Source organism: Ambystoma mexicanum, chromosome 13, assembly GCF_040938575.1.
Source record: "Ambystoma mexicanum isolate Mex_15411 chromosome 13, UKY_AmexF1_1, whole genome shotgun sequence".
In the NCBI taxonomy this organism is placed as follows: Eukaryota; Metazoa; Chordata; class Amphibia; order Caudata; family Ambystomatidae; genus Ambystoma; species Ambystoma mexicanum.
In genome coordinates, this window is record NC_090938.1 from 778,327,787 (window position 1) to 778,471,965 (window position 144,179).

At 48.1% G+C, this 144,179-nt stretch overlaps 1 long non-coding RNA gene across 1 annotated transcript; it reads left to right on the forward strand.

The window, feature by feature from the left end:
- The first annotated feature begins 32,642 nt into the window (after nucleotides 1–32,642).
- Nucleotides 32,643–98,299, forward strand: LOC138521941 (uncharacterized). The gene is made up of 2 exons (XR_011283183.1): nucleotides 32,643–33,194; nucleotides 97,864–98,299. It is a non-coding gene; the product is annotated as an uncharacterized lncRNA (long non-coding RNA).
- Nucleotides 98,300–144,179: the final 45,880 nt, after the last annotated feature.

The window sequence follows — 144,179 nt, forward strand, 5'->3', positions numbered from 1 at the left end:
TGTACTTAAGAACCAGCCTGCATCACCTCCTGAGAAGCTAGGCCTTGATTGCTCGACCACGTACCAATAATAGAGAATCTTGGCTGGTGTGGTGTTTGCAGGGTAGTGCCAGGGGCCCCAGCCGTCATTCACACGTGCGCTCACACACTCGCACAATGAGCCCTGCCGGAGACGTGTGACTTGCTCGGGTCCCCGGCGGCAACTGCCAGCGGACCGTCTTTATTATCAACTGCGCATGCGCGAGCCTCTATCCCGCCCGCGCATGCGTACATTGGCGTATTCACTACGCAACATCCCTCCCTTTTCCCTTGAACAACACACATTATCAAACCTTAGAATTAACAGTGTTCTATTTATCTACAACTGACAGTGTCTCACTGGTTATGAGGCAGGGTCCATGATAAAGTCTTGAAACCTCTGCGGCGGCTTGCGCCCCGCCCAGCTCGGGTACCTGCGTGCCTCAACATTGGGCGTCTCTGGTGCCCCAGGAGTCTCTGGCGGTCCATCGTTTCCTTGTGGCACTTCTGCATCCGGATCTGGGCCTTGCGTGACGATTTCTTCCGTGTTCGCCGACCCTATTCGCTTGAAGAATGATACGTTCCGGGTGAGTGTCCCTCGTGTATTGGCGGCCGTGATCATAGACCCCTTGACGTGCGTCACTCCCAGAGGTTGTGTTTCGTAGGGCAGTGACAGCTTTCCTTCAGGTCTCCGATTCCGCACCAGCACGATGTCTCCCACCGCAATCTCTTTCTCTGGTAATCCTCGCCGTATTGTCTCTCTCTCGTTCTGAGCGGCCCTCTCCGTTCGCACGTGGTTGTTGTCGATCTCCCCCGGACGTCGCCCTTCCACTTCAGGTAACAGTCCTCTTGGTACCCGGCTGAAGAGGGCCTCTGCAGGAGCGACTCCCGCGGACTGGTGCGGTGTCGTGCGGTATTCTCGGAGAAAGTCAAATAGGTTGGGTCGGAGCTCTTCCCCCCATGTCATCGATATGCGGAACACTTTGTTGAGCGGTCGCATGAAGCGTTCGACTTCTCCGTTCGCTCTTGGCCAAAGCGGGGTGACTTTGCGATGTTTTATCCCCCTTTCCTTCACAGTAACGAGCGAATTGCTGTCCTTTGAACGGTGCTCCGTTGTCCGAGCATATCTCCAGGGTAAAACCATGGGTGGCGAACATCTTCTCCATGGCTAAGATGGTGTGGTCACTGGCCGTGGATTCAACCAGCTCCACCTCTGGATATCGCGACCACTGGTCTGTCACCACCAGGAAGTGTGTTCCTCTGCCCGTGGATCCGAAATCGGCCTGCACCGTCCCCCATGGGTGGTCACGCCGTTCCATTGCCTGAATGGGTGGCCCCCTCTCCACGGGACTTGCTGCCTGGCAGGGAATGCAGGCCCTCACAAATTCTTCAACCCTTCTTTCCAGATCAGGAAACCAGACCTTCAACCTGAGCCGTGCTTTCGTTTTAGCCATCCCCTGGTGGCCTTTGTGGGCGAGCTGCAGGACTTTGTTCACCAGTGTTCTGGGTATCACGATCTGGTGGCCTCTCAGCAGGAGACCGTGATCTGCAACCGACAGCTCATGGCACGCCTTCCAGAGCGCTTGTAGGTCCTTCTGCGCTCCTACATTCCTCCGGGAGTTGTTCTGGAGGACTTCCCGCCACTCCCCACTGGCAACGGCTTCTTTTATTACGATGAATGCCTTGTCAGTGTTGGATTCGTCTGCAATCTCGTGGCCGACTCTACCACCAGGTGTATAGCCTCTATGCAGTCAGCCACTTCCTGCGAGTCTCTGGGTCTTCCGGTACCCGGATGGTGGGACAGATAGTCAGCCGGGTTGTGTGTCCCTGGGCGGTAGAGTAGCTTGACCCCATATTCCATGAGCGAGAGCATCCATCTTTCTATGCGAGGTGGAGGTTTGGACGATGTACCCGACAGAATCGGGATGAGAGGTTTGTGATCTGTCACCACGAAAACTGGCTTCCCTAGGATGTAGATCCGGAAGTGTTTGCACCCCCACAATATGGCCAAGGCCTCACGTTCATTCTGAGAATATCTCCTCTCTGTCTCTGTGAGCGCCTTGCTCGCGTAGACGATCGGTCGCATGGTCCCCTGATGGTCTGCCTGCATGAGGACTGCGCCCAGCCCCACCTGGCTGGCGTTGACCACGATCTCCGACTCGCGGTCCGGGTTGAAATAGGCCATGGTCTCTTGTCCGGACAGGGCATTCTTGATGGCTGTGAATGCCCTCTGTTCATTTCCGGTCCAGGTCCACGCAACGTTGTTTCTGGTCAGAGCCCTCAGGGGTTCCGACAAAGAGGCTAGGTCGTGAATGAATCATCCGCAATAGTTGACCATCCCCAGGAAGCTTTTGATTTCAGCTGGGGACGTTGGCGGAGCTGCCTCTCGAATGTCTTTCACCTTTCGGGATCTGGGGAGATGCCCCCAGCGTGGAATATGAGTCCAAAAAATTCCAGCCTGTCCTTCAGGAATTCACACTTTTCTTTATGCAGAGTCAGACCGAGGCTGCAAAGTCTCTCGAGGGCGTTTTCCAGGCGCTTTAAATGTTCTGCCTCCGAGCGTGCGAAGACCAGAATGTCGTCCGACATGTTTATGACTCCCTTGAGTCCTGACAGGGCCCCCCTGATGGCATTTTGGAAGACCTCTGCTGCGGACGAGACCCGGAAACTGAGCCTTTTGTACTGGTATAGCCCCTCGTGAGTTGTAAAAGTGGTAATGTACCTCGACTCGGGGTGGAGCTCTAGCTGGTGATAACCAGATCTCAAGTCCAGTTTCGAGAAGATCTTCGCTCCCTGAAGTTCGCCAACAATGTCGTCCAGGGTGGGCGTAAGGTGGCGTTCTCTCTTGATGGCTACATTGGGTAACCTCATATCCACACATATGCGTACAGCGCCCGGCTCTTTGGGTTTTGGGGCCACCACAATTGGGGAGACCCACAGGGTAGATGCTTCCACTCTTTCGATAATATCTAAGTCAACCAGTGACTGTAGCTCTTTTTCTACCTGAGCCCGCAGATGGAACGGGATGCGGCGGTGCTTGAGCGCTGTTGGTCTCACTGATCCATCGATGTGCAAACGTATGGGGTCGGCCTTTAGTTTCCCTATGTCGTCGAAGATCATCTCAAAGCGCTGCAGCAGGCATTCCAGATCGGCATGATATACCGCTAACGTGAAATGCACAATGTTCAGCACTTCTGACGCGGCACAACTTAAAAGGGAATGTGGGCTTACGCTGATGATGAAGAACCATGCTTTAATTCAGTTCTGTCCATGAGATACTGGAGCCACGAACACTCCATGGATGGGAAGGGGTGCATCTCCTTCAAATGCGTATATCCTTGCTGTGGACTCAGTCAAACTTGGCGGGCCTGGGAGTGCTTTGTAGTGTTCGGTAGCTAACACACATACAGATGCCCCGGTGACTATGAGGACCGGAGTAGGGACTTCTCCAATGAGTACTGTATATTTTGGTTGTCGACTTTCGCCAGGGCCCTTGGCAATGCTGGAGATGAAGAAAATTTCCTCTTCTTCCTCTTCTGCGAGGTTGAGGTCTTGCATACCCTGTTCGACAGCTGATACACCCCTCACTCTCCGAGCGTTGCTCCTGCCAGCTCTCTCTGGCCCCCTCGAGGCCGCTACTGGTGTCGCTGCCCTGCACACCCTAGCGTAGTGTCCTGGTGTGCCACACCGGCCACAGACCCTTGATTTAGCTGGGCACTCACCCACGTGCGGCAGGTCATACCTGCAGTAGGAGCACGACGGAGCAGTGCTTGGAATCATGGTGCCTTCCCCACTCCTCTGTGTCCATCTCGCTCTCCCTGGACCAGAACGTCCGATTGCAAATGCCTCTTCCTCCTTTCTCGAGTGCGTGGCTGCATCCATCTTTGCCCCCCTGGGCTCAGCAAGTTCGTAGGCTCTCCCCGTGTCCAAACTCTGCTGCAGCGTCAGCCCAGGTTCTCTCAGGACTTGTCTCCTCAGCTTCCCGGAACTGCACCCTTGCAGCAGCTGGTTACGAAACATTTCTGGATGTAATACACTATGATGGTCTGAGGATGTTGTCTATAAATGTAACCAATATCTTTCAGAAATAACTGAGCAAAACTCTAGTATTATGAACAACCCGTGTATTCAATATAGTAATACTATGCAGTTCTTTCATGATACAAGAACTAAGGTCAGATCAAAAACTATACATCCGCATATATTTGACCAAGTTATGAGGACAAAGAAAACCGAAAAACGTGCCCAGTTGAGATTGGCTATGAAGTATCCTCCGGCTGTCAGAGTTCTATTGATTGCGAAAATAAAGTCAAAATATACTAACTGGGTAAAAAGTCGTCGCGCAATTCTGTTCCAACAAGATGGTGCAGGAATGCTGTCCATATTAGCAACTAAAACACTGCTAAAATGTGGGCTTTCATTAATTGTGCTGCAGGGTCTTCACAACTTGCAGCACAATCAAATGCTGTGTCAGAACAAGCTTGGACACAGCATTTTCTTGACTTATATTCAGTTCCAGAAGGTGCCGCCCCTTTTCAACCCAGTGTCTTGAATGGTCAATTTAAACTTGATTTTGATTATGAGGATATTTGTACTCTCATTAAAACTTCATCTAACTCTAAAGCAGCAGGGCCTGATGGTTTATCGAATTATACTTTAAAGCTGCACCCGGAATTATGGGCATCAATATTGTATAACATCTTTACTGCAGTCATTGTAGCCCAGGCTATCCCTGAAACTTGGACGCACTCCATCACTGTCCCGATATTCAAGAAGGGGGATCGGCAGGCACCTAGTAGCTATCGGCCAATCTCCCTTCTTGATGTACCAGGTAAAATCTTTGGTAAACTGCTATTGAAAAGATTCAATGCGTGGACCATGTCGGCACAAGTAAGAGACAGCTTCCAATCTGGCTTTGTCTCAGGTTTGGGTACTATCCCAAATATAATGTGCCTAAATTTAATCAAAATGCATTATGCTTTCAGAGGCCAGTCAGTGTACTTAGCGTTCATAGATTTTCGGGCGGCGTTTGACTCTATTGACCGGGCATTGCTCTACAATAAAATTAAATAGATATAACTGCCCTAACTCCTTAATGAATATGTTGATGCTATTGCATTCTACTACCACAATGCAGGTATGCCTAACGCTTGAAGGCTTACTATCTGCCTCTATTGATACCTTGAGAGGACTAAAGCAAGGGTGCCCATTGGCTGCAAGCTTATTCAATTTTTTCATCTATGACATGGGCGCAATTTTCAGCTCCATCTGTTGTGACCCTCCGAAAGTGGGTACCAGTAAAGTCAGCTATTTATTATATGCTGATGATCTGGTACTATTGTCATTAACACCATATGGCCTCCAGCTTATGATAAATAGATTAAATCAGTACACGATCTCTAACCATCTGGAAATAAATGCATCAAAATCTCAAGTATTAGTTTGCCATAATACAGGTAAACGAAAGACTAAGAAATATGCTTGGACAATACAGGGAAAGGAACTTTTGGTTGTTGATCATTATAAATATCTGGGTGTTATTATTTCCAATTCTGTTACACCGAAAATTGAAAATTGGGAAATAAATAACAAACTACAGACTCTGATCTCCCAGACAAGAATTCTTGTTGCAAAATATGGTAAATTTAGCTTCAAACATGCATTGTCTTTTTACCAAATGAAGGCTGTACCAATATTGTTGTATGGTGCTGAGTCAGGAAGCCCGCAAAATCAGCTGCACTGGGACAAATTAGAGGGTAAATACTGGAGGAAGGTACTGCAATTGCCTAACTGTACTCCTCTACCTATGATACGCATTGAGTTGGGGGTATTATCACTCTATTCCCGAATACTTTGGAAAATGTCAGCTTTCCTGAGGAAATGTTTGCTAAATCTTAATGTGTCAAATGTATTGGGCATAGTAGCACAGTACCTACTTGTCAACAGCTCGGGATTTCCTCTTAAGTGGCGCACGCTTTTGTTTACCGAAATGGCCCTGGCTGCTGTAACTATTGAAATCCTACTCACTAATCCAGATTTAGCAAAGAAAAAGATCTTTGAATATGACTGGATTAAAAACTGTGCAGCTTGTAAGACCTACAAGTACTTTGATAGCGCAGTCTTTGGTTTGAAAAAATACAAGGTCCTGGCGGAATACTTCAATAAATGTCCATCTCCGCATATACGACGACAATATATGAGAGTCAGATTTAATTTGTGGCACACCCGTGATGTTTTACAGAGGCGAAAACAAATTGCCCCGCGTGAGAATTTTTGTCGTTATTGCCTAAATGTACAACAGAATGAAACTCTTCAACACTTAGTTGTGGCGTGCCCTGGCCTGTATTCTCTGCGCATGAAACTGTTTCAAAATGTACTTGTCTTCTTTTCTGAGCCGGATGAGGGAACACTTTGGAAATCTCTCTTTACAAGTCCTAGATTGGCTGTGAAGGTAGCTATTGTACATTTTTTAGAGACAACCGTCCCAGATGTTTCTTCTGTATAAATGTATAAAACATCTAAGAAAAGCTGAGAAGTGAGATGCATTTTAGAAAAATAATTGTGTGTAAATGTATTATTTTATTGATTCTGAAACAATTGTTCAATATTTGAAAAGTTGTTTGTAACAGCTAAACAAATAAAAAAATTAAAAAAAAGAAACATTTCTTCTTCATTTGCCCACTGGCAGGAGCTCGCTAGGTGCCGCAGCCTCGCACAAAACTGGTCTAACGACTCTTCTTCCAGTTGTTTTTCGGCGCTCATGACAAACCTGTCAAAGTCTACGTTTGCCATGGGAAGGAAATGGTCTCTGAGTGCTTGTTTTACTGCGTCATATGTGACTACTGGGATAGTGAGCGAGTCATATATCCTGTGGACCTCCATCCCTGCTGAGTATACCATGATGGCTCTCTTCGCCTCATCCTCTGTTTCCCCCGAGGCCCTGAAGAACATTTCTAATTATTTGACCCACAGGAGCCATTTCGGTCCTAATTTGGATGGAGGGCCTGTGGTGTCGAATTCGGACATGGGAGCCAAAGTACTGTGCATCCTGCGTGGGACCGGGGCCATGGCTCCCTCTTGTTCCCCCTCCTCACCCATTGTGATGAGTGGTACTCACAGGGGAAACGTAGTCCTTCGTGGGTGTCGAGGTGGTCTGACCAGGCGGGCCTATTTGCGACACAATATCCTTCTCCGACACGCCTCCTCGACTGGTTCACTTTACTTCAATGCCACAGTCCTGTGGGCGCACAGGCTGTGTAAGTTCCACAACTTGGTCACCAAACGATAGATGAAATGCAGCTGGCGCACGAGCACCCTCGCGGGCCGCAACCACTGTGATCTGCGTGTGGAACCAAATGACGGCCGGCCGTGCGCATGGATCCGTGCCGACACGGAGCGACGATTTTCCCTCCAACGCCGTCGGAGTGGAGAAATGCTCCGGAGTCGTCCTCGTCGCCAATGTTGTGTTTGCAGGGTAGTGCCAGGGGCCCCAGCCGTCATTCACACGTGCGCTCACACACTCGCACAATGAGCCACGCCAGAGACGTGTGACTTGCTCGGGTCCCCGGCGGCAACTGCCAGCGGACCGTCTTTATTATTAATTGCGCATGCGCGAGCCTCGATCCCGCCCGCGCATGCGTACATTGGCGTATTCACTATGCAACAGCTGGGGTCCTCTGTGCCTCTCCTCTACCATATAGAGAGCAGAAGTACAGACCACCCCCTACCAGTCTTTACATTGGTGGCAGCGGTGGGATGCTTATGGTTTTAAGAATCAGTGTATAACCGTACCAATTACAAAATATCTACACTTTATTAAATTAAGGTTTAGTTGTGTACCAAATAACTGCATTACAAGCAATGGAGTCCATTGCAAATGGTAAATTGACTAGGATGAGCTTAGAGGCTCTCCAGAGTGCTTGTGAAGCCAGGGAGTTAGACTTTGTGGATAAGTCTAGGGCTGAGCTGATAGCTGCCCTGGTGGACTACCAGACTGATGGTGAAACTCTTGATGAAGGGGGGAATGCAACCAATGAGGATTCTGCCTCTGGGGTTTCTGCTGAATCTGTTTCTGGGAATGCCACCATTCCTGATGCCTCTGTTCCAAACCCCAGCACTGCCTCCAGGGGGAAGCCCTGAAGATTGAACTTCTAAGATTGGAGCAACAACAGGAACAGTTAGCCTTTCAATACAAAAAGTTGGCAACAGAAGCTGAGTTGAAGAAAGAGGAGTTGGCACAGCAAGTAATACTCAAAGATAGGGACCAGGAGCACCGAAGAATCCAGCTAGAGAAAGCTAGAGTGGAGACTTCAGCTAAACCAGTTGAGAGTGGCAGGTCCCCAGCCACCAGGTTTATGAAAGATTTGGTTGGTGCGTTTATGGAGGGTTCTGATATCCTCCAATGGATTGAAGCGTTTGAAATGGCTTGTGCAATTCATGATTTTGATAAAAGAGATTGGGCTAAGTGTTTGTTAAGCAGAGTGCCTCAAACTGGATATGACTGTATTCTGAAGCTGAGTGTGAAGGGGTCGGTATGAGTGTATGAAGTCTGCTTTGATTGCCAAGTTTGGCAAGACACCTACCCAATACCTTAAAAGGTTCAGGGATTTTAAGAAAAGAGAGAATGTGTCTTGGGTTGACTGGGTGAGTGCTGCGCACATGAACATGATGGGGTGGATTGATGGTTACAAGGTGAAAACCTTTGATGAATTGTCCCACCTATTGTTTTTTGAGCATTTTTCTGAATCCTGTTCACCAGAGCTGCGTCAGTATGTTGCTGACCAGAACATTTTGGATCCCTTTAAGCTAGCTAGGTTGGCTGACAAGTGGGTCTCCCACCGGGTGTCCCCTAAGGACTCCAGTGGGAAGGACAAGGACAAAGAAAAGGGGGCCTCTCAGAAAGGTGAGGAGTCCCAAAAGCAGTCACAGTCGAGTAAACCTAAAACGTCCTCTCCTAAGACCCAAAGATCTAGTGGGGATAAGTCATCTGTGGGTGGGAATAAGAGAAGTGGTCCGCCTGCTGCAAAGCAGGGTCCTCGTGGTTCCAGTACCGTACCTCGCACGCCCGGCACATGTTGGAATTGTGAGGCTCTGGATCACAGGAGGGGTGACCCCAAGTGTAAAGGTAAGGCACTTGGAGTCCAGGCTGCCAGCCTGACTTACCCCTACTCCGTACCCAAGGTGGAGGCCACTGTCTTCCCCTCCTCTACTGGAATCACATTTGGTGCTCCTGTAGAGATTTCCTTAGTGTCCCTTGGGGCCTGGGACCAGTACGCAGAAGTACTGGTGACTATTCCACAGAACACCCGTAGGTTTTTGAGAAGTGTCCTCTTGAATGGCCAGCCTTCTACTGGTTTGAGATATACTGGGGCAAGCATGAAAGTGGTGGACAGGACCCTGCTCAAGCCAGAGGACTATGTAGGTGCTCCTTTGAGAACCACCAGGTTAGCTGGTGGGCCCCCCAAATTATTGCCTGTAGCCTTAGTCACACTCATAATTGGAGACAAGACAGCAAAGCTTCCTGTCCTGGTTCAGGACAATGTCCCTGCTAACATTCTGTTAGGTAATGATCTAGTAGAGTTGGGGTTGATCTCGGATGGTCTTCCCATGACTGCTGTTGCAGTCACTAGGTCACAGGTGACACAGGGTCTGGGTGTGAGTCAGGTACCCAAGCCAAAGGCGAGACCTAAGGCAAGAAGAAGGAAGACCAAGAAGGCCACCTCTGTGGAGGGAGCTCCTTCTCTTCCTGCTGTTCCTACAGCACCCTTTGGGATCCATGCTCCGGACGGGCTGGGTCCAGTGGCAAACCCAAACTCAACTCCTGTGAGAGAAGAGCCAGAAGACTCTCCTGTGGGAGATGTTCTCACCCGGAGGATCATCCCGACCTTCAATGCTTGTTAGCTGAAGGGGGACCCTCCCGGGCAGACTTCTGTAAAGGACAGAGAGAGTGCCACTCTCTCGAGGGTCTGAGGAAACAGGCCCTGTCCCAGGCACAAGGAGAGGTGTCTAGGACATTCAAGATTTATTTGGAGGATGAGCTCCTTGTTAGTGAGCCCACTAGGCCTGAACCTGGTGCCCTTAAGAGGTTGGTGGTATTCCAGGTTTACAGGCCCTTCCTACTGCAGTTGGCGCATGAGCTGCCCTTAGCTGGTCATCTTGGTACCAAGAAGACTAAGCAGAGGCTCTCTGCCCATTTCTACTGGCCTCGGATGGGAGTAGAAGTGGAGTCCCACTGCAGGACCTGCCCAACTTGTCAGTTGTCTGGCAAGACTGGAGGCAGTGTCATTGCCCCACTGCAGCCATTACCAGTGGTTGGCACACCATTTGAGAGGGTGGGCATCGACATTGTCGGTCCCCTTGACCCTCCCACTTCAGGTGGACATCGGTTCATCCTGGTCTTGGTAGATCATGCCACCAGGTACCCTGAGGCTATACCCCTTTGGACTGTAACTGCCAAGGTGGTTGCCAGGGCTCTCCTGGGCATTTTCACCCGTGTTGGATTCCCTAAGGAGGTTGTCTCTGACAGAGGATCCAACTTCATGTCTAGTTACATGAAAACCATGTGGAAAGAGTGCGGAGTAACCTACAAGTTCTCCACCTCTTACCACCCCCAGACCAATGGTCTGGTTGAGAGATTTAATAAAACTCTCAAGGGCATGCTAGGTGCTTTGGAAGAGCCCCTAAGGAGGAAATGGGATCTCCTCCTGCCATGCCTGCTGCTCGTTTACAGAGAGGTACCTCAAGAGGGTGTTGGTTTCAGCCCCTTTGAGTTACTCTTTGGACATCCCGTGAGGGGGCCCCTTGCCTTGATCAGAGAAGGTTTGGAAACCACCCCTCCAGGTCCCGCCAAGCAAGTGGGGGACTATGTGTTAGGCCTCAGACGGAGGATGACACAGATGATGGGTCAGGCAACAGCGAATCTCAAGGCCAGCCAGGAATTGAATAAGTACTGGCATGACCTTAAAGCCTTGCAAGTGGATTGGACTCCGGGACAGGAAATCCTTGTGATGGAGCCTACCAAGCCTAGAGCTTTGGCAGACAAGTGGACTGGACCCTTCAGGATAATCTCCAAGATGGGCGAAGTCAATTATCTGGTTGACCTGGGAACCCCTGGGGTAGCCCCTCAGGTATTCCATGTCAACAGACTCAAGCCTTTCCACAAGCGAGCAGAAGTCTCATGTCTCTTGCTAGCTTCAGAGCAAGAAGAGGATGAGAGTGAGCCCCTTCCTGATTTGCTGCATAGCAACCCTCAGGATGGCTCAGTGGAGGGAGTGCATCTCTCTCCAGATTTGACGACAGAGCAGCAGAGGGCCTGCAGGGCTTTGCTCCAACAGTATGCCTCTCTGTTTTCACCGACGCCAGGCCTTACACCGTGGTGTAGGCACGAGATTGACACTGGTGACAGTGTACCTGTCAAAAGCAGGTGCTACCATATGTCAGATACTGTTAAGAACCACATCCAAGCTGAGGTTGCCAAGATGTTGGATCTGGGTGTTATTGAACCATCAACCACTCCCTGGTCCAGTCCTGTGGTCCTTGTCCCCAAGGCAAGTTCCCAAGCCGGTACCAAGGATTGGAGGTTCTGTGTGGACTACAGAGGAGTCAATGCCATCACCAAAACTGACGCGCACCCTTTGCTCTGGGCTGATGAGCTTGTGGACACCATAGGTGCTGCCAAATTTGTGAGCACCTTTGACCTTACCTCAGGCTATTGGCAAATAGCTCTGATGGACCAGGCCAAGGAAAAGACGGCATTCTCAACACCAGAGGGACTCTACTGGTTTAGGGTCATGCCTTTTGGGTTGAAGAATGCCCCTGCCACCTTCCAGAGGTTGATCAATCATGCGCTCAGTGGGCTGGAAGCCTTCTGCGTGGCCTACCTAGACATTGCCGTCTACAGTTCCACCTGGGAAGAGCATTTGACACACCTGGATAAGGCGTTGCAGGCGTTGAAAAGGGCCAACCTCACTATCAAGGCCACCAAGTGCCAGATAGCTCAGGGGAAAGTTACCTATCTTGGTCATGGGGTAGGAGGGGGTCAAATCCAACCTCTCCCCAGTAAGGTACAGGATGTACAGGATTGGGAGACTCCCACTACTCAAACCCAGCTGAGAGCCTTTTTGGGTCTCAGGGTATTATCGCAATTTCATGGCGGACTATGGAACCATAGCTCCACCACTGACAGCTCTGACTTCGCCCAAACAACCGAGGAAGGTTAATTGGACCGAGGACTGTCAGAGGGCCTTTGATGGCTTGAAAGAAAGTCTGTGTAGGGCACCTGTGTTGTGTGCGCCTGACTACAGCCGACCCTTTATCGACCAGACGGATGCCTGCGACACCGGAATTGGAGCTGTCTTGTCCCAGTTAGATGACAAAGGGAGAGAACATCCTATCATATTCATCAGTAGACAACTCAAGGGTAGAGAGCTTAGGTGGGCTACTGTTGAAAAGGAATGTTTTAGTATAGTTTGGACCCTTAGGCGTTTTAGGCCCTACCTTACGGGGTCTACCTTCAAGGTCCAAACAGATCATAAGCCCCTGAAGTGGCTTATGCAGATGAAGGGTGAGAACCCGAAACTGCTCAGATGGTCCATTAGCTTGCAAGGGCTAGACTTCACCTTAGAGCACAGACCAGGGAAGAGTCACGATAATGCAGATGGCCTTTCCAGAAGGTATGTTGACCGTCTGGATGAGGGTGTCTATCCCGTGGGAGATTAGGCACCCTCCACCTCAGTCTGGGGGGGGGCGACTGTGATGCTGGAAATGCATCAGAGGGACAGGGCCTCTGAATCCTTGTCCTTTTATCGTGTGTTCTGTGTGTGTTTTCCGCGCAGGAGTCCATGTGGGACACCTGGCGGTGCAGCTCTCTTTTGGTTTGGTGTATAGACCCATGGGATACCCTTATGGCACCCATGGGTGGGGGTACAACCCTGTGCCCCTAATGTATGTTTTTGGGCACCTGTGGGTGGCCCACAGAGCAGGGTATGGGCTGGTGGCAGCTCCATGCTGAATTTGACAGGTGCTCTGGGTGTCCTCCATTTTGGGACACCCAAGCCCTGCCATTGGAATCAGTTGATTCCTGATAGGAAACAAGATGGCCCCTGTGGCCTCTTGCTTTCTATTGCCTGTTACCTTGTTTTCCCAAAGTCCTGGGAAGTCCTGACTCTGTCCCTTCCCCCTTACTGGCTGTGGGGTGGAAGTTCCATATATGGTGTTGTTGTGAAGGCCCGGCCAGACTAGCGGGAGCCTTCCCAGTGACTGTATGTTGTGGGTACCCCCTGTGGGTGGGACCTGGGTGAATGGAGTGTGTGACCAATATGCACTTCTTGTTGTGGTTGTCTGGTTTCTGGCATGAGAGACAAAGACTGAGACAGCCCTGCCCGAAACTGGCCTGAATGCAGTGTGTAGTGTTGAATGGCTGGGTACTTGTCCCAATCCACATTCCTTGTTGTGAGTGTCTGAGAGGGAGGAGGATGGCCTGAATGCACTGTATGCCTGATTGGCTGACTGCCTGCATGAATGCCCTTCTGTATGATTGGCTGCTGAGTGTGACCCAGCAGTGTGGATGAGAGACAGAATAGTATATCTGGGGACCTCTCACCACTGGAAATTGTTCAGAAGCTGAGTCTCCACTTGAAGAGTAACTGGAACTGCTGACCCTGACGTCCAGCTGGAAGAAGAAGACTTGCTGTTGCATTTGCTTCTACCCGATCCAAAGGCTGCCGTGTTCGACGAGGACTGACCCAAGAGAGGACCTGGTAAGGCGCCCTCTTCCCGTGCTCCGAAGGATCATCGAGCATCGCTACACTATCGCCGAAGCTCCCTGGACGCCAGACCCTCGAAAGGCTGCCGACCGGAGAAGGGGACCGCCGAGGAGATCGAAGTGAAGCACCCGGACATCGCCGCTGTCGAAGTCCATTGCCGTCGACCAGGGTTCGCAGGTTTGTGTAACCGCTGGAGGTCCGTCGAAGCCGTGCCGTCCAAGAAGAGGGAACCGCTTGACGCCGTGCCGCCGACGACTGGAGCTGCCCGCTCCTTTGCCTAAGAACATTTGAATCGAAGGACTCCCTCGTCCACACCGTCGACCGCTTTGTCCTACCGGAGAAAGTCGAGGACGACCAACGCGCCGAGGAGAATCCACCGGTGGGTTATGCCGCAACCCAAAGACCACAAAGACTCGAACGAATCAACGCCCTTGCCGGGCCACAGTTCTTCTAACTCTTTGCGGTCCAGAACTAGTGTCACCGAGGTGCCCCGCACGCCTCTTCCTTGCAGAACGGCAACGCTCCGTCGTCGACGAGCACCGCTCGGATCGAAGCTGCCGCCTCATCGACGCCGTTCTACCCTGTTCACTGTCGGACGTTCGACGACCCATGACTCCTGCTTTTAAGGGAGGGTACTCAAGAAGGATCTGTCGACGCCTCTTCGACGAACTCGACTCCACCAGGTACATTTGGGGTAAAAACATTATAGGAGAGAATAAGACTATTGAACAATACATGGACTGGGCTTGTGTTATATATCTTTATTTTGCAGGTTGCCCAGGTAGGGGGATCTCCACACAGAACTGTGCCTAGTGGTAGGGGCCAGTTCCAACCATCTGCTTTCCCTCCTCTCTCTATTGCTGGTTTCCTTCTTATTCATCTGTGTGACATGTCTACCTTATAGTTAATGCACTTTAATGAGATCTAATATTAGTAGCACCACTTTAGAATTGTAGATATTTACCATTGTTGATTTTCCTGAGCACAAAGTGCGTTATTGTGATAAGTGTACATAACTTTGAATATTAATTATATAAAGACTGTGTTTTCAGTAATACAGTGTGTGGACATTTCTTTGTGGGGGATTGCGGACTACACTGTACGTAAGAACCAGCCTGCATCACCTCCTGAGAAGCTAGGCCTTGATTGCTCGGCCACCTATCAGTAATAGAGAATCTTGGCTGGGGTCCTCTGTGCCTCTCCTCTACCATATAGAGGTCAGAAGTACAGACCACCCCCTACCAGTCTTTACAGATAGCTGACTTCGTATTTTTGTTTTCTTTGTCAACAGTTGATGGCATCTTTTGAACTTCAACTTTTCTGTTTCCATTATTTGTTTTCCGCTGATCACCAGCGCCTTCGTTGTTTGTGTCAACCATCGATTCTCTGTTTGTAGACAGACTGAGATTATTTTCCGGCCTCTCCTTCTGATTTGATGTATTGATGTTATCGGGCCTTACATTTTATTTCTGTTAAAAGATACCATATCTTTGGCTTGAATTATCTTTATGTTAACTTGGCCTGCCTTAGCTGGAACATGATCGTTTGATGTCATTTTTAGCAACTTTTGATTTTTTTCTTTCATAATGCATCCGTTTGTCTTTCTAACTCGCAGTGTTTCCGTATCCTCCAAAGTTATTTTCTTTTGTTGACCCAAAAGTGGGTCCCCTTGTTTTGCGTGACTCAAAGCTGATGTCGTCCGCTCACTTGGCTCTAATTTATCTGGTTGATTCGAAAGGTTATTCTTAGGTCACTCTTTTGAGTGTCTTTCACAATTTTTGGAGGTTCTGTTTGTGTTTTTTCTACTTCCGTTGTTTGAGTGGCGTTTGTATTTGTGTTTATCTTTGTCAGGTCTGCCTCATGATTGTTTTCTTTTCGTGTTGATGTATTTTGACCTTGATCTCTAGAAGTGGGCTTTTTTGCTTCCATCACCTTTATGTACCCTTCCAGAGAGGTTAGTTTGGTATTCATCAGGGCCGTAATTGTAGTGTGGTCTTTTAAAGTGCCACTAAGTGCTTCATACAGCTTGCTGAATGGGGCCAATGCTATTGTTACTATTCACATGATTGAAAACAGATCTATTTTCTTATTTGGGGTTTCTTTCCCAACGTATCAGGGAATTTCACTCAAACGTCTATTTCGGGGTGGGGTTGTAATCTCATTATTTGATGTTTGTGTTGAAGCTGAATTGGACTTGTTCGTTGAAGGCCGCACATTGTCACCTGTTTTGTCTTTATTCTGGATTTGTGGGTGATTTACGATCTCTTGTCCTATTTTTTCAAGGGGCTGTGATTTTTCAATCGTTCGTTGCGCGTCAAGTTCCTTTGTTTCTTCATGTTCAGCTCTTGGCATTGGGAGTTCTACTATTAACATGTTCAGCTCCTTATTATTTGTCTTAGTTTGTGACGTTGGTTTTGTCACTTTCCTCTCTTTTTCTTGTGCTTTTCTTGTCATTGAAGTGCATTGTTGTGACTCCTTTATAGCGGTAAAGACCATTGGTAGCGAATCCGGAGTCCTCATCGGGTGCTTTCCAAAGTGCCAACGTATTGGCGTTGATGTTTTTTCCCTAACCCCTGTGAGGTCGCAATTCTGCTTCAGTTCTATTTTCTCTTCCACGCTTTCTGAAATCTCTGCATCCGAAAGTTCATTTAGGGAGATTTGTTCTCTTGTCCCTTGTTTGCTAAAGTAATTCACCAACGAGTTGATTGAGGGGAGTCTTAGAGAGTTTATTTTCCTGTATGTGCGAGGTGGATTCAAAGGTTTTTGCACTTTTTTGTTTTGTTTATGTTGCCTTTTTTTCTCCTGCGAGAAGGTCTTCACAGCTTGTCTCGACCCTTTTTTCCCAGACTTCTCGGTTTTCTGTCGGGTGGCAGAGAGGATGTGACCCTGTTTTGTGAAGTTCTCATTCTTTAGAGTATACCTTGTTTTTTTGGTGTTCTTTACGGAGTCTGCCTCGCACTGGTTTCCTTCGAGGGGTACTTCGGCAGTCTCGTTCAGACTGTCATTTGTTGAAGCAGATAAGTTAGCCTCTTTATCTGCCACTAGCGAGGTGTCCGTTTCAGTCGCTATCGGCAGGATATCGGGTTGGATATTGTTAGGAGTTATCAGGTCTCCGCCATCCTGCGTTATGTGTATATCTGCTTGAGTTGTAAATGTTGTTTTTCTCACTTGTATAATTTGGTTCCCACTTAACTGCACCTTGTTACCGAGTGCGCCTACAGATATCTCCTGACAATTTTGGTTTTGTTTAGAGTCATAGGCCTTTAGGCTTAAACTAGAGCTTCCCTCTTTGTCCATCTCCCCACCGTCTTCGGCATCTGATATTCCGCGCTCGTCAGGTAGATCTAGGTGAGGGGGCGTGGCCTTGTACGTTCTGGGTGATTGCGCCTGAGGACTGTTTGTGTTACCATTTGGCCCCTCTGTTATAAATTCCTCTGGGGGGGCTGTGTTGTCAGTAGCTGTCGTCCCCTCCCAATTCAAATCTCCTGCTAAGCCCCCGGGCCCTAAGGTCCTGTGTGTCGAGCGCGTTTTAGCGCAGCTCTTGACTTTAAGGGTGTGGGGCAGGTTGGGAGCTCCTGTGCATGATGTATACTGTAACGCTCACCTGACTCCCACGGAGGCGCTGGCCTGGTTCGCGCTGCTGTGACCTCTTCTAAGGTGATGCACAGGGTTCGGAAGACGGACTGGACCGGGCCCCCCAAATCTGGCTTGTCTGGCTTGCAGAAGTATCCTTCTGTAGGCGAAAATAGGGGATTAACTGTCTGCGGGGTAATGCAATCGGCCTCCCACTTTCCCCTCTCACCCTCCTCGAAACCCTTCTGTGATTCCTCGTAGCGTCTCACCTTAGGGTCTGGAAGGACGAGCTCTCCATCCTGCTTCTGATGCAGGGGTGCGTTGGTATCCAGTTACTTCACTGGATTTTCGGATTGGTGAGAACCAAACTTGCTTGGCTTCCAGGTAAGTTTTTTTTTTGATAAGAGGTTCCCCTTGTGTCCATGCATTAATGTACTAATGCTAGTGTCTTTTTCCCCATAGGGGCCGGGGTACGGAATGCCGGGGAACAGGCACCGACCCGAGATGAGAGGTGAAATCCTTGTAGAAATCAGGTAAGTCTTTAATGAGCGTTTTTTGGTAATGTCTTTTCATTCGCTCATTAACGCTGATGTCTCTTTTTCCCCTTAGGGGCCGGGGTCCGGAAATGCCAGGATGCGGCGCGGACCCGAAATGAAGAGGGAATGAATCAACAGGTAAGTCTTAACATGGAGATTTAGCTTTCCTTATTCCCTTCTCTCTCTCACCTTTTGTTCTGGTCTTTTTCTCCCTAGGCACTGGGGCGTGACTGCAAATCCGGATGATCGCTGCTGAACATGGAGGCGCCCTGTAAAGGTGAGTGGAATGCGGCGCTGCAGCGATCGACGCGATGAGCTTTTAAATAAAAGTCTTCCTTTTCAGGATTGTCGGTGAGATGTCTCCGGGATGCGGATTTAGCAGGTAAGGACTTTTCCTTCTTCTGTTCTCTTCTTCTCTTCCTTTGCAGGTGATCCAGGATGCTGGCAGGCATGGCAGAAGTCAGGATGCAGGAGCAGACACGGTGAGCGTCCAGCTGCTAGATGCAGAACAACGCGAAGCACGTGTGGCTGTTCGGGTGGGGTTTAAATAGCCTTTGAAGAAGTTCCAGGTATGTATCCTTCCTCCAATCAGGTATGTATCCTTCCCCGACCACGCCCGGATGGTAAATTAGTCCCACAGGTAAAGTAGTTCCTTTCAGGCCTCAAGGAGGCCGGGATCCTGCAGCATGGTCTGCATCAGGTAAGTGCACCCAAGCACTCCCATAATGAGCCTGGTGCCTATGGCGCCAGGACTGATGTCTTTTATGAGCCTGGCGCCATAGACACTGTCCGAAGGGCCCCTATATGGGGTTGCTGGGTCCTTCCTTGGGGACTGGATGTCCGCTTTCGGGGACGCAGGGCTTGAACCTGCTCCCCGGGAGCGGGCATCATGACATATACTTTGCAGGCAAGTCCTACCTGTCACGTCCTGGTCTCCCTCTGGCGGTCTCGAGTGCGGGGACAGGATAGAGTGATGGTGCATCGCAGGCACAGGTATTTCGAGAAATGTATTATTTTTTTTAAAAAGATTTATTTATTTGTTTTGGTTTATTATAAACCTTTACAAAATACATTCAATGTCAATACATCAAATGATTTCAGAGCATCAAAGAAACAATAACTCAACAATTTTTTTCACTTAAAAATCACAAACAGCTAAAATAAATTATCCATTCTATACTGCACATGGCGCTAAATACTTTAAGAACAAGGTTTTAGTAAGAACCTCCCATTCAATCTTACACTTAAATCTCAATATGTCATCCAAAATAAATTTATATTTAGCACAAATCACAAACATTTCTCAGAAAAGACATTACACGTATAATTAGAATAATTGAGTTCTCGTGCAGCATTCTATGCCAAATAAATTCCCTTTTAACTGATTCAGTTGATCTTACAAATTGTGCAAAATAAGCAATCCTTTGACTCAGGAGGGCTGGACAAATAAGTAGAATGTGTTGAAGTGTTTCCACCACCCCCTCAACTTTACAATATCTACACATTGCCAGCCTTCGAAACATTTACTTCTAATACTCTTCAGGTATCCTTCCATTGCTGGTGCCAGTTTCCATATCGAACAAGCCTGATTATACAATTTCGTCTATGAAATTCTATTCACAGTATTCTGCCAATCAAAACGCATAAGGCTTACTTTTATATGAACTGGTTTGTTAAGCATTGTTGCGACAGACATTCCCAGATTTCTCGGGCATTTAATCGTCTCGTTATACAAGATGTTTATGAAATGGATAGCAGTTTCATTTGCCGCACACACATATAGATCCCCCTCTCTTGATATTTTACATTTTCTCCACAGATGCATTATTTTCCAAATTACCAAGGTTTTAAGAGATTGCAAACCAAATTCGTACCGTATGAGTTCAATCGGTATGCATTTTGGTAAAATAAAAACACATTCCTCCAGATTTTCCCCTCCAGAAACTTCAAATAATCCATGAACCCAAATGCAAACAATCCTAAACCATAAACGAGCCTCGGCACAACCTTCATGATGTAAAATTTCCTCAAGGGTGCCATGGAAAATCTACTAAATTTAATTTCTATGAAACGCATTTGTCTTATCACGACTTCCGCTTTTAACTTTAATTGGTTTTTAATTAAAGTAGTTGAACCAACCCCCGAGAAGCAATAGCCCAAATATTTGAAAGCAGGTTGAGATTTGATCGATTTGCCTTCACAAAACCAGGTAAAAGCACTTTGCCGCTTATTGGGTTTACCAAAACGAACAATAATTGTCTTTGCCGGGTTAATTTTTAGTGATAGATTAGATATAAACATTTCAAACTCCTTAATTAAACATTGGAGACCCACCTTTGTGTTATCCATCAATAAAAAAATCGCCTGCGTCGGCCATCCATGAGAAGCTAGTATTGCTATGTTTGGGAGAGACTAGACCTTTGTTAGCCATGCACCACTAACGTACAAATTAAATATCATTGGGGCTAACATGCACCCTTGGCGTAGAACGTTGGTAATTATAAATTCGTGTGAAAGTCGCCCTTCAGAGTTTAATCGAACATTTAACCTTGTATCAGAATAGAGGGCAATCACAATGTCAAGTAGGTGCCTTGGCATATCAAGATCTCACAGCCGTTGCCATAAAGTATGTCTATCAACAAGATCAAAGGCCATACTTCGGTCCATGCTCCCATTTTCATTGAATTGTCTGATAGACATCTTAAAATTAATCCCCAGAAATCCGTACCAATGTTCTTCCTAAAACCAATTTGTTTTGGATCCAAAATTTGGTTGGTCAGAGTCCATTTCTGAATGTCTAACAACACCAAAGAAGCAAACAGTTTAGACTCAGGGTCAGCTATTGCAATTGGCCTATAACTCGAGGAACACAGATGAGACCCATTTTTAAAAACGGTGAAGACAATGGAAACCCTCCAAGATTGGGGAATATGTTTGGTACAAAAGATGTTATCAAAAAGAAAGTACAGTATTCTGCCCCATAACAACGGATTTAGCTTTAGCATTTTATTAGATAAGTTGTTAGGATCTGGTGCTCCCGGGTTTTTAGATCTTTTAATTAGACCCACAATACCAGAGTGTTCCAAAGACCACTTTATTCTATCATCTACCCCAATCCCCTCCTTCTGTTCCCCGTTTTTGTAGAGACTAGAGAAGTGGCAGAACCAAACATCTTCAGTAATAGGATTGAGACTTATATCTTTCTGTGGCCGTTCTAAACCATTGATCAAATTCCAAAAATTAGAGGAGTTGACCCCCTTCAGAGATTGCAACATAGCTTCACCATCCAGTTGAGCTCTACGCTCTCTGTGGTTGATCATCCAGTTTGTATAGCTTTGCTTGATTCTTTTTTTTTCATAATCAGCATATTGGTTTCAGATAGCCCTGATTTGTGTAAGTGTCGTAATTCTTTCCTTAGATGGATTTTACGGTCATGTACCTCAGTATCTGTGTAGTGGTTTTGGACTCTATTACCCCTTGGCCTTTTGAATGAATTAGCCTCCAGCTTCTGTATATTTGATGTTATATATTGTGTAAAATGTATCGCTGAATAGCTGCCAGCACGCTGATATAGGGATAGCAAATCGTAATCTCTAACCATGGTCGAGGAGAATTTTACAGTCTTTTTATAGGTCCATTTAATTCTGTTACCCTTGGTATTTGACATCGCCCCTTCATTGTAAACATTGGCCACCGTGTGCTGAAAATTCACTGCTATTTCAAGAGTAAGCATGCAGTGATCGCTACAAACGGACTCCGTAACTTCACATTTCACCAGACGTATACCCAACTCTCCAGTGAGAAAGATATAATCTATTATCGATTCACATCCCCTCGCTTTCCAAGTGAAGTGGTCATTGTGCAATAAATTGAGCCCCCATAACTCTCCAAAGTGGATCTATAACTTCCCTCTCAGATTGGCGTTCCCACCCACTCTGATCTGGGTACCCGTATTGGAATATATCGCATCACCTATTACACGCTCAACCGAGCAGTCGGCATTCATATCACCTGCAATAACAAGTTGCCCCCCTGGATTCTCGTGAATCCATGCTTCGATTGTAACCCCTAAGTTAATTAACTCATTCTCCAGTTGTTGATCCATCTGTTCACTAGGGTTCCAGTACACATTCACTATTAGTAGAGGCAGGCCCCCCACCTGGAAAGACACAGCCAAAAAGAAATGTGATAAACCCCATTCCCCCGTTTTAACCACCAGGCTAGAGTGTTTGGACGCTATAATGAGCCCACCCTTCCCAACACAGTTTCGCTCAGGCCCAAGATTCTTGAATTAGAACAAGGTCAAACAGAGCCATTTCCATCATCAGCTTCCCATTGTTCAGTAAATTGTAGCACCCATGCGAGTTCCAGCTTAACAACTTCAAACAATTCAGTGAGCTGAAGAGGTTTGCCCAACTGTTTCAGCGTGTCAATAGATTCACGCAGAGACAGAGCTAACCACCTCCAATCTTGTTTTTCGGAGTTGGGTTCCTGGTTGGGGTTCAACCTCTCATTGTTCGCTTCATAGCTACCCCATTCACCATTCCTTGCCCTTGTTTATTTAATTGACCAGAAGGAATCTTAGGGTTATGTACAAGGATATCAAAGCCTCTGCATTGTAGCACTTCTGCTTCTTTCAAAAGTAGTGCCCTCACTAATAGGGAGGGTATAACCAAACGTACATAATCATATCTGAATTTGTGGATAAAATCTACCAGGTATATATCCGCTGAGGTGATTTGGCTCAGTTCAGGGATTGAAGCAACTAAAGACAATATGTACGGTCGGTTCAAAGAAATATTGCCACCGTCATTGAATAAAGATCTGAGAATGAGACCAGGTAAATCCGGGTTTATGGGCTTTCTCAGATGTAACTCGTAATTCGTTGAAGTCTTCTGCACACGGCCCCCACCAACTACAATCACAAACTCATGTAAACCAGTAAGCTTGTGCCGAATGTCCTCTTGGCCTTAATTTTTGCTTTCGTTGCTGTCTATAGGTAGGTTTGCCGGGCCCTTAGCCACAGAGTCAGACATCTCCTCTGATGGATTAAGACTTTCTGCAAGCACCTTGAGAACCATACGCCGCAGAGCATCTTCCTTAATCTGTGACCCAGCCTTATCGTGACCTTTGAGCACTTGCATTACTTCAGTTGGAGTCAATATAGCTCCACTTGGTTCTTGACTGGTTACTTGATCAGACCCCGAGGTAAAATTAATATAGGCCTTGGTCTTCGAGTCTTTCCACTCCTTGTGACCAAGACCTGTATTAACTGTAATTCTCTCTTCACTCTTATGTGGGCCATATGGGTCGCACGTATTAGGAATAGATTGTATCACCATGACCTTCGAGTCTGAGGCCATCAGGGGAACTTTGCCACCTGTTGGCCCCCAATCGTTGGTGGGGTCGGTTATCTCGGGACCATTGGAGGTTAAGGTCGAATTTTTGAAAATCTCGAAGACGTCGCCTCTTTTCTTTTTCATTACGTCGAAGAGCGCATAATCCCCCTCCGAGTATACGCTCTGCGAGGCTTGATCCGTGGTTTTCTTGTTAGGAGGAGGTAGACCAGGGGCAGTCTTAGCCTTGGGTGACCTTTCACATGGTCTTTCCAGCGCCACCTCCCCATTGGCAGCTTCTTGTATAATGTGTTTGAAATCTGAGTCCGTCAAAAATTTCCTTGACGATTTTTTATTTAGCTCAGTTTTTCTTTTCTATTTAGCTAATTTTTCCCCTGTTTTTTTGATATTTTTATTTGATAGTTATCATCCACATCAACCTGCTTCTGGTTTCCTTCCTCCCCCATCTTCTGGTTTCTTTCCTCCCCCATCTTCTGGTTTCCTTCCTCCCCCATCTTCTGGTTTCCTTCCTCCCCCATCTTCTGGTTTCCTTCCTCCCCCATCTTCTGGGTTCCTTCCTCCCCCATCTTCTGGTTTCCTTCCTCCCCCATCTTCTGGTTTCCTTCCTCCCCCATCTTCTGGTTTCCTTCCTCCCCATCTCCTTGTTCACTACCCCTGAGCTCCGTCCAATCGGTGGAGCAGTTGGGACCCCTTCCCCTCCCTGTGTTTCGGGAATTATAATAAATTCCCCGGTTTCCGCTGTCCCCACCTGCCCATTAGGCGTCTTTGCATTCGTCCCATCCCCCTTCTTTACGGGGATCTTTACTGGTTCAATCGTTTTTGCCAAAATCTGCAGTGCTTCTCCCATTCTAGATGGCAGCGTCACCACATCACTTGTTACTTTAGTTAGTAATGCCGCCTGCTTGCGTAGTTCAAGCAGTATCAATCTATTAAAGATTCCCAACATAGTTCAAATGTCCGACCCTCCTGCTAGGTGGTTTAACTCTGCTGATGGTACATTGGTATTAAATTCAGTGGGGTACTCCTCCGACAAGAAGATACTGGGAGTGTCGAAGAGGTAATCATAATTAGTAGTGTTCATAGGTTTACATGAGTCTTCCAATGTTGGCCCCCTGTCAAATGTATCTTTAGTATGCCCTGTTGACACCTCCTCCACAAACAGTGATTGGGGGGGGATCAACCGTATCCCCCATCATTGTTTCTGCAAGTGAGCAACCCTGCGCACATTGCAGCGCTGCACCCTCCTCTTCATTCGACTCCGGCAAGGGCAGAGCCGCTGCCCTAGCAAGACTCGCCCGCCTCGTGCCGCTGCCCTAGCAAGACTCGCCCGCCTCGTGCCGCTGCCCTAGCAAGACTCGCCCACCTCGTGCCGCTGCCCTAGCAAGACTCGCCCGCCTCGTGCCGCTGCCCTAGAAAGACTCGCCCCCCTCGTGCAGCTGCCCTAGCAAGACTCGCCCACCTCGTGCCGCTGCCCTAGCAAGACTCGCCCGCCTCGTGCCGCTGCCCTAGCAAGACTCGCCCGCCTCGTGCCGCTGCCCTAGCAAGACTCGCCCGCCTCGTGCCGCTGCCCTAGCAAGACTCGCCCGCCTTGTGCCGCTGCCCTAGCAAGACTCGCCCGCCTCGTGCTTACCGCAGCAAGAAAGTCCGCTCCCGGTTCTTTCCTGAGCGGAGGGATTTGGTTCTTCCTGATGATGAACTAGGCTCGAGTCAAGCCGCACAAGTAACCTCGTTCCACTACTACCACGCCGAGTGTAGCTAGCACGAGAACCTCAGGGTTTTGTATTCAAAAGGTGGACTACTCACATCAACAATAGTTCTTAACAAGTAGGGCCCGCCCGACACCACCAGCCGAACAGCCCAACAGCCCAACAGCCGACACACTTGCGATGCACACTTAATTTCTCTTTGCTGGTCTTGCAGTCCAGTTTCTTCTCTCCGCATACGCGAGCTACGCAGGCAATGGCCCTCCTCTTCAATATACCACTTGCTCGCCTCCGCAGCCATAGACTGCCAAAGACTGCACCAACTCTGCAGCCGCTCTGCGGCCAAAGGCAGTATTAAGGTCCTCCCACCTAGCGATAAACACTGCAGACAGACTGTCAAGGATCTGGAAACCAACATAGTAGATTTGACAAAGACTGCACCAACTCTGCAGCAACTCTGCGGCTGCTCTGCGGCCAAAGGCAGTATTAAGTTCCTCTCCTCCCACCTAGCGATAAACACTGCAGACAGACTGTCAAGGATCTGGAAACCAACATAGTAGAGTTGCCAAAGACTGCACAAACTCTGCAGCAACTCTGCGGCTGAAGGCAGTATTTAGGTCCTCCCACGTAGCGATAAACACTGCAGACAGACTGTCAAGGATATCCCTGTCTCTCATTTCTGTTTGTTTCTCCCAGTCTATCTAGTCTGTCATCTCTGCTTGTTGCTCCTGTTCTCTCTGTCTCTCATCTCTACTTGTTTCTCCCTGTCTCATCTCTGCTTGTTTCTCCCGGTCTCACTGTCTTTCTTCTCCGATTGTTTCTCCCGGACTCTCTGTCTCGGATCTCTACTTGTTTCTCCCTGTCTCTCATCTCTGCCTGTTTCTCCCGGTCTCTGTCTCCCATCTTGGCTTGTTTCTCCCTGTCTCTCATCTCTGCTTGTTTCTCCCAGTCTCTCTGTCGCTCATCTCTACTTGTTTCTCCCCTGTCTCTCATCTCTGCTTGTTTCTCATCTCTGCTTGTTTCTCCCGGTCTCTTTTGCCAAAGACTGCACAAACTCTGCAGCAACTCTGCGGCTGCTCTGCGGCTGAAGGCAGTATTTAGGTCCTCCCACGTAACGATAAACACTGCAGACAGACTGTCAAGGATCTCCCTGTCTCTCATTTCTGTTTGTTTCTCCCAGTCTCTCTAGTCTGTCATCTCTGCTTGTTGCTCCCTGTCTCTTTGTATCTCATCTCTGCTTGTTTCTCCCGGTCTCACTGTCTTTCTTCTCCGATTGTTTCTCCCGGACTCTCTGTCTCGGATTTCTACTTGTTTCTCCCTGTCTCTCATCTCTGCCTGTTTCTCCCAGTCTCTGTCTCCCATCTTGGCTTGTTTCTCCCTGTCTCTCATCTCTGCTTGTTTCTCCGGGTCTCTCTGTCGCTCATCTCTACTTGTTTCTTCCCTGTCTCTCATCTCTGCTTGTTTCTCCGGGTCTCTCTGTCGCTCATCTCTGCTTGTTTCTCCCTGTCACTCTGTTGCTCATCGCTGCTTGATGCTCCCGGTCCCACTTGTTCCTCTTCCTCTTGTTCCTCCTATTACTTTGTTTATCCTACCCGCCTCTATTTCCATTCTGTCTGCTTCTTTCTCCCTGTGTCTCTGTCTCTCCTCTGCCTCTCCCCTGTCTCTCTGCTCTGTCTCCCCAGCTCTGCTCTCTGCATTTTGCTTTTGGTCACCCTGTTACTACCTCTCTCATAGCTGCCTCTCTCTCCACTCTGCCTCTGTGTCTCCTCTCTGCCTCTTGCTCATGCTGCCCCATCTCTCTCTCTCTTTCCTATCTTCCTCTCTCGACACTCTGCCTGCTTCTTCCTCTCTGTCCTCGTTGCCTGCTGCTTTCTCTCTTCCACTCACTCGTTCTCTTCACTTCTCCCTCTCACTCTCCCCACTCATCTGTTTCTTTGTACTGTCTCCTGCTGTTTCTCTCGTTCCCACCTGTGTATTGTGCTCCGTTTCTTCCTCTCCTCGCTCTGCTTGTCTTTCTCTCTGTCTAGTTTTCTCTCCCTCTCTTTGTCTCTTCTTTTCTTTCTTGCTATGTTTTCTTTCTATCCCTTTCCTCCTGTCTCAACCCTTTCCATCTCGATCTGCCTGTCTCTTTCTCTCACCCTTCTTGTCTCCATAGCTCCTCCTTGCCGGTTGCTCTCTTTATTCCTGCCTACCTTTCCTTTTGCTGTTTTTCTGTTCCTACCTGTGTTTCTTTCTTGCTGTGTTTCTCACTGTCTTTCTTTCTTGCTGGGTTTCTGCCTCTTTCATTATCGCTGTTTTTCTCTCTGCCTGCCTTTATTAATTATTGCCGATTCTCTCTGCCTGTCTCTCTTTCGTGTTGTGCTTCTCTCTGCCGGTCTTTCTTTCTTGCTGTGTTTCTCTCTGCCTGTCTTTCATTATCACAGTGTTTCTCTCTGCCTGCCTTTACTTGATTATTGCTGTTTCAATCTGCCTGTCTCTCTTGCTTGCTGTGTTTCTCTCTGGCTGTCTTTCTCTCTTGCTGTGTTTCTCTGCCTGCTGATAGTTCTTTCTTGCCCGTGTTTCTCTCTGCCTGTCTTTCTTTCTTGCTGTGTTTCTCTCTTCTCTCTGCCAGTCTCTTTCTTGCTGTGTTTTTCTGTCCGTCTTTCATTATCGCTGTGTTTCTCTATGCCCTTCTTTCCCTTATTATTGCCGATTCTCTCTGTCTGTCTCTCTTTCGTGTTGTGCTTCTCTCTGCCTGTCTTTCTTTCTTGCTGTGTTTCTCTCTGCCCACCTTGCCTTCATTATTTCTGTTTCTCTCTGCTTGTCTTTCTTTCTTGCTATGTTTCTCTCTGCCCGTCTTTCTTTCTTGCTGTGTATCTCTGCCTGCTAATAGTTATTTGTTTCTGTGTTTCCCTCTTTGCATCGCTCTCCCTTTCTTTCTTGCTGAGTTTCCCTCTTTGCATCTCTCCCTGTCTTTCTTGCTGTGTTTCTCTCTGTCTGACTTCCTCTCTTGCTGTGTTTCTCTGCCTGCTAATCTTTCTTTCTTGCTGTGTTTCTCTCTGCCCATCTGGGTTTATTTCATATTTTCATCCAATCCCTCACATTTGGAATCTCAAGCAATATCCAGCATTTGCATAAAAAACTCGAGAGAAGCGCCTGTGTGTGGGGATGGGAGGGTGGGGTGCAAGGCGCGGGGCCCATTCATGGACACCCCTGCCTTTAGTTCTTTATTTCTCTCCCTCGAAGGTTTTCTATCTCCTTCCCTCTCTCCTCCCTGCCTCTCCCCCTCTGCTGGTATTTCTATCTCCCTTGCTGTCTGCCTATTGATCACCAGCTCCTCTATTTCCTCTCTGTGTGTCTTTTTTGCTGCCTTTCCTATTATCCCTCTCTATCTCCATTTGATACTCCCCACTCTCTGCCCCTCTATCTTCCTCTCCCACACACCTTCTCTCCATCTCTTCTGTCTCTGCTTCTCTTGTGTCCATGTTCTCTTTTCTTCCTCTGTCTTTTCCTAGCATCTCTCCTCTTTGCAGGCCTGTATTTTCTCCTCTGTCTCAGTTTCTCTCTCTCTCTCTCTCCTGCATGCCTGTCTCTGTCTTTCCATTTGTGTCTTCCTGTTTAAGTTTCTATCCATGCTCCTCTGTCACTCACCCGGTCTCCCTCTGTCGCTCTCTTCTTGTCGCCTCTTTCTCTTTGCCTGTATTTCTCTGGCTTCCTCTGTTAGTTTCTCGCCCTACTTCTCTCTAGTTTTCACGTCAATACATGTCTTTCTTTCTCCCTTTTCTCCTCTGCGTGTTATTTTGTCTGTCTGTCTTGCGTGTCTCCGCTTCTTTCTATGTCCCTTTTCACCTCGCTCTACTGTGCCTCGTCTTCCCCTCCCAGTCTCGGGAGGATAGCTCAGCGGTAACGTGCTCGCCTTGGAAGCAAGACGACACGGAGCAACACAGCTTCGATCCCCGCGCTTAGAAACCTCTGGGTATTAGGCGTGTTATAAATAACCTATCATATCTCATATCCACTCTGCTTATCGCCCTCACTCTCTCTCCTCTAGTCTATATCTTTCCTGTTTGTCTGTGTTAGTCTGTCTTTCTCTTGCCTGCTTCTCTGTGTTAGTCGGTCCTTTCCTGTTTCTCTGTGTTAGTCTGTCTCTCTGTCCTGTTGTTTCCCTGTTAGTCTGTCTCTCTTTCCTGTTGTTTCCCTGTTAGTCTTTCTCTCTTTCCTGTTGTTTCCCGCTGTCAGTCTGTCTCTCCTGTTGTTTCTCTGTTAGTCTGTTTCTCATTCATGTTGTTTCTCTGTGTTAGTCTGTCTCTCTCTCCTTCCTATTGCTTCTCTCTCTCGCGCATCTCTGCTTGGTCTCTCCCCTCCCTTCTGATCTCTCTTTCATCTCTCTCTGTCCCACTCTCTGTCTTTTTCTCCCAGTCTCTACCTCACGCTGTCTCTGATCTCCCGTCACTACATGTCTCTTTCTTCGCTGTCCCTGTGCTGTCTCTTCACCCCTTCACTTCCTTTGCTCGGCAGAGCCGCAGGGCACTCTCTGGCCGGGAGTGAGGCGTGTAAAGATGTCGGAAGAGAAGGGGGTTGGGGGATGGGGGATTTCCCAGGAGTTCACTCTGTTGTATCACGAGGCTGCCTGGAGGGTGTGGGGAGGGGGGGTGGGGTCTGAATAATATGAGAGGGATTGTAAGTGTCTCTCTCTATTCCACCACCTCTGTCTCCCGTTCACTGTCTCTCCTCTCTTCCTCTCTCTGCTTCTCATCACGTCCATGTTGCTCTCTCCCTCTTCACGTGTCTCTCTCCCACTCATCCTTTCCTCCATGTTCCGCTCTCTCTGCATCTTCGGCGGTTCCCTCTCGTGTCTCTCACTCTGTCGTTATTGCTCTCTCTTTTCTGTCTTTAATCTGCAATATTTCTTTATTTCTATCCGACATTCACATTCGATCTCCTCTCTGCATGTTGTTCAGTCTACCTTTCTGAGTCTCTCTCTACTGTTTGTCTCTCCGTTCGGTCAGTGTCTCCTCTCTGCTTCTCTTCTCTGCTGTCTCGTCTCTCCCTCTCTTCTCTGCAAATCTCTTGTACCCGCCTCTCTCTCCTCTCTGCCTGCCTCTCTTCTGGCCTCTCTTCTGTGTCCCTCTCCCTCCCACCCTCCTCTCAGCTTCTCTTCTCTGCTGTCTCGTCTCTCCCGCTCTTCTCTGCAGCTCTCTTGTACCCGCCTCTCTCTCCTCTCTGCCTGCCTCTCTTCTGTGTCCCTCTCCCTCCCACTCTCCTCTCAGCTTCTCTTCTCTGCTGTCTCGTCTCCCCCTCTCTTCTCACTGTCTCTTCTCTGCTTACCTCTCTTCTGTGTCCCTCTCCCTCCCACTCTCCTCTCAGCTTCTCTTCTCTGCTGTCTCATCTCTCCCTCTCTTCTCACTCTCTCCTCTCTGCCTGCCTCTCTTCTGTGTCCCTCCCCCCCCCACTCTCCTCTCTTGCTTCTCTTCTCTGCTGTCTCATCTCTCCCTCTCTTCTCACTCTCTCCTCTCTGCCTGCCTCTATTCTTCTTCTGTGTCCCTCTCCCTCCCACTCTCCTCTCTTGCTTCTCTTCTCTGCTGTCTCATCTCCCCCTCTCTGCCTGCCTCTCTTCTGTGTCCCTCTCCCTCCCACTCTCCTCTCAGCTTCTCTTCTCTGTCTCGTCTCCCCCTCTCTTCTCACTGTCTCCTCTCTGCCTGTCTCTCTTCTGTGTCCCTCTCCCTCCAACTATCCTCTCAGCTTCTCTTCTCTGCTGTCTCGTCTCCCCCGCTCTTCTCACTCTCTCCTCTCTGCCTGCCTCTCTTCTGTGTCCCTCTCCCCCCTCTTGGGCGTTGTCTGTCTCCTCTCTGCCTGCCTCTCTTCTGTGCCCCTCTCCCTCCCACTCTCTTCTCAGCTTCTCTTCTCTGCTGTCTCATCTCTCCCTCTCTTCTCACTCTCTCCTCTCTGCCTGTCTCTCTTCTGTGTCCCTCTCCCTCCCACTCTCATCTCTGCTTCTCTTCTCTGCTGTCTCGTCTCCCCCTCTCTTCTCACTGTCTCCTCCCTGCCTGCCTCTCTTCTGTGCCCCTCTCCCTCCCACTCTCTTCTCAGCTTCTCTTCTCTGCTGTCTCGTCTCTCCCTCTCTTCTCTGCAGATCTCTTGTACCCGCCTCTCTCTCCTCTCTGCCTGCCTCTCTTCTGTGTCCCTCTCCCTCCCACTATCCTCTCAGCTTCTCTTCTCTGCTGTCTCGCCCCCCCCTCTCTTCTCACTGTCTCCTCTCTGCCTGCCTCTCTTCTGTGCCCCTCTCCCTCCCACTCTCCTCTCAGCTTCTCTTCTCTGCTGTCTCGTCTCCCCCTCTCTTCTCACTGTCTCCTCTCTGCCTGCCTCTCTTCTGTGTCCCTCTCCCTCCCACTGTCCTCTCAGCTTCGCTTCTCTGCTGTCTCATCTCTCCCTCTCTTCTCACTGTCTCCTCTCTGCCTGCCTCTCTTCTGTGTCCCTCTCCCTCCCACTCTCCTCTCAGCTTCTCTTCTCTGCTGTCTCGTCTCCCCCTCTCTTCTCACTCTCTCCTCTCTGCCTGTCTCTCTTCTGTGTCCCTCTCCCTCCCACTCTCCTCTCAGCTTCTCTTCTCTGCTGTCTCGTTTCTCCCTCTCTTCTCACTGTCTCCTCTCTGCCTGCCTCTCTTTTGTGTCCCTGTCCATCCCACTCTCCTCTCAGCTTCTCTTCTCTGCTGTCTCGTCTCCCCCTCTCTTCTCACTGTCTCCTCTCTGCCTGCCTCTCTTCTGTGTCCTTCTCCCTCCCACCCTCTTCTCAGCTTCTCTTCTCTGCTGTCTCGTCTCCCTCTCTCTTCTCACTGTCTCCTCTCTTCTGTGTCCCTCTCCCTCCCACTCTCCTCTCAGCTTCTCTTCTCTGCTGTCTCGTCTCTCCCTCTCTTCTCACTCTCTCCTCTCTGCCTGCCTCTCTTCTGTGTCCCTCTCCCTCCCACTCTCCTCTCAGCTTCTCTTCTCTGCTGTCTCATCTCTCCCTCTCTTCTCACTCTCTCCTCTCTGCCTGCCTCTCTTCTGTGTCCCTCTCCCTCCCACTCTCCTCAGCTTCTCTTCTCTGCTGTCTCGTCTCTCCCTCTCTTCCCACTCTCTCCTCTCTGCCTGTCAATCTTCTGTGTCCCTCTCCCTCCCACTCTCCTCTCTTGCTTCTCTTCTCTGCTGTCTCCTCTCTCCCTCTCTTCTCACTCTCTCCTCTCTGTCTGCCTCTCTTCTGTGTCCCTCTCCCTCCCACTCTCCTCTCAGCTTCTCTTCTCTGCTGTCTCATCTCTCCCTCTCTTCTCACTCTCTCCTCTCTGCCTGCCTCTCTTCTGTGTCCCTCTCCCTCCTCTTGGGTGTTGTCTGTCTCTCTCTTTGCCTTTCTCGCTCTTTTCTCCCTTCTTGCGTTCTTCTCGTCTCTTCGTTTTTCATCGCCCCCCCTTGCAGACCCGAAGACCCCCCTGGGACCTGAGATGGAGGTGGAGAATGGGGAATTGTGGGGGGGGGGGGTTGCTCTCCGTTATCTCTTGAATTTGGGGGTCACTTGGGGTTTCATTAAAGAATGGAGGAACAGCCGCATTCCCCTGGGCTGTGGGCGGGGCCTGCGGGTGGCTGGTGTCAGGAGGCTGTGATTGGCTGAGCTCTCGCTGTTGGTGTGATTGACAGGCTGTCTGAGCGCTGTGATTGGCTGGTTTCTGAGCCGGGCTTCTCTCTTGCAGGTGAGGTGACTCTGGATTCTGGCACCGCTCAACCCGAGCTCATCGTGTCCGCGGACGGGAGAAGCGTGAGATGGGGACCCCGAGCCCAGGACCTGCCCGACACCCCCCAGAGATTCACTATACACCCCTGTGTCCTGGGGAGGGAGGGGCTGAGCTCCGGGGGGCATTACTGGGAGGTGGAGGTGGGGGGCAGCACAGGCTGGGCCCTGGGGGTGTGTGATGAGTCTGTGCCCAGGAAGGAGCTGCTCACACTATCACCTGCGCGAGGACTCTGGACAGTGTGGCTCTGGGATGGTGAATACAAGGCTCTCACCTCCCCTCGCACCCCCCTGACCCCCCGCGCTCCCCCCCGGGTCCTGGGCCTCTTCCTGGACTATGAGGCGGGCAGGCTCTCGGTCTACGATGCTCAGGACCGGGCTCTGCTCTTCACCTTCCCCGGGGCCCCCTTCCCCCGCACCCTGCGGCCCTTCTTCTGTACATGGAGCCCCGAGGGGGGGCTGCGGATCCTCCCGGGGGCAGGAGGGGACTGACAGCAGCGGAGCCCGGCAGCAGGTAAGAGGGGGGCTGTGTCCGGGGGGCAGCAGGTAAGAGGGACACTGTGTCTGTGAGGGTGGGGCACTGGGGGCACTGTGTCTGTGGGGGGGATTGGGGCCCTGGCCAGCGGTATATAAGGGGTAAGCTGTGGGGGCAGTGGTTAGTCTTTATTGGGGGGGGCACTGCTCGCTCTTGCAGTGTCCGTTGTAGGGGGGCTCAGCTGTCAGTTTACTTCTGCGGGGGGGGGGGGCGTAGACAGGACTGAAGTTCTTGCAAAGGGGGGGAATTACTTCTTTTGGCCGCTGTCCTGGGATGTTTAAGAAGTGGGGGGTACTTTTGCCTCTTTTTAGTGAGGAGAGAAATGAGGGAGGGGGGCGGGAACTGTTTTCTGTTTTGGGGGCTGGGGTTACTGTCCTCTATCTGAAAGGGAGGGGTGGCACTGTTATCTTGATCCAGGTGATATATATATTTATTTGTTGTGCGAGGGGGCGGGGTTTAGGGTTTTGGCGGGAGCCTCGTTTGAGCGGTGTCTGGGGTTTTGCAGATGTAATTTGGCGTCTACACTGAAGTAGAGGGAGCTGGGAGGCACAGTGGGGTCTCCTGTTAATTAATTGATTTAGACCACCCCCCACTACTCCTCCCCCCCCCCCGCCAGCCTATCTACACCCCCATATATGCGGCTCTCACATTTACATTGCAAAACTGTAGCAACTTTGCTCACACGTCACCCCCTTCCGCACAAGAAGGGCTTTTCAATGTTAGTTTTATGTGCAATATTTATTATATACTGCTCTGCTATAGGCGCTTGGTGTGGAGTCATTTCTTCAGTGATATTTCCTGTGCTTTGGAGTTTCTTATATTTTATGGCTCATCTCTAAGGCAGGAAAGCCGCTTTACTTGGTTCTGAATCACCATCTTTCTCGGTAACTGCTAGTCTCCCATTCCCGAGCCAACACTGGCCCCTAGTGGCACATTTAGGAAGGGGTTATTTACATCCATTGGTAGGTCTCTTTCTCGCTACTATTGCTTTCTCGGTAACTGCTAGTCTCCCATTCCCGAGCCAACACTGGCCCCTAGTGGCACATTTAGGAAGGGGTTATTTACATCCATTGGTAGGTCTCTTTCTCGCTACTATTGCTTTCTCGGTAACTGCTAGTCTCCCATTCCCTGGCCAATACTGGCCCCTAGTGGCACATTTAGGAAGGGGTTATTTACATCCATTGGTAGGTCTCTTTCTCGCTACTATTGCTTTCTCGGTAACTGCTACTCTCCCATTCCCTAGCCAACACTGGCCCCTAGTGGCACATTTAGGAAGGGTTTATTTACAACCATTTGTAGGTCTTAAGTAATGTTGGTATTTATTAAAAACTGTTTTATGGTTTTCTTTTTGCTGTTCTCTTTCTTTGTGACATCTTTTCAAACCACGTGGTCTTCAGCTCTTTATTAGTTTTATTTTATCCCGTTACCCAGCTGCACTAACTACATACACATGCATGTGTGCACTGATATGTTCCTTTCTATGCTTGCATTGTAATTGTCTCACTTTTGACTCATGGCAACAAATCATTATTATATTTTCTGAGAGAGTTTTACTAACTACTCGCACTTACCTCTGACCATCTCTAAACATTTGCACAACACTTGGATCATTTTTCTCTGCTCCTTTTACCATGTTATCTCACTTGCTTCGCTTACTTCTTATATCTTCTCCAGTTTGTCACATTAATAAATGTGTATAGTAGTCGTAGCCGCCTGTCTTTCACATCCACCTTGCCCTCCCCTCCACCCTCCCTTTTATGTCCATTAGCTCTTACTCTTATCATCTGTCCTGTGACCTTTGAAATCAGCTTGTCTGCCTTCCCAGCTTGTCTTCTCCTCCCACCCCCCCAGCACTATTCTGAATCGTCCTTTGACCTACTATGACAGTTGCTTGTTTTGTTCCTCTCCTTTCCTCCTCACGTCATACCCCCTTCGTACCCTCCCCCTCCTCTCGTTATACTCATGCACTACATCAATTGTCGTCAGGCATAGTAATGTTACTGCTTGTCTTGTCTCATTCTTTCCCTTCCCCCTCCTCTCGTTATACTCATGCACTACATCGATTGTCGTCAGGCATAGTAATGTTACTGCTTGTCTTGTCTCATACCCCTCTCCCCCTCCTCTCGTTATACTCGTGCACTACATCAATTGTCGTCAGGCATAGTAATGTTACTGCTTGTCTTGTCTCATACCCCCTCCCCCTCCTCTCGTTATACTCATGCACTACATCAATTGTCATCAGGCATAGTAATGTTACTGCTTGTCTTGTCTCATTCTTATCCTTCCCCTCCTCTCGTTATACTCATGCACTACATCAATTGTCATCAGGCATAGTAATGTTACTGCTTGTCTTGTCTCATACCCCTCTCCCCCTCCTCTCGTTATACTCGTGCACTACATCAATTGTCGTCAGGCATAGTAATGTTACTGCCTGTCTTGTCTCATACCCCTCTCCCCCTCCTCTCGTTATACTGATGCACTACATCGATTGTCGTCAGGCATAGCAATGTTACTGCTTGTCTTGTCTCATACCCCCCTCCCCCTCCTCTCGTTATACTCATGCACTACATCCATTGTCGTCAGGCATAGTAATGTTACTGCTTGTCTTGTCTCATACCCTCCCCCCTCCTCTCGTTATATTCATGCACTACATCCATTGTCGTCAGGCATAGTAATGTTACTGCTTGTCTTGTCTCATACCCCCCTCCCCCTCCTCTCGTTATACTCATGCACTACATCCATTGTCGTCAGGCATAGTAATGTTACTGATTGTCTTGTCTCATACCCTCCCCCCTCCTCTCGTTATACTCGTGCACTACATCCATTGTCGTCAGGCATAGCAATGTTACTGCCTGTCTTGTCTCATACCCCCTCCCCCTCCTCTCGTTATACTCATGCACTACATCAATTGTCGTCAGGCATGGTAATGTGACTGCTTGTCTTTTCTCATACCCCCTCCCCCTCCTCTCGTTATGCTCATGCACTACATCGATTGTCGTCAGGCATAGTAATGTTACTGCCTCTCTTGTCTCATTCTTTCCCTTCTCCTCCTTAATTGTTCCTTGCACTTGCACTATCTGAAATGTCGCCTGGCTGATTATGATGGTTATTTCACATTCTGAATTGTTTCAAGGACCTGTAAGAATGTAATTGTACTCCCCCCATGTTCCCTCCCTCTTTGAAGCGCTTTGAAAAACATTGTGTATAGGCGCTATACAAATAATTAATCAATTAACACTGTGCGTGATTTATTCAGTGAAGAAAACATTAAAGGGACGTTATGGTTTAATTGCGCCAAAAAAAACGTTTTGAATTTCAGAAAATCAATGTTAAAGGAACTTGTACCACACAACCCTACCTCGGTGACATTTATTATGTGTGTTGGGAAATTTGGGTAGAGATGTATTAGTAAACAGCTAGAAGTAACTTTAAGCAGAATCGGTCATATATAGTGGACAAATAGTGTGTATCTCATGTGGAAGTTGGATTAGTGGGAAGCTGTGTAATAGCTCCTAGTTCCCAGAGGCAGCTCTTTTTCACTGTTTGATGCTTGACTGCTCCTGCTCTTCACATCTTTATTCCAATCCCTTCCTCACCCTCCTTGTCATCTTCATTACTGTGTGGGGTCCATGGCATTACCCATGTTCTATGTGATGCTTGGCAATACCCCATCTCCAGACCGAGTTCATCCTCCTCCAAACACCTGTAGCATAGGATTTCGCTCCCAAACCTTCATGATATTCTGGCAACCCCTACTAGCTTCTACAGCATTATTGAGACCGCTAGGATGAAAGGTGAGTCTTTTTAAAATGGGCAGATCTATCCAGCATCATACATTCTCCGTGATGATGTTCATGTTATGGTGCAAGGTCCAGCATCATACAGTCTCGGTGATCATGTTATGGTGCATGGTCCAGCATCATACAGTCTCTGTGATCATGTTATGGTGCAAGGTCCAGCATCATACAGTCTCTGTGATCATGTTATGGTGCAAGGTCCAGCATCATACAGTCTCCGTGATCATGTTATGGTGCAAGGTCCAGCATCATACAGTCTCTGTGATCATGATATGGAGCAAGGTCCAGCATTATACAGTCTCTGTGATCATGTTATGGTGCAAGGTCCAGCATCATACAGTCTCTGTGATCATGTTATGGTGCAAGGTCCAGCATCATACAGTCTCTGTGATCATGTTCATGTTATGGTGCAAGGTCCAGCATCATACAGTCTCAGTGATCATGTTATGGTGCATGGTCCAGCATCATACAGTCTGTGATCATGTTATGGTGCAAGGTCCAGCATCATACAGTCTCTGTGATCATGTTATGGTGCAAGGTCCAGCATCATACAGTCTCCGTGATCATGTTATGGTGCAAGGTCCAGCATCATACAGTCTCTGTGATCATGATATGGAGCAAGGTCCAGCATTATACAGTCTCTGTGATCATGTTATGGTGCAAGGTCCAGCATCATACAGTCTCCGTGATCATGTTATGGTGCAAGGTCCAGCATCATACAGTCTCTGTGATCATGTTATGGTGCAAGCTCCAGCATTATACAGTCTCTGTGATCATGTTATGGTGCAAGGTTCAGCATCATACAATCTCCGTGATCATGTTATGGTGCAAGGTCCAGCATCATACAGTCTCCGTGATCATGTTATGGTGCAAGGTTCAGCATCATACAGTCTCTGTGATCATGGGCAAGACCCCAGCAGCCAATGACTGAACCCCATCAGCCAAGAGAAATGGCCCTATTAGAGCAGAGCTACTGGCAGCGGGGTTGAGCCAGAAAGAACCAGTTCCAGACATTGTGCTAAGCTCCTCTGAACTCCCCCAAGCCTTTAAATCAGGGGGAGCTATATCTGGACAACAGTGGAGTCCAACGTGCAGTGTGTTTTGTGTGGTAAGTCCGGGCAAGGACACATGCCACTTGCTGGTTATTAGTGGACATTTGATGGTTCGTTTTTGTATTTAAACACCTATAGGTATAGGGGATGAACTACAAATGGGGATTGTCCTAAAGCAAACGGCACACAGGGTGTACCTACACAAAGTGGGGGGTTTCGTCCAGGTGTTCAACTGTTTAGTTGATTCTGGTTCAAATCATAACTTAACTTATTCTTACATGTTCTTGTCTCTACTTGAGACGCTCTAACCTCCTATGTAAAGTCTCAAAATAGTTGGCAAACAAAATGTTCCAGCACCTAATCTTCAAAAGTCTTTTAACCCCCTGGTTCCCCTAAACTAGCAGCACAAATGTTCCAAGGTTTTGGCCCAATGTAAAGGCTTCACAAACCTGGTCTTCAAAGTCCAACTCTATTATCTAGAAGTTCTCCTCTGAGAATGTTCTTGTAGTAGTTAATCACTCTGGTCAATCCTTTCGGTCTCTCTGTTTTCACCTTTTGTCTCAATATCTCTTCCAGGTTCTCTCTCCTTCAGGCCGTTCTGCAACAGCCTCTTGTAGACTTCTCCCAGCCCTTGCATTACTCAGGATTTACAGTACGTCCCTCCCAGTCTTTGGGTTTGTCAGGATTCACAAAGGGTCTCTCCCAGACCTTGGGTTTGTCAGGATTCCCAATGGGTCTCTCCCAGACCTTGAGTTTTCTTTCTGCATTCATAGCAGCAGTAATGGGTGCCATCCCTCCTCCCCCCAATGTATGGAACTTGCGAGGCAGCCAATGTTGTCGCCCTCCTGCCATGGCTCAGGTATTTCTCCCTTTTACCCGAGGATCGTTGGTGGACAGTGTAAAGACCGGAGGGTGGGTCTGTACTTCCGCTCTCTATTTGGTAGAGGAGAGACACAGAGACCCCTGCCAAGATTCTCTAGTATTGGTAGACGTAGTCGAGCAATCAAGGCCTAGCTTCTGAGGAGGTGATGCGAGCTGGTTCTTAAGTACAGTGTAGTCACCAAGCACCCACAAAGGAATGTCCACACACTGTATCGGTAAAAACACAGTCTTTATATAATTAATATTCAAGGTCATATACACGATCATGATAACTCACTTTGTACTCCGAAAATCAACACTGGTAAATATGTACAATTCTAAAGTGGTACCACTAACATTATTAGATCTCATTAAAGTGCATACGCTCAGAATGACACACAGATCAAAATAAAGAGGAAACCAGCTGTAGATAGAGGAAGGAAATCAAGCTGGTTGAGCAATAGGCAGAATACTGGTAACTACCGTTAAACACAGTTTTGTGTGGAGATCCCCCCCCACCTGGGCAACCTGTAGAAGAAAGATACAAGCCCAGTCCATATATTGTTCACACTAGACTTTCCAACAGTTCTGCAACCCCAAAGTACCTTGCGTTGTAGCGTTCCACGTCAGGGAATTGACGGCCCTTCTTGAGTGTCCTCCCTTTCAGGCAGGAGTCATGGGTCGTCGAACGTCCGACGAAGAACAGGTCGAGCTACGACAGTGAAGTGGCCGAGTCGTTCCTAGCGGTGCTCGTTGACGGGGAAGCATAAACATCCTGCAAGGAAGAGGCGTGCGGGGCACCTCGAGGTCGATGGTTCTGGACCGCAAAGAGTTGAAGAACTGTGCCCAGCAAGGACGTTGAGTCTTCGGCGTGTCTGTGGTCTTTGGCTGGCGGGAAACCACCGGTGGATGCTCCTCGGCGTGTCGACAGTCGGGCCTTCTCTGGCAGGATACAGCGGTGAAGATGCAGACGAGAGCGTCCTTGGATCAATGAAGTTCTTAGGCAACGGGAGCACGGCGGCTCCAGTCGGCGACGGCGGTCGTCGACAGTGGTGGACAGCAGTCCGGGTGCTTCTCCTTGGAATTCTGCAGCAATCCCTGTATCGGTTCGGCAGCCTGTCGAAGGTCTGTCTACCAGGGAGCTTAGGCAAAGATCAGCTGTGCACGATGGTCCCTCGTAGCTTGGGAAGAGGGCGCCTTACTAGGTCCTCTCCGGGTCAGTCCTTGAGGCACAGCAGCTTTCAGATTGCGAAGGAGAGCAACAGCAATTCTTCTCGTCCAGCAGGGCTCAAGGTTAAGCTTCAGTTACTCGTCGTAGTGGACTTCAGCTTCTGAACACGATTTCTAGCAGTGAGAGGTCCCCAGATATACTGTTGATCTCCCATTCATTCCGCTGGGTCACACTCAAGCATCCAATCACGACTACGGGCATTCAGGCAGGCAGGCAGCCAATCAGGCACACGGTGCATTCTGTCGCGACCCTCAGCCCTGATCACCACTGGCAAGCCCATTGGCCAGGTGGGATCAGAACTCGGATCGCTAATAAGGCCTGGCATCCACTTCTCAGGCCCTAATGGGGCCCGTCCGGGCACCTTTGGCGCCAGGCTCATCAGCAAGGAAAGACATCTGCTTGAGGAACTAATTTATTTAGGCTTTCAGCCAACATGGAGGCATCCACATAGCTTGATTCCTAGAACCAAGCTATGCGGTCTAGTGTTTTGGGTGTGGTGGCCTAGGGGCTACTTTACCTGGACTACTTTACAGTGGCTATTTAAACCACACCCGAACAAGACAACACGTGTCGCGTTACTTTGCTAATAGCAACGTGACGCTCACCGTGTCCAGTTTTCTCACGAGCCTGACGAATTCCGGACCTGCAGAAAAAAACAAAGAACATCGTTAGCAGCAGAATCTTACCTGCAATCTGCATCCTTCACTGCTCGCGGCGCCTGGGCAGCTCCGTTGGAAGAGTTTGCGGCCCGGATCGAAGGACCTCACAAAGGGAGAAAGACATCATTAAAGGAGGTAGTACAGACATTACATCCACAAAGCGCTTAGACTTACCTGGCTGGTTGCTTTTCGACCGGCATAGCTCCGGAACTCCATCCGCGCTTGGAACACACTGCGACCTACGAAAAAGAGAAAAGCACAGGTCAGTGAGGACAAGACATCGCTGTGCTGCGCAAAGCGCCATCCTTACCGCATCATAGCGATATTGTGCGCCATTGTTTACCGGTGAGAACCAGCCTACCCATTTCACCAAGCGGACACTCCGCGCACCTAGGGGAGATAAAAAGAGACATTTTAGAACAGAGTAAAGGCATGCAAGAATAACAACGCCATCAATCGCAATAAGACCTACCTGAAAGACATTACTAGGCCCGCAGTCAGTGATGTAACTGTACCGCACGCGCCCACAAAAGACAACGCGCCCCTGCACAGAGAGCAGGACAGAGAGCCCACCAATTCTGACAACCAGGTGAGAAGAGAACCCGGAGGGGCTGAAATCACAAGGGAAGTGGGGGAAAACTTACCTTGGTCGTCCAGTCCTAATATAGTTTTCATTTCCAGGCAGAGTCCCATCGACACCGAGACCCACACCAGGGAATCATTGAGAAGGGCACCAACGACCAACTGGCTGGGTGGCGTCCCCGTGGATGCCAGGTGAGCATAACAGAACGCGAAGCCTCACATAAATAATCCACCTGGGCGCCATGGAAACATCGGAAATCGACCAATTAGCCCAATTGTTGGGGGACTTTCGTGCTGAGGTTCTTTCAGCTCGACAAGAGACTAATGCACTCCGAAGAGACCTAATAGTGACCAAGGAGCGCACCGTCGAAATCGGCAGATAGTTCTTGCAATCACAGGCAGGTCAGACTCCTCTGCCTGGAGGAAATCCACTGATCCTATCTCACCATCTTATCCCCCACACCAGTACAGATCACGCTGCCTGGAACAGTTCCCCTGGCACCACCAGAAAGGTTTTCGGGTGACCCACGGAAGTATGCAGCATTTATAAATCAGTGTCGCCTTCATTTCCTTTGTCGCCCTGGGGCATTTCCAAATGAGGGGCATTTGCAGCTTGTTCCAGCCTGTGTACACTTTCACTAGACCGACTTCTGTTTCTACACAACTGCACTCATTTGTACAGTCTAACCCGTGCAGGAGGGTCCTTCGTTCCACTTGGAGCGTACCCTGCCTAGCAACGGTCTCTAACAAACGCTCGAGTACCTTCAACCTGGAATGAAGACGCTTTGCCGCGATCTGCCTCGCAAAGACTGATGAACGCTGTTCACGACCGCGCACCGCGGCTTCAATAGTAAGTTGCCTCACTTCCCACACTATGCCTGGCTAATGTTGAGGTTTACTTCAAAACTCGCCATGATTAATCTAAAGCTCCTCTGGGCTTTTCTTACAGACGCTTAGAGCGTGCCGCATCCTGCACTTGATCTTGCCATCATTATATTCCCGGGACTGGGTTCTTCGGAATCCGTTGGACCTGTCCGAAAAATCACCCCGCCAGGGTGAGTCCTTACCTTTTCCAACACATAATTAAGCAATGCAGCTTTTGTTAACCTAATTTCAGTACCGTGCATCCATGCACACCTCTCATTGCCCGTATTGTTGTTTTCAGCATCTGGGACCCCCGTTGCATTTTTTGATTTGTTGATTTCTTCATGATTGATTGAAGAATACTTGCCCACAGGCACCATCTAACAAAATAGGACACAGGATCCTTACACATAAGGTGAGCGCATGCCTGATCTGGATTTTGTAGTTGTATTTAGACACAGGGCTGTATACTTTCTCCATTACATTGATGATTACTCTGTTATTATACATTGGAGCCACTGGCGTCTGGGTTGCTTGTGGCTTTGGATACTAATGAAATATGAGTGTCTGTATAAGCACTAAATTGAATTCTGTCCTTTCTTGAGGGTATGCAATCTGGGACATCCAGCCCAATGCTCACATGTAATTGTGCAAAAGTACCACAGTATGTAGTATGCCTCTTGAACTACAATACCCTGCTCTTATACATACCTTTTCAACATTTTTTTATTTCAGTTCATTTGTATGATCTTTGGCTCATGAAGAAGAGAATTTACTTCTCGAAAAGCGTCAGCCGTCCACAATGAATGAAACTTTCTCTGTTATTTGCGTTTGGAATAAATTACGCATGTTCTTATATTCACACCATTGATTGTTTAATTATTAATGACTAAATCTGCTTTCTAATTGAATATTTTGATTTTGAAATACAAAAAAGTTTTTTTAACTAATTTTTAGGCGTCTTTTTGACGCAATTTATAGGTGTGCAGGGGACGGGAGGGTTCCAGTTTGGATCCTCTTTTCTCTCTTCTATATATTTATGCAGCCCTGTGCTAGGGCTGCTTTTCCTCCCCCGCACCCAAAAGACCTTTAAACCCTTGGTCTAATAACCTTTAATCCCTAATATTTCAGGGCTGAGAGTGTGCACCTTATATCCCTTCCTGCATTTCCAAATGACCAAGCTCGGGTAGCTTTCATCCTATCATACTTGAGTGGAAGTGCAGCGGATTAGTCTGTGCCATTGGTGACCCATAATGATCCATTGTTGCAGGATTATGGGGGGTTCCAGAGAGAAATGGAAAAACTTTTTGCTCGCCACACCCAGGAACAAGCAGTGGATAACAAACTCCTATACCTCCGGGCGGCAGGGGAACCAAGACTTGTTAACATACATTGCTACTTTCAATAGACTGGTTGCTGAAGCCAGGTGGCCAGAAAACAAAACAACCACGTTATTCCAGCGAGGCTTACGAGGCGAATTAAAGGACGTCTTGGCCCAGGTAGTTGACCCCCCCCCCCCCAGAGACTGTACCGAATTCATAAATCTGGTCGTGCAGCTAGACCATCGGTTGCAGGACCGAAAAGCAGAAAGGTCCAAAGCAGACTCTCGAGTAGTTTATGTTGGGCCTAGAGACAACGCACCGTGGGTGCCAGACAACGCCGTAGAACCAATGCAGATCGGAGGGATACGACCGCCATTAACAAAACAGTATTGTGGAAAACCAGGACATTTTCTGAAAGACTGCCCAGTAAAACCCCCAAGGAGGACAGTCGGGGCCACAGAAAAGGATGAAGTTAAGGAATCGTAAAACTACCAAGCTCGGCAACCATAGAGGTCAGTTTGTCGAGTGATGAGAAAGAGCCACTGACCTCACACTTTGCGATACCCGTGATCCTAATAAACCACCAACAATCGTCAAAGATGCATGCCGTAGAAGCATACATCGACAGCGGAGCAGTTGGAAACTATATAGATCAAGAGTTGGCAGCAGAGATGGGGCTCCCGTTGTGTTCTAAGTCTACCAGGGACAAGGTGACTACCGTGGATGGGACAGAAATCGCCTCTGGACCAGTAACCCAGTGCACAGCTGCAGTAATCTTTCTGTGCCAGGATGGACATCAGAAGTGTATTTCATTCGATCTTATTAAGGCACCTCAGTTCGGGTTGATACTAGGGATGCCATGGTTGGTTGCTCACAACCCTTTGATTGACTGGCGGGCACGGAAATTAACCTTCTCCAGCAACTGCTCCCTGGCATGCTACTCTCCAAACCGGAACCCAACTCCTGTATCTCCAAGACTTCCAATACTGTAGCTTCTACCCTAGGAGTAACTAATTATTTGCCAGATGAATATCATGACTTTCAGGACGTATTCCAAAAAGACCAGGATAACACATTGCCGCTGCATAGGCCTTATGATTGTCAAATTGACTTTATTCCTGGGGCACAAATCCCTTGCGGCAGGATCTACGCTCTCACCAAACCAGAAAACCTTCACCTGAAATCCTATTTTACCAGTACCTTGCAAACAGATTTATCCGCCCATCTAAGTCCCAGCAGCCAGTCCTTTGTTCTTCGTACTGAAAAAGGAAGGGGACTTGAGGACCTGTATTGATTATCGCGCAATAAACCAGATCACCGCGAAGAACCGCTTCTCCTTGCCTCTTATCCCAGAAATGCTAGACCAAGTCAAAATGCCCAGATCTATACCAAATTAGACCTACGGGGAGCATACCATCTGGTCCGAGTCAGAAGCAGAGATGAGTGGGAAACCGCTTTCTGTACCAAATATGGCTTGTTGGAATATCAAGTCATGCCTTTGGTTTATGCAACGCTCCCGCAGCGTTTCAATATTTCATGAATGATGTCTTGAGAGAACTGATTGACGTTTGCGCCTCAGTGTACATATATGACATCTTGGTCTACTCAGCCTCAAAACAAGATCATATCAGGCACATTCGTTCAGTCCTCACCAAGCTCCGCCAACATCATTTGTATGCAAAGCTGGAGAAATGTTTTTTTCACGTCACCGAAGTAGAATTTCTTGGTTTCATCCTTTGCCAAAAGGCATCAGAATGGACGTACATAAGGTTGATGCTATTCTAAAATGGCTGTATCGCTTGCCTCTGGGGCCCAGCAGGAGTGCCTAGTCCGGTCTGTCGATGGGTTCTGGTCCGGTCTGTGGTTCTCGCAGTTGCCCAAAACACTCCTCCTCACTCTGCCCACTGCAGGTTTAGTCACCCAATGGACGGAATGTGGGGGAGTGATCCGGATTGAGGAATGAGGTTCCAGGTTGCTCGGAGCTGCAGGATCCTTGGATGGTTATGAGTCTTTAATGTCCTGCCCAGTTTCTTCACTGGGTTCTAGGTGGTGTTGCAGTTCTGCCCAGTTCCTTCACTGGGTCCAGGTGGGCCAGGCCTGCTGTGACGCACCCAACTGCCTTGTATATATCCTTTGCTGCAATGCACAGTTCTGCGCTGATTAAGTCTTACAATGCAAGTGTTCAATATACCATGTGGCTCAACTAGGTTCTGGGGAGCCTTCAAATGTCTGCCACTTAACTAAGTATCATACTTCTTCTCTCTTGCAGGTCGGTGGACCGCCTGAGCCCTGCAGTAGTGAAGAGCCCTTTGGGAGTAGGAGCGGACCAAGGTAAGTTCACTGGATGGGGAGGGGTGTGGTGGTTAATGACTGTCTCTTACCCTTCCCCGTATGCTTTATATTGCAGGCAGAAGAATGGAGCTGCAACGTGGGCGAGGTGACGAGGGAGAGATCAGCTGGTGCCTGCCTTCTGCGTTACTGACGAGTGACAGCTGTTCCCCTCTGCGATGCCGACGAGAGATCAGCTGTTTGCAGTGATGCGAACGGACCTGGCGAGTAACCTGCTGCTTCTTCTGCGTTGCTGGGATCGAGGAACCCAGATGACTGGAGCCGCGGGATGAGAGCGGAGTCAGACCGTGACAGGCAGCGTCACGCTTCTGCAGAGCCGGGGAGAACGCTAAGCGCTGGGTGTTGTTCGGGGCGGGGTTTATATAGCCCTGAGCCCACCCAGCACCACTAGGTCACCATGGATGTTTCCGCAGTAGGCCCTCTAGGGGCCATGTTGGATTACATTGATCGGTCCCAACCCGGGGGCCATTTTGGAAGGGGCATTGCCTAAAGCAGTGGCAAAAGCCAGTTTTCTGTGCCATGTCGCCATGTTCTTAGACCAGATGCCGCCAATGCTACTGACTGGAGTCTTGGGGGTCATGACAATGGCCATCACCAACATCTCTGAAGGGGATGCAGAGCATGCTAGGCTTTGCAAACTTTTACTGCCGATTTATCCCAGACTTCTCAGGTTGTGCACCCGATCACAGTACTGCTACAAAAAAGCAATAAAAAGTTTGCTTGGACCGAGGAAGCTGAAAGAGCCTTTCAGGAACTGAAACAAAGGTTCATCTCTACTCCGATCCTGCGGCACTCTCGTCCAGACCTCCCTTATGTCGTAGAAACTGATGCTTCCAGTATGGCAATGGGAGCGGTCCTTTCACAGAGGGACCCAGAAACTGGCCAGCTGCATCCTGTGGCCTTCTGGTTAAAAAAGTTTTCACCCCCGGAAATTAATTGCACTATCACGGACAAAGAACTCCTAGCCATCAAGTCCGCTTTCAAGGTGTGGCGACACTATCTTCTGAGAGCTAGACACACCATTACAGTGATCACAGACCACCGGAACCTGCAATATCTCAATACAGTCAAAGCCCAGTCTTCACGCCAGTTACGGTGGGCCCTCTTCTTCGCCGAATATGACTATGTGATCACCTTTCGACCAGGGGTCAAGAATGGGAAAGCTGACGCCTTATCTCGAATGAGCATCGATGAAACGGTGTGTACAACTCCAGACCCGGTACCCATCATACCAGAAGATAATCTCTTGGGTACCCACAACAACCTTATCACAAGCCGAATTACGAAACGAAATTCGACAGTCAATAAACCCGGATGCTTTCCTCTCATGGCAAACTCAAGGAGAACAATATTGCATCAAGGATCAGTTACCCTTTTTTAGGGACCGGTTATATGTACCCAAGAAGGAGTTACAACAGCATATCATTTCAGGTTATCATGACTCTCTGATCGAAGGACACCCTGGAATCGCTAAAACCTTCATCAAGGTGAAAAAGAACTTTTGGTGGCCTGCCTGGCGTAAGGACATTGTCCAGTATGTTCAGCCCTGCGGCGTCTGTGCACAAAATAAATCCCAGAAACAGAAACCATCGGGTCTCCTACAACCACTGGACATCCCTCCCGCTCCATGGCACACTCTTTCCCTTCACTTTATCACTGAACTGCCACAGAGTCAAGGCTTTAACACCATTCTTGTAGTCGTGGATTTGTTCTCTAAGATGGCATATTTTATTCCTCTCAAGGGCCTCCTGGACGCATCCACCCGAGCAAAAGTATTTCTGGAAAACATTGTCAAGCTACATGGTTTCCCATCAGTTCTGGTCTCCGATCGAGGCAGCCAGATTGTATCCAATTTTTGGAGAAAAGTTGTGCAATGGCACAGATTGATGTCCGGCTATCTACCAGTCACCACCCCCCAAACGGACAGCCAAACCGAGAGGACCAACCAGACCCTCGAACAGTATTTACGGTGCATGTTGCACCATGAATTGAGAGATTGGAAGGACTTACTTTGGATAGCCGAGTATGCATATAACAATTCCGTACATTCTAGCACGGGACAAACACCTTTTTACACCCTGTATGGCAGACATCCACGTACCTCAGAACTCGACCTTCCTGCTAGCCTGGAAATGCCTGCAGTAAAGACTCTTCACACAACCATCACTCAGGCGTTCAGAAAGGCGAAGGGACATCTTATTCATGCTAAAGAAAAACAAAAGTACTTCGCCGACCAGCATCGGAAAAAGGCCCCAGACTATCAAGTGGGAGACCAGGTTTGGTTAGCCACCAAATATTTACCCATCAAAGGGACCCGGACCTTCCATACTCGATATTTTGGACCCTATACCATCAAGGCAATTATCAACCCGGCAACCGTCAAATTGGATTTACCACCTAATCTACAAATCCATCCGGTATTCCATGTGTCCCTCTTAAAACCAATGCAACCCGGTACACAAATCAAGACACCACCTCAACCTATACTAATTGATGGAGAACCAGAATTCGTAGTCAAGGGCATCCTGGACTCTAAATACTCTAGAGCCAAGTTATATTATCTCGTCGACTGGAAGGGATTTGGGCCTCAAGATAGATCCTGGGAACCCAGTGAGAACATCCATGCACCACGTCTGATCAAGAAGTTTCATCAGAACATCCCAAGTAAACCTGGACCAGACAGGAGACACACCATGGGAGGGGCCTTGCGGGGGGGTGCTGTCACGACTCTCAGCCCTGATTCCCCACTGGCAAGCCCCTTGGCCAGGTGGGATCAGAACTCGGATCGCTAATAAGGCCTGGCATCCACTTCTCAGGCCCTCTTGGGGCCCGCCCTGGCACCTTTGGCGCCAGGCTCATAAACAAGGAAAGACATCTGCTTGACAAACTACTTTATTTTTTAGGCTTTCAGCCAACATGGAGGCAAGCTATGCGGTCTAGTGTTTTGGGTGTGGTGGCCTAGGGACTACTTTACCTGGACTACTTTGCAGTGGCTATTTAAACCACACCCGAACAAGACAACACGCTTCACGTTACTTTGCTACTAGCAACGTGACGCTCACCGTGTCAAGCTTTCTCACGAGCCTGACGAATTCCGGACCTGCAGAAAAAAACAAAGAACATTGTTAGCAACAGAATCTTACCTGCAATCTCCATCCTTCACAGCTCGCAGCTCCTGGGCAGCTCTGTTGGAAGAGTTTGCGGCCCGGATCGATGGACCTGAGAAAGGGAGAAAGACATAATTAAAGGAGGTAGTAGAGGCATTACAACCACGAAGCGCTTAGAGACTTACCTGGTTGCTTTTCGACCGGCATAGCTCCGGAACTCCATCCGCGCTGGGAACACACCGCGTCCTACGAAAAAGAGAAAAGCACAGGTTAGTGAGGACAAGACATCACTGTGCTGCGCAAAGCGCCATCCTTACCGCATCATAGCGCTTTTGTGCACCATTGTTTACCAGCGAGAACCAGCCTGCCCAGTTCACCAAGCGGACACTCCGCGCACCTAAGGGAGATAAAAAGAGACATTTTGGAACAGAGAAAAGGCATGCAAGAATAACAATGCCATCAATCGCAATAAGACCTACCTGAAAGACATTACTAGGCCCGCATTCAGTGAAGTAACTGGACCGCACGTGCCCACAAAAGACAACGCGCCCCTGCCCAGAGAGCAGGACGGAGAGCCCACCAATTCCAACAACCAGGTGAGAAGAGAACCCACGGAGGGGCTGAAATCACAAGGGAGGTGGGGGAAAACTTACCTTGATCGTCCAGTCCTAATATAGTCTTCATTTCCAGGCAGAGTCCCATCGACACCGAGAATCACACCAGGGAATCATTGAGAAGGGCACCAACGACCAACTGGCTGGGTGGCGTCACCGTGGATACCAGGTGAGCGTAACACATTCAGGCCATTCACTTCTCTCCAGACACTCACAACAAGTTATGCGTATTGGGACAAGTACCGATCCATGCAACACTCCAAGCTGCATTCATACCGATTTCGGGCAGGGCTGTCTCAACCATTGTGTCAAACACCAGATACCAGACAGCCACAACATAGAATGCATATTCGTCACACACTCCATTCACCCAGGTCCCACCCACAGGTGTACCCACAACATACGGTCGTTGAGAAGGCTCCAGCCAGTCTGGTCGGCACTTCTCCACACTACCATATATGGAACTTCCACCCCACAGCCAGTCAGGGGGAAGGGACAGAGGCAGGGCTTCCCGAGACTTCGGGAAGATCAAGGTAACAGGCGATGGAAGGCAAGAGGCCATGGGGGCCATTTTGTCTCCATCAGGAATCTACCGATTCCAATGACAGGGCCTGGGCATCCCAAAATGGAGGATACTCAGGGCACCAGTCATTTCAGCACGGACCTGCTACCAGCCCATACCCTGCTCTGTGGGTCACACACAGGTGCCCAAAAACATACACTAGGGGCACAGGGTTGCACCCCTACCCATGGGTGACATAAGGGTATCCCATGGGTCTGTTCACCAAACCAAAAGAGAGAGATGCAACGCCATGAGTGCCACATGAACTCCTGCGCGGAAAACACGACGGAACACACGATAAAAAGCAGTAAAGGACAAGGATACGGAGGCCCTGCCCCTCCGATGCATTTCCAGCATCACAGTGCCCCCCCCCCAGACTGAGGTTAGGGTGCCTAATCTCCCACGGGATAGGCACCCTCATCCAGACGGTCAACATACCTTCTTGAAAGGCCATCTGCATTATCGTGACTCTTCCCTGGTCTGTGCTCAATGGTAAAGTCTAGCCCTTGCAGACTAATGGACCACCTGAGCAGTTTCGGGTTCTCAGCCTTCATCTGCATAAGCCACTTAAGGGGCTTATGATCGGTTTGGACCTTGAAGGTAGACCCGGTAAGGTAGGGTCTAAAGCGCCTAAGGCTCCAAACTATACTAAAACATTCCTTTTCAACAGTAGCCCACCTAAATTCCCTACCCTTAAGTTGTCTACTGATGAATATGATCGGATGTTCTCTTCCTTTGTCATCTAACTGGGACAAGACAGCTCCAATTCTGGTGTCGCAGGCGTCAGTTTGAACCATAAAGGGCTTGCTGTAATCAGGCGCACACAACACGGGTGCCCTACACAGACTTTCTTTCAAGCCATCAAAGGCCCTCTGACCGTCTTCGGTCCAATTAACCTTCCTCGGTTGTTTGGGCGAAGTCAGAGCTGTCAGGGGTGCAGCTATCGTTCCATAGTATGCCATGAAATTGCGATAATACCCAGTGAGGCCCAAAAAGGCTCTCACCTGGGTTTGAGTAGTGGGAGTCTCCCAGTCATGTACGTCCTGTATTTTACTGGGGAGAGGTTGGATTTGACCCCCTCCTACCACATGACCAACATACGTGACTTTCCCCTGAGCTATCTGGCACTTGGTGGCCTTGATAGTGAGGTTAGCCCTTTTTAACGCCTGGAACACTTTATCCAGATGCGTCAAATGCTCTTCCCAAGTGGAACTGTAGACGGCAATGTCATCTAAGTAAGCCACACAAAGGGCTTCCAGCCCACTAAGCGCATGGTTGACTAATCTCTGGAAAGTGGCAAGGGCGTTCTTCAACCCGAAACGCATGACTCTAAACTGGTAGAGTCCCTCTGGTGTTGAGAACACCATCTTTTCCTTGGCATGGTCCATCAGAGCTATTTGCCAATAGCCTGAGGTAAGGTTGAAGGTGCTCACAAATTTGGCAGCACCTATCGTGTCCACAAGCTCATCAGCCTGGGGCAATGGGTACGCGTCAGTTTTGGTGACGGCATTGACTCCTCGGTAGTCCACACATAACCTCCAATCCTTGGTACCTGCCTGGGAACTTGCCTTGGGGACAAGGACCACGGGACTGGACCAGGGACTGGTTGAGGGTTCAATAACACCCAGATCCAACATCTTGGCTACCTCAACCTGGATGTGGTTCTTGACGGTATCCGACATATGGTAGCACCTGCTTTTGACAGGCACACTGTCACCAGTGTCAATCTCATGCCTACACCACGGTGTAAGGCCTGGTGTCAGTGAAAACAGAGAGGAGAACTGCCACAGCAAAGCCCTGCAGGCCCTCTGCTGCTCTGCTGTCAGATCGGGAGAGAGATGTACTCCCTCCACGGAGCAACCCTGAGGGTTGCTATGTAGCAAATCAGGAAGGGGCTCACTCTCATCCTCTTCTTGCCCTGAAGCTAGCAAGAGACATGAGACTTCGGCTCGCCTGTGGAAAGGCTTGAGCCTGTTGACGTGGAATACCTGAGGGGCGACCCTCGAGTCTCCCATGTCAACCAGATAATTGACTTCGCCCATTTTGGAGATGATCCTGAAGGATCCAGTCCATTTATCTGCCAAAGCCCGAGGCTTGGTAGGCTCCATCACGAGGACCTCCTGTCCCGGAGTTCAATCCACTTGCAATGCTTTAAGGTCATGCCAGTATTTATTAAATTCCTGGCTGGCCTTGAGATTCGCTGTTGCCTGATCCATCATCTGTGTCATCCTCCATCAGAGGCCTAACACATAGTCCCCCTCTTGCTTGGCGGGACCTGGAGGAGTGGCCTCCCAACCTTCTTGGATCTAGGCAAGGGCCCCCCTCACGGGATGTCCAAAGAGTAACTCAAAGGGTTGAAACCAACACCCTCTTGAGGTACCTCTCTGTGAGCAAACAGCAGGCATGGCAGGAGAAGATCTCACTTCTTCCTGAGGGGCTCTTCCAAAGCGCCTAACATGCTCTTGAGAGTTTTGTTAAATCTCTCAACTAGACCGTTGGTCTGGGGTGGTAAGAAGTGAAGAACTTGCAAGTTACTCTGCATTATTTCCACATGGTTTCATGTAACTCGACGTGAAGTTTGATCCTCTATCAGAGACAACCTCCTTAGGGAATCCAACATGGGTGAAAATGCCCAGGAGAGCCCTGGCAACCACCTTGGCCGTAACCGTCCGAAGGGGTATAGCCTCAGGGTACCTGGTGGCATGATCGACCAAGACCAGGATGAACCGATGTCCACCCGATGTGGGAGGGTCAAGGGGACCGATGATGTTGATGCCAACCCCCTCAAACGGTGTGCCAACCCCTGGCAATGGTTGCAGTGGGGCGATGACTCTGCCTTCAGTCTTGCCAGACAACTGACAAGTTGGGCAGGTCCTGCAGTGGGACTCCACGTCTACTCCCATCCGTGGCCAGTAGAAATGGGCAGAGAGCCTCTGCTTAGTCTTCTTGGTCCCAAGATGACCAGCCAAAGGCATCTCATGCGCCAACTGCAGCAGGAAGGGCGTGTAAACCTGGGGTACCACCAACCTCTTGAGGGCGCCAGGTTCAGTTTTAGTGGGCTCACTAACAAGGAGCTCACCCTCCCAGTAAATCTGAAATTTCCTAGGCACTTCTCCTTGTTCCTGGCACAGGGCCTGTGTCCACAGACCCTCGAGAGAGTGGCACTCTCTCTGTCCCTTACAGAAGTCCGCCCAGGAGGGTCCCCCTTCAGCTAACAAGCATTGAAGGTCAGGATGATCCTCCGGGTTACGAGCCTCTCCCCCAGGAAAGTCTTCTGGCTCTTCTCCCACAGGAGTTGAGACGGGATTCACCACTGGACCCAGCCCGTCCGGAGCATGGATCCCAATGGGGGCTGTCGAAACAGTGGGAAGAGCACAGGTTCCTCCACAGAGGCGGCCTCCTTACTTTTCCGTTTCCTTTGTGCCTTGGGTTTCCCCATCGGCGAGGGTGCCGGGCTCGCAGCCGGACCCTGTGTGACCTGCGATCAGGTGACCGCCACAGCAGCCATGGGTAAACCATCCGTGATCATCCCTAATTCGACCAAATCGTTTCCCAACAAAATGTTTGCAGGCACGTTGTACTGAACCAGGACCGGAAGCTTTGCTGTCTTGTCTCCAATCGTAATGTTGACTAAGGCTACAAGCGATAATTTGGGAGGCCCACCAGCTAACCTGGTGGTTCTCAGAGGAGCACCTATATAGTCCTCTGGCTTGAGCAGGGTCCTGCCCACCACTCTCATGCTTGCCCCAGTGTCTCTCAAACCATTAGAAGGCTAGACATTCAAGAGGACACTTCTCAAAAACCTATGAGTGTTTTGTGGGATAGTCACCAGTACTTCTGCGTACTTTTTCCAGGCCCCAAGGGACACTAAGGAAATCTCTACGGGAGCACGGAAGGTGATTCCAGTAGAGGAGGGGAGGACAGTGGCCTCCACCTCAGGTGCGGAGTAGGGATAGGTCAGGCTGGCAGCCTGGACTCCAAGAGCCTTACCCTTACACTTGGGGTCACCCCTTCGGTGGTCCAGAGCCCCACAATCCCAACAAGTGCCAGGAGGGCGGGGTACGGTACTGGAGCCACTGGGACCCTGCTTTGCAGCAGGCGGACCACTACTCTTACTCCCACCCACAACAGACCTATCCCCACTAGGTTTTAGGGTCTTCAGAGAGGAAGGTTTTGGTTTTCCCGACTGTGACTGCTTTTGGGACTCCTCAGCTTTCTGAGAGGCCCCCTTTTCTTTGTCCTTGTCCTTCCCACTGGAGTCCTTATGGGACACCCGGTAGGAGACCCACTTGTCAGCCAACCTAGCCAGCTTAAAGGGGTCCAAAATGTTCTGGTCAGCAACATACTGACGCAGCTCTGGTGAACAAGCTTCCGAAAAATGCTCAAAAAACAAGAGTTGAGGCAATTCAACAAACGCTTTCACTTTGTAACCATCAATCCATCCCATCATGTACATGTGCGCAGCACTCACCCAGTCAACCCAAGACACATTCTCTCGTTTCTTAAAATCCCTGAGCCGTTTAAGATATTGGGTAGGCGTCTTGCCAAACTTGCCAATTAAAGCAGACTTCATGCACTCATACTGACTCCTTTCTTCCACACTCAGTTTCAGAATACAGTCATATCCAGTTTGAGGCACTCTGCTTAACAAACACTTAGCCCAATCTCTCTTATCAACATCATGAATTGCACAAGCCATCTCAAACTCTTCAATCCATTGGAGGATATCAGAACCCTCCGCATACACACCAACCAAATCTTTCATAAACTTGGTTGCTGGGGACCTGACACTCTCAACTGGTTTCGCTGAAGTCTCCACTCGAGCTTTCTCCAACTGGATTCGCTGACATTCAGTGTCCTTGTCTTTGAGTTCCAGATCCCTATTCTTGAGTTCCACTTGCTGTGCCAACTCCTTTCTTAAGCTAAGCATCTATTTCCAACTTGCGAAGTTCAAAGGCCAACTTCATCCTTAATAACTCAAGCTCTAAAGAACTGCTGGGGTTTGGAACAGAGGCAGTAGGAATGGTGGCATTCCCAGATTCAGATTCGGCGACAACCCCCGGGGTAGAGTCCTCATTGGTTGCATTCCCCCTTCAAGAGTTTCACAATCTATCTGGTAGTCCACCAGGGCAGCTATCAACTCAGCCCTAGACTTATCCACAAAGTCTAATTCCCTGGTTTCACAAGCACTCTGGAGAGCCTTTAAGCTCATCCGAGTCAATTTACCATTCGCAATAGATTCCATTGCTTGTAATGCAGTTATCTTATACACGACTAAACCTTAAATTAACAAAGTGCAGATTTCCTTCGTAAGTGGGACAGTTATACACTGAGTCTTAAAACCATAAGCATCCCACCGCTGCCACCAGCTGTAAAGACCGGTGGGGTGGGGGGGTGGGGTCTGCACTTCCGATCTCTGTTTGGTAGAGGAGAGACACAGAGAGCCCTGCCAAGATTCTCTAGTATTGGTAGAAGTAGTCGAGCAATCAAGGCCTAGCTTCTCAGGAGGTGATGCGAGCTGGTTCTTAAGTACAGTGTAGTCCCCAAGCACCCACAAAGGAATGTCCACACACTGTATCAGTAAAAACACAGTCTTTATATTATTAATATTCAAGGTCATATACACGATCATGATAACTCACTTTGTACTCCGAAAATCAACACTGGTAAATATGTACAATTCTAAAGTGGTACCACTAACGTTATTAGATCTCATTAAAGTGCATACGGTCAGAATGACACACAGATCAAAATAAAGAGGAAACCAGCAGTAGAGAGAGGAAGGAAATCAAGCTGGTTGAGCAATAGGCAGAATACTGGTAACTACCGTTAAACACAGGTCTGTGTGGAGATCCCCCCCACCTCGGCAACCTGTAGAAGAATGATACAAGCCTAGTCCATATATTGTTCACACTAGACTTTCAAATAGTTCTGCAACCCCGAAGTACCTTGGCATTGTAGCGTTCCGTGTCGGGGATCGACGGCACTTCTTGAGTGTCCTCCCTTTCAGGCAGGGGTCACGGGTCGTCGAACGTCCGACGGAGAACAGGTGAAGCTATGACGGTGAAGTGGCCGCGTCGTTCCTAACGGTGCTCGTTGACGGGGAAGCGTAAACGTCCTGTAAGGAAGAGGCGTGCGGGGCACCTCAAAGTCTATAGTTCTGGAACGCAAAGAGTTGAAGAACTGTGGCCCAGCAAGGGCGTTGAGTCGTCGGCATCTCTGTGGTCTTTGGGTGGCGGGAAACCCACTGGTGGATGCTCCTCGGCGTGTCGACGGTCATGCCTTCTCCGGCAGGATACAGCGGCGACGATGCGGACGAGAGCGTCCTTGGATCAAAGAAGTTCTTAGGCACCGGGAGCACAGCTGCTCCAGTCAGCGACGGCGGTCGTCGACAGTGGTGGACAACAGTCCGGGTGCTTCTCCTTGGAGTTCCACAGCAATCCCCGAATCGGGACGGCAGCCTGTCGAAGGTCTGTCTACCAGGGAGCTTACGCAAAGGTCAGCTGTGCACGATGGTCCCTCGTAGCTCGGGAAGAGGGCACCTTACCAGGTCCTCTCTGGGTCAGTCCTTGAGGCACAGCAGCTTTCAGATTGCGAAGGAGAGCAACAGCAATTCTTCTCATCCAGCGGGGCTCAAGGTTAAGTTTGTTACTCCAGTTACTCGTCGTAGTGGACTTCAGCTTCTGAACATGATTCCTAGGAGTGAGAGGTCCCCAGATATACTGTTGATTTCCCATTAATTCCGCTGGGTCACACTCAAGCATCCAATCACGACTACGGGCATTCAGGCAGGCAGCCAATCAGGCACACGGTGCATTCAGGCCATTCACTTCTCTCCAGACACTCACAACAAGTTATGCGTATTGGGACAAGTACCGAGCCATTCAACACTCCAAGCTGCAGTCATACTGGTTTCGGGCAGGGCTGTCTAAACCATTGTGTCAAACACCAGATACCAGACAGCCACAACATAGAATGCATATTTGTCACACACTCCCCAGGTCCTACCCACAGGCATACCCACAACATACGGTTGTTGAGAAGGCTCCAGCCAGTCTGGTCGGCACTTCCCCACAATACCATATATGGAACTTCCACCCCACAGCCAGTCAGGGGGAAGGGACAGAGGCAGGGCTTCCTGGGACTTCGGGAAGATCAAGGTAACAGGCGATGGAAGGTAAGAGGCCATGGGGGCCATTTTGTCTCCATCAGGAATCTACCGATTCCAGTGACGGGGCCTGGGCATCCCAAAATGGAGGACGTGCAGAGCACCAGTCATTTCAGCACGGAGCTGCCACCAGCGCATACCCTGCTCTGTGGGTCACACACAGGTGCCCACAAACATACACTAGGGGCACAGGGTTGCACCCCTACCCATGGGTGCCATAACGGTATCCCATGGGTCTGTTCACCGAACCAAAAGAGAGAGAGCTGCACCGCCAGGAGTCCCACATGAACTCCTGCACGGAAAACACGACAGCACACACGATAAAAAGCAGTAAAGGACAAGGATACAGAGGCCCTGTCCCTCCGATGCATTTCCAGCATCACAGACATCCTCAGCCTGTCAATTCCCTGGAGGTTTGGAAGATGTTTTTTCCAGCATCCAGGCCAGCCTCTCTGCCCATGGCTTCCTGGGAAGCTTCCAGCCTGGCTTCTGAGTTTCCTCCAGATTATCACTGCCTTCCTTTAGACAGTATTCTTTTCCTGGTTCCTTGCTCCCCAAGGGATCTCCATGCTCCAGGGGGGTCGCTTTGTGTCGAGGGATTGCAAGTAAGCATGTCTGCTTCGTCTGACATTCTCTCCTTCGCTGAACTTTCCCAGTCCCTTTAACATTCCCTTGACTGGGGCTTGGCATCCAGTGGTGTTCCTGCTGGTTTGTTCCTCATGTTTGAAATCTCAAATCTGATTGGTTAATCCCTCATTAGACTTCTTCGTTATATTATGGCCAAGCTTTTGTATTATTATCTGGTAGTTTTTATTGTTAAATAATGGCTGGCGAGGTTTTCAAGGTGTTTCTGGTGCCATCTTGGAATCCCTGTCTGCATGGTGAATGGTTCCTCCACTCTACCGAGGATGAGGCAGCACTGGGAGTGCTGGTGCACGGAGTATGCATGTCTTCACTGGGTGAGGGCTGGGGCACAGAGTATCCATGCCTTCCCTGGGTGAGGGCTGGGGCACAGAGTATCCATGCCTTCCCTGGGTGAGGGGTGGGGCACAGAGTATCCATGCCTTCCCTGGGTGAGTGCTGGAGCAAAGAGTATCCATGCCTTCCCTGGGTGAGTGCTGGAGCACAGGGTATCCATGCCTTCCCTGGGTGAGTGCTGGAGCACAGGGTATCCATGCCTTCCTTGGGTGAGTGCTGGAGCACAGGGTATCCATGCCTTCCTTGGGTGAGTACAGGTGCACAGTGTATCCATGCCTTCCCTGGGTGAGTGCTGGAGCACAGAGTATCCATGCCTTCCCTGGGTGAGTGCTGGAGCACAGAGTATCCATGCCTTCCCTGGCTCACTCTCTTTTAGGTAAGGTTCATAAACTGTTCTCCATCCCTCCCGAACACCACAGGTTCACGGAGCCCATGCTTTTCTCAATGACATGGCTGTCGCTTCAGTCCCCGGGCTGAGGGTGCCCATTGCAAGGCTTTTTGGTACTTGTAGTTCAACTGGCCTACATCCCACAATGTAACCCCTGATGTTGTATTACCGTGCCTCTGGGTGGGCAGCAAGCTGGCAGGATCCCTCCTCATTAAACCTCTGGGAGGCACATTAGGTAACAACCAGGTCAGCTCAGTCTTTGGTGACTCGTTCCTGCACGTAGTAGGATGGGGACTTCAGAAAGCTCACCTCATTTGTTAAAGTGCCCCCGGTGGCCACTGGGAGAATGCCATCCTATATGCTTTTGTAAAAGTGCAGCATATCTCATTAGGGGATTCATTAAAATTCCACTAATCAGAAAAAGGCACAAGGCTCTCTGTCCAAGTTTAGTTTGTGTCCCAGGTATGATCTAGATTACTATGGGGTCTGAGTGAAGCTGGATAAAAGGAGGAGCAGGTGTGGTTTAAAGCTGCACAGAACTGTAGGATTAGGAGGGAGAGAAGGGGTCCTCGGGCGACTTCTGTTCTTCAGTGTCAGCCTCCACTTCAGATCATCCATTCTGTGCTGTTGGTGGGAATTTCATCATAATTCATTGTTCAGCCTTAGGCTATTTAGGAGAGTCTGAATGGGGGAAGTAGTTCCCTGTTTGCAGGACTCTGCTGTGAGTGCAGGATGTTGGGCCCTTGACTTCCTGGCTCATTTCTAGGATCATCATTTGCTTAGACTAGTTCAAACTTTTCAGTTCTACCCACCCCCTCCTTCCATCTCCAGGGGTGCCAGTATAGAAAAGCTTTGCCTGGCTGTCTGAGATAGGTGGGGTGATGTTGGGCGGGGGGCACAGGACTTTAAGGTAAGGGTGTCTTAATAAGGAGAATGGCCAGGAGGTGACATATTGTGGGCTATAAACATATATTGAGGTTTGCAAAAACCTATCTATCGCTATCTCTGCGGGGGTTTCCCAGCCTCAACCTAAAACTAATGGAAAGTTAGAATGTCCGTCACCTGAAAGTTCACCGTCCTGTGTCAAGAATCTGTCTATATCCCTTACACTACATCCAAAGAGTTCTAATAAATGTAGTAAAGTGCTCACACCAGGAGAACGACTCCCTTCCCCTGGTGAATGTTGCAGGTTCTTGTGAAGAAAAGAGGATATCATGGTTTCTTTGAAAATATGGTATCAAAACTTCCTTGGAAAGAAAGTCTATTAAACCAAAGGGCTGGGCCAGGAGGAATGACTCCCTTCCCCTGACTGGCTTGAATGTTAATATTCACTCTGTGAGCCCGGAGGAATGACTCCCTTCTCCTGGCATCCTTTTTGGCATACCTTCAGTAATTCAACTACCAGGAGAATGACTCCCTTCTCCTTGCTGCTATTTACTGTTCAGAAGGTTCATCAATTCTAAACCAGGGGGAATGACTCGGTTCCCCTGGTTTCTGATACAACAACTGTATGGCTCTTGAATCTTGCCAATTTTGTACTTAATTTTCTAGAGAGTTACAGACCCTTCTCTGGTAACTTCTAGACCAGGGGGAACGACCCCCTTCCCCTGGTTCTCCTTCTGTATTTGCTTCACAATGCATGGGGTCCTAGACCCTTCTTTGTGCCTCAATGGTCCCCTAGACACCACTGGGACGAGGATGCACACTTCTGATGTACTCTTCATATACTGTAGAGTCCCACACCCTTTTCTGTATGTTGGTGTTCTTGGGTATGCCGCTCGGACGAGGAATTCCTCCTTGGATGCACTCTTCATATACTGTAGAGTCCCACACCCTTTTCTGTATGTTGGTGTTCTTGGGTATGCCGCTCGGACGAGGAATTCCTCCTTGGATGCACTCTATATATACTGTAGAGTCCCACACCCTTTTCTGTATGTTGGTGTTCTTGGGTATGCCGCTCGGACGAGGAATTCCTCCTTGGATGCACTCTTCATATACTGTAGAGTCCCACACCCTTTTCTGTATGTTGGTGTTCTTGGGTATGCCGCTCGGACGAGGAATTCCTCCTTGGATGCACTCTTCATATACTGTAGAGTCCCACACCCTTTTCTGTATGTTGGTGTTCTTGGGTATGCCGCTCGGACGAGGAATTCCTCCTTGGATGCACTCTTCATATACTGTAGAGTCCCACACCCTTTTCTGTATGTTGGTGTTCTTGGGTATGCCGCTCGGACGAGGAATTCCTCCTTGGATGCACTCTTCATATACTGTAGAGTCCCACACCCTTTTATGTATGTCATTGGTCTTCGGTATGTCACTTGGATGAGGAATTCCTCCTTGGATGCACTCTTCATATACTGTAGGGTCCCACACCCTTTTATGTATGTCATTGGTCTTCAGTATGCAACTTGGATGAAGAAGTCCTCCTCGGATGCACTCTTTATTTGCTGTAGGGTCTCAGACCCTTCTTGGCCCCTCACTGGGCCTCAGTGATTCCTGTACTTCTCAAAGACCCCCTTTCATTCCCCACACCTCTTCCGGCCAGCCCATATCACCCGTTACCTTCTACGGCTTTGTCATATGGCGGTGGCTCTTCCCAAGACTGGAGCTGGTCTTCGTTTCCCCTTCCGTAACAGTCTGCTTCTTCTCTCTGTTCTCGGCGGCTTTGCGTCTTGTGGCTCCTTGCAATGTCGGTACAGTTAGCGAGCTGCATGGGCCACCTCCTCCTACGTTCTGCTTTCCGCTGGCGTCCGCGGCTTCCTGGTGTTTGCCACTTCTCTGCTCTCAGCTCCACAGCTTCCTCCCCTGCTGCTGCTCCGGGGCTGGTTTGCCCACCATGTAAGTCCCTTCTCAGTTGTGATACCCGTTGGTATATTTGAGGTCCTATTAAAGTCCTTTGTTATTTTCCATGACTCATTCTTGATGCTTTCGCACATCTTCTTCAGCCAGTACTTGGGTCAGGCGTAATCTTCATGTTGCTACAAACCTTCTTCGTCTCAGTAGGTGTAGTGGTTATAATATTACAATAACACCTGGAGGTGCTAGTCAGAGGGGGCTGAGGGAAGATGGTAGAGGTCCTGTGAAGGTTTGGGCAGGGGTGTTATGCCGACTATCACCCAGCTGGCCTTCCATATCCCCAGGAGGGGAGTCCCTCCCCATGAGACCCTCCCGCATTAAGCCCCCAGGGGATTATATTGGGTAGCGGATGCACATCCCTAGCCTCATGGGAAAGGTCGTCCCCCTTGGGGCGAAGTGACAACACCTAGTGATTCATCACAGTATGAATGTTTCTGGAGCTTGTGGATCTGCTTAGATCACATGCTCTGCATAGTCCGACATCTAGTGGAAGTCGCAGAGTATTACAAGATTTGTTTTCGAAACTCAAACGGACGTCGACAGGGCATGTTTAGTAATACTATCCCTAGTATGACGTGTACTGCACCCATGGTCCTTCACGCGTCGAGGTCCCTCAGATTGTTTTTTTCCACCATCGAAGTCGTTGCAAATGCAGAGTTCTCTTCCAGGCTGATGCCTTTGATTAACTAAAGTTGTACTTGTAGACTTTCTTCCTTTCCTATGTTGTTCGCCTCGCCGCACGACTGCTTAACCACTCGATGGCTCCAGACAAACACCCACATCGCCGACGAGTGAAGATCGATGACCAGACACAGCCTTTACGGCTGCATCAGGCATCGGCCCATTACAGTAGGGAGAGAGGGGGAAGGTTCTTTATGCTGATCTCTTTCAGAGAATGTTTATTCCATCATTATCTTTCTTCTATTTTTGGCCATCTGCCCTTTTAATTTCCCGTGGAAGGACACGCACTGAGTGTGCAATCACTGTCTCCCAAGGGATCACACCGAAAAGCATTGTAAATCCTGTCAGCTTTTCCGGCCTAAAACCTTAAAGGATCGGTGGGCGAAACGCTGAGCCACTCACGCCATTTAGGCCGAAGCCTCCATAGACGTAAAAGAACACTCCAGCGAGGCCAGTGTCGGGGTCATGAGTGAGGCCAAGGGCGAACGGGGTCCGTCGGAACCCCAAGTGTGGGCCCCTGACTCGGATAAGCAGGCCGGCGGTCCTGTGCTGCAGAAGACACCCAGCGCCCAAGGCACACGCAAACACACTAAGGGCATACCCCCAGCTGACTTTCGACGACATCGTTGAGCGTCAAGGCCCATGAAGTGACCGGGGATACAGCCTCATGTTCCTCACTGTCCTTTAGGCCATCGCACATGCTTTTGCCTCATGGCAGTTCCCAAAAACCGATAACGAATGTCGATTCTGACACCGCATATGAAAAGGCCCTCCTTTCGTGCGCTGAAGAACAGGCGGCGATAGGCATTTCGGCATCTCCAAAGAAAACGCTGTAAATACAAGCCATAATTAAGAAACACGTCAGTGCTTCACCACTTAAAGCAAAGTCGACTCCCTTGGCCCTAAAGGACACCCAAAAAAGTTTTCTCACCCCATAGACACCCTCTCTGGGGTTATGCGCAATAAGGCTACCATTCCCTCCCAGCCCACCCATGTTGAGGATGTCACTCCCCCCCCCCCCCCCCCCCACCCAAAGTCCCCTGTCATTTCGGGCTTCCCACCCTTTTGCCGTTTTACACCAGAGCAATTTAATAACATTGTAGGGAGAATGTCCTGTTTCATGGAATTCATGGACAAACACCCCGACCAACTGACAGTTCTTAGAGATGCCTCACAGCCAGGGGCATCACCAGATCCACCCCCTGCCAAAAAGTCTCACCTTGAGCCACAGCCAAGCACCTCTGCTCTAGGCAATCCGGCCTCGGCATTCCAAAACACCTCTCAATACCAACACCCCTCTCTGGACTCATATTATGACGACCAAGCAGACCCAAGGTCTCAGGGTGACCTCTACGACCAAGACCAGTTTTATGACAATTACGACATTTACATTATTCAGTCGTCAGACCATCACGACCAGCCGGTAGCAGATTTGCTGGTTGACAATCAACTCCAGTACATCGAACTGCTACTAAAAACGGCAAAACATTTCTATATCGACACTCAAGAAACACAGGTCGACAAGGACTTGGTGGAGGATATCCTGGGGGACAAAAGTTTATACCTCTCCTGCAGTCAATACAGAGACGTCTCCGGCCATCACTACTAATGCCTACTCTTACGTGGGCGGTCAACCCGAGAATCGAAAAGCTATACAGACCCGCGCCCACCAACCCCCTGTTTATTAGGGGTCAGCTCAAAGCAGATTCCCTAGTGGTCACTACAACCAGAAAAAGGGCAGGCACTCCCCTGGAGTCGACAGAATCCCGGCCAGACAAGGAAAGCAAGAAAATATACACGTTTGGGACAAAGGTCACCTCATCTGCTGCATACCAAACAAGAATCACTAACAATAATAAACTGTCAGCTAGTTACGCTGCCACAAATGGGATGAGCTGGAACGCCAAATAGAAACCGGCCCAGAACCACTAAAGGCTCAACTGCTTAAAACTGTTTCAGAGGGCAAGCAAATCTCCAACTGCATCCTGAAGAACAATCTTGATGCGGCGGATAACGCAGGACGCATCATAGCGGAGGGAACACTCATTAAGCGCCATGCCTGGCTTAGGCAGTCAGGGTTTAAGATAGAGACTCAAGCAACCTTCTTAAACATGCCAGTGGAGCCAAATGTATTATTTGGGAATGCTGTAGAAGACGCCCTCAAGAGTGCCAAGGAGGAGTATGACACTCTTAAAAATCCTATTCCCAACAGGGTTCCCCAAACTCTAGGAGATTTCAGGGCCAGGGTGCACAACACTCCTCAGGTTACTCTCAAGGGGGAGAGGTAGGGGCAGACCCTCACCTGGTTGAGGCTCAACCCCTCCCAAACAATGACACGCCACTTCAGGTCCCCTCACATGCCACGCCAGTAGGAAGCCGCATCTCCCAATTCATCCACGCATGGGAGAGGATAACATCGGACAAGTGGGTGTTGTCCACCGTGACAGGAGGCTCCTGAGCTGGTACAAAGACCACCCTACCGCCCACCGAGACAAAAGAAACTAACAGCAGAAGAGCAAAAGATACTGCTGGAAGAAATAAGGGTGCTACTGGACAAGGACACTATAGAGATTGTCCCGGTAAACGAGGGTATTTATTCAACATACTTCCTTGTGCCAAAGAAAGACCATACCATGCGCCCAATACTACATCTGCGCCCTGTGAACAAATATGTCAAACCACAAAAGTTCTGTATGACCACGCTCCAGGAGGTGATTCCACTCCTGGAATGGGGGGACTACATGGCAAAGTTGTATATGAAAGATGTCTACTTTCATATTTCAATGCACCCTGCTCACAGAAAGTACCTGCATTTCAGGATGGTGGGAGTACATACCAGTTCAAAGTACTCCCATTCGGCATCACCTCAGTACCAAGAGAGTTCACAAAGGTGCTTGCAGTAGTGGCAGCACATCTGCCCAGAAAGTCCATCCCAGTATACCCTTATCTGGACGACTGGCTAATCACCGGGGAATCTCCTCAAATTTGCAGATTAAATACGCAATCATCTTCGTAGTATCATGGTCCTTCACGCGTCAAGTCCCTCCGATTGTTTTTAATCCTGCCACAGTGGATGGTCCCAAGTTGCGGAGCTCGTGACTTATAGTCTCTATTACTTATATTGTTAATACTTAAATTTAATATTGTGATCGATGACAGCAGTTATTTCTCCTCGACTGAGCTTTCGGCAGACCAACATCATCAAGAGCCTCCTGATAGACTGCTGTCACGGCTTCGGCCTACCTCAGGCCTTTGGCCTACATAGTAGAGAGAGTGGGGGTTGTCACATTCCACATATCTCTTAGAGGATGCCTACCTTTTCTCTTTCCCGCTTTTCTACCCACACTTTTACAAGTTTCCTTTATCAGGGCGAACATTCCTTTAAAATTCTGCCCCTCCTGTCATAAGAACTATTCCTGAAAGAACACCCATAAGGTGTGCAATCGGTGCCTTCCACAGGATCACTCGGAAAATGCTGTGCTGCCTGCCAGCTTTTTCAACCTAGGACGCTAAAGGACTGGCGTACTAAACGTTGGGCGGCCCACGCCATGCAGGCAGAGGCTTCCATAGAGGCGCCAGCAGGCGCACACGAGTCGGAGGAGGAGGAGGAATTCAGCACACAAAATGACGCCAAAGAGGAAATGGGAACAGCAGCATTTTGGGTAACAAAAATATATGGACTGGATTAAACCTCCACCTGCACGCACACTTTTTATCAACTTCAGGTTGGGTTCTTGGAAGGTGGCAACATGTACCGCCTCATGGAGGCCAGGAAACGCGAGCAGTGCCCCCTTTGTAAAGCAAGTGAGGAAACAGTCACACACTTCATGTTCTTCTACCCCGTCACCCACGAATTAGTTAAACTATATCTAAAATCTCTGATGAGACAAGCTGTCACAGAAGCCTTGGACCTATGCAATACAACTGATGACCCAGGAAGGGTCTATAAAATATAAAAAATCATACTTCGGGCCTGGCTGCTGAGGCAAACAAGTGTGTGTCACCACCTTTATGATTATTGATAACCCTGTGTTTGACCCAAGGAAGCCGCGAGCTTCCAACCCTGTTCACTATTACCGTCTGCTTCACCCCCCATGAGCACACATAATGCCAGGTCCTATAAATGAAATGCAGGGGTTAAATGAAACATAGCATGACTTCATGGGCAGTATAAGGTTTCGAATATGAGCAGTGCTTTTAGTTACAGATGATTGCAACTTCTTTGCTTTGGAGGCTGCGACTTCTAAAATTCTATGATCTGCTACTACAATCTCCCTTCCCTAAAAACATAGAATCATCAGATTGTATTGATTGTTTTTAGAATTTAAATGAATTGAACTCTGTTTCTCCTTGAAGTCATGCTAGGTTATACAGTTGATCTGCTGGTGTATAATGAAATGGGGAACGATGCCGTGGACATCACAAGGTTAAGTTATGAGCTGTTGTCTTAGTTACAGATGACTAATATTAGCTGCCTGGGAGGGAGGCTGCAAGATCTAAAGTTTATGATATGTCACCAGAATCACCCCCCCCCCCCACTTAAAACATAGTGCCATTAGATTACATTAATTGTATATTTTTGTAAATGACTGTTTTTAGAATTTGAAAATATTGAATGTCATTCCATCTTGATGTATGAACTTGTATGGAATGTTTTGATGTGTAATAATGTAATGTGAGGGTATTCTTTTATGGTTCAATAACGGAACAAAAGATTTTAAAAAGTCACAAAAGTCTGTTTCCATGAGAGCGGGAGAGCCCCCAGTATAAACACCCCGGGTAGAGAGAGTCATTAATATTGATGAGGGTGCAGATGATGATGATGATGATGTTTTCATTGAGGATCAAGGTACAATGTACGATGACCCAGATGATTACTTGCTGCAATCACCCGATGTCCCAGATGAACCCGTTGCAAACTCCCCCATACATGACCAAATCGTATTCAATGATCTGCTGAAAAAGCCGCAGACCTTGCATAAGTCTGAAGAAGATGCAGACTTGGTAGATGATTTGCAAAAATGAAAAGGGGCTGTGGGGCAATAGATCCCTTTATCAATAAAAGAAATCAGGTTTACCATCTTTAATGACTCACCCTCTGACTAGAGCCATCAATCCTAGAATTGAAAAAGCTTTAAACCTGCACCTACTGACTCTTATGGGGCATTTAAAACTAGACTCCCGGGTTGTCCCTACAACATGAAAGAGAGCTGGTACCCAGTTGTCAACAGCGGAAGCTCCCCGGATATAGCTCTATGCTTCAGGTTAAAAAGTCGCAACCTCGGGGGGGGAGGGGGGATACCAAACTAGAATAGCCAACAACATAACGTTAATTGCCAGCTACAATAGAGCCCAATGGGATATTATTCAAGAACAATTAGATTCCGTATCCAAGAACATCGCAATCACATTTTGGGCAGAGATCTACATCCTCCCAGTGGTACTCCTCTCAGGCACAGACCACGCCCTTTCAGTCCTCCTTTCAAAGGGGTTGTAGACTGGGGAAAAAAGTTGGGGTAGAAGTGCAGCCTCTGGAGGCTCTTCAGCCCCTTCTAAGCAATGACGCATACATTCAAGTTCCCGCCCATGTTTCCCCAGTAGGAGGTCGCATTTCACAATTCACCCATGCATGGGAGGGAATCGCAACAGACCAGTGGGTGTTGTCACCCATGTCCAAAGGCTACTCCACAGAATTTCTGAAAATAACGTGCCACCATCTGCCAAGATCCAGAAGAATGTCGCAAGAGCATCATTTGATGCTCCAGTCAGAAATACTCTCTCTTCTTGAAAAAGGAGCAATAGAGCTAGTTCCCCTACACAAGGTAAAGGGGTATTTAGTCGGTGTACGTCCTTGCACCAAAGGAGGACTTAACTATGCGCCCTGTGTTAGACCTACGCCCGGAAAACCACATACATTCAGGATAACAACCCTGCAGGAGGCAATCCCTCTCCTAAAAGAGGGACTACATGGCGACATTAGACATGAAAGATGCACACTTTCATATTTCAATGTTGCCAGCGCACAGACAGTACCTCCGGTTCAAGGTAGGGTCCACTCACTACCAGTTCAAAGTGCTACCCTTCGGCATTGCCTCAGCACCTCAGGTATACACAAAAGTACTGGCAGTGGTGGCAACCCACTTAGGCAGGCAATACATCCCAGTGTACCCTTATCTAGACAACTAGCTCATAACAGGAGACACACCACAAATATGTCAGCAGCACACTTGGGACACAATCAACCGTCTGTTTCAGTTGGGGTTTTCAATCAACGACAAGAAGTCCAGTCTCATCCCCAGCCAAGTAAAACAATTCCTGGGTGCAATAATTCGAACAGACGATGCCTTAGTCGCCCCCTTCAACGAGAGGGTACAAAATATGCTGCTTTAAGTTCCTCATTATACAGCCGGCCGTCAGATAACTGTTTGATAGGCAATGCGCCGTCTCGAAATGGCTTCCTGTATCTTTCTAGTGCCACATGCAAGGTTGCGTATACGTCCAGTACAAGAGTGGCTGGCGAACCATTGGTTTCAAGCAAACGGTCACTGGGACGATCTAGTGGTTGTTTTGCAAGCTGTAGTCCATGTACTTCAGTGGTGGTCCATAGAAAAATGTCTAAACCTTTTATCAACCCTGCAGTGGAAGCCACTCTAACAACAGACGCATCAGTTTCTGGATGGGGAGCACATTATCTCCATCAGAAGGTGCATGGTGTGTGCACACAATTGATGTCAATACAGCATATCACCTTCTTGAATTGCTAGCGGTATTCAAAGACCTACAAGTATTTCAACGCCAACCATCAGGGAAGACCATTTTAGTCCTCACAGACAGCACAACAGCCATGTTTTACCTAAACAAACAGGGCGGAACACACTCTCCAGGTCTGTCCAAACTAGTTTAGAAGATTTGGAATTGATCGCTCAAGAGCATCTTCCTCCTATCACAACATGGGGAACGCAACTGTCTAGCAGACGTGTTAAGCAGAAACATGCAGCTTCCCACAGAACACGAATGGGAGTAACACTCAAACATTCTACACAATATCTTCAAAGACTGGGGGCATCCAGACATAGATCTCTTCACAACACAACAGAATGTAAAATGACACGATTACGCATTCAGGTTTCCCCAGACGGAGTCCAAGGGGAATGCACTGTGGATCAGTTGGTCAGGGAAATGTGAGTACACTTTACTCCTCCCCCCCCCTAAAGCCCTAACACCTCTTCCCAACAAAATAATCCACAAGATGCACCAGGAACATCTCACAATGATCCTAATAGCTCTAATGTGGGCACGTCAAACATGGTTCTCACACCTGCTCAAAATGTCCCTTTGCCCATCAGCCAAACTGCTGAGCCCTTTCAATCATTATTTTATTGTACTCGTTTATTTTAGAACTACCGTTTTTTTAACTTGATTATTTATATTGCTCGTGTTCTTAATAATATTTCTTCTAGTGAAGCTACAAAGTCCTTGTCATTGCAGTTATTAGTTTGGCTACTAGGAGCCAGCTTACTACCTCTTGACGCACGAAAAGTGCGATTAGAAACAGAGGAGCTCAGATCACGCTGCTGAGGTTTGTAACCATATTGAAGATAATATCGATATCTGTGCGGTATCGGAAACCTGGAGCTCTGATGCTGCAGGCTCTAGTTTAAACCTGAAAATACCCAAGGGATACGTCATGAAATGTAAAGATAGACAGGAAGGCAGAGTGGGAGGGGTAGCCTTCATCTTAAGAGACTCCCTTTCTATATGGGAGGTTCCATTAGAGAATAACAAAGAAATCGATTTGTTATATATCAAGATCGGTATGAACGCAGAGGCCACAGTTTTTCTTGTTTTTTTTGTTGAACAATTTTTTTTTTTTTTTTTTTTAACTTTGTTTATTTGAAATCAAGGCAGAATAAGTACAGACATTATAAGCAGTGGTTATATAGGCATGTTGAACCCCAGTCCTTTATCCCCCCTGCGTCTTCTCCCTCCTCCCTCCCCCTGGTCCATCCGTCCCATAGGCCCCGTAGGCGGGCTCCTCCCTCCCGGGCAGTCCGGATTGAGCCTCAGCGACTATGCGTCTTCCTCCGGGATCTCCTGGTTTTTTAAGATCCAGCGGGCCCTGGTGGGTTTGTAGGTCGGGGCGGGGAAGCGCTGGTCGAATTCCAGCACTGGGGCCCAGATGTTCTGGAAACGATGTAGAGTTCCCGCTTGTGCTGCCGTCACCTTCTCCGCTATCAGAATGTCCCAAAGTTTGGTCCACCATTGGGCTATGTGGGGGCCTTCCGGGGTTTTCCAGGTTCGGGTCACCACCGTTTTCCCTGCTAGTAGGCAGTGAGTTAGTAGTTTCGCTCTGGGTCCGGAGCGCGGTTAGGTCCCGGGGATTGGAGCACCCAGCAAAATCGGTTCTGGTTCCAAGGGAATCGTTGTTCCGGTAATTTGTGAGATGGACCCTAGGCAAGCTTTCCAGAATGGTTGGATCTTCGGGCAGTCCCACCACATGTGGAAGAAGGAGCCTGGGTGGTCGCATCCTCTCCAGCAAGAGTGGTCCACCTGGGGGTTCATATGGTGAAGTCTGAGGGGCGAATAGTACCACCGCAGCGTGATCTTATACGCACATTCCCTATTGGTTCTGCAGGTGGACGAGGTATGTGTTCTGGTCCATATGTCAACCCAGGTTTGATCCTCTATCGGGTGACCCAGGTCCGCTTCCCATTGGGCCATGCAGCGGGTTCTTGTGGTCAGGAAGTCGCTTAGAAAGCGTCTGTACAGGGTGGATACTCTGCTGCGGGTTGGAAGGTCTCCCATGGTGAGTTCTAAGGCAGTAGGAGGGCGTGTTGCTGCTTGCAAGGTTTGGGGATGCGAGCACCAGTGGCGTAGTTGAATATATGTGAATCTATCCCGTTCCTGGAGTTGGAACTTCTCCTTGCATGGGGCGAATGTGAGAGGTCTCTCCCCCGTATACAGCTGGTCTATGGTCTCCAGCCCACCTTTGATCCAGTTGCGAAAATTGCGAGGATTCGTGCCCGGTGTGAAAGTTGGATTATGAAAGACCGGGGAACGTGGGCTCAGTCCTCTTGGCACTCCCTTTCATTTTAGCGCCCAGTCCCAATTGCTAAGGGTGTGTTTAGTTGATAGCAGGAGCTCTCCCCAATGGGTCCTGAGGGGGGGCGGGATGTGTGGTAGAAATCGTAGGGCTAGGGGTGCCCATGATTGTTCCAGCTCCACCCATCTGGGGCGGTTTGTCGTATTTTGCCAGGCCTGGACCTGGGCCAGTTGGGCTGCCACTCTGTAGGCCTGTAGGTCTGGGACCCCCAGCCCTCCCAATTTGGAACTCCCCAGCATAGTTCTGAGAGGGATTCTCGCTTTCTTACCTCTCCAGATAAAGTTCAGCATTTTCCTCTGGATCCCTCGGAGAGTTGGCGTGGGGATTGCCACTGGTAGTGAGGCGCATGTGTATAGGAATCTCGGAAGGAGGTTCATCTTGCAGGTAGTGATGCGCCCGAGCAGTGAGATCTCTTGGGTCTCCCAGCGCTTCAAGTCGCCTTCCAGTTCTTTGAAGAGTCGGGGAAAATTGGCTTTGTACGTATCGCTTGGGTCAGCCGAGATGTAGACCCCTAAATAGGGGATGGCGCTCTTTTCCCATGTTATTGGGCACAGCTTAGTCAATGGTTCTCGTTCTGCTGGGGTGAGGCCAATACCCAAGGCGGATGATTTATCGAAGTTTATGGTGAGGCCTGAGACTTCGCCGTAGCTGGTGATTTCATGTATCGCGTGTTTGAGGGATGAGTGGGCCTCCGAGATCGTGAGCAAAATGTCATCCTCATATAGGGCGAGTTTATGGTGCGTGGGGCCACTTTGTATGCCCTTGATTTGGTCATTCCGCCTAATTTTTTGTGCGAAGGGCTCCATGGTGAGTGCAAAGAGCAAGGGGGACAGTGGACAGCCTTGCCGGGTTCCGCATGATAAGGGGATTGGGGCCGAGTTGTGGCAGTTGATCCTCAGGCTTGTTTTAGGGCAATCATGGTTGGCTAGAACCATCGTTTGGAAAGCTGGTCCGAAGCCGAAGGCCCCTAGGGTGTTTCTCATAAACGTCCAATCCACCCTATCAAACACCTTAGCTGCGTCGAGAGCCACTAAGACTAGTTTTTGGGAGTTCCGGGAGGCGAGGTCCACCAGGTTCAGGGTTCTCCGGATGTTGTCACCTGCTGTCCGGTGTAGGATAAAACCTGCCTGGTCGGGGTGGATGATCTTCGGCAAGATGCGATTCAAACGGGTTGCTAGAATTTTTGAGTATATGTTCGCATCGATATTTAAGAGTGCGATTGGTCTGTAGGATGTTATGCTTCTTGGGTCTTTTCCATGTTTGGGCAGGAGGATGGTGGTTGATTCCTGCATCGATGGGGTCACCGCCCCTGTTTCCCTGAAGGAGTTGAATAGGGTAGCTAGGTGGGGGGTCAGTTGTGCTCTGAATAATTTATAGAACCTGGTTGAAAAGCCATCCGGGCCGGGGGCCCGTGTTTTAAGTGATTTGATGGCCTCCTCAATTTCCTCCCCTGTGATGGGCTCCTCCAGTTCGTCTCTCGTTGCGTCGGAGAGCCGGGGCACTGCTGCCTGCTGCAGGTATTCCTTCTGTTGTGATAAGTTTTGTGGGGTTGCTTTCATGATTTGGGCCAAGTAATCTATTGCGAGGCGTTGCTTCTCAGGCTCTGAGTATAGTGTGACCCCGTTGGCATCACGCAGGCCCGTAATTGCGTTGATACGTCTCTGCTTGGCTAGTTTGGCCACCAGAAACTTGTTCGCCTTGTTGCCCTTCGCGTAGTATGACTGTTTGGCCTTCGCCATTAGTTGGGCGGTTTGTTCCGCATAGTGGGCTTCCAGTTTTTTCCGTGCCGTACGGATGATCCGTTATGTTTTGGGGGACCAGCCTTTCTCCTTATGGAGTGCCTCGGCCTCTCTTAGTTCGTTCTCTAGGACCGTCCGGGTCTGACGTCTGTCTCGATGGTAGGCCGCACCTTGGGCTATCAGGGAGCCCCTGATTACTGCCTTCATGGCATCCCAGTTGTTCGCTAATGAGGTGTCTGAGGCTGGGTTTTCATTAAAGAAGTTTCTTATTCCTGTTGCGATCTTGTCTCTGGTGGCCATGTCGTTGAGGATCGGGTCGTACAGAATCCATTTACGCGGGATGTTGGGGTTAGGGTTATGAACCCGGAGTTCCAGGAGCACTGGGGCATGGTCGGATATCGCTCTTGAGCCGATGGTGACCTCTTTGACTGAGGGCAACGTATGCGGGGAGATCAGGAACAGGTCGATCCTTGAGAAGGTGCGATGGACAAAAGAGTAAAAGGAGAAATCTTTTTCGTCTGGGTGGAACACCCGCCATGAGTCTATTATCTCCAAAGTCCTGAAGAATCGAAGGAGGCTGAGTGCTTGGGCGAAGTCGCCTGGAGTCGGGGGGTGTGATCGGTCTTTAGTGGGGTCGGGAACCCCGTTGAAATCCCCGCCGACAATTGTTTGGCCCTCCACAAAGCTAGCGAGAGATGTGCCCAAGGAGTCATAAAAGTGTGACTGTCCAGTGTTGGGAGCGTATACTGAGATAGGGGTATATAGGTCTCCCATTAGGATGCATTTAATCGCTGTAAATCGGCCTTCTGGGCATATTTTCGTTTCCAGAATCTGTGTGTTCAGGTCTTTCCTGAAGAGAATCGCCGTACCTCCTTTTTTATTTGTGCCAGAGGCGAAGAATTGGAGCGAGAATAACCGGCATCGAAGGCGGGATACATCTGCCGGCAGCAGGTGGATCTCTTGAAGCATAGCTATCGCTGCGTCTTTGTCGCGAAGTTTCAGTAGAATTGCCTTTCGCTTGTTGGGGGAGTTCAGGCCATTAACATTCAGGGAGAGGATCCGAAGCGACTGAAGGTCCTCTGAAGACTCACTCTCCGTTCCTTGGGTTGGGGGGGGGTCATGGGGTGGTGGTTCAACTGCCATGTCTGTTAGGGAAACACTTGGTATCATCCTGCACTTGAGGTTTTAACGCGGAGCCCCAACGGGGGGCCGCAACTTTAACAGGGAGGTAGACCGACATTGTCAGTACGGTCGTACCTAAGGCCAACAGGGCCAACTGTCCCATCACGTATCGTGTACTGTGGGTTTCCAAGGAACAAGGGATGCAAAGTATCCTTGGAGTGGGTATGAACCATGGGTGTGGCCCGCCGCCACCGTGTTCAAGGTTGGTGAGCTCGAAATCTAGGTGGCGGGTCCTACTTCAAGCAGGGGCATCTGTGTCCAGGCTTACTTGCTGACGGAGCCTGGGACCGTGGAAGCGTCCCCGTTCATCTCTTTCTGTTGTTCCGCTGGGTCGACGACCAAGGCGTGCGTTTGGGTTTTGGAGAGAGAAGCGGTCCAGAGTCTTCGGTCCCCTCTGGGATTGGCGTGGAAGGATCTCGGGGTGAGGTCGGGTGTAAGACTTTCTCAGCGTCTTCCAAGTGGCTGATTCGGCGTAGGGTGCCATTATATGTGAACTGGAGAGCTGTCGGAAACAGCCATCTGTAACGGATCTGTTGCTCCTGGAGGAACAATGTCAGAGGCCGAAGTGCTCTTCTTTTCTGGAGAGTGAGTGGTGAGAAGTCCTGGTATATTTGAAGTGGAGTGCTCTGAAAAGTGATCTCATCTCCTTGGCGACTGATCGCTGATATTGCCTCTTTCGTCGTAAAGAAGTGGACCCTGGTAATAACATCTGGAGGGGGTCCGAATCTGTCCCACGGCGCGGGCGGAGTCTGTGGGTCCGGTCCAGCAGGAGCTGGGATTTGTCCAGATCCGGGAGTAAAGCCTCGAAGAAGCTTCCCACGTAGTCCGCTAGCTCTTGTCAGGGATAGAGGACGGGACGCCCCGAATGCGGAGGTTATTGCGACATGCCCTATTTTCAAGGTCTTCGTGTTTGAACTCCAGGATCTCGTATTTGTGATGCAGGGAATCGATAGATTTTTGCATTTCCCCCAGTGTGGTAGCGTGATCCTGGGAATGATCCTCGATCTCTCCGAGCCTCTGTTCGAGTTCTGTGACCCTCTGATCCGTTTGGTCAACTTTAGCGGAACAATTTTTATTTTTTAAACAAACAACACTCCAAACATTACAACCAATTAGGACATACGTAAACAATAATAAAGTGTTTCAATATAAAATGCACTTTACTGTCCCCCCCCCGTTAACTTGAGCCATTTCACCCGTGTCATCCACTTGAGTCTCTCCATGTGTCTGTTATCATCTCCTCCCAGTCATCTACTTCGTGATCGGCCTGGTGGGAGTTGACCATTGAGGTCAACATTTGCCTCCAGGCTATCAGAGGTCCCACCTCCTCCTCCTCACCTCTGATGACCGCTTCATGCCAGGCCGCAGTTTCTGCCTCTGCCCATTTCAGGAGGTCTACCCACCACATCTCCAAGCTAGGCCGGCGGGCCGCCTTCCAGCACATCTCAATTCTACGCTTGGCCAAAATATAAGCTAAGTCCTTCATCTTGCACATATGCTTTAGGTTACGTGGCCTGGGAAAGCTCCCTAGCATGCATGCCCAAGCAGATCCAACATCAAGCACCACTCCTCTGCTAGCCAATCTTGTTTTCAGTTCTATCCAGAATCTGTTCACTTCCGGACAGGCCCAGAACATGTGTAGCAGCCCAGCCTCCTCCCTGCACCTGGGGCATTTCTGTGCAACCAAACCCCCAAACCTGGCTATTCTGCCAGGGGTCAAATACACCCTATGGGTGACGTATAGCTGGATCTGCTGAAGTCTCGCATTTCGGGACACCTTCTTATGGTACCTTTGGGCTCTATCCCATTGTCCGTCCGTCATGGGTTCTTCCATCTCCTCCCCCCAGTCATGCCTCAGCTGAAGCAGCTCCATCCCCTCCTTAGTGCTCAATAACTCATATATCCGTGATATTTCGTGCCCGCCCTCTGAGACATCGTACATCATTTCTATGGTGGCATCAGGTTGTTCTGCGAGTACTGTTTCGGGCCACCTTTCCCTTACCCGTTTCATGATTCTGGAATAAGTAATATGTTGGCTTTTGTGCACCCCGGTCTCCTCCATTAATCTCTGGAATCCCAATGCCTCCCCCTCCTGCCATATGTCACCAAGGGTGGCCAGGCCCACTGGTTCCCAGTATCTGCGGACCCCTTTAATCAGTATGGGGGTCTCCCCCACATAACACCACCAGCAGGACCTGCTGAGAGAGCGGGTCCAGGTCACCCACAGTTCGTCATGCTCTATGCCAGACCTCCCAGCCCACCAACAGCAGCCTCCCCTTTCCCGACACTTTCGCCTTAGGCAACCACACTGTCTCTTTCAGAAAGTACGGGGCAGAGCCACCCCGCAAAAGCCTGGCCTCCGCCGAGTCATCTTCAGACAACCATCTAGCTACATATAATAGCTGTCCCGCCAGATAATATAATTCAAAATTCGGCAGGTTTATACCCCCCTTGTCACACAGATTTTGTAGTTTCCAGAGGTCCACCCTGTTCCGAGAGTTGTGCCATATGAAGCCCCTGCACAGGCTATTGAGTCTGACAAAAAAGCGTTTAGGAATCAAGTACGGGACATTCACAAAAAGTGTAGCAGTCTGGGAAGAACAACCATCTTGAGCAAGGCTGCCCTCCCCAACATGGCTAGGGGCAGCCTGGACCAGAATACCATGCTGTTCAATCACTTTCTCAGTGTTGTATTTTTGCTCCGCCTCTATCCTGTGGTATATATTTATGCCTAGGTATCGGAACATCTCAGTCTGCCAGGGTATCTGCAGAATAGGCAGCTTATCTGGCGGAATTCCGTTGTATCTCCCTAAGGGGAACACGCTGGACTTCCCTGGGTTTACCGATATGCCCGAGAGGGTGGCGTAACGTTCCATCACCTCCAGGACGTATTGCAGGTTCTCTTCCGGGAAGCGCAGGAAGAGGAGCATGTCATCGGCATACAATGAAATCAAATGTGTACCTCCCACAGTATGAATCCCCACCTCCCCATATTGTTGCCTAAGGCATGCTGCCAACGGCTGCAGTGCAAGAATATATAACATGGGCGACCAAGGGCATCCCTGTCTGGTCCCCTTGCCGAGTTGCCACTTATCTGAGATTATGGCGCCTGTTTTGACCCTAGTGATCGGGGAGCTGTAGAACATCTTGACCCATCTCATGTACCCCGGTCCCATCCCAAACACTTTCAGGGTCGCTATCAACCATGGCCACCTTACTGAGTCGAAGGCCTTGACCGCGTCCAATGACAAAATGGCCATTTCACCCGGGTCTTTCTCTGTTTGGTCAATAATGTGGTGTAGCCTCCTATGATTGTCTGTGATGTTTCTACCGGGGACGTAGCCCGTTTGGTCAGGGTGTATCAGTCTGCCAATTACTCGCTTGAGCCTATTGGCAAGCACCGCTTTGAGTATTTTGCTATCCTGGTTGAGCATAGATAAGGGTCTGTACGACCCGCAGTCTGCGTCCGGCTTGCCCGGTTTCAGGAGCGGAATGATCACCGCTTCTCGCAGGGTCTGTGGCAACTCCCCCCGTTCATAGGCCTCGTTGAACATGGCCAGCAGCGGCTGGAGCAACTCCTGCCTGTACGCTTTATAGAATTCGCTGGGTAACCCATCTGACCCAGGCGCTTTACACGTAGGCAGGTGTTGGATCACTGCATCCAGTTTGTCTGCGGTGATTGGGGCCTCTAGGTCTGCTCGTTCCAGGTCATCTAAAGTGGGCAGGCCTATGTCTTCTAATGTTTCCTGAATTTCTTGACCCATGCCTTCCCCTGTGTCCTCATACAGGTGTTTATAATACCTGAGGAACTCCTCATTCGCACTTTCCTGGGTATCGTAGATCTGTCCCCCCTCTCCCCTGATTTCTATCACTGATCGGGGTGTCTCATTTTTATATAACTAGGCCAGCAACCTGCCTGGCTTGTCTCCCCCCGCATGTTGCCGTTCTACATATTTTTTATAATTCAATTTACACAGCCTGTCCCAGAGCTCGCCGGTACCACCTTGCAGCTCCCCAATCTTTGCACCGTCTTCCCGAGTGTTCCCCTCCTTGCGCATCAAGTACTCTAGCTCCCTTTCCGTTTCCTACAACTCCCGTTCTATACCCCCTGGGAGCCCCCTGTATTTTGATATAGCTACCCCTCATACCACCACTTTGAATGCCTCCCATACTGTTACCACTGATTGCACGCTACCAGTGTTAATGTCGAAGTATTCCGTATTGGCCTCTCTTAGGTCCTCTCGGACTCCTGAATCCTGTAGGGCCTCTGCTTTAAGCCTCCATGTTGGAATAAGCGCCCTAGGGCGATGATATCGCCACTCCAAGACCAAAGTGAAGTGGTCCGAGAGCACCCTGGCCTTATACTCTGCTCCCACCATTTCTCCTGCTATTTCAGCGGCAGCGAACACATAGTCCAACCTAGTGTGCAGGTCATGTGGCGCTGCGTAGTGTGAGTACTGCCTATCCGTTGGGTGCAACCGTCTCCACACATCCTCCAGTTTAAAGTCGGTCAGCAGTGCCCACAGCACTTTGGCTGCCGGGGTTGGTTTTTCCAGCTTACTATCTGACCTGTCCATCTTGGGGTTCAGGGTGTAATTGAAATCGCCTCCCCACAGAATCGCTCTTCCCAGCAGGGGGTTGATTTTACTGTATAAAGACCTAAAGTAAGCCGTTGTGTCCTGGTTAGGGGCATGTAGGTTTATAATGTTCACTTCTCGATTCTCCAGGAGCCCCTCCACTACCACCATTCGACCTTCTGGATCTATTATCGACCAGAGCAGCCGAAACGGCACACATGGTGCCACCCATATGATGACCCCTCTTGCATACGCTGAGTATGTGGCTCCCGTGACATTTCCCTTCCATTTTCTTTTGACCACCTCCAGTTTCTCTTTGGTGAGGTGGGTTTCTTGTAATAGAGCTATGTCGATCCTCATCCTCCTCAGATACATCATTACTTTAATTCGTTTTAGGTAACTATTGAGGCCCCGCACGTTCCAGGTCACCATCCTGAGACTACCCGACGCCATTAACATGGTGTCCTGCCTCTCTTCTTAGTTTCCCATTTCTCTTCTGATCACACTGAGTCTGGCTCTTTCCCCTCCCAACCCCAACAACCTCCCCTTCCCTCCCTTCCCCAACTACGACCCACTGCACACAACCCTTGCCCTCCCCACTCCCCGCCCAGCCCCAACAAATGCCCATCTCCATCCCTGGATCTCAGGCCCACCCACGTTTGGTCCCTCCTCGGAATACCTGAGGACAGGAACCCGGCAGGGTGTCACCGGACTACCAGTGACCTAACTAAGCTTAATGCTCTGGGGTACAAGGGTTGGCTCCCAGGTCCTACGTGCGTGACATTATTCAGTTCAAGCGGATCCTGCATGCATGTACATCCTGAGCAGCCCATTCCCTGTCTATATTCCAGTCCCAGTGTCTTGCACGATGTCACCCTGGGTGGCATCGCCTCGTATTACTTATCCTCTCCAACTCCTGTCTGTATGCCCGATTCCTGGGGGCAGCTCTGCATGTCCAGCCACCCCATGGCGTCTTCCGGAGTATCAAAACACAAGGTTCTGTTCTTGTGGAACACCTTCAGTTTGGCTGGGTAACGCAGCATATACTTGTGGCCTGTTTCTGGCAGTCTTCTTTTCACCGCTCCAAAGTTCCTCCTGTTGCCCTGCACTTGCAGGGTGTAGTCTGGGTATGCAGTTATCTTCGCTGTCCCCTTTTCAATTTTTCCACCCTTCTGGAACAATTCAAGTATCCTTTCTCGATCCCGGTAATTCAGGAACTTTGCGATCAGTGGCCTCGGAGGGTTCCCCGGCGGCGGCTTCCTCATCAGGGCCCTGTGCGCTCTCTCAACAGCAAACCCCCGGGTGAGCACCCCTCCGGTTATTTCCTGCAATAAGATAGTTTCGACGTATTCTGTTGGGTTGGGCCCTTCAGTTCCCTCCGGCAGACCTATAATGCGGATGTTATTCCGTCGGGCAAGTCCTTCTGCTTCTTCCGCCCTGCTTTCTAGGTTGCCCACTCGCTGCACCAGGGCGTGAAGTTCCGATTTGTGGGCAGCACAATCTGCTGTGTTCGGGGCCATCTCTTTTTCCAGGTCTCCGGTGCGGTCCGCCAATGTCCTAACATCTTGTCTGAGGAGGTTCACCTCTTCCTGGACAGCTCCAACCTTAAGGTCCAGTGCCACTTTGAGTTTGTTCATGGCCAGTCCCAACTTGACATGGGCCTACGCGACAGCCCCTCCTCTGCAGGCCTACCCCATGTTGGATGGTTCCCTGTGTTTGGGCTCAATTCAGCCGCGCGGGGGTATGTGCCGACTGCCAGTTACACTCCTGGAGTGGGCTGTGTCCTCCCATGTATCCGTCCTGGCTCCATCCACTTGTACAGGCGTAGGCTGTAGCTCCCGCTGTCACCGGTGGTCAGGCGTATCCACTGGTTTCACACCCGTCTGATCCGGGCCTCAGCAGGATCTTATAGCTCCCCGACCAGCAGTGGTGTCGTTGGCGCATCCACCGTGCCCCGTGCCAGTATAGGCCGTCTCCTGCGTGCTCTCTCATGTGCGGCGTATGCCCTGGATCAAACTGGGCATGTCTGCCCCTTTCTATGGGCAACAGTGTTTTACAACACGGGGACCCTGCCAGGGCTGTCACCTAGTCTCTCTTTCTGTCGTGGACATTCGCGTGGGGACTCTGGCCTCTGATGAATGTTCCCGGCCCTAGTGCATTCCTCGTGTGTCATTTGGCCCAGGCTCTCAGGTTCCTCCTCCCCGGCCTGTGCGTTGCATTGGCAACCACTCAATTGTCACGGGTGCCAGACTAGACTGGAGGCCAGTCTCCACACCCACGTTCCAGGGCTGGGAGTCCGCTCCTGTGTGCTTGATAAGTGTTTCACAGAAGCTCCACAGGGCGCCACCGCCAAGGCACTCCGATCTTATAATGTGTCCCCCAGTGCCCGGGGATTATACTGATTCATGTACCCTGGCTCAGTTACTCGGTGCAGCAGGTCGCAGCTCGGTCAGCCCGAGCGCCCGCTGGGTCTAGCCGGCACAGGTCTCTGTTTCGCCACGCAGGAAGGGCTTCGGCACCCCCTCCCCAGCAGTCCGGGTCACCGAAGGCCAGCTTCTCCAGTGCTGTTCGAGCCCGTCCGGGCTTGCAGCCCTGCAGGGACCTCTGCTTGCCGGGTGCCCAAGCTCCAGCCCAGTGTCCAGATCGCACAGCGCCGGCCGTCCCGCTGCCCCATGCGTTGTGGCAGCAGCGCCACCAGGAGCAACCCCCCACCCCGGCCCTGTGCTGAGTCCAACTATCAGTGTCGGCAAAGTCCTCCTGTCTCACCTGCACACGTCGCGGGCTCGGGCACTCGCTCCTCGATCTGGCAGGGCTCCCTAGTTGGGTCCCTGGATCTGCTTGCAGGCTGGGCAGCACAAGTCGTAGCGGTCTTGAACTCGGCTGCACTAATTTGCAATTTCGGCCGCGGCCCTGTGGTCAGTTTATGGCCCTTTGTCCTTGGTCCGCCGTCTTGCCTGCCCTCAGGTCTCGGGCACCTCGCTGCACTTTGATGGATATATCTTCCTTTCTCCGCCACCAATCGGACCCCTCAGGCGCCCGAAATGTGCACAAATCATTCCCATATCCATGGGTGCGCTGCCAGCATGCATTATCTCCTGAATGCCACGTTTTTCTGCAGGATCGATGTCTGATCTGCGGGAGCTCCTCTAGGGCACGTCCTTTCACACGGCCATTTAGGCACGCCCCCCTGAGGCCACAGTTAATATTATTCTCCTATATCGTCCCCCATCACTAAAGGAAGTTGGATAGAGACTCTTACCAACCACGTGCTTCCAAGGCTCAAACCACTATCGCAATTTATAATAATGGGTGATTTCTATCACTGGCTAGGCGATCCTGAAGATCCATACGCCTCACAGGTTCATATGACTCTTTCAGAACTAGGTTTTGAGCAACAAGTGACTAAACCTACCCACATTCTAGGGCACACACTTGATTGGATCTCGACTACCAACATCTTGTGTCATGATTTAAACATCATTCCATGCCCCTGGTCTGACCATTCACTTATTTATTTCTCCATTACAGTTCAATTTCCTACGAAACTCAAAAATGTGTCCAACGTACACGTGTTGTCACGCAACGGTAAACATCTCACAGCGGACAGCATTTCACCTTTATTAGATCTCGACACTAACTTCTCTCTACATTTGACTTTATTGACCGTGTCATTAAATCTTGCTTCTAATATGGGCTACAACTCTGAAATTCTAGCACCTCTAAAATGTAAGAAACAGAAGCATCTAGAACAAAAAAGCCAACCTTGGTTCTCGACTGACCTCAGGAATCTTAAGGCCACAGCTCTTAAGGTTTTTTACCTTTGGAAATCTGCGCCGTCATCAAGCTTGTTATCAGCATTTAAAATTTATCAAAAACATACAAATCAGCAATCCTATTGGCAAAACAAAACTATTACAATCAAAGAATAGATAAAGCAAATACTAAGGAAATCTTTAAAATCTTAAAAGAACAAGAGTCCGTCCCATCACCAGCTGACCAATTAGAAATTCGGGATGCTCCCTGGTGCCAGAAAATTCAGAAATGCATGCACAACAAACTCTTGGGAATTATAGCCGATATGCGGGAAAGAAAGAAGAATTTCCCAGTAAATCCCCCAAGTGAATCTCTGAACCCTTGTAAATGTCAACCGACCATTCCCCAATTTCATTTCCACCCTATAACAGAGGAGGCACTACAAGAAGTCATTGAGAAATTGAAACCGTCTCACTGTAAAGGTGACGCTTGTGCCTCTGTGATCATAAAAACATGTGCTTCTATCCTCACAAAAGCAATTCACAAATTTGTTAACGAATCACTGGACAAAGGGATGGTTCCCGATATTGTGAAACAAACTATGGTTACACCCATTCTAAAGAAAATAGGAATAGACAGGAACAATCCCTTGAACTATCGCCCTATTTTGAATACACCCTTTCTTTTAAAGATTTTAGACAAAGTGGCTTACGGACAAATATCAGACCACTTAAATCTGTATCCCATTTTGAATGAACACCAATCAGGCTTCAGAACTGTTTTGGGACTGAAACCTCACTTCTTGAAATAAAATCCAACTTGCTCAAGAGACTGGACAAAGGCTTGCTATCCCTGTTAGTCTCGTTGGATTAATCTGCTGCGTTCCATTTAGTCGATCATTCTATTTTGAAGCATAGACTAACAGTTGTTGCCAACTTTTCTCCCCTGGCTGTCTCTTGGATTGTCTCCTTTTGGAAAGCAGAGTTAGCAGAGTTTGCTCTAATATAGCAGAAGCCTCGCCAATACCAGTACATTTCGGAGTCCTCAGGGTGCCAGTATGTCTCCTTGCATCTATAACATGTTTGTGACACTGTTTTTTTCTGAACTGGAATCGGAGGGCATAATGTTTTGTAATTATGCTGACGACACACAATGTGTTGTTCCACTTTCCGGTACCCACACGCAGGATGAACAAGAACTGAATAGAATCTTTAGTATCATTGAGAACGGGATGCTCAATAATAACTTAGTACTTAACGAAAGCAAAACAGAGCTCATGATAGTGGAGAGCTCAGCAGCAATAAAAAAACTAGATAGTAATTACGGCTTGTTCAGACTCGGAACCGACATTATTGCCCCTGTACCGAAACTCAAAATCTTGGGAGTTACGCTGGACCAATCATTAACCATGGAATCTCAAGTCTCGAGTATAACAGCTTCCTCTACATACTACATTAAACTCTTACATCATCTCAAACCACTCATCACCCAAGAAAGCACAGAGATCATCGCCAGAGCCATAATTGGTGCCAAGATAGACTACTGTGGTAGTCTGCTAGCGGGAATCAATAAACACCAATTGCATAGGCTCCAAATAATACAGAACAGAGCGGTTAGAGCAGTTTTGGGTCTCTCCAGAAGAGACCATGTAACGAGTGCCAGACGTTCACTTCACTGGCTTCCAGTTGAAGCGCATGTAGCTTTCAGGCTACTTAATAACCTTCAAGTGCAGGTTAGGCAACATGCCTGCCTATTTGCAGAATTCCATCATCGACAAACCGTTGCGTAGGGGTCTCAGATCAAATGGTCAAAACTTTCTTACTCAGCCCAGATGTAGAAATGTCAAAGCCGAGAAGGGGGCTCTCTTTTCATCGGCTCCTCAACTCTGGAACAATTTACCAAAAGAGCAAAGACTTCTGATACCTTACGTACCTTTAAGAAAGCGCTAAAAACCCATCTTTTTGAATAATCTCGTCTTCCACCGGCCCCTCTTGCTCAACCTTATATGTTACATGTTTGTCCACCTGTCAGTGCCTTTATGCCCGAGGGTCCACAATGCGCTCAACAAATGTTGTAAAGTAAAAGTAACATGTTGTCCCAGCATCAGGGAACAAACCTCCATCCACAGCCTCAAGCACTGTACTTGGCTGCTTGGCTCCTGAGGTCATAGAGCTTGGACATTTAAACTTACCTCAAAGATGCATGGACATCTTAAAGGAAGCATGTAAACCGAACACAAGGCATTGTAATTTCAACAAATGGTAACACTTTGTGTTATGGTGCAAAAGAAGTAATGTCAACCCCATTGACTGGTCACCTTCTAATGCAATACACTACCTGCTGTATTTATTGGATTCAGGGTTAGTGTTTAACTCTCTTAAAGTCCATCTAGCCGCACTCTTAGTATACACCACCTCACACAGCAAGGTATCTTGGTGGAGGTTTTCCGTGGTTAAAGGTGTCATGTAGGAGGTCAAAAGACTACATCCCACAATTTCAACGCCGCCCCTACAGGGATCAAATTGAGGATTTGATGGGCCATAGCTAAAAGCAGCTCATGGGTATCCAGCATTGACCAGGAGCTACCACTGAGGAACCAGGAGCTAACGCATAGCGTTCTGCAAATCAAACTTACACATAAGCCGCAAACATTTCACTTTGTAAATTTTTTTATGACCCATTATGCTTTAAATGATGTATGGATATGTCCAAATGCTTATTTATAGATCGTCACAAACTCACAGCGTTAAATCGGCATAGGTGTGTGTGACAGCCTGAGTATTGAGGAGGAGACCGTAGGAAGCATGGAACCCAATACTGAGGATGGGGCCGTGAGTACAGAGAAGGGGGCGTAGGAAGCATGGAACCCAATACTGAGGATGGGGGCGTGAGTACTGAGGAGGGGGCCGTGAGTACTGAGGAGGGGGCCGTAGGAAACATGGAGTCCACGTGGTGGAATGCAGACATAGGCACTGATAGTACCATGTTGAACATGAGCTCTGACGATGGCGTTTTAAACCTTCATCGGGAACAGATGCCGACACGGAGCGCTGGCCCACGCAGTGAGGGGAGGTGACAGATGCCGACATGGAGTACTGGACCACGCGGGGAGGAGAGAGCTATTCAGGCTGGCAACAACGTGGTTGTGGCTGCGGCCCGGCCATGGGAGAAACGTGAATGCGGCCAGCGGATGCTCTTTGCCCGGCGGGGCGAAGAATGTACAGGTGTGGTTCGGCCTGGAAGCCGCAGTGAGGCCGTATCTCGGGGAAGGGCGAAAAGACCATATGAGCTGCCTCGCCAACGCCCATTGTCAATACGGAAAGCGGGTACTCCGGACACAAATGGTAGGGATATCAGGAGCTTTTGTGTCTTACCTAGCGTTGAGGGCTCTAAAGGCAGAAACCCCAGGCTTCACCTCACGGCACATGGCTGGATTACATCATGGCAACCGGCATTACAGAAGGAAGGGGGTGGGGCTTGTGATTTTTTTTTTCCAAGCCTAAGATGGATGGAGGGCCCTGATTGCTCCAGGGGTATCCAGCCCCTATTTAAGGCAGACATAGAAGAGGGACTGAGTGTGAATTCTCCTCTTTCTTGCAGAATCGTATTGGATGCGAAGAGACAGGAGCCCCATACCGCTAGATTTATGAGGATTAAATCCAGGTTTCTACCTTACCCTCCAAGGAAACCTACAACTACTTCAAACTTGGACTTTATTAAGAGAAATTGAAATCTTGATTGATTGATCATTTTTTTTCCTTCTAAGTCAATAAAGACTGAACTTTGTTGAACTAAACTACCTCGCCTGAGTGGTCCATCACATGTGTTTGTTTGGCATCAGTTGGCCTGTGGAGTCAAAAGTAGCTTCTGGTAGCTGTTGGAGTGAAGCTAGCCAGGCTCTTCTAGGCCACAAGCAGGAGCTAAATAGCTCCCAGCTCCCCTCAATCGCAAACCCTGCCGTAGGGTGGGGCTTAAATGTAATCCTTACTAAGCTTTTGGGTCCCCCTTTTGAACCTATGCATAAAGCTAGTCTTAAGCATCTCACCTATAAGACTGATTTTATAATGGCCGTCACTTCAATAAGAAGAGTCAGTGAACTGCAAGCTATTTCAGTTCAAGATCCATTTGCAGCCATTCATAAAGACAAAGTGCTGTTAAGAACACATCCATGATTCCCACCTAATAATACTTTGCCGTTTACACCCAGAGCACGCTGAACTCAAGGTACCAGTATTACTCTGGCTTTCATTGAAAATGTGCTATTAGAGGCTATTTGCAAACAAGTAACCTGGAGTTAAGTTCACACTTTCGCGCGACACTGCTGTGTGGATACTCGTACAAAGAATGATTCTCAGGTGGGGTAAGCGGTCTATGCAACGTATGTGATTCTAAGCAGATCCATAAGCCTCAAAAGACAAATATTACAAACCTGTAATCGTCTTTCTGATGCTTGTATCTGCTTAGATTCACATGCGCCCACCCTTCCTACCCTCTTAGTAGTTGAAGGTACATGGACATCTTACACCTTTCTTTACCTTCCTGTTCTCACATACACACCTCATGCTGTCAATGTCCCTTTTCGAACTTCGAAAACAAGTCATGCAATACTCCGCACTAACCACTAGATGTCGGTCTATGCAAATCATGTGAATCGAAGCAGATACAAGCATCAGAAAGACTATTACAGGCATGTAATATTTGTCATATATATACATTTCTGAGTCTTGTGGATCTGCTTAGATGACATGTGATGCATAGGCTGACATCTAGTGGTTGCCGCAGAGTATTACATTGTTTGTTTTCGAAACTCAAAGGGATGTTGACAGGGCGTGCCAGTAATACTATGCCTAGTGTGACGTCCACTGTTCCCATGGTCCTTCATGTGTCGAGGTTCCTCAGATTGTTTTTTTCCGCCATTGTTTTCGGATGCATATCGCAGAGTTCCTTCTTGGCTGTCGCCATTACTTAGAAAAAGTTTAAAGTTAGACTTTTTTTCTGTCCTTTCGACAATCGTACACCCCAAGATCTCCGGCAACTGCTTACGAGGACAAGATCATCCATCGACGACAATGACTCCTGTTTCGACGAACTTTGTCTGCAGCCAACGGGGCGCGGCCCTGTATAGTAGGGAGAGCTGGGGGAGGTTCAAATTCCATCTCACTTTAGAGAATAAAAATTCCCCTATATTTCCTTGTATTCAGCCAGGCTGCCATCTTTTTACACTTTGGAAAATACTCCTTTTAAATTCTGTCCTTCCTGTAACAGGAAGTTTCCTTGGAAGGATTCACACTGAGCGTGTAACCTTTGCCTCCCTAGGAACCACGCCTTAAAAACAGTGCAAGTCTTGCAAACTGTTTAGGCCAAAAACTTTAAAGGACCAAAAGACTAAATGCTGGACCCACGCCATGCAGGCCGAGGCCTCCATGCACAGCAAGGAAGCCTCCAGCGCTGTCGGCGTCCTAAGTGACGCCGAGGGCGTTCGGGATCCAATGGTTTCCCGTGTGCAAGCCCCAGACTCCAACAGACAAGCCGGCCGGCGGTTCTGATATTGCGACGACACTCGGCGGCTCAAGCACCTCCATTACACGCCACACCAAGCACATCCCCCATAGTTGACCACGTCGTCAACCGATAAGCCACACACAGTGTTGAAGGGAAGGTCAGAACATTCCCTGTCCTCTGAGCCATTGCGGGCGCGATCACCACATGACAGGCCCCTGAAACAGACGCCAAAGTCCATTTCCGACACCACGTCCAAATATGCAGTCCTCGGGTTCTGGCGGCATGTGTGTCGAAAGACGCATCAACGGCACTGCAAAAAGCTAAAAAATGAGCAACTTAATAAAAAAACACATCTATAACACCCTACTGAATGCCAGAAAGAACATCAAAAAAGTACTCGACGCCACGTGACTCGAAATAACAAGGTTCAAAGAGATGGGATTATTCTACCCCTGAGGACACCCTTTCAGGGGCAATGCATCTCAAACAGCCCCCTGCTCCAGAGCTTCTGCCTACACCTGCCCCCTCAGTGTTGCCAAGCTCCTCCCATTGGACCCCGGAACAATTTGATAGGGTCATGTGGAGAATGTGCAGTTTTGTATATTTCTTTGACCGACACCCTGATCAGCGACCCCTCAAGGTGAAGCAGCTAACTAGCAGCCCGATAACAAAAGAGCCTGCCTGGACGCTACACATATTAATACTTCGTCATATCAGGACGCGGCACAGGACACGTATTATTTTGACACTCAAGGCTCACAAGACCCGGGCTAATTTTCAGACCCAGAAGACCAAGGGGACACAGGGGACTTGGACCAATACTATGATGATGATGATGAGGTATACATCATCCCAGACCATACTGACCAACCAGTGGCTGATTCCTCAGTGGCCAACCAGCTGCAATACAATGACCTGCTCTTAAAGGCTGCAGAACACTTTATATACCCAGGAAGCTCAAGTCGATAAAGACTTTGTAGAAGACATCCTCGGGGATAAGAGATCTGCAGCACAGGTCATCCCACTGCTTCAATCTGTCCAGAGGCGTATTCAGCCTTCTCTACTAACCCCCAATCTGACATGGGCGGTTAACCCAGGCATTGAAAAGATGTTTAGACAAGCCCCATCGGACCCATTATACATTACGGGGCAGCTAAAGCCCGACTCTCTAGTAGTCCCCACCACTAGGAAGAGAACTCGAACACCTTTAGCCTCTGCCGAAGCCCCTCCTGACAAGGAGAGTAAGAAGATCTATATACACCCTGGGCAGGAAAGAAGCTTCCTCGGCTGCCTATCAAGTCAGAAAAGCTAACACCACTATGCTGTTATCCAGCTATAATTGCCACATGTGGGATGAGGTCACACAACAAATGGACTCTGGCCTATGTGTTTTTACTCATTGTGTGATCTTGGGCACTGGAGCACACCACTCCAAGTGCCCCTGTTCTTGTATGGGTTACACAGCACCTTCAGTGTAGTAACCCAGGGTTGTCTTTAAGACTGCCCTCTGACTCCATTTTTGCTGGGGCTGACTACTGTCCCCCAGAGAAAGGTAAACTAGCCATTTACTTTACATAGTCACTTTTACCACAGACCCAGTACACCCCATCTTACATGGAGTACTGGGAAGGGCTAATCTGTACCCCTTTTCTGTCTGTACCTCCCTGAGCATTGTTTCGCTCTTTTAACATTTAGACTTGGCTGGTGGCAGGGGTAACTACCCTAACTTTTCTACCGCGATTATATTAGATAAACGTGGTAATGCTTTTGACTATTTTAGCAGCCTTAAGCATAAACCCGCTTGACCAAATCATCTTTCTTTTGGCTCCGGTTGGGATTATTCGCCATTTCTTTTTGTTAAAGTCCTTCTTGTGTTTTACTTTGCTCAGCAAACTAGGCTCGCCTTCTTTGTTCACCTTCTTTTGGCGGGCTTCTGCAGGGAAGCCCTCCTCTTGGCGGCTGAGTGTCTAGGTAGACTGAATGTGGGGAAGGGGTGTAGTCACCCCCTGCACAGGGTATCCTAGGAAACCCAAGTCTCACTTTGCCATGATTGGCTGAGGTGGTTGTCCCGGCTGGACAGCCCCCCTGCTGCGTGATTGAAAGCCAGGCTGTGTGAATGGGGGTTTTGCGCATTAAAAGGCAGGTCTCTTGGGCTAGAAGTCAGTCGCCTCTGGAACTGCAAGGAACCAAAGAGAAGCGGAGAGAACAACAGCTGCTGCAACTACCCCATCCCGGTGAAGCCCTGCTGCAGTCCTGAGCTATTTACCCTTCAACGACTAAGAGAAGATCCAGTCCGGAGTCTTCTTCCCTTGAGCCTGGTGGGGATAACCAGCTCATCTTCTTCAGACAGAGATCTCCGTCATGGTCAAAATCGCTGCACACTGCTGTAGTGGTCCGGATAGCCACCTGCCGAGCCTCTCCTGTTTTTAAGGAGCGCACCTTTTATTTGTTGTCGTTGCTGCCGGCTTCATCCCTGTGTGGTGCAGACCCCCTTCAGACGTCCTCCTTCACAACGAAGCTCCAGGAATCGTGGGTCTGCGGGAAACCAACAGGAACAACCGCCAGGTCACCAGCTGCACCATTGGAATAAGGTACTGTGTTCTGCTCGAGGAAACTGGGTGAACCCATTTTCTTCATCTTCAAGGCTTGCCATGGTCTTCCCTACTTCTTATAACTTTTGCTTCCGAACATTGACAATATCAAAGTACTTCTGGGCTACGCTGAATAGTGAACTGTCTAACGGTGTGATCTTCGGCAACAGGTCTCCGGTGTCACTTAACCCTGGCTCCGGCCCTTTGACTTTTGAACTCCTGTTTCTGAGTGTTTCTCGATGCTGTCTGCCTAACCTAAATATTGCCTGTGATTTTTGCCTCCAACTCCCTCTGGGAGTGTGCTTTTGCCCCGGTAGCATTTCATGTCACGGATACGCATTTATTTAGTAGACCGAACTGTCAAAAAGTGATCGCAACCGTATCCGCGGTATCGTGTTTTGTTCATAACACTGGTTCATTCAAACACAGGGTACTTACCTTGAGACATACTGTACAAAGTGAATTGGTTAGTTGTTGTATATTTAACGTGTGGTTTTGTTTAAAGTTTAATAGAGGTGTTGTGTTTATAACTGATGGTTTAAAAATAAATGTACTTATATTTTTTACCTGAAACCTTGAGTCAGTGTTTGCTTGAGTCACAGTAATTGTGGTCCCTTTGTGTAATCTTTGCTACTGCTCATATACTCTTGAGATAAGCCTGGCTGCTCTGCTACTGCTACCACTATAACTTAGTAGTACAGGCTTGTACCAAAGGTAAAACTTGTATTGCCACCTGTGGTCTTAATTGTGTGTAGTGGTCCCTAAGGGCACTGCACAGGATTCTGCCTAATAGGGATCACGTCGGACAAGTGGGTACTTTCCACCATGGTGGGTGGCTATTGCATAGAGCTAATACTAACACCAGTCAACCACCCGCCAAGACAAAGACAAACTACACAGGAAAAATAATGCATCCTGTTGGAAGAAGTCAAAGCACTGCTACTAAAGGACGCCATAGAAATCGTCCTGGCAAACCAGGTAAACAATGGTATTTATTCAATGTACTTCCTTGTGCTGAAAAAAGACCTAACCATGAGCTCTGTCCTAGACCTGCACCCTGCGAACACCTATGTCAAGCCACAAAAATTCTGCATGACACCGCTACAAGAAGTAATCCCATTGCTAAAACAGGGAGACTACATGGCAACCTTGGACATGAAAGATGCATACTTTCATATTTCAATGTTGCCAGTGCACAGAATATTCATGTGCTTCAAAATGGCGAGCCAACACTACCAATTCAAGGTGCTACCCTCCGGCATAGCCTCCGCTCTAAGGGTATTCACCAAGGTACTAGCGGTAGTGGCAGCGCACCTACGTAGAGAATCAATCCCAGCTTACCCGTATCTGGACGACTGGCTGATAACAGGGGAATCCCCCCAAATTTGCAAGCAAAATACCCAGAGAACAATCAATCTTCTGTTCCAATTGGGATTCTCAATCAACGAGAAAACATCAAGTCTTGTTCCAAGCAGAACAAAACTTAGGAGCTGTCATAAAGGCAGAAGAGGGTCTAGTCTTTCCATCAAACGAAAGAGTGCAGAACATACTGCTGCAAATACCTCAGTATCTAGCCGGTTGCCAAATAACCGTACGCAAAACAATGCGCTTACTCGGGATGATGGCATCATGCATTTACCTGGTCCCGCATGCCCGGTTGCGCATGCGCCCAATGCGGTTAGCGAAGCAGTAGTCTCAGGCAAGCGTTCAGTGGGACGATCTAGTGGTTGTTTCGCTAACCCGAGTTCAAGCGCTAAGCTGGTGGACGAAGGAAAATCCGTTCAAGGGAAAACCTTTTCACAACCCTGCAGTGCAAGCGATTGTCACAACAGACGCATCACTCACCGGGTGTGGAGCCCATTACCTTCACCACACAGCGCATGGCCTGTGGACCCATATCACAGCCCAGAATCACATAAATCTTTTAGAGCTACTAACATTGCTCAAAGTCATGCAAGCTTTACAGGTGCATCTATCAGGCCAAACAGTACAAGTCCTCACAGTCAGCACCACTGCTATGTTTTACATAAACAAGCAGGGAGGCACAGACTCTCCAAGTCTGTCCAGGCTAGCCCAAATAATTTTGAAGTGGGCACTCAAGCGGAACATGTTCCTAGTGTCGCATCACGCTCCAGGGGAACTCAATTCTCTGGCAGACTTACTCAGCAGAGATCCTCTAACCGAAGAGCACAAGTGGCAGTTCAGCAAAAACATTTCAGACGACATATTTCCATTCTGGGGATATCCTCAGTTAGACCTGTTCGCCACAAGCCTCAGCACTCAATGTCCAGACTTCGCATCCAGGTTTCCCCAAACCAGATCCAAGGGAAACGCCCTGTGGATGAGTTGGTCAGGGAAATTTGCCCACACTTTTCCCCCCCACCACTGCTACTGAGCAGAATAGTGAACAAGATGTACCAGGAACAAGTGATGCTTATCCTGGTTGCTCCTATGTGGGCGAGACAAATTTGTTTTTTCCGCATCTGCGCAAACTGGCGATGTGCGATCCAATCAAACTCCTGTGCCCCTCCAACATGCTCACCCAACACGGGGGGACAAAGTTACACCCACATCCTCAATCCATGAAGTTGGCAGCTAGGCTCCTGAAGTCATAGAGTTTGGCCATTTAAAACAACCTCAAAGGTGTATGGAAGTCCTCAAGGAGGCACGAAAACCAAACAGCAGACACTGTTATTTTAACAAATGGAAAGGATTTGTAATATGGTGCCAGCCGAAAAAGGTAAACCAAATCGAATGTACGCCATCACACATTCTTCATTACATGCTCCACTTACTAGACTCAGGGCTAGTATTTAACTCAATCAAGGTTCACCTAGCGGCTCTATCCACGTACACCACTTCTCAGAGTAAGGTGTCCGAGTGGAAGATCCCCCGTCATCAAGGCATTCATGGAGGGAGTAAAAAGACTCCACCCTCCCATTTCAAACCTGCCCCATGGCGAGACCTAAATGTGGTACTTGCAAAGCTCATACGCGCAAGTCCAGCCTTAAACACCTCACATATAAAACGGCTTTTCTGGGGGCTATCACCTCCAGAAGGAGAGTCCGTGAACTACAAGCTTTGTCAGTGCAAAACCCTTTCTTTGTTATCCACAAAGACAAATTGGTATTAGGAACGCACCCTAGGTTTTCACCGAAGTTCATTTCTAATTTCCATGTCAATCAGTCTATCGAACTACTAGCTTTCTTTCAAAACCCTTCAAGCTCAGCTGAGAAAAACCTCCATACACTAGATGTAAGGAGGGCGGTTTTTATACTATGTAAACAAGACAAAACCGCTACGAAAAACAGACCAACTGTTTGTCTCCATAGCAGCTGGCTGGGAAGGTGACCATGCTTCAAAAAATGCCATCTCCAACTGGATAGTGAAATGCATACAGCTCTACTATCAGGGGTACGGGAGCTACCTTGGCCTTTATTGCAAACATCCCGCTGGACGCCATTTGCAAAGCAGCTACATGGAGCTCTATACATACTTTTACTCAGCACTACTGCATTGGCACACATTCTAAAGCAGATTCGCAGGTGGGACTAGCGGTGCTGTAGAGGAGGTCCCAAACACAATTCGCACCCCCACTGCCCACTTTGAGGTGCCAGGAATGTTCACGCCAAAATATGTGACATATGATGAGCAAATAAACCAGCAGAGAGCAACAACGGGGCTCTGCCCAGTACCTATCAGATTGACGGCACCTATTGAAGTACCTGCACCTAAGAAACCTTGGACAGTAAGGTACCCATTGAGAAAACCATATCGACAAGTGAGACAGAATGGCGATTGTCAAAATGCAATACTGGAAGAAGCCAAGAAAGTCTTAAAAGAAGACGAATAGTGACATCACAAGAACCCGGACTGACTCGCATATAAAAGATATGACGACCTATGAATGATGAAAAGAGACGAAACACCATGGATAAGTGACATCCTGAGTTTAAAGCGAAATAACAATGTCAAATGTTAGATGCTTATGCCATAAGCGTGATGCAGATATTCACCCAGCTTACATGTGTACATATGCAAGGAACCACAAGACGCTAACAAAATCGTGAGGCTTGCTAAAGCTTAATAGTAAAATAGAGTGCAGCAAGCGCCACCTATAGATATCGACCTCAAGAAAAGAATTGTATTTAAGTATACTTCCACTACGCACAAGAGCAGAACTGACCAAAGGTTACTTAAGGTCTCACAAGGAGAGCTTTGCAGCAGAAAAATCGAGAATTACGGACAGACAGAAACTCAGACGAAGACAAGTCATGCCAAGAAGCCAAGGTTGTACCAGCTGAAGTAGGCCAATAGTAGAGACATTTAATGAAGAGAAGAACAGAGTATCCTATTCTGAAAGGTCAAGATAAGCCACAGGAGGCAGATGACTTGCAAAATTAAATCAAATACACAAATGAAGACGACTTTCACAGTGTCGGAATCACGTGACCGAGCCAGCAGAAGGGATGAAACTTTCACACCTATGCATGGAATTGTGCCATGCCCAGGTGCCTTCACTTTTCCAGACCAAGAAGCAGTCTCGATGCCAAGATACAAAGAAATAATTGAAACATGATCACTGAAGTGATGATTGTTGCAATAATTGGAAGGAGACTGGAGCGGACGAGCTCCCTGCACCTGGCCGGCTGTTCTGCATGCTGCTAGGCTGGTGGAAAAGTATGAGTAGGGTTGATGCCAACCCAATCATAGTGGACCAAGTAATCTAGGGTCCTATAGTTAGTAGAATCAATGAGATGTTGTACTTATAGTGACGTCTACGCAGCCATTTTGAAGGAAGAGCTATGATGCCCCACCTGACACTGTTTATCCAATCCCCTCACTTCATTACCAGATACAGATATAGTACCTATATTAAAGTTACTTTCCTATAACCAATAGAATTGCATGCAACATTTTAAGCGTTACACGTCAGTGATGACGAGTTTTCAGTATAAAAGATGTGTTTTTTATGAAGTTTGTTGAAGTTGTGAAGCGAGAAGAAAGATCGAGCGATTGCTGATGTTCAGGAACTCCCCGTTTTTTGTATTTGTCATTAAACGGACTCCCTTTGCCAAACTATTGAGTTGTCATTATTGATTCCATGCGAGGGTATTAATCTGCATCCCCATCCATCTCACGGGTGCTGCTACTCATCTTAAAGTGCTATTGGGCAACCCCTAGCTTTATGGGCCGGTTGGGGTCCTAGTGCACAGTTCTAACACATCTATTTGCTGCTGTACCTTCTCACAAACCACCACCTTCTCCAGACACTGCTCACTAATCCATGCATAGCATGTGATCTAAGCAGATCCACAAGCCTCAGAAGGGATACATTACTCACCTTAATAGTATTTCTGATGCTTGTATCTGCTTAGATTCACATGCGCCCACCCTTCCTCCCCCATGGACTTGAAGGTGCATAGGTGATTTCTGGCTTATATACTCTTATCTGCTTTATTACATCGGTACTCGCGCTACACCTCATGCTACCTCATGTTAGAAACAAAACAATATGACGGACATCGACGCATGAAGGACCATGGGTATAGTGGACGTCACAATAGGGATAGTATTACTGTCACGCCCCGTCGACGTCCCTTTTTCAAGTTACGAAAACAAAAAATGTAATACTCTGGGGCTACCACTAGATGTCGGCCTATGCATAGCATGTGAATCTAAGCAGATACACTCATCAGAAATATGATTACGGTGAGTAATGTATCCCATATATGTTGTAGCAAATCAAGACCACTCTTTTTGTGTTTATACCCAGGTACTAAGAACACTCGAAGGGTTGTATTGCTTTTTAATGTAGTCTGTCTCCAGTGTCTATGGTTGTTTAGAGGAGTTTTTGTGAGGTTTAATATTGGCTAAATCATCGGTCTAACAGCAACATCTGGACCTTTGTACCTCTTATGCGGGGGTGAAATAGTTTACCTGTAAAGCCTGCACATGGGCATGCCATGAGAACCCAGCAATGACTGGCACACCTTTGTGCACTTTCCCTGAAAAAGAATCACATATGGGGTACACAGTTATGCGTAGGGGATAAACACTCTTAGCCAAATGTTCCTGCCTGTTAATCCAGCTGTTTTATCATCTTTGATTTGATGATCCATTAATTTTAGCCCATTCAATTAAATTAAAAAAGAAGCTCCTTAATGGCGTCCATAGTATATCATGCCACTATCGGTACATGTGTCGGTCCCCTTGACCATCTTCCTGTGGCTTAAATAAAACCTATGTACATCATTGACATGTTTTTTGATACATTCCAACTTTCAAAGATTGCTTAATTTGGTCATAGCCATGTTTGTAGTTCAAAAATGCCAAAGACTATAGAATTCGCCCTTGTAGCGTAAGCACAGAGTGTACACCCCATTCTCATGTGAATGTGCTAATTGCATCCTGTGCTACAAGTAACGATATCTGAATCTCTGTTCCTCATGTCAATCCACTTCCCTCTTTCTCTTTCCATCGTTCCACCCTGCGCACTTCTGTGACGTTCATGAAATGAACATTTCCTGTGGCAATTTCAATGTCTGAGCCGCTACACTAGAGCGGGCAAGCTCGATTCCAGATAGACTGAAGAGGTCACATGATATTCTCAGACTTCTTTTATGTCTATGTGTCAATAGACAGTTAGCTGAAGTCCCCATATTATGTTATAAAGCCATGCAAATGATCACGCAGAATCGTCAGGGGAAGTAGCTTGCAAACATTTTCCACATGTTTTATAATACAGTCCTTGCTTTGGATATCTTTATGTTCATCGTTCCAAAGAAGCTCGGGACGTCATCTCTGTTATCCAGGTGGCCAATGAGATGTGATTATCGTATAAGTATCTTAACATCTTGGATGAACTGATGTTGCAGGAAATGCATTTGCAACACTTTGCCTAGATTGGGTTGGAATGCAATTCCATAGTGTGCATTAGCAAAGTATTAGAGCCCCGACTATCCTCATTCACAAGAAACATACATCTATATTTTTGAGGCAATGCTCTTCTTAACGTGCATAACTAGAATGGAAATATTCTAAAAGTAGGCAAGAAAGTATCAGGATGTGTTCTTTCCACTGCTTCACTGATCCTAAAATGGGTGCATTTTGTCTTTAATATTCCTCAGCAGAGAACAAGGCCTCCATGATGAGGAAACTTGGCGTCCATGGCGACGGAGGTGGGTGCCACATCCCGGGAGAACATGCCTTACCATTCTGCGAGAGGAGGTTCTCCATCAAAGAGAAAACATGCTGTCCTGATCAAATCGATTTTCCAAGACATTTACCCTCTTCAGGGAGACCAGATTTTCAATTTCATAGAGAATATTTTGGGGGAAATGAATAAAAGATCACAATAATGAGAGAGACAAGTCTGCAGAGCAGTATGAAAGAAGCTGGAGATGACAAATTCAACCTCTTCTAACTATTATTCTATCCTAGTATATACGATTATTAAAAATGATTAACATTGCCCTGCTTTCCTATGTTAGATGTTTAATGGCAATATGTGAAATTCAAACAAAGAGCTAATAAATAAATATTCTTTTAATTGGACGAAAGCAATCGCATGGTTTCATCAATTTTTTACAATATTGCAAGATATAAGCAGCAACAGGGGCATGTTTTGAATGGGGTAAAAGAAGCAATGTCTAAAATGGCCGACACCTTTCTGAGCCTGATGATACAGTGAGTATTGTCACTGCAGTGCCATCTCAATGTTGCATAGTTACATTTGAGTTGCAAATTCATTTCTACATGGGAAATTCTCTTTTCTAGCCCCTTTTTGTCCGTCTTTTGATTTGTGAAACCACCAGAGAAGGGTGGGGGCGGTTAGGGGCTGAATTCTGTCTTGGGCGGATAGACCTGTTATAATTTCAGCTGACACCTTAACTGAAGACATGGTGCACATTATCATTGCCTGCCATTTCTCTGTGGAAATGGGTGCAGGAAGGTGAGATTTGTGGGTGTGTATCGGATTTCTAGTGCTTACAGATCAGCACTCCTCTAAACTACATACATACAGATATGATTTTGGGTTCTTTCTTGTGAAAAGCAGTATTTTCTTCAGGAATTATAAAGCTGATTAAGGCTTGGCTCATCTCTGCTCCTTTCCCACTGTTGCTGGTGAGATGGTACTCACAGATTGCTCACTTTTACTTGATCTCGCACAGGTTACACTCTTGGGTTCATCACCACCTTCCTCACACCTGCCTCTGTAGCACTTTCGCAAGTTTACAGGACTAGAGTATATCCCGGGCAGTGTATACAATGAATCATGTTACCATGGAATAAAACGAGAAATAAGGCACTTCCCATGACCCTTGAGCTTCTAATGGCAAGAAATTCTAGAGTTACCAAACTGCCCCCAGTGCTTTGTGCCGTTTTCTTATGAGAGAGTGTGTGCTTGTGTGTGTCCCTGTCTCGCCATGTCTGTGTCTCTCTCTATGTCTGTGTCTCTTTACTGCTCTGTGTTTTTTTCTGAGACTGTCCCTCTGTCTCACGCTCACTCCCTGTCTTTCTCTCCACCCCCTCTTTCTCTCCACCCACTCTCTCTCAGGGGCCACACTGTCTGTAGTGTGCAATGTATTGTCTCTTTCCTCTCTCCCCTTCTCCCTTTTGAGTCTGTGCACTGAGTAGGAGTCTCTTTCGCTGTCTCTCAAGTCCTCTCTCACCTAATCCCTCTTGAGCCTGTCTACTGAGACAAAGTCCCTCTCCCTAGTCTCTCTCATCCGCCTCCCAAGATTACTCTTACCTAGGGTGACCAGACGTCCAGGTTTTGTCAGACTGTCCTGGAATTGAGTGTTCTGTCCCTGCCCCCGCCCTGAGAGTACTTTATATTTGTAAACTCCGTCCTGGAGAGGTCAACAGGGTCTTCAGTACTGCCAGCCAGCAAGAATGCACAATCCCACACATAAACATGGGTTGCAATGTGCTCACAAGTCAAGATAGTATTTTGCATTCCAATAAATGTTATAATTGACTTTACAGGTTGGTCTTGAACCACCAGTCTTTTAGTTACCAGTTGTAGCACTGTTGAGTTGCATGCTGTAACCTGTTGGGAGTAGTATATATCCTGGATGTGTGAGGAGGTGGGGGTGAACCATGTCTCTGTGATAAAATGTGCATCTAAGTTGGGTGGTGATGAGGTCAGCAATGTCTACTGCATTTGGTACCACAGAATGAGCATTGATGAGTATGAGGGTGCATGTGTGTTTTGGAGGTGGTATGTGGGTGGTGATGAGGGCTGTGGTTGAGGTTCTGTGAGTTGGACGTGCATGGGAGCAGGGTGTGGACTGAGTGTTTTCATGGTAGGATTGGATGGTAAGGTGTGAGTGAGATGTGATGCACCTGCTGCTTGTTTACCTGGGAGTGCGTAGAGCAGGGGATCCATCCCTTTCCAGGCCCCAACAATGGAAATGGGCTGCCCAGAGGGTGTGGAGAATAAGCATCAGAGGGAGAGGACAAGGCGTTGGACAGGATCCCCAGAGTAGCGGATTTGTGAGCCTCAGAGCCTGTAATTATTGTAAGCAGGAGGGTCACTGGAAAAATGAGGCTGTGTTAGGTGCACTTCAGGGGGTCCCGTCCCAAGATTCAGACCCCAAGGAAGGTATGGCTCTAGATTGCACTGAATCGTTATCCCAGGTCCCTTACTGCTTATGGTCAGTGCACAATAATGGAGTGGGATGTATTCAGGACACAGAGCCCCTCTAAGCTCTCCTTTCTTCACCTTGCTCGTATTGCTTTCTCCTGCTCCACCTTTTATCCCTGTGGGTAGAGGAAAGAGTTGTTAGGTGTGGGTGATTCTGGTTAATTGCCTGACTCTTCTACTGCGACATGTTAAATAAACCGTTTTATCAGTCTGCTGTCTTGCAGATATTGCTTGAGATATTAAGGCGGAAAATTGAACTCCTATTTTCTGTTCCAAGGGTGGAAAGGGAGTTGTCATGCTTCCATTGGTTTCTCACCCTTGAGGGCAAAATAATTTTGATAGGGTTGGTCTGAGGATTGCAGAGGGGTATGAAGGTTTATATTTGGGGTTTCTTCATGAAAGTGGGTTCTCCAACTATTATCAATTGGACCATATCCCACTGCTGACAACATATATGAGAAACACATGGTGACCAAAAGTAAGACGGACACAAGTGATCACAGTTCAGGGGTGTTTATTGAACAATAAAGAGAGTATGCAGATTGGAAAAAAATCTAAGCCTAAATCTAAGATGGGGACAGGAGTCGACCATCACATGAAAATAAGGCAGTCCTAGTGATGTCAAGTCAAATAAAAAGGCCTGTACTAAGAAAACCTATTACCAAACCTTACAACTACTACAAAAGGGGGTGTGGGATAGTTTTCAAGAAAGAAAGAAGTGTTCGTAAATTATAAGTCAGGAGGCAATGGCTTGGGTCTCCCCTCCCCATGTTTCAAGCACAGGGTAAGGTTGGAGCTTGGAGCACAGTATGCTCTCAGGCTTCACCAGCCCGAGACAGTTCCAATGGTAGTTCTCAAGATGTCAATGGCCAAGTCTCGTTTCCTTAGAAATTCTCTTGCCTTCGGGACTGAGGTGTTCAAACAATTTATACAAAAGTTCCTTTAACAAATGAAAAGTGTGTTCCCAATATTCGTTGGGTGATGAGTCCACCCTAGGTCCCCCTCTTCTGGGCTGACCTCTCTCAATTGTAAATTACAGTTCACACAGGGTGACGACTTCACCCCTGGGTCCCCCTCTTCTGGGCTGACCCCTTTCTCAATATTATTTCTCCACAATATCTCAGATAGGGCGACAGTCTCACCTTTTAGTTCCCCCCTCTTCTGGTGCTGACCTTTGCGCAATAGAACCTTTGGACCATATCTTAACTTCGGATCTCCTAGTTCGGACTCAGATCTCTGTTGACTTCCAGCCCTTGAGTGACGGCTTCACCGCTGGATCCCCCTCGCTCGGGCTCGGACCTCTCTTGACTGTCAGTGTTGAGTTTAGCGTCACCCCGGATCTCCCTCGTCCAGACTCAGTCCCTTTTAATTTCAAATGTTAACGGAAATCACGTCCCTTCTCCTTATTTACTACATGGTATTCACTTCCCTCACTTCGTTGCCCATTCACGGATCAAAGTCTTTCGAACGTACAGGGCTTTTGCTCAACCCTCTGGTATGACCACTTTGCATTCCTTTGGCAGCCTTCCTATGGCCCTCTGGTTTCTGTAGTTTATCAATATGGGGTTCAACCAGAGTCTCTTAAATTGACACCCACGTGTGGTGTCGATTTCCCTCTGTCGCTGATTCCCCCTTCGTACTTCACAGTTCACTTCAAGTTCATTACTTTAGTTTCAAAACTTGCCACTTTGCGATTCTCATTCAACACCTCCTGGCTTCTTTCGATTCTCCCCTCAACTCATTGGGTGTGCTTAATCGCCTTGCTTTCTGTTTCACTGTGGAGTCAAGGCTGGCACCACGGGTGCGGGAGCTTCCTCTGCTCTGCTTTATCAGCATAGGCTGGCCCTGTGTACCCTTGACATCTGCAGCATGACACTGGGGCTATTGTCCGCGGTTTTAGATGCTCCTCACTGAAGGTTCTGCGTGTCTTGGACGAAAAGGGCAAGGTTCTTTCTGTCCTCGCCTCCCTCTCTCTTCCCGCCACCTTTCTCCTTCATCTGAACTGCCGCCTTGGTTTAGCCGTCTCATTGTGTTGTCCGCTATGCTCCCCTTGCTCGTATTGCTTTCTCCTGCTCCACCCATTATCCCTATGGGGAAAGGAAAGGGTTGTCAGGTGTGGGTTATTCAAGTTAATTGCCTGACTCTCCTATTGGGACACGTTAAATAAACATTTGGATCAGTCTGCTGTCTTGCATGAGGCAAGACAGTTTTCGTGTTAGAAAGTTAAAAGGTTGAAGTGTCAGAATATCTTACAGTACAGGGAAGGTTTGTGAAATAAGCAGGAGGGTTTGTGAGAATTCGGAAAATTATAATCAAAGGGACGACCTTGGTAGGTTTTGCGGGGTAAACTGATAGTTGGGATCGTGACCTGAACAATCGTGGGAATCGTAGTATTTTACCTGAGCAAATGGGACGTGTGGAATATACGGACTAGAGGGGCGTGGAAAAGCATGGCTGGGAGTTTGCAGGTAGGGAACAGGGAAACAGGGGTTCTGAGAGATGCGGTTTTGAGATGCCACTGGGTTTGGACTTCTATTTGGTTTATTAGAGGTGTAGTAGGGTCGATAGAACTTGACCAAGGGATCTTCTATGAATGGAAGGGATGTAGAAATGGAATAACCAAAGAAAACCACAGGTAGTTCGTCCCCCTCTTCTTCCCTTTTGGTAGAATACTGCATCTCAACTTGGGTTTCCCCCGAGCATTACCCCGGGTCCCCCTACCCAGGTGATCCTCCCCACTGGTCCACCCCAGGAACTGGATCAAACAACGATGACCGTGTCCTAGCCACCCGAATAAGAGAGTCTCGAGGTCTTACTGGGAGAATACCCTCCAGTTTCTCAGTCCGGAGAACATATATTCCTCTCTAAAGAAGAATACTGCATCTCACCCAGCGGAATCTCCCCACTTCCCTGGGCCTGTGCCCCACCACGGTGGTCCTCCCGCCGTACACCACCCCCAGGATTGGGATCTGGAGGCATCTGCCCTCTCCTGGCCACCTGGGAGGAGACTCTAGGCAGGGTTTAGTGAGGGATCCGCAGGATTCTCCACAGCATCCAGATGCCACTGACATTTCACTGACTGATGGCCACTGTGCAGCATTTCAATAAAAAGAAAAGCTATTAGTCCCCTCAATATCTCTAACACCTGTGAAGTTCCAGAAGGATGTCTCTCCGGAATCCGGAGGATATGTCACAACTACTAAAAGAAGCGAGTCCCCGCCTGCACGAGAGAGAACAGGGTATAGGGAGGGCCCCCTCCACCTGGCAGTAGTGACTTATGTAATGCGCCCCCTGATGACAATCGAAGCAACTCCCTTGTCCTTAGTTTACCTGCTTTTTAGTGTACTTTGTTTTCTGAACCACATGTTTGCAGCAATGTCTTATCTTGGCTGTTACTAGTGCACTGGGTTTCATGAACCACGTATTCGCAGAGTTGGCAGCGGCTTTTTCTCTTGTTCTCTTGTGAATGAGTAGGGCACTGAGTTTTTTGAACTGTGTATTCACTGAGTTAGCAGCAACCGTCTACCTTTCCTATGACTAAAGCTTTATGTTTCATGATATTGCTAGTATGCTAACTTTCCACATTTGTGTGGCAACCTTCTTTGGCCAAGTCCCTGATACCTGTTCTGGTTCTTGGTCCAAGATTTCCTCTATGCCAGCATTCATGTGTGCCTTCTAAGTAGTGCTTGTATAGCTTCCGCCTACAGCCTCTGTCTACAGGTTCTGCTCTTTGCTTCTTTTCTCTGCCTATCCTGTACTTGGTTATTTCTAGCCACTCTGCTTTTCAGTCTTGATTACAAATTGGGCCACTGTTGTGTCTCAGCTCTGTATCCGTATACAGTGGGACCCCTGCATTGGTCTCCATTAAGATCAGATAAGGAAAAGACTTTGGTTGCCTTAGTCTAGTTTGTTCGAGTCTTACCTGTCTCAGTATATGGTCTCCAGCTTTACCCTTGCACTGAGTACACCCATCTCATCAGCACGTCTTACCCATGACGTTGCTGCATGATTGTTAACGAGCAATCTGCGGGTACCTATCCCAAGGGCTTTCCTTAATCTCATGGAGACCCCTTATCATATTCCAGTTCATCCTTTATTATGATCAATCTGTGTTACCCAGTATATTTGCCTCCCATCTCTGTCTCTCTGTGTCACTTGGCTTTGAGCCCGCTCCCGCCCCTACAGTTCCTGTGACTACCTGTCACCACAAAGATCAGCCTGGTATGTACCCGTTTCTGTTATATGCCAAGTGTTACCTCCTGAGTCTCCCCAAAACTACAGGGTGTAGTGTGAGAAACCTGAGGGTATCCTCACTCCTACTCCCCCTGGATCCCCTTCTCATGTGGCCAGGGAAAGGCCCTGAAGCTGGGGGTGGAGAAGCAAGGGAGGATCACCTGGGTGGAAAGACCTTGGGGATTGGGAATGGGGTGCCCACGGGCGAGACATGGTATCACTCTTTCCTTGCTGAGAACCAACCTAATCCTCCCCTGGCCTTTATAGGCTATTGAAAAGCAGCTCCCCTCATTTCTCCACATTTAACCTTTGGCCTTACTGAGACGAGGAAGAGGCGACAGAGTAATGAACACTCAAACTTTATTTCAGCACTTTGGTACTGGGACGAGGAAGAAGCCTGCAGAGTACTGCGAGGGTCATGCATGTCCCTTTTAATTATGGTCAGGCAAATCGAATTGGAAGTCCACACCTGTATCTGTTGAGTGGTTGCAGGTGTATAAAGGGAGACCAGTGCAACAGCAGTGGAACAGCAGGGAGAGCAACAGGGAGGCCTGCATGGGAGCGACCAGTAGGGGACCCGTGTCGTGAGGAGGCAGCCGTGGTGGGGTATGCCAGAAAGTCAGGATGCCAGCCGAGGCCCAGAGAACCTGTGGAGCCCCAGGCAAGTCGGGCCGTTAGGCTACCAAAGGTGTGGGAGCCAGCGTATTGGGAAGCGAGTAGAAACATCTGCGAGCAAGCACAGAAGAAGAAGGAACAACGTCCGCATCCGTGCAGAAGAAGCAGACTTGCCGGGGTGCCACTGAGAGCCTGGGCTCGCAGAAGCTGACTTGCCAACCGGTGAAGCAGGAAAAAGGCAGCAGGAGCTGACGGAGAAGACGCCAAAGGACCGGTGAGTGTCGGGTAAGCCTCTCAAAGCCAGGGTTTATTATCACAGTGCCAGGCAAATGCCTATGTAACAATGCCTATGCAGGAGCTAAAACTGTTGGATTTGCAAATGGTGTTTGAACAGAAATTCAGTGCATTGAACAGAGGCTAGGACGCACATGTTGCTTATAAATCAAGTGGCTGAAGGCACACTTGGTTAGGGCATTTGTATTACAGGAGGACTGATTTACAGCTGCAATTAAGTCCTTACCTTTACCTTTCAGAGGACTGATTAGAAATAACAATATCCTGGGGGTGTGTTTTGGTTCCAGCGGGGCAGATATTGGGAGGGAAAGGCTATAGGGACTAGCATGGCCTTGGCCATTCAATAGGTGGATAAAAAGTCAAACAACATCCACAGGATTTGTGTCCCTCCTACATTCCACCTCTCTCCTATCTTCACTTCCCATGACAATTGGTTCGGTATAGAGGCACTGCTTAAAGCGCCACCTAAGAGCCAAAACTATAATGTGGATTTATTCTGTTACAGGAGAGTTAGGGTCCCTGTAACAAGCGTGTTGAGGCCATACTAATGGGATAAAGGCGCTATACAAATGACAAACTACTAGTACTACTTCTAAACCACCCATGATGTCATTACCTTCAGTCATAGTTATCAGTGAGCATGCAAACCCTGTCGGCAGCCGGGGGTCCGAGGGGCCGGACTCAGAACCCAGCGACCATAACCATGTTTTATACTAACAGAATAAATCTGCATTTTTGGTTTCGACTCTTAGGGTACAGCGAAGGGTATAACTTGGCTGCAAACTTTATCAGCCTAACGATTAATGGGTAGCACTGCAGACTTCCATTCCCAAATAATCTTTAAAGTTCAGTGTTTTGCAAGTCCTTGCATCATGGGAAGGGTGGATAACCTGTACATAGCAAGTTTTCCATGATATGTTATGCATCTCTTTTCGGGGCATTATCAGAATCTCTTCCCCCATGTTTGCCCATCCTTCACACTAATAGAATTGCCTTACCCCTATGGTGTCATTTCTCAGACTTCTTCCATGCCCCCCTGAATGGAGGGCACGCCGGGGAGATATATGTATATATATAATGCTAATAGCAGAAATATGTTCAGGAAAAAAATCATAATACAGGATCCAGCTTCAACTTTGCAAAAATGCTTTTTGTTAATCGTGTGTGCTGGACCATCTCGTGTGGGGACTTATTTCATTATTCCGATTTGGAATTGAATTGACTCATATGCACATGGTTACATGTTTGCTTCACAGCAATCTTTGCACATTATGCAATTGCATTCCTCTATATGAGTAGCTGCGATCATCCTTGGGATGCACAGCAATCTTTGCACGTTATGCAATTGCATTCCTGTATATGAGTAGCTGCCATCATCCTTGGGATGCACATCAATCTTTGCACATTACACAATTGTATTCCTCTATAGGAGCAGCTGCCATCATCCTTGGAATGCACAGCAATCTTTGCACATTATGCAATTGTATTCCTGTATATGAGTAGCTGCCATCATCCTTGGGATGCACATCAATCTTTGCACATTATGCAATTGTATTCCTCTTTATGAGTAGCTGCCATCCTCCTTGGGATGCACTGCAATCTTTGCACATTATGCAATTTTATTCCTCTATATGAGCAGCTGCCATCATCCTTGGGATGCACATCAATCTTTGCACATTATGCAATTGTTTTCCTCTATATGAGTAGCTGCCATCATCCATGGGATGCACTGCAATCTTTGCACATTATGCAATTGTATTCCTCTACATGAGTAGCTGCCATCATCCTTGGGATGCACTGCAATCTTTGCACATTATGCAATTGTATTCCTCTACATGAGTAGCTGCCATCATCCTTGGGATGCACTGCAATCTTTGCACATTATGCAATTGTATTCCTCTTTATGAGTAGCTGCCATCCTTCTTGGGATGCACATCAATCTTTGCACATTATGCAATTGTTTTCCTCTATATGAGTAGCTGCCATCATCCATTGGATGCACATCGCATGGATGCTAATGGTATGGCATTGCCCATAAAATATGCACACAAAAGCCTCCAAATGTGTCGGAAACGAGGACTGGGGCACAGAAGGTTGACATGAATGACCCATTATCACACACTGCAGCTGGGGGAGGGGAGGCAGTGATTAGAATTGATGTTTCATTGTTTCGCAATCACCATCTTGCCCACAGAACCATACCCACTGTCCAGGATTGACGCGATGATAAAGATGTTACTGTTTACTTTGAGGCTGTGGTTTGATAGGAAAATTAATTTCCCATTAGGGACGGTGCATGTTTATCTCAAAGGGTAAGTACCCACAAAGGCCGTGTGTGATAATAATGTTATTCAAGTCCCACAGAGAGGGTGTGTGATCATAGTGATGCTAAAGTCCCCACAGATGGGGTGTGTGATCATAATGATGCTAAAGTCCACACAGAGAGGGTGTGTGATTATACTGATGCTAGAGTCCTCACAGCGATGGTGTGTGATTATAATGATGCTAAAGTCCTCACAGAGAGGGTGTGTGATTATAATGATGCTAAAGACCCCACAGAGAGGGTGTGTGATTATAATGATGCTAAAGTCCTCACAGAGATGGTGTGTGATTATAATGATGCTAAAGTCCTCACAGAGAGGGTGTGTGATTATAATGATGCTAGAGTCCTCACAGCGATGGTGTGTGATTATAATGATGCTAAAGTCCTCACAGAGAGGGTGTGTGATTATAATGATGCTAAAGACCCCACAGAGAGGGTGTGTGATTATAATGATGCTAAAGTCCTCACTGAGATGGTGTGTGATTATAATGATGCTAAAGTCCTCACAGAGAGGGTGTGTGATTATAATGATGCTAAAGACCCCACAGAGAGGGTGTGTGATTATAATGATGCTAAAGTCCTCACAGAGAGGGTGTGTGATTATAATGATGCTAAAGTCCTCACAGAGAGGGTGTGTGATTATAATGATGCTAGAGTCCCCACAGAGAGGGTGTGTGATTATAATGATGCTAAAGTCCTCACAGAGAGGGTGTGTGCTTATAATGATGCTAAAGTCCTCACAGAGAGGGTGTGTGATTATAATGATGCTAAAGTCCTCACAGAGAGGGTGTGTGATTATAATGATGCTAGAGTCCCCACAGAGAGGGTGTGTGATTATGATGCTAAAGTCCCCACAGAGAGGGTGTGTGATTATAATGATGCTAAAGTCCCCACAGAGAGGGTGTGTGATTATAATGTTATTGAAGTCCTCACAGAGATGGTGTGGGATTATAATGATGATAAAGTCCTCACAGCGAGGGTGTGTGATTATAATGTTATTGAAGTCCTCACAGAGATGGTGTGTGATTATAATGATGATAAAGTCCTCACAGAGATGGTGTGTGATTATAATGATGCTAAAGTCCTCACAGAGAGGGTGTGTGATTATAATGATGCTAAAGTCCTCACAGAGAGGGTGTGTGATTATAATGATGCTAAAGACCCCACAGAGAGGGTGTGTGATTATAATGATGCTAAAGTCCTCACAGAGAGGGTGTGTGATTATAATGATGCTAAAGTCCTCACAGAGAGGGTGTGTGATTATAATGATGCTAGAGTCCCCACAGAGAGGGTGTGTGATTATGATGCTAAAGTCCCCACAGTGATGGTGTGTGATTATAATGATGCTAAAGTCCCCACAGAGAGGGTGTGTGATTATAATGTTATTGAAGTCCTCACAGCGAGGGTGTGTGATTATAATGATGCTAAAGTCCTCACAGGGAGGGTGTGTGATTATAATGATGATAAAGTCCTCACAGAGATGGTGTGTGATTATAATGATGCTAAAGTCCTCACAGAGAGGGTGTGTGATTATGAGGATGCTAAAGTCCTCACAGGGAGGGTGTGTGATTATAATGATGCTAAAGTCCTCACAGGGAGGGTGTGTGATTATAATGATGATAAAGTCCTCACAGCGAGGGTGTGTGATTATAATGATGCTAAAGTCCCCACAGAGAGGGTGTGTGGTAACAGTAATGATAAAGTGTTTCACCGAGAGAGTGTGTGATAATAATGAGGGTACATTCCCTAAAGGTATGGTGTGTGATAATAATGACATTAAGGATGCCACAGACATGGTTCATGATTATGATGATTTTAAAGTCCCTACACACATTGCATGAGAAGTTGGTGAAGTTGAGATAATAAGGATATAAGTGTAGTTACAAAGATGTGTTGTAATTGTGATGTTAAAGTCCCCACAGAGAGGATGTGTGATGATAATGGCGATCAGATGCCATGAAATGCGTGTGATGGTGGTAGGGTCAAAGTCATTGCAAATATGGTGTTTAAAGATGGTAAAATTAGGGATGGTAAAGTGCCTTCTCTCCTGACCAGTTCAGCTCGAGCAATTCAAAGCATTTGGATCTGAAGCTCAAGATGCTTCAGAGCTTTTCAACAGGAATTTCAGCTGCTCCTCTGGATGTGAGTATTTGATGGTTCAGCTCAGGTCAAATAATACTTTATTGTATTAGGGAATTCTGGGATGCTGGTGGCTAAGGAAGTGATGCAGCGAGGCCATTATTTCCTGCCTGGAGCCATTCCATTGCAGAGAGAGTATGGAGACAGGCCTCTATGCCTCGTACCTTTCATCCAGTGGTGTCCTCTCTTAAAATCCACATCTAGTTCAAAAGCCGCCCGTTGAGTTTGTGATGATAAAGGTGTTAGCGTTTACTTTGAGTCTGTGTTATGACAGTGAAGTTAATTTCCCAATAGGATGGGCGCATGATTATGGTGACGGGAAAGTCCCCACAAAGATTGTTCCTGAAAATGATACTATTGATGTCCCCACGAAGATGGTGTGTGTGATGGTGCGTGACAATTAATGATGCTAAAGTACTCGCAGAGAGGGTGTCTGAGAACATAGAGGTTAAAGTCTCTCATCGAGATACTGTGTGATATTAATGATAACCGGATAAATGCTTCAGGGCAACCCCAACTCTGGCCGGGGCCAGGGTACTATCAATGATAAACAAAGGAAATTGCCCCGCCAGGAATAATATAAATTAAGAGAAATTAATGAATTGCATTTTGGTCATATGTGATGGAGGCGGGAGTATATAAAAATACCCTGCTGAGTACCACCTGGTCAGTTCATGCGGCAAACTGACTCCAGAATGTCGCTTAATCACTCAAAGCCAATTCTTTTATGAACAATTGATGAATTCCTTTTTTTGTTTTTGAAACCTTGTGTTTCACAGGTAAGATATTTGTTTTATTTTACAGAAATAAAATCACTTTCATATCTTTTCAATGAGTCAATGATTTACAGACATATCAATGCAAGAAAATTAATACATGCATCCAATAAAACATACAATAAAAACATTTGCTCATGAATGGTTGTAATTGCTTAATTGAAGAAAAACAGGGAAAATATTAGAGAGAAAGGACAAGAAAATATGGGTAGACACAACTGATAGGGAATTTACAAATGGCGTATCAGGTTGTATACTAATTGACCTTTTCACAATTGACCTCGGGAGAATTGACCTCGGGAGAATTGACCTAATTTAGAAGGTCAATTAGGGCATATATGCGAGGGAAACCACCCGCAACCCCCTACCCAATCCAAAACCCACCACAACCCCTCACCCAATCACCTTATATTATTTATAATCCAAAACCAACCCAATACATATATAAAATAACTAAAATAATATAAAGGTCAATTGTGCAGAAGGTCAATTAGGACCATTATAATTAGGTCAATTGTGCAAAAGGTCAATTGTAAAAGGTCAATTTGGGTAATACCGCGTATCATTATCACAGTCCTTACTATCTGACTAGTTTCAAAAGAGACCAATACTAGATCTTCAACCACCTAATCATGAACCAGGGGTCTACGTAGAGCTACAGCTATGTGTTTAGTAACTGTAGAGCCTCATTCCTATGTGCCATATATGCTTCAAAGGGGGCTTTACATTTTGGGGGCAGAAAAATCCATGTGCCACCTTCCTCGGGACCAAAGTACAGCGACCCCTAATGATTGAGGGAGAAGAAGCTTGTTTGTGCGTGTGCTCCCCGGGGAGGTAATGTCTCAGTACAGAAGCACTCTGGTGAAGTCACTGGGCCCGTTAACTTTGCCAAGCATGCAGTGCCTCCCTGAGGCGGGGCACACAGGATGCCGGATCTAGCTAATATGGGTCCTACCCACGGGCGAGTAGGAGACTTGCAATGGGATAGCAAGCGTGAGAGCGAGTCAACGTTGAAAATGCATTGTCATGGAAACCTAAGTCAGCGTTCTCATGCAGGTGTTTGAAATTGCCGGTCAGCTCAGCGTGTGAATTCCTTGCTGTCTGTCTGAAAGCCAAGTAGCCGCGTCTGTGTGTGATAACGTCTCTACAGAGTTGGTGTGTGATAATAAAGATGTTAAAGACAGCGCAGAGATGTTGTATGGTAAGAACGATATTACAGCTCCCATAGAGATGGTGTGTGATTATCATGATGTTAAAGGCCCATGGACATTGTGTGTGATGTTGAGAAGCTCCCATAGAGATGGTATGTGATTATCATGATGTTAAAGGCCCATGGACATTGTGTGTGATGTTGAGGCCTCCATAGAGATTGTGTGTCATGATACTGATATTCAGGTACTCACTGATGTGTATGATGATTATGTTAAAGTCCTCATCGATATATTGTGTGATAATGGTGATTTTAAAGTCTCCCTCTGAGCTAGTGTGTGTGATGATGTTAAAATCACCAAAGTGATGGTGTTTTTTCTTGATGTTGCTACAGTACCCGCAGAGATGGTGTGTGCATATATGATGATGGCACGATCCCCACAGAGATGGTGTGCGCATATATGATGATGGTACGATCCCCACAGAGATGGTGTGTGCATATATGATGATGGTACGATCCCCACAGAGGTGGTGTGTGCATATATGATGATGGTACTATCCCCACAGAGATGGTGTGTGCATATATGATGATGGTACGATCTCCACAGAGATGGTGTGTGCATATATGAAGATGGTACGATCCCCACAGAGATGGTGTGTGCATATATGAAGATGGTACGATCCCCACAGAGATGGTGTGTGCATATATGATGATGGCACGATCCCCACAGAGATGGTGTGTGCATATATGATGATGGTACGATCCCCACAGAGATGGTGTGCGCATATATGATGATGGTACGATCCCCACAGAGATGGTGTGTGCATATATGATGATGGTACGATCCCCACAGAGGTGGTGTGTGCATATATGATGATGGTACTATCCCCACAGAGATGGTGTGTGCATATATGATGATGGTACGATCTCCACAGAGATGGTGTGTGCATATATGAAGATGGTACGATCCCCACAGAGATGGTGTGTGCATATATGAAGATGGTACGATCCCCACAGAGATGGTGTGTGCATATATGATGATGGTACGATCCCCACAGAGATGGTGTGTGCATATATGATGGTGGTACGATCTCCACAGAGATGGTGTGTGCATATATGAAGATGGTACGATCCCCACAGAGATGGTGTGTGCATATATGATGATGGTACGATCCCCACAGAGATGGTGTGTGCATATATGATGATGGTACGATCCCCACAGAGATGGTGTGCGCATATATGATGGTACGATCCCCACAGAGATGGTGTGTGCATGTATGATGATGGTACGATCCCCACAGAGATGGTGTGTGTGTATATGCTGATGGTACGATCCCCACAGAGATGGTGTGCGCATGTATGATGATGGTACGATCCCCACAGAGATGGTGTGTGCATGTATGATGATGGTACGATCCCCACAGAGATGGTGTGTGCATATATGATGATGGTATGATCCACACAGAGATGGTGTGTGCATACATGATGATGGTACGATCCCCACAGAGATGGTGTGTGATAATAATGATGTTAAAGTCCCCATGTAGATTGTGTGTGATAATGACGTGAGTGTCTTTATAGAGATGTGTGATGATGATGTGTGATAGTGGTGATGATCACGTTCCCACTGTGACGATTTTAATGTCAAAAGCATTGCCAATACGGTGCTTCAAAATGGTAAAACTAGGTGTGTGTGAACAGGCTTAAATCGGGTACTAGCCTATAAACTGAGTTTGAATTGGCTCAGACGATTGAAACCATTTGCAGCTGAAGCTCAAGATGGTTCAAAACTTTAAACAGGATTTCGAGCTGCTCTTATAGACATGAGTATTTGATGGTTCTATTTGGCTCAAATAATACTCTTTGGTAGTATTGAATTCTGGGGTACTGGTGGCTAAGGACATGATGCAATAGAGACATCATTTCCTGCCGGCAGGAATTCTATTGCAGAGAGAGGAGAGGGACAGACCTTAGGATGGTTCTGCTTCATCTAAACTAATCAATTCCTGAAATCCACATCTATCTGAAAAGCTGCACTTTATGTTTCTAGTTACAGCCTTTTCTTTAATGAAAAACTGTACTTTCGTTTACTTTCGGTTTACTTTATTTTATAGAAGGGAACCAGAAATCTGGCACAGATATTTGGGGCTCATTAGGAGGTTGTTGGAATTTTTGGTGAAATGCTTAATTTCAGAATATTGTTCATAACAGGTATTTTTTCTGCTTTAAGTTAATCTTACTAGGTCGAGCCGACTCAATATAGTTTCAATCAATATTTTCCTGTGGTTGGAAAATACTAAACTAATTTGAATCGATATATATGTACATATTTCAGAAAAGCTTTAACCCATTTTGAATGATAGTAAGCAATTGGCTGGAATTGGTTAGAGCCGATTCAATCTGCATAGGGGTCGCACTGGATATTTACTGGCTCAATTTCACTAGCAAGCCATTTCTATGGTGACTCGAATGACTCCAGTCAAATCAAACTGTTTTTTGCACTGTTCGGAGTGGCATTCGACTCCAACACTTTAAGGCTTGCCCATCCTTGGGTAAAATGTAATTTCCGATATCATGATGTTAAACTTGTCACAAAGATTTAGTGCGACAAATAATCGAGAATGCTAGATTAGCAGCCAAGTATCAGTAATCCACACTCACTGAATCAGCATGGAGACGACATCTTCTGCACAGCATGGGTTTCAGGACAGTTGTGCTTTTGTCTACATTGACTTGTGTGTTGATCCTGAGGTTACATTTTAAACATAGATAGTGTGATATGGTAATGACGTTAAAGGTCCCACTGAGATTGTCTGTGGCAATACGGATGTTAAGACCTCAACTCATGTGGCAGAGAGAGTGCTTTTATTTGTCATCCCTGGCAGTGATTCTTTGTGATGAGTGATGTCAAAGGTATTTTCCAACGAGAAAGCTCACAGAGCTTGAATGGAACAGAGTTGAAACAAACTAACACAAGTTATGAAAACAAAACATTTAAAAGTTCAATGGCTCTTGATGAACAAAGCTCCGGCTTACCGGTTTCCTGCTCTCTTCTTCACCTACCATGGGGCCAATCCTTAAGTCTGTACAATTGGATTTTAGGGGATTGCACACCCTGCTGGTCCAGTGTCTCACCCCGGTTGCCCCTGTAGCACCACTTGCCAGTAGGTAATTCAGTTTTCTGGTTCACCTTCTGTAATCGCTGCTCTGCCTCTGCCAGGGATAATGGGTATAGTTACAGCTTCTCTTCTCGGGGCCTCCATTACTCACATGTGGTCAATGAATGGTGGCTTGGGGCACATATCTGATGCCAGGCCTTATTCTCATGTTCCTCCTCTTTACTACTGTTCTGGTCCCTCCTCCTACTGTGAGCTTCATCCCTTCACACCTGCCCCAGACCTGGTGTTTCAGTTCTGCTTCCTCTGCCTTCTGTTGTTTGCCTCTAAACACCTCCTGGTCTTCACCTCCAACCACATCCCACTGTCCACCTCCAATTACATCCCTCTGTCCACCTCCAACTACATCCCTCTGTTCACCTTCAGCTTCCTCCTAACCTTCACCTCCAACCACCACCCACCCACCTAATGTTCTACAACTTCAACCACATCCCACTGTCCACCTCCAACTACATCCCTCTGTTCACCTTCAGCTTCCTCCTAACCTTCACCTCCAGCCACCACCCACCCACCTAATGTTGTACAACTTCAACCACATCCCACTGTCCACCTCCAACTACATCCCTATGTTCACCTTCAGCTTCCTCCTAACCTTCACCTCCAGCCACCACCCACCCACCTAATGTTATACAACTTCAACCACATCCCACTGTCCACCTCCAACTACATCCCTCTGTTCAACCTTGAGCTTCCTCCTAACCTTCACCTCCAGCCACCACCCACCCACCTAATGTTATACAACTTCAACCACATCCCACTGTCCACCTCCAACTACATCCCCCTGTTCACCTTCAGCTTCCTCCTAACCTTCACCTTAAAACACCACCCACTAACCTAATGGTATACAACTTCAACCACATCCCACTGTCCACCCCAACTACATCCCTCTGTTAACCTTCAGCTTCCTCCTAACCTTCACCTCCAACCACCACCCATCCACCTAATGTTATACAGCTTCAACCACATCCCACTGTCCACCTCCAACTACATCCCTCTGTTCCCCGTCAGCTTCCTCCTAACCTTCACCTCCAGCCACCACCCACCCACCTACTGTTATACAACTGTAACCAAATCCCACTGTCCACCCCAACTACATCCCTCTGTTCACCTTCAGCTTCCTCCTAACCTTCACCTTCAAACACCGCCCACCCAGCTAATGTTATACAACTTCAACCACATCCCACTGTCCACCTCCAACTACATCCCTCTGTTCCCCGTCAGCTTCCTCCTAACCTTCACCTCCAGCCACCACCCACCCACCTACTGTTATACAACTTCAACCACATCCCACTGTCCACCTCTGAGTATCCTCCATTCTGGGATACCCAGGCCCTCCATTGGAATCAGTTGATTCCTGATAAAGGACAAGATGGCCTCTTGCTTTCTATTGCCTGTTACCCCGTTTTCCCAAAATCCAGGAAGCCCTTCTCTGTCACTTCCCCCTGACTGGCTGTTGAGTGGAAGTTCCATATATGGTATTGTGGGGGAATTACAGGCCAGACTGGCTGGAGCCTTCCCAGTGACAGTATGTTGTGGGCACACCCTTGCGGTGGAACCTGGGTGAATGGAGTGTGTGACCAATATGCACTTCATGTAATGGGTGTCTGGTTTCTGGTGTGTAATACAATGAATGGGGCAGCCCTCCCTGAAACAGGTATGAATGCAGTGTGCAGTGCTGAATGGCTGACTACTTGTCCCAATACACATTCCTTGTTGTGAGTGTCTGGAGGGAGGAGAATGGCCTGAATGCACTGTGAGCCTGATTGGCTGCCTGGCTGCCTGAATGCCCTTCTGAGTGATTGGTTGCCTGAGTGTGACCCAGCAGAGTGAATGAGAGACAGAACAGTATATCTGGGGGCCTCTCACTGCTAGAATTCATTCAGAAGCTGAAGTCGAAACTGATGCTTAATCTCGAAGCCAAGCCGGAAGAAGAAGGTTGACTGCTGTTACCTTCATCACAATCTGAAAGCTGCTGTGTCTTCAAGAACTGATCCAAGAGAGGACCTGGTTAGGCACCCTCTTCCCGAACTACGAGGTACCATTGTGTACTGCTAACCTTCACCAAAGCACCCTGGAAGCCAGCCTTCGAAAGACTGTCAACCGGAGACGGGGACCACCGAGGAGAATGAGGAGAAGCACTGGACAGCCGTCCACCATCGTTGACCAGGGTTCGCAAGTTTGCTATAACCGCTGAAGGCCTGTCAAAGCGAGTTGCCCAGAAGCGGGGACTGCTCAGCACCATGCCGACGATGACCAGAGCTGCAACGCTCCATTGATTAAGACACTTTGAATTCACTTGAATTCAAGGACGCTCTCGCCTGCACCTTCGACCGCTTTGTCCCGCTGGAGAAAGTTGAGGCCGCTGACGCGTCGAGGAGCATCCGCTGGTGGGTTTCCCGCCACCCAAAGACTACAGAGACGATGACGACTCGATGCACTTGCTGGGCCAAAGTTCTTCATAGACTCTTTGTGGCAACTAACTATCGTCGTCAAGGTGCACCGCACACCTCATCTTCGCAGGACGTCCCCGACTGATCGTCAACGAGCACTGCCAGGACCGAAGCTGCAGCCTCAACACCAAGGTCGCCTTCTTCGAGGACTATCGGCGATCCGTGGCTCCTGTCTTAAAGCGGGCCGCTCAAGAAGGATCCGTCGACGACCCGACGTCGAACTCTGCTATTTCAAGTACATTGGGGTGGTAGAACTATTATAGAAGGAAATAAGACTCATGTAAACAATATATGAACTAGGCTTGTATTATATCTTTATTTACAGGTTGCCCAGGTGGGGGGGATCCTCACACAGAACTGTGTCTAGGTAACGGGGCCAGTATTCTGCCTATTGTTTTAACCAACCTGCTTTCCTCCTATGTCTATGGTTGGTTCACTTTAGCTACTGATTTTTATGACATTTGAACTGAGTACAGTTAATGCATTTTAATGGAATCAAAGCATAATTGTGGTACCACATAGAAAACTGTATATATTTCCCATTGTAGATTAACTGGAGCACAAAGTGTGTTATTGTGATTGAGTACATAACTTGAATCTTATTTATATAAAGAACTGTGTTTTGACTAACATAGTGTGTGGACATTCCTTTGTGGGTGCTTGAGGGCTACACTGTACTTAAGAACCAGCCCTCACACCTGCTGAGAGCTGAGCCTTGATTGCTCGTCCATTGCTACCAACAATAGAGAATCTTGGCTGGGGTGCTCTGTGCCCCTACTCTGCCATATAGAGAGCAGGAGTGCAGACAACCCCCTTCCAGTCTCTACACCGGCCTACTCCTCTCTCCCAACTCATGTTTTTCCTAATTCTCACTACCATCTCCTTGAAGGCTTGCCATCTTGCTCCAACTGCCTCCCACAACCCCCTTCTCCAAACACCCACAGCCTTTTACTGAGCAGTTGGCTGTTCATATCCCGGGGTAACCTCTGTTGGGCTCCCCACAGTGGTCTGTGCCTGTCAGGGTATATGGCTGTAGCCTAGTCATTGGGCGTTGCTAAAGAATCACCCGAGTCAAATGGGGAACTTAAAGTCTAGACATCGGTATATGCCTAAACTGCCATCTTGAATTCCAACCCCAAACCTTGAGTATTCAGGACTCTCCTGCCCACCTCCTTGGTGTGTCTGCTCTCTGGTGACCAGTTTCATGAACAACGGGAGGGTGCATTAACGGTACGAAACAACAAACACATTGTGAACATGGCGCTGGTTCCCCATGCATGTTCGGCAACTCTTCTTTGAAGGGAACCGAGCATGGGGACCCTTGAGTGAGCGGGCGTGCTGCACAGATGTCAATGGAAACTGTAGCTTGTTTCTGTTTACTTTGTTGGCCTACAAACCGAGCAGCATAGGGAGGCGCGCCCTGCTCGCTTATCCTGCATGGCCACGGGGTGCAGAGTCCGGAAATAGTTTCTGTTAATCTGATGTCTATGTGAGCCTGCAGGATGCCGCGCATAGAAACTGTGATTGTGTCTCTGAGATTCAAGCAGGGCTCTGTGATTTATATCATAGAAGCACATTTGTATTTATTTTTATTTATTTGAAAAACAGGGATGTCAATTTCGATCAGAAATGACTTACAGCAACACATTTTCAGATGGTGCAAGCATTCCCATGAACGGTGCCTGTGCAGTAGCATTAAGATGAGAACCAGTAAAGAGCCAATTTATGAAAGTGTCAAAAAGAATAGGACATATACGAGGGACAAAACAAAAAGAAACAAAATGTATATAAGGGAGCAGATGACTTACAAAAGGTAACATTAGCCTAAGGGTGTAAGTGCTTTGGTTCCATGTGTTATTAACGAAATAGGAAATAACAAAAAATGTTAATAAAAAATAAATAACAAAAAAAGACAGATTTTTTTATTTGGGGGGTCCCCCCGAAACCCCACGTTTCACTATGATTCTTACCCCACTCCAACTACTGCACTACCAGTTTTAACCCTGAACTTTAACACTAAGACTTTTGACAGAATTGATAGTGGCCGGACAAGCGCCAAGAGAGTCTGGCCAAACGTCAATGGTCCAGGCTGCCTGCGATTCAGCAGCACCTGTTATCATAATCTCAGTCTTTGCACCATTCAACTTCAACTAGTTCTTTGCCATCCAGTCCCCCACTGCTTAAGGCAATTACCCAATCAAGACGGGGGTCTCTTTCTGGAGAATCAAGCTGAAAGAGTAACTGTGTATCATCGACGTAGGCCTAGAACCTTTCCTTGTTGTCCTGAATTAAGTCTGCCAAGGGACGCAGATATACATTGAAAAGCAGCTGGGACAGGGAAGACCCCTGGGGGACACCACAGGTCACAGACCTTGGAGAGGATTGAAAAGGAAATAACGACACTGTTTGTGTGCACTTCGAAAGAAAAGATGTAAATCAGGCAAGTGGTGCCGTGGAAATTCCTATCCTCTCCAGGCCCTTCAGCAGAATACCACGGTCAATAGTATCAAAGGCCGCGGAGAGGTCGAGCAAAATCAAACTCCAACCTCCCTGCGGTCTTGGATGCATGCCAAGTCATCCAGAACTGAAATCATTAACGATTCCGCACCCCTCATGGGGCAGAAGCCAGATTGAAATGGATGTAAGAAGGCCTCCATAAGTTTCATGACACATGGTAACAGTGAAATTGGCCGACAATTAGAGGCCAAGGCTGGGTCTAGCAGAGGCTTTTTCAATAGAGGGGAAGCAAGTGCGTGTTTCAAAGCCTCAGGAACAAAGCCCAGAGAAACCGAAGACTGCAAAGCTGCAGTAAAACGTGGGATGACCTCGGCCGAAAGGGTTAGAAGCACCCAGAGAGGAATCGAGTCGGCCGGTGAGGATGACTTCAACCTCTGAAGGGCCGCCCTGCCCATATCATCTGTAACAACGTCAAACTGATCCATCCCAGGAATAACTATCTTGTTTCTCGGCTGCTTCCAAAACCTATCTTCACGTTCATCTGTCCCATTACCCGCAATAGAATTACAAATTCTCTGAATCTTTTCATCAAAAAAAGAATGAATGAGATCACACTCTGCTTGTGAGCGCAGAGGATCAATAGAAGGGGATACAGATGAGGGCCCTTTTGCTACTTTGAAGAGTTCTGGTGCTGAGCAGGAAGCTGATATAAACCGCTCAGCAAAGTGTTGAGATTTAGTGGCTTGGACGGCTTCCTGATACTGAAGCACTGACTGCTTACAGATAAGCTCAGAGTCCAAGTCATATCCCCTTCTCCATATGCGTTCCAATTGGAGGCATAGTTGCTTCATGGTCCTTAGCTCAGCATTGAACCAGGGAGCTGAAGGCTTAGCTCGAGATCTACTAGCTTTGATTGGTGCAAGAGCATTTGCTACCTCTATCATCGCACTCACCAGAGCATCACAAGGATCTTGCTTCTCTTTGCCACCTCTATCATCACACTCACCAGAGCATCACAAGGATCCTGCTTCTCTTTGCCACCTCTAGCATCACATCACCAGAGCATCACAAGGATCCTGCTTCTCTTTGCCACCTCTAGCATCACATCACCAGAGCATCACAAGGATCCTGCTTCTCTTTGCCACCTCTATCATCACACTCACCAGAGCATCCTGCTTCTCTTTGCCACCTCTAGCATCACATCACCAGAGCATCACAAGGATCCTGATTCTCTTTGCCACCTCTAGCATCACATCACCAGAGCATCACAAGGATCCTGCTTCTCTTTAGCAATAAAATCACTAGTGCTTCCCACAAGATGTTTAACAACAGTGGTAGGAGATCCCTTCCTCCAACGCTGCCGTTGGCAGGAAATATAAGGTGTGCAGCCAGCAGGGGTAGCACAGAAAAGGGTATGGGGAAGAACAAAATGATCAGACCAAAGAACCGGCAATGGAGTAAATACTGCCACCTGATCTTTCTCAGACGAAAACATGAAACTAAGTACATTTCCCTTTTGATGCATTGCTAAATGATTACACAAACAAGTCCTAAATCAGCCAGTGCTAATCACATTTTTTGCATATATGTCAGTGGGATTATTCGGTCTAACATTAACATCTCCCATAATAGACAAATCAGGGTATGTCAAGACCAGATGAGCAACCAGGTGTGTGAAATCAAGAGCACCATTGGCGAACGATAGGGAGGGGGGCCTGTAAACCACCAGTAGATACATCGATTTACTGGGTGACCACGGACTTCGAGTCAACAACAGTTCACAGGGAAGATTATGGCTCACAGCAAGTATCAGAAAGGTTAGAGATGCTAAATGAATGAAAGCCAAGCCCCCACCTATTCCTGGGGGGGGGGGGCCTCTGTCAAGATGAAGAATATCATAATTCAAAGGGAGCACTTGCACAATATCAGGCTCAGCTGATGGAGTAAAGCAGGTCTCTGTTGTACAGAGTAAATCTGGAGACGACCCCTGTAAAAGTGCTGCTATATCATCCCTGTGTGCTACTGCAGATCTTGCATTCATTGAAAAGCCCCTAAGGGCAGAAGGATGTTTATTACTAATACTATCTACGTTACTGTCATTAGGACTGTTTACTTGCTCATCTGATCTCAAAGCAGTCTCTACTCTCTCGGTTGCTGTGGGAGAGAACCCTAGAAACGCTGTCGGGAAGCACGTCTCCGTAGGGGCCAAAGTCACCAGAGCAGCCCGATCGAAGAGCACTTGTGTGCTATTACGCGATTCTTCCCTTGATAGAGGGCTGCCCCTGCCCTTTTCTGAGACAGGCCAAACCCACGGCACTGCCGGGGCCCGGACGGGCACGGATGGGCTTGCCTTAAGCGTGCCTTCGGCATGCTGTAGCCATGCCCACTGTGCCCGTCCGCTGCTCTCGTCTGCTGAGTGGGTGCCATGGCAGGGATGACGCGTCGGAGGAGTGGTAAAGAAAATAGAAAGCAGACTAGTCTGCAGAATGAATGCCTTTCCCGAACGAAGGAGAATGCCCAAGGGCACTCGCACCCCCAGCACAGTTAAATCACATTTCTAAAATCAAGTGAGAGTCTTAAATTGTAATAGAAGTTCAATTTTAAAAAACATTAAAATAGTAGAGACCTAATATCCAGCGTCAGAGTCTAAAATCACCTCCTCACCATTGTTTCAACCTGCCGGGGGCCGCCACGGCACATAAATGCATCACTAGAGGCAGTGGTGGGGTCAGGAAGGGGGGGGGTGGAGGAGAAGGCAGGGCGAGCTCCCTCTTTAGTAAGTAAATGAATTTTAATCCAAGCTTCGAAGAGATACACATTTTGGCAGGCTTTGATTGTTGTGGGCAGTGGGTCCCAATGGAGCAGGGCAAATAGGGAGAAACAGCAGAAGCAAGAGGCGGCCCAAGGAGGGAATGAGATGGTGAGTGAACTGAGATACATTCAGACAGGTGCTGAGGAGCAAGACCATTGGTAGCTTTGTAGACTAGGAGAAGGAATCTGAAACGAGGGCAGATGTACATGGAGAGCCAAGCAGCATGTTGTTGGTAGGTCCAAAGAAGGGACCTAAGATCCAGCAACGACCTACAAATAGAGGCAAAACATTACGAAAGAAAAGTACATTCAGAGGAACGGCGTTCTCACGTCTAATTGCTAACCTCTGGAACAACATGCCCAAAGAAACTAAAACCACAGAAGACCACATCACCATCAGGAAACAACTTGGAACCTGGTTATTCAACACACAATAACAGCCGCAAAGGGACACCAGCAGCAGGAACATTACAGATAAACAACTAGAGAGGAGGCGAGATGGGCTGATCAACCACAACCAAGAACCTGGGTAGATACCATCAGACAGCAACCAAACAGTCACACCAGAAGCCCAACAAACCGAAAGAATTACTAACCAGCTTCCCCTTCCTGCTCCTCTGGCATAACCAACACCACTACTCCAGACTTTGGGCTAACCACACTACATATAAACAAATCACAAACCAATTGTATGTTCAAACCCACCATCTCTGAGATGCTGGAAGCACACCTAAAGTGAACCACCCCACATAGTCCATAAATCGTCAACAATGCAAGACACCACATAGTCTTACAGCGACGCCCACTCGCGAGCCTGGATCCCTTATGGACACTAATTAACCAGAGCAATCAACTGCAACCCACCCAACACAACACACTAGCAACAACACAAACACTAGCACACACCCGATACACTGATTATTACCCATATGGTTTACAACGCATGGGACCTCCGCACCAACTCCCACATGCAAAACAGCACTCACAGACGCCGCTTCCTCCTGGCTCTGAACCTATCCTCTCATCCTATCCTCACTAACCTCCCCATCCCCCTTATTCTTCCAGAGCCACGCAGACTACCCCAGGGGGGTACTGGTGCACCATAGAGATCAACATAATGTAACAAGTGGGGGAGGATCTGGGTAGGTTCTAGAGAGTGTGGGTAGCAAAGTTGAGGACTTTGTCTAGAGAGCAAGGAGTAAAGAGGAAGGCCAAGGAATAGGCTTTAGCAGTAGTCTAGTTTACTGAGCACAAGAGTGGGGATTAGAGTTTGTGTACAGTGGTTAGTAAGAAAAGGAAATATTTTCTAAGATTTGGGGAGGTTAATATGAGCAGCAGAAGCAGTGGTAGTGATGAATTGTTGCAGTCGTAGGTCTCTGTTAAAGAGGACCCCAAGATGGCGAGCCTTGTATGAGAGAGCAGGAAGGTCAGGTGGGAAGGGGACAGGAGAGGGGAGGGTAAGTATGGCATTGGGAGCTGGGAGAAAGATGACTTCCATTGTTGAAGAGTTCAGCATGAGGCAGAGGAGAGCCATCCAGTGACGAATTGCAGGGAGACTGTTTATAATTTGTTCTGAGATGTCTGGGGTGAAGGAGAAAATGGAGAACATTATTTAAATGTCATCAGCACAAAGGTGTAGTGAAAGTAAACGGATGAGATAAGCCTTCCTGGGGCGGAGGTGTAGCGAAAGCAAAAGGATGAGATAAGCCTTCCTGGTGCACAGGTGTAGTGAAAGCAAAAGGATGAGATAAGCCTTCCTGGGACGGAGGTGTAGTGAAAGCAAAAGGATGAGATAAGCCTTCCTGGGGCGGAGGTGTAGTGAAAGCAAAAGGATGAGATAAGCCTTCCTGCGGCAGAGGTGTAGTGAAAGCAAAAGGATGAGATAAGCCTTCCTGGGGCAGAGGTGTAGTGAAAGCAAAAGGATGAGATACGCCTTCCTGGGACAGCGGTGTAGAGAAAGCAAAAGGATGAGATCAGCCTTCCTGGGGCAGAGGTGTAGTGAAAGCAAAAAGATGAGATACGCCTTCCTGGGGCAGAGGTGTAGTGAAAGCAAAATGATGAGATAAGCCTTCCTATGGGCAGAGGTGTAGTGAAAGCAAAGGGGTGAGATAAGCCTTCCTGGGGCAGAGGTGCAGTGAAAGCAAAAGGATGAGATAAGCCTTCCTGGGGCGGAGGTGTAGTGAAAGCAAAAGGATGAGATAGGCCTTCCTGGTGCAGAGGTGTAGTGAAAGCAAAAGGATGAGATAAGCCTTCCTGGGGCGGAGGTGTAGTGAAAGCAAAAGGATGAGATAAGCCTTCCTGGGGAGGAGGTGTAGTGAAAGCAAAAGGATGAGATACGCCTTCCTGGGACAGAGGTGTAGTGAAAGCAAAAGGATGAGATAAGCCTTCCTGGGGCAGAGGTGTAGTGAAAGCAAAAGGATGAGATACACCTGCCTGGGGCAGAGATGTAGTGAAAGCAAAAGGATGAGATAAGCCTTCCTCAGGCAGAGGTGTAGTGAAAGCAAAAGGATGAGATAAGCCTTCCTGGGGCAGAGGTGTTGTGAAAGCAAAAGGATGAGATAAGCCTTCCTGTTGCAGAGGTGTAGTGAAAGCAAAAGGATGAGATAAGCCTTCCTGGGCAGAGGTGTAGTGAAAGCAAAAGGATGAGATACGCCTTCCTGGGGCAAAGGTGTAGTGAAAGCAAAAGGATGAGATAAGCCTTCCTGGGGCAGAGGTATAGAGGGAAAAGAGCAGAGGTAAGGTGTAGTGAAAGCAAAAGGATGAGATAAGCCTTCCTGGGCGGAGGTGTAGTGAAAGCAAAAGGATGAGATAAGCCTTCCTGGGGCAGAGGTGTAGTGAAAGCAAAAGGATGAGATAAGCCTTCCTGGGGCAGAGGTGTTGTGAAAGCAAAAGGATGAGATAAGCCTTCCTGTTGCAGAGGTGTAGTGAAAGCAAAAGGATGAGATAAGCCTTCCTGGGCAGAGGTGTAGTGAAAGCAAAAGGATGAGATACGCCTTCCTGGGGCAAAGGTGTAGTGAAAGCAAAAGGATGAGATACGCCTTCATGGGGCAGAGGTGTAGTGAAAGCAAAAGGATGAGATAAGCCTTCCTGGAGCAGAGGTGTAGTGAAAGCAAAAGGATGAGATAAGCCTTCCTAGGGCAGAGGTATAGAGGGTGAAGAGCAGAGGTCCAAGGACTGATCTTGGGGACACCGACAGGGAGAGGAGTTCTGTCCAAGGTTTGCCAGATCCAAGAGATTTCAAAGGATCAACCATCAAGGTAGAAGTGAAATCAGGCAAGAGCAGATTTGCAAAATCAAAGATCCTGCAGAATGAGGAGAGAAGAATTTTCGACTGTGTCAAAAGCAGCAGAATGGTCCAAAAGAATGAGTATGAAAGAGAGTTTGAAGTGGTGAGCATTAGAGAGAAAGTTGGCGACATGAATGAGTGCAGTCTCGTTGGAGTGTTTACTGCGGAAGCCATTTTGAAGTGGATTTCTAAGGTCATTATCCTGTAGGTACTTAATGATCCGGTTGAAGGCCACCCACTCAAGGGCTTTTCAATAATGGGGAAGAAGAGAAACTGGGCAATAGTTAGCTGGGATGTTTGGGTCAGCAGGGGTTTTCTTCAATAAGGTTAAGATAGTTGCAGATTTCAATGAGGCAGGGAAGAGTCCAAATGAGAGAGAGAGAGAGGATAAAGAGCTTGGAGAGATAAGGGCAAGTGAGTGAGTCAAAATTGATATCCATTTGGGAATCAAAGGGGTCGATAAGAGAGCAAGATAGGTTGGCACTGCAAAGGACTGGTGCTAATTCAATAAGGGAGAAGTAGTCGAGCGTAGAAGAGGTATTGGAGAGGTGGTGGACATACAGAGGGCTGGGAAGGGAGAGAGGTGGGCTGGGAGAGTATTACACATTTTAGAGGAAAGCTAATGAGCAACGTTATCAGCAGAAAGGGAGAAGGCGATGAATATTGGCTTGCGAGGTGTTAGAAAAGATTGGAGGTAGATGCAAGTTTGCAGGCGTGATTGTGAAGGGAGGAGATTAGTTTTGTGAAGTAGGAGGATTTGGCAGAGTCCAGTGCAAAGGTTAGGGCAGCAAGGGAATGTTTGTAGGCTAGGATAAGTGAAGAGGTCCCTAATTTGCACCAGCGTCGTAGGTCATGGTGCATGTTTGTTTTGAGGGTCTCAATTTCAGAGTTGATCCAAGGCTGAGGACAGGGATGGAACGTGTGAATGTGTAAGAAGCATAATGTTGGTCAAATGGAGGCATAATTGCATAGTGAAAGTCAGTGAAAGCACGGTCAATGTAAGAGGCATGAATAGGGGAAGAGACTGGGCAGAGGTCCTCACATCATGAAGGTAAGGGACAGATAGTCCTATCTTAATTTCTATTTAGTCATTGAATAGGGGAGATGAGGAGTAGAAGATTGAGGGAACAAGCTATTAAAGTGAACAATGGAGTGATTAGAGGCTGAGGGGTCAATGGAGAGGTCAGAGGAGGAGAGTGAATTATAGAGAAAGACAAGATCAAGAGAGTTCCCACAATAATGTATAGGCTGGTTGTGGAGGGGGTAGATGGAGTGGTCAGATAGAAGGGATTTAAGCTCAAGGCAGGTGGCTGCAGAGGGCTTGGGGGGCTAAAGTCCCCCAGCATGACAGTGGGGGTGTCGCTAGGAAGTGACTCAAGGAGAAGGGTCAGATCAGGGAAGAAAGAGTTAATAGGGCCAGGTGGTCGATAGAGATCCAGATGTGATGAACGAACCCAATGGAGTCATCACGGATTCCCCGGCGGTGACCTTCCATGTGGCCAAGGGACGGCAGCCGCTACCTGATCCTGTCCCTGGGTGGCTTTATGAGAGGGGACAACTACTGGGGAGATATTGTGACTTCATTGGATGAACCAAAGTGTTCCCCCCTTTTCCCTGAGGAAGACCCTGTGACAACCAACATCTTAATGGCATTTTGTCATCCAACAAATCCCCCTTGTAAAGGAAATCAAGAAACCTTTTCCTTACAATATTCTAGTCCGGCCTCAACCTTTAACTCAAACACTCACAATGCACATATATCACCTTCTGTTTCTAATATGTCTTATTATAAAAAGCCTGCGAAAAGCCAATTGAGAGTTAAAAGCCCAATGGCATCCATGGACTTCAACTCCCATAATCACTCAGGTACTGGGATGAGGAGGAGGAAGAAAGAGTTTGTGTGAAGTGACAGGTTCTTGAAGTACAACTTGCAGGTTAGTTGTTTTTTTAAAGCCTATACTGCGCAGGACTTTTATAGATGGTGACCGCACTAACAGGGGGAGCAGTGCAGGAGAAGACAGTAAACTCCAGGCGGAGGCCTGCGTGCGCCAGACCCACAGAAAACACTACTGGGACAGAAGGAAGGACGCTGCAGATGAGCAGGAAAAGCTGTGGAGACACGGGGAGCTGTGCAGAAGCTCCTGGTTGTCGTGCCACTCGTGGAAGCAGCGTTTGTCAATCCAGGCTGAGAGAGGAAGCCAGCGTGTGATCGCGGAGCCGCAAAGAATGCTGGGGAAACCTACGCTGACTCCCAAGTGGAAAGCGAATGAATCCGCCATTCCACCCAGGCGCTGGCAGAGACAGAGATGCTGGGAGAGACCGGTGAGCCTGCCCAAAGAAGTTGGGGACCCCGGGGTGTTCCGACAAGCACGGCAGCTAGTGTTTGATAAATATGAGAATGCTAAGTCTAAAGAGAGCATAAGAAGAATATTTGAATGCAGCAAAGACAGTGTTATTTCAACATCCAATGAGAAGAATGTTTGAGTGCAGCAAAGACAAAGTGTTATTTCAACATCCAATGAGAAGAGTGTTTGAATGCAGCAAAGACAAAGTGTTATTTCAACATCCAATGAGAAGAGTGTTTGAATGCGGACAAGACATAGTACAAAGACAAACCCCAAAGCAGCAGCGACGCATGAGATTTCATTTTGGGGGAGATGTTTGAGCAAGTGCTGCATTAGGCAGATATACCAAATACCTTACGGTATATGCCATTTCTGAAATATCCAAGGAACTGTGAATCATTTAAGGAAAGTCCTGGCAGGAGAGTACACCACGCAGTTAGGAAGCAAAGTCAGAGAGAAGTAAAAAGAGGGGGGGGGGGAGAAAGGCAAAACCTCACCTTGTGCACTTTTCCAAATACATAAGTTTGGAAGTATATGAAGATTCCTGGTAGGGGAGTACACCAGGTAATCTGCAGACTTAAAGAAATCCTGGAAGGCAACCCATAGAAGAAAGGAAAATCATACAGAAAGTCTGTTGCAAAACTTGTGGGTTACACAAGAAATGTACAAGTCCAAGGAAGACACAAAGGAACTATTAATTAAAGTGGAACATTTGCCATTCTATGTGAGAAACCAGGGGAAGGGAACCACCTTCTGGATCCAAGGGGCTTTACCTTGGAGAATATTTTTGTTGGAGTCATAATCACATTTTGGCTTTGAACACCTTTTGCTAATATCAAGAAAGAGCCATGTCCTTGCACGCCTTTGTTGTTTTGTTTTAGTGTGAGGGTCAGGATAGGACGTTTGGAAACAAGGACGTCTTTTCAGTTACTGACTTCCTGACGCAGACTGATCTTAAGTTTTGATTACTGGGTAGGGAAATTCCTCTTAGAATAGGGCCAGTTAGACAGTTTCCCAACCTATTTTTACTTTTAATAAATGTCTTCACTTGAGAAAATGAATACTTTGTGTTTGGCTCTCATTGCTGACGCCTCACACAGAGCAGTGAGCGAAGTAGGAGCGAGGAGGTGCATCGTGTGAGCACAGTAGGAGGGAGGAGGTGCATAGTGTGAGCGCAGTAGGAGGGAGGAGGTGCATAGTGTGAGCGCAGTAGGAGGGAGGCGGTGCATAGTGTGAGTGCAGTAGGAGGGAGGAGGTTCATAGTGTGAGCGCAGTAGGAGGGGGGAGGTGCATAGTGTGAGCGCAGTAGGAGGGAGGAGGAGCATAGTGCGAGCGCAGTAGGAGGGAGGTGGTGCATAGTGTGAGCGCAGTAGGAGGGAGGAGGTGCATAGTGTGAGCGCAGTAGGAGGGAGGAGGTGCATAGTGTGAGCATGTAGGAGGGAGGAGGAGCATAGTGTGAGCATGTAGGAGGGAGGAGGTGCATAGTGTGAGCGCAGTAGGAGGGAGGCGGTGCATAGTGTGAGCGCAGTAGGAGGGAAGAGGTGCATAGTGTGAGCGCAGTAGGAGGGAGGAGGTGCATAGTGTGAGCGCAGTAGGAGGGAGGAGGTGCATAGTGTGAGAGTGTAGGAGGGAGGAGGTGCATAGTGTGAGCGCAGTAGGAGGGAGGAGGTGCATAGTGTGAGCGTGTAGGAGGGAGGAGGTGCATAGTGTGAGCGCAGTAGGAGGGAGGAGGTGCATAGTGTGAGCGCAGTAGGAGGGAGGAGGTGCATAGTGGCATATTCAAAAGAGAAAGAGGAAGTAAGAGGGGGAGAGAGGGTGGCAAGCTTCAGTCCCTTTACCTGACATGTTCAGGTGGGACGTTGCCAAAGGGAATTCAGGAATTCGGTTTCTACTGGTTCCACAATCACCATGTAGAGCACACATTATTCATGGTAGTGGTTTGTGATATACTGAAATTATTGTCTAAATTGTGATGGTACGTGATAATAATATTTTAGTGTTAATACAGATGGTGTCATGGTAAGAATTTCACTGTCTCAGCTAGGATATTGTATTATAAAAGTAATTGTCCACTATAGAGGTAGTTTACGATAATTGTGATTAGAAATTCCCCAGAGATTCTGGAAGCCATTTTATAGTTGGAGGAGCAGTAACTCAAAGTGTAAAAGCAAGGCATAATGTGTCTACAGCTTGGTGTACTGCTCACAATCCTGAAAAAGAGAACTGTGACCAAGCTAGTCCTCTACAGTCAAGAGAACCTCACCAAGCTGGTCATCCACACTGAAGAGAACCTCACCAAGCTGGTCCTCCACAGTCAAGAGAACCTCGCCAAGCTGGTCCTCGACAGTCAAGAGAACCACACCAAGATGGTTCTCCACAGTCAAGAGAACCTCACCAAGCTGGCCCTCCACAGTCAAGAGAATCTCACCAAGCTGGTCCTCCACAGTCAAGAGAACCACACCAAGCTGGCCCTCCATAGTCAAGAGAACCTCACCAAGCTGGTCCTCCACAGTGAAAAAGACCTCACCAAGCTGGTCCTCCACAGTCAAGAGAACCTCACCAAGCTGGTCCTCCACAGTCAAGAGAACCTCACCAAGCCGGTCCTCCCCATTCAAGAGAACCTCACCAAGCTTGTCCTCGACAGTCAAGAGAACCACACCAAGGTGGTCCTCCACAGTCAAGAGAACCTCACCAAGCTGGCCCTCCACAGTCAAGAGAACCTCACCAAGCTGGTCCTCCACAGTCAAGAGAACCACACCATGCTGGCCCTCCACAGTAAAGAGAACCTCACCAAACTGGTCCTCCACAGTGAAAAAGACCTCACCAAGCTAGTCCTCCACAGTCAAGAGAACCTCAGCAAGCTGGTCCTCCTCAGTGAAGAGAACCTCACCAAGCTGGTCCTCCACAGTCAAGAGAACCTCACCAAGCTGGTCCTCCACACTGAAGAGAACCTCACCAACCCTCCAGACCATCGTTCTTTGCCTGCGAGGCCATTACAAAAGGGGAAATCATATGCAAATCAGGCTTGGTCCCACCCCAAAAGGTGCCGTCCAGCCCAAGAGGTAAGGAAAAGGGTGAGTGGAGAGTGCAACCATCGAGGGACAGAAGGAGCGAGAATGGGGTAGATGACTGGAGCGAGTGAGAAAGGACAGGAAAAGGGAGAGAGTGAGAGTAGAATAGAGAGAGTAGTAAGATCAGGTAAGGGAGAGAGTGAGAGTAGAATAGAGGGAGTAGTAAGATCAGGGAAGGGAGAGAGTGAGAGTAGAATAGAGGGAGTAGTAAGATCAGGTAAGGGAGAGAGTGAGAGTAGAATAGAGGGAGTAGTAAGTAAGATCAGGTAAGGGAGAGAGTGAGAGTAGAATAGAGGGAGTAGTAAGATCAGGGAAGGGAGAGAGTGAGAGTAGAATAGAGGGAGTAGTAAGATCAGGTAAGGGAGAGAGTGGGAGTAGAATAGAGGGAGTAGTAAGTAAGATCAGGTAAGGGAGAGAGTGAGAGTAGAATAGAGGGAGTAGTAAGATCAGGGAAGGGAGAGAAAGAGAGCAGCTGAGAGAGAGAAAGGACCAAAGAGTCTGTTATTGCGCACGTAGACGGCATTCAGTTGTTCCCACAAAGTAAATTACTTCCTGATCATTTTCTTTGTGGTAATTACTTCAAATCACTTTGAATTATGTATACGTAGCTGTGGGTCATTGGGCAAAAGGGGGTGGGGAGGACTTTGAGGTAGGGGTAGTAGTAAAGGGGAAGGGGGGGTATGTGGGGACCACCAGCACATAAGGTGGGGCCTCACACAACATCAGAATTAGATCCCTGGTGCAGAGGCCCACCGGGAACGCTCCCGGGGCACCAGTCCAGCACTATATGTACCCCGGAATTACCTGATTGGCTCGGTGCCAGCTGCTCCTGGGGCGCCAGTCCAGCACTACATGTACCCCGGAAGTGCCTGATTGGCTCGGCGCCAGCTGCTCCCGGGGTGCCAGTCCAGCAGTACATGTACCCCGGAAGTGCCTGATTGGCTCGGCGCCAGCTGCTCCAGGGGCGCCACTCCAGCACTACATGTACCCCTGGAAGTGCCTGATTGGCTCGGCGCCAGCTGCTCCCGGGGCGCCACTCCAGCACTAAATGTACCCCGGAAGTGCCTGATTGGCTCGGCGCCAGCTGCTCCCGGGGCGCCACTCCAGCACTACACGTACCCCGGAAGTGCCTGATTGGCTCGGCGCCAGCTGCTAACACAAGCTGCTGTGTCTAGTAGAAACATACGTAGTAGACATGAAATCCGTGCCTATGGACTTTTAGGAAAAGTCGCATCAGTAAAGCTTTAGAGACGTGTTTAGGCAGCATGAGTCATATTTAATGGATGCAAAAGTGAGTTTGGTATTTGGTGTGCAAGTGACGTGTGCATGCCTTGTATCGGCTCCTGCTCGCTGCCATTCAGGGCTTTGTGTTGGAGGTGTACCCCATTTCTTGCAAGTGCTGCCTGTTGCTTTGCAAGGGGTTCTGGCCATGCACCCTAATCTTGCTTGCTGCCGCTTGGTTATTGCGGGACTGAGGGAAAGCAGCCCAAGCAATGCACCCCATGTGAACCCCGCACCACTACTCACCCCAACATTGCCCTGCAGCAGCTGAAGGGCTGCACAGATCTGTCAGTGTGTTGCAGCATGGCTGGGAGCCAGGTACATCTCTGCAGAAGCAACGTCATACTGTGTTTGCAGGAGCGCAACCCACAACCAGATGAGCTGCTTTCTCTCGGCCCAGAGCCACTGCCCCCACTGACATTACCCCACACACAGCTCTGCTAATGCTTCTCAATCTGGCCTGCAGCACTCACACCACTACTGCACAGGGTGCGCCATTGCTGGAGTGCAGCACTCCTGCTATTCAAGCACACAGTGCCAAACACTGCTCCCGGCCAGTGCACCTCAATCCTGACACGCAGCACTGCAAATGACAAGCATACTATTCTAATGTGGGGTCTACAGTGCACCCACATCCTGACCAGCTGCACATCCACCCTTCTGCTGCTGTACCTACCGGCTTAGTCACACAGCTCTAGAAATGTACCTCAATCCTGACACGCAGCACTGCAAATGACAAGCATACTATTCTAATGTGGGGTCCACAGTGCACCCACATCCTGACCAGCTGCACACCCGTCCTTCTGTTGCTGTACCTACCGGCTTTGTCACAAAGCTCTAGCAAAGCACCTCAATCCTGACACGCAGCACTGCAAATGACAAACATACTAGTCTAATGTGGGCTCCACAGTGCACCCACATCCTGACCAGCTGCACACCCGTCCTTCTGTTGCTGTACCTACCGGCTTTGTCACAAAGCTCTAGCAATGTACCTCAATCCTGACACGCAGCACTGCAATTGACAAGCATACTATTCTAATGTGGGGTCCACAGTGCACCCACATCCTGACCAGCTGCACACCCACCCTTCTGTTGCTGTACCTACCGGCTTTGTCACACAGCTCTAGCAATGCACCTCAATCCTGACACGCAGCACTGCAAATAACAAGCATACTATTCTAATGTGGGGTGCACAGTTCACCCACAGCCTGACCAGCTGCACACCCACCCTTCTGTTGCTGTACCTACTGGCTTTGTCACAAAGCTCTAGCAAAGCACCTCAATCCTGACACGCAGCACTGCAAATGACAAACATACTAGTCTAATGTGGGCTCCACAGTGCACCCACATCCTGACCAGCTGCACACCCGTCCTTCTGTTGCTGTACCTACCGGCTTTGTCACAAAGCTCTAGCAATGTACCTCAATCCTGACACGCAGCACTGCAATTGACAAGCATACTATTCTAATGTGGGGTCCACAGTGCACCCACATCCTGACCTGCTGCACACCCACCCTTCTGTTGCTGTACCTACCGGCTTTGTCACACAGCTCTAGCAATGCACCTCAATCCTGACACGCAGCACTGCAAATAACAAGCATACTATTCTAATGTGGGGTGCACAGTTCACCCACAGCCTGACCAGCTGCACACCCACCCTTCTGTTGCTGTGCCTACCGGCTTTGTCACACAGCTCTAGCTATGTACCTCAATCCTGGCATGCAGCAATGCAAATGGAGCAACCAGCGAGTGAGACAGGGGGGCATTTTAGGAGCCCCAGCCTGGTCCTCACCTCATAACCTTTCTTTCTGATCCCCCCAAACAGAGTCAATGAGAAGCGTCATCCCCAATGACCCTGGACAAGTTGCTGTACAAGGGTCACCTGGCATTGCTGCATTATTCTAATGCACGCGCTGGTTTTTTTCTTTCTTAAGTGGGCACAGCAGCTGCCAGCTGGCCCAGGGCTGGGAGTAGCTACATACATGTAGCTCTGATGTCCCCTAAGGGTGTGAGACACTGACTCTGCTCTGGGACCTGGGAAAGAGTATGTTGCTGTGCCCAGCAGAAAGCTCAGATGTCTGATGCCTATGAAATCACTTGGCATATTTGCTGATCTGGGAAAGCGGATGCCCACAACATAGCAAAGACATTCTTCCAGATCCCTAATGGGGTCTTGTAATGCTTGCCTGAGGGTGGACATGAGTGACGCTGCTGTGCCATGCGCCAGGGTATGCAAGTGCTCATGTTGTTTAGCTTCCCCCATACATAGGAGGGCCGAGGGCATCATTACGGGTGCGGTGGCGCACGTAGTGTGGTGGTAATTGTGTCACCGCTGTATGGTGGTGTGCGTAGTGCAGCGGTAATTGCATCACGTTATACGTTTGGCGGTAAGGTGGAGTATTTACAGCCAGCACAAGATGGAGATAAGTCCTCCCCCTTACTGCCAAAAGTTAGCAAAATCTGCAGAATTACCGCCGCGGTAACGCCTCTGAAATCCCCATGGAGTCCTGTGAACTCTGGGGATTAACACTGCTTTACCACCACTTGCGATCCCATGGGTTTAAGTGGCAGTAACAATAATCGAGTTTGGTGGTAATTCGGTGGAGAGCAACTATGAAAGGACTGTGACTAGGACTCAGGGCACTGGAGAAGGCCTGGCCATAAGAACTGGGAATCGACTGCGCTGGGGAACTGTCATGAGTGTATATGGCATGTCAACGTGTGCAGCGTGTGTCTAGGTAGGGAGAGTGCATGCCCCCCCCCCTTCAATAAGGTGACCCAAGTGACGCAATGAGCCTAGACACTCACGCGCATGGTGACAGGTGACAGGAAACAAGCACATTCTGACTGGGTGACTCCAACTTGAAACAATTATTTAATAGTGTCTCAGGACTTTACCAGACATTTCAAAAGTAATAATACATCTTAAGAGACACTGTGCCAGTTCCCGAAAAAGACAGCCAACGCGTGTTTCGACCCTACGTGGGTCTTTTTGAAGGTTGTATAAAATTTGAGATAAGTGAAATTATGTCACCAGAAACATGTGACCCCAAAATAACAGAGCAGCCAATGTGCACACATGCAATTAACATGTCAGACTGTAAATGTCAGATCGTAAACAACACAATATTTGTAACAATAAGCCCCAAAAAAATGTAACACAATTGCAAGTTTGGGGGTCAGGAGAGAGAGGGAGAGAGAGAGAGAGAGAGAGAGAGAGAGAGAGAGAGAGAGAGAGGAAAACAAAACATGAATTCGTTTTCTTCATAAAAATGATCAAGGCAGTGCTGTGGGACACAACCTGAGAAACCAAAGAAAGGATCCACAAGGAAATGGAACCATCCGCCCAAGGGCCATCCATCTTACTAAGCAGTGAGCCTATTTCCATAGGAACAATTGTAGTGAGTAACCCTAGTACTCCACTATACTTTCTAAGAAAATAGTGAAGTCCCTCTACTCACTGTGTCATAAATAATCATTAAGATTCATGAAATACCGCCTTCCACCACTGGAGGGCGCTCAAACCAAATAATATCCGTGTTGGGCCTGACATGCACATAAGAACCCGCGTCTAAACCCGCGCCGGGTCCGCGAGACTCTCATCATAGTTCTATGAAGGAAGCTGGTGTTGAGTTCTTCTAAAGCTATTATTTAATTCCTCTTCAGATTGTGCCCGGAAAGACGCCTTTGATGCCTGAATCCCTCTTCCGGGTCATGGAGGTCGGAGGTCACTGCTTTTTGAAAGATCTCAATGGCGTTGCCACCCAGGAAATTGGGTGTGAATAGCTAATCCCCCACACTAACGTGAGATGGGGGTTTAGATTCTATTAAAGACAAGGAGGCGATTATTATGCATTACAATCTTTACTCTGAAACCACAGCAGCAAAGAAAATACTTTTACAAACAAAAAAGTTTCCACAACAGAACTAGATAGAGTTCAATGTCAATGTATGGGGAACTCCCCAAACCATCATGGAGGACAGGTCATGCCCTGCAGGGGACCAATGAGCAGGGACCCTCCTCTATATATGTCCATTACTCTAACCCCAACCCCTCTTTCTGCAGCTGTCTTGCACCAGAAGTCCAATGAAACGGTTGAACTGCGTAGCGCGGAGAAAGAATCCATCGAAACTGGAGATCTCCACCTTCCCGCAGCCTGAATCTATGCCGAAGTTCTTCTGGATAGGACTTCTCACCCAAAATCACGCACTCCACAACTTGTAACTGCGAGCCACACTCCTGATGAGAACCTCAACTCGTGGCTGTAAGAACAACAAACAAGAAGGGTGGGTGGTTGGGAGAAACAACAAACCAAAGAATGTTCTCTCTTGAACCACCTGTGTACATGCGTGTCACAATTGTCATATCATATCATATCCAGGGTGGGTGGGTGGGATAATAATCGCCTGCTTGTCTTTAATAGAATCTAAACCCCCATCTCACGTTAGTGTGGGGGATTAGCTATTCTATGACAAGACAGGAGGCTCCTATTATGCAAGTTCAAAGCCCTTGCATCTTATTAGTACAACATGATCCATACAATAGAGCCAATATAATAAAATATAATAAAATAATAGGAAAGGAAAAAACATTTTTATGCTTTCATTAAATCAATCAGCTGACCGCAAGAGAATTGACCAAGACTAGTTTGCCCGAAAACTGTCTTATAAGGCATCGTCAAATGCAAGAAAACAGGAAATTGTGCCAATTCCAGTGTTCCTTACAGGCCGCCAAAACCAACTGGTTAAAGAGGGAAAAAACCCTTGAACAAAGTTTTCCTATACTAATAGGTTAGGACAAAAAACTCCTCTGTAAAAAACGCCTCTGTTGTCCAATCAAACATTTAAAACATTTAAATTAATATCAACTTTGGGATCCTAGAAAGAAAACCAAAGAAAATAAGCACAGAGCTCTCCTGGAGATAAAGAAAAAGTACCCCAAAGGGGGAAAGTCTTTTAGGTTCCATCCCATGCATTAAAGGAAGATATTGCATTAGGATCAGGGCATGTCACATAACTACACTAGGGAACCAAGAGGGAAAGACAAATCTTCAAAAAGGTAAAATGGGAGTAAAAATAATTTTATAAATTTGTAACAGGACGACCCATCCTGAGCAGAGCTGAAAAGCCATAGACTTAACCCACAATTGTCTTCCGACATATGTGTATACTAAGGAGGGATGTCCTCTGGAGTCCGAAGCAGAATGGAAGAGAGGGGCCCCACCTGAGAAGCTAAACCTGTCAAACCGCCAACGCGGAGACCGTCAGACCTTCCGAACACTTGAAGAAGAACTCTGCTACCATGACAAGAAGCAGATATTTACAAACCTGATCCTTAAGAGGCCAAACCTGGCAAGGAGAAAAAATGTATCTTACATCCAATCGCTACCATCATAGTGACATCTAAAACCCCCTTGTAGATATGCCCGGTGCTTGAACCTTGTTCCCTCCTCTCTGGTGATAAATCCCCTAGAGGATCAAAAAAACTAACCGAAGGAGGACACCTAATTCCAAGTCTTAGCAAGACTCTAAACTGCAAAGAAGTAATCACTAAATAGTTAAACTGAAGCTGCACACCAGAAGAGGTCTAACCTCTATTTCAGTCAATTTGGAGAGCCTTGAAGCTCACAGCACCCTGAGCTGGCACCTTATTGTAAAAACAAACTCTTGTGAAAACCCAAAGGTCCACCTGCCATGCAGGTGACTAGGAGAATCAAGTCATTAACTGAATATAAATATCCCAGCCCTCTGGGAATCGTACTGGCAGACACCTTCTGATAGTTAATGTAGAGACGCTGGAACACATTGTGATAGAGGGTCATAATAACTTGGAAGGGAGATTAGTATCACTCCAAGACCCCTCTATCTCACCAAGGGATATCGAGCCTTCACAAATGAGGAGAACCCTCCCCCACTTAACCAAGGGAAAAAAACCTTGCAACCCAGAAGAAGGCTACCCTGAGGACCACATTACAACCCCGCTTTTAACACCCTTAAGAGAAATAAATACACTCTAACCAACCCCCTGACCGTGGACAGGCTCCGCTTAACCTGTTGAAATACCAGGAATTAGCGCAAAGGAAAGTAACTGACAGGAGGGAAATGCTTAGTGCGAGTCTGCACTGGCCCTGAGTCAGAACTCCTGTAAAAAGAAAACCAGAAAAACCATCGGGCGATACTCCACGTGGTGTATATCATGATACAATATCCCCCAAGGATGACGAGCATGGGAATGAGGGGGAAAGATCTCAGGGAAAAATGATCAATGCCGCGCAAATGCAGGTTGTGAAAGAAATCTGGGACCACTGTCCCCTCAAACCCGAGATCTGAGTCTCTGAATTCGTGTGAGGCTGACTGGCCACTAAGGGAATCAGGGAAAAAAGAAAAAATTAAGCACATTGTCCATAGCAAAACAGTACTTATACAGTACTACGAACCCTCAGGTATATGAATGGTACATATCACTATTATGAACTGTGTGTGACGTGAAGTGTTCACTTATCGATCTCAGCAGGATAAAATACTTATTTAGACCTCTCCAAAATTAGGAACCTGTATCAGTAGGGTCAGCACGGATGAGAAAAAACCAGCACCCTAATCGGTGCACTGTAGAAAATGTATATGTCTATATATATATACACAACAAAAGAGATTAAGCCACGCTCTTGAGGGTACAGAAGCCTGCCTGAACTCCTCGAGCAGAGGAGAAAGTGCAACACACTGTTAGACGGTTAGTTGAACCACAGGCCAAGATTTGGGAGGGAAAACCATGGGGCAAGCGCCCTAAAGTTATTATTTGGCAACTCGTATATCTGATATCATCAAGTGTTTCCCAAACACTTTCTCCAAGTAGAACACGGTTGCTCAATTTGCCATGCAACAAAACTGAACAGTTACCCTCGAGCTGACCCTGTCTCCACCAACAGTACAATAGTAAAAAGAACGTCCAATGGGACAAATAGTAAGGGAAACCCCGTCCCCACTATAGAGAGCCTCCAGCCCTGCAGACCTCAACAGAGGCATAACGCATCATCTTTTTCTTCCTCATGATGGGAGAAAAATACAGCAGCTTAATCAGCACAGGTGTTGGGTGGAGCAATTGATATCGGGGAAAGCAAGACCTAAGGAAGGACTGAGTTGTCCTGAAACTAACTACGGTAAAGGGCGACAGAAGTTTAACTAAAAGACGAAGGTTAACACCAGTGTCTATAGAGGAAGGTACAACCCCCCACATGGGTCTGTTTTACCACAACCTCCACACACTCTTTTCTTTAAAGTACTTAATAAATTATATAACATAGACATATAAAATATCCAAAGAAGAGGGGTTACGCCCTCACAGGGGTCCAAACCCCCGGCCCTTATATAAGCTGCTACTTACCGAGCTATCCGGGCCACTGACAATTCTGAACACGCCAATGTGTTCCATTCATCACTTAAACATAATGTTTAGCAAAAGAGAGCACTGGGCAAGTGCACCTTAACTGCTCACCCTAGCAGGGTGTGGCAACCAGCAGTACACGAGGGGGTCTCTCGCAGCAGAATCCAGGCAAAGCCTGCTTACAGAAATAATGACATCTGCCATATGCAGCATCTAAACAGACTGCTAACCTTAAGGGAGGAATACCATGAGCAATTGTGCCTTCAACAGTTTGACCGAGCAGGGCGTGATAACCAGCAGTACACGAGGGGTAACCTTGCATTAGAACTGAGGTAGAAACCTGAAACCAAACAGGTTATGGCACACAAACTGTTAAGGTAATCACCAACGCCATATGCAGCACACCGACAAAGTTGCCAACTTTAAGTGAGGAATACACTGATGAAGTGTACCTCAACTGCTCACCCTAGCAGGGTGTGGAACCATCAGTATACGAGGGATCACCTCGCAGAAACACAGGCCAACCCTGTACCTTTCCAGAGCACCTCCAGAGTACCTGAAACTGCTCACCCTAGCAGGGTGTGGAACCATCAGTATACGAGGGATCACCTCGCAGAAACACAGGCCAACCCTGTACCTTTCCAGAGCACCTCCAGAGTACCTGAAACTGCTCACCCTAGCAGGGTGTGGAACCATCAGTATACGAGGGATCACCTCGCAGAAACACAGGCCAACCCTGTACCTTTCCAGAGCACCTCCAGAGTACCTGAAACTGGTCACCCCCGCAGGGTGTGGAAACCAGCAGTATACTAGGGGTTAACCTCCCCATAGAATTCAGGCAGAACCTGAAGCTAAACAGGTTAGGGCACTTACCAAGAAGGCAAAGCACCCTTCAGTAGGCGAACTGGTGTTAATATATACTGAAAATATCAATTTAAACACAAAATAAAATATCAATTTTAAATATATATATATATATATATTATATGAATAAATATAAACATTTATGTGAATACATATATATAAATACACTTTCGCATCCACATGTGTATACTGCCAAAGGCGGGCAGCGAACCGAGGCCCCTCGGCCTGGTAAACCTGCAAACCTCTCCTTGAGCTATGCCTCTTGTGGGCTGAAACATCCCTCTACACGACTAGAAATACAAGCGTTTCACTCTAAAAAGCGGACACAGCTGCCCTTTGCAGGAATGCTCATGGAAGTTACTCCCATCAAAGGAGGGCCTAGCAAACTGCCCCCCCCCCCAGCCAGATCCCCAGGACAGGCCTAGCCTGTATGCAACTAATGACAATGCGCATGTAAACATAAAAACACACACACGTGACGTGCGGGAAGTTAATGAGCAAAAGAAACTGCAGCCTTTACAGTCATGGAAAAAAATGCGCGCAGGTTCCTACTGCCGCTTACATAATGAACTTGTAGAAAAACAAAAACAAAACTTCCTCTCAAGTGAAAAGAATTTCAAGCGTTCCCAAACCACCTGTGGGAAACGTGCGCTAGCTCTGGGGCTGGGGGCAGCTGCTAAAATAACACTGCCTGGAGGGAAAGAATTTCACACTTAGCCGCAGCCTGATTAGAACGCCTCTCAGGGCTGAAGAAATATAAACAAACACTGCAGAAGCAGAAGGCTCCCAGCGGAGCATTACAAAGTATGAATGTGACCTGCAGGTCAGCGTTCGCACACGAACACGGCACTCAGCCAGTTACCAACGGAACATGAAAAATACATGACCATTTCCACAGTACAGTGTAATAAAACACCAAACTCATCAATATAACATTAATAACATAAATAAATAGCACTCTAATCTCCATAATTCCACACTAAGAGAAGAACTAGGAGGAGTGAACTTAGCTGTGGATTTCAGCAGCAAAGAAAGAGGGGTTGGGGTTAGAGTAATGGACATATATAGAAGAGGGTCCCTGCTCATTGGTCCCCTGCAGGGCATGACCTGTCCTCCATGATGGTTTGGGGAGTTCCCCATACATTGACATTGAACTCTATCTAGTTCTGTTGTGGAAACTTTTTTGTTTGTAAAAGTATTTTCTTTGCTGCTGTGGTTTCAGAGTAAAGATTGTAATGCATAATATGAGCCTCCTGTCTTGTCATAGAATTGTAGCGAGTAACCCTATTACTCCACTATACTTTCTAAGAAAATATTGAAGGACCTCCACTCACTGGAGCAGACCACTGTGTCATAAATAATCATTAAGATTGATGAAATACCGCCTTGCACCATGCGGGGGCGCGCGCAACAAATAATATCCGTGTTGGGCCTGACATGCACATAAGAACCCGCGTCTAAAGCAGCGCCGGGTCCTCGAGACTCTCATCATAGTTCTATGAAGGAAGCTGGTGTTGAGTTCTTCTAACACTTATTTAATTCCTCTTCAGATTATGCCCGGAAAGGCGCCTTTGATTCCTGAATCCGTCTTCCGGGTCATGGAGGTCAGAGGTCGCTGCTTTTTGAAAGATCTCAATGGCGTTGCCACCCAGGAAATTGGGTGAGAACTTGGATTATTTTTGTGTTCTGTAGTTTGTATCCATTGTTCCTCATTGTTGAGATATTCTATTGAGTCACGTGTGGTTAGAGAGTTGCCGCCACAGCTCTGACGCGGATATTATGTTGAGTGGTAAATGGAGGTATTTGTTTTTAATCTTTTTGAATTGCAATCATTACCAATTGACGCTGCATGACACAGTGTCACGTGGCAATCTGGAAACACCTTGTGTGATGTCTAGTGCGCCTTATAAATAACCAATAAAATAACTACATCACATCAGTGCATGCGCTTTGCAAGAGCGTTATCATGTTGCCAGTTCTTTGCACCGTGATAGTCCCGCTTTTTCCATGTTTGCAGAATTATCGAGACGAGAGGTTGAAAGGTTGTGAAGTACGTGGTTGAGTGCAGCACTCGGGCACTCCTTTATCACGCGCAACGTGGAGTGCACGCTGAGTGCTGTGAGCTGTGAGCACCCTCTGCCTGACTGCTTCGTGGCGCTGCTCACTCTCCCACAAGTGCTGCTTTGACTCTTTTTGACTCTGCTCTGGAGAAAGAGCACTTCACCTTTAACAGCGGACGATGTCCGCCTGGATGGACTCATTCAAACGCTCTACTCAAGCCACACCATTAGTGCAGGCTCCGGCGTGAGGCCACACTCCCGCTCACCTCGAACCTTCTTAAAGTGAGGGTCGCGTGCATCGCGCATGCGCGCGCGCAACGTGGCGTGCACGTGAGTGCTGTTAGCTTGTTAGCTGTGCAGCTGCCAGCCCTCGGCGGCCTCCCGCTCCTTGTGCTAACCTGGCTTTCTCTCCCATGGCCGGGTACACGCTTAAAACAGCAATGCATGATTGTGGGGGTTTTCTAAAGAATGCTGTTTTGCCCCCCCCCCCCACCCCCTCATCTGTATCATTGGAGCCCAGGGACTCTCACGAAGCGCCCGCCCAGAGATGTAAAACTGAGCTAAAAAAACGCTCGAAATCCATCTCCATGGACAAACAAGTGCTTTGGGCAATCTCGACCCAAAAACCAGCGGTCTCGGCCCCCGCGCATGCCCCCAGTATTCACAATGAGGATCACGGAGATTGCAAGCCCTCGCAATTTCTGCAAGCCTTACCGGCAGATGCAGTCATCTCTACTTGCCCCAAATGACAGCGCGCATACCTGCGACTGCTTCGAGAATCCAAATGACACAGAGACTAAAACTCTGCCTCAACCGCCCGCGACTTATCCTGCGGCGCGATTATCGGATCACCCGATTATGAACCACCCAATTTCACATGCTCAGGCGGCTACGAATATGATAGGAACAGGCTTAATAGCGCAGATCCCCATAGCTCCTCCTGCTCGATTACCGGATCCAACCTGGAAGAAGCCTGCCTCACCGCTACCAAACTCGCCCATGCGTCAATCATCTGAGAAGACTCTGGCTCTATCAGTGGCCCACATTATAACCAAATCAAGGAGCCCTCCCCCAACTTCATC